Below are 123,380 nucleotides of genomic sequence, written 5' to 3'. Positions count from 1 at the left end.
GAGGGAGAAGTAGAAGGTTTGTGGATTTGAACCTGCCTGACCTACATAGCAAGACACCCCCCCCCCAAAAAAAAGTGATAGTTTATAGAGTGTTGGCATTATATTCGTATATGCTTTAAGATTCTAAACCTTAACATACGTGATATTGAATTGCTTCAAAGCGTGATAGGCAAGGAAGGAGGTAGGTTATCAGTACAATGTGTTGTACACATTACAAATGATAGAAAATACCGACTAAGAACATGGGGTTATCTATAGAGGCTGGAGATGGAGCTGGGTGACAAGCACTTGCCTAGCATTTGTGAAGCTCAGTTCCCAGCACTGAAAAACACTCGCAGGGGCAATGGCTCGGCAGATAAAAGCACCCCCTTATAAGTCTGAGTTCAATCCCCAGAACTTACATAAGAAGCTGGATATGGTGATGCAGATCTGTAATCTTAGCAAGGTTGGGAAGCAGAGACAATGACCTGGAAGGTAGCAGGCCAGCTATCCTGGAGTACACTGGGCAGTGGCAGAAATGAGACACTCCACCTCAACAAGATGGAAGGTGAGGACTGACTCCACAAAGTTGTCCACTGAGATCTATATCTCCTTGCCCCAGAAAAGAGATTAATTTAGAAAACCTATACGGATTTGCTACAGAGGACTTGGCTTGTCCCACAGATCTCTGTCGTCAGCAATCATAGCAGCAAATGTGTTGCCTCCAAATAAGCTTCAATTCTGTTCAGTCTGTGGAATAAGCAGGCCCTGGTAGTTGAGTTCTAGAGATGTCAAGGTCGACAAGGAAGCTTCCCACAGTTGGATCATGTTCTCTCCCTTTGAGAATGATCAGTTTGAAGCAAGCTTTGGGAATGGACACACCACCTTTGCTCAGGTGCCAGCCAGGAGTCAGTAGTTCAGGGGGTAGTGGGTGTAAGTTGACATCATAGATCCTGGGGAGTCAGCTGTGAGGAAGAGATGTCAGGAGAGCCATGGAATAGTAACTCAATCTTACACCCAGGCTGGGGTGTATAGCTGTGGTAGAATACTTACCTAACGTGCAGGGCCCTGGGTTCATTTCCTACGACTGCAAAAACCAAAACTTAACCATGACCTTCCAACCTGACAGAGAGGTTCTTTCAGAAAACAGGAACTTAGCATATTTGAGGTTTTTATGTTTTCAGTTTGGGATAACTGAGATAAGGCTCAAGCAGGCCTTGAAGCAGCAGTGCCTCAGCCTCTACAGTGCTGAGGTTACAGGTGTCCACCTCCACCACTGGCTTTTCAACCAGCACACATTTTGACCAGGTTCTAATGTGTAGTGGAAACTGATACATAAACGGGACCCAAGATACAAAAATGGCATTTTAACGGATGTGGCAGAGCAGACTGACAACAGAGGAAGTCACAGTCAAACCTCCGAGCTTCAGCAAGTTGATTGTGATCCCTCACCTATCACACCCTCTTCCCCACCCAGCCCAATGGGGAGCAGCTGAAAAGCTGTCTTTCTAAAAAGCAACATGAGAAGAGTACCAAGTTAGTGCTGTGGCTTACTGTGGTAACGACAGTTGAGGCCTTTTGTCTTATTTTATTTTATTTTATTTTATTTTATTTTATTTTATTTTATGTACACCGCTGAGCTATCTCTCTAGGACCCAGCTGAGGCTTTGAACAACCGAGTCATTAGCAGAAACTAGCCTTCTGCCTTTTAAGACATTTGAGAAAAGTGGCCTAAATCCAAAGGCTTCACTGAAAATTGGCACAGCCATATCTGAATGGAATGGCAGAAGTCATAGAGATAGCACAGCTGCTTGACAAAGATCCAGCAGAGCTGAGCCACACGATGGCTGCCATGCCACCTTTGGTTTTCATCTCTACCTGTTATATACTTGGGGGACTTTTGATATTTGTACAATTTAGGAATATTAGATTGACAGAAAAAATTTTATGAATCATTTATGCCTTCTCCCAGGAATGCTGCTTTTAAGCCCCCCCAACAGTCCTGAATATACTACCCCCCACACACACACTTTGAGGGAGATATCCTTATCTACTTGAAGGTCTTCCTTATGCCTTGGAGGTTGTGACACATAAAGAAGCCAGAGGTCTCTTCATGAGGCTATGAGACTTTCTTGAAACATGTCCCTCTACTTACACAGGAACAAGATATTCAAAACAAAATTAAAAAGGCCAACAAGATTCGGTGGGCTAGAGGAATTGGCCACAGTTCAGATTACAAGCCTCTTTCCGCTGTACACTCAGACAATTACGTGGCATACAACTCTGCCCTACACAGAGACATACTGATGAGCAAAATATGGAGTGGAAAGATGATAAAAGTATGAGATGTTGGGACCTCCCTCTGTTAGAAGTTAGCCACTATAATGTCATATGACCAAGGAACAACAGAATGTCAAGATTAGACATATAGACAAATTCTATAGATATAAATGTGAACATTGATTGTATTATACCAGAATTTTTTTTAATTGTTTGTTTAATTTTTTCATTCTTTCTGTGCAGTGGTGTTTTGCCACAGAACTGGAGTTACAGACAGTCATGAGCTGCCATGTGGGTGCTGGGAATTGAACTCGGGTCCTCTGGAAGAGCATTTAGTGCTCTTAACCACTGAGTCATCTCTCCAGCCCTATGCCAGAATTTGAATAATAACTGCAGCAGCTTTAGCCTGGGGAATTTTTCCTGGGCACTCTGACCACTAAAAGTTAATACACTGCTTGAGACATGGCAAAATGCCCAGGGTGGTTGAAGATTTTGTTTTGGTCTAGTGTCCTGGAAGCAACCAAAGCAAACAGCCTGAGCACAGGCTGTCATATGCCTCTAGATTCTTAAAAATTGGTTTATAGGGTTAATGAGTAATAATGATAACTCTTGTTTATTAATGATGTCAGAACTTGAGGGAAAATGATTGGAAATAACTCTGTTCTGTCATAGTTTATTAATCATGACAAAAAGATGAGCAAAAGAAAGTGAAGCACATGTCCAAAACCAAAAATGATATGATCTATGTGTTGGAACATCATGAATGTATCCCTGCTAACTAAATTCTGTATAAGAAATACTCTGGCTGCTAGTCAGTCCGGCTACAAGATTCTCCCGACCACCATGGCCTGGCTCATTTCCTTCTCCCACTGACTCCTTACATCCTCTGCAGGACCCATCCACCGCCGGGGATGGCTCCTGGCAGAAAATCCTCAAGAAGAGCCATTTTTTGAACAGCCTTGCTAACTAATTTTACATCAAAAATATTTCAATCGATTATAGTACACGACATGTTTGGTTTAAATGACAAAACTTAGGATGTAGCTTGGTTGATACTAAGTTCTAGATCAGCCCAGGACACAGATCTTGTCTTTAAAAATAAATAAGCAGGCTAGGGAGATGTCTCTGCAGTTAAGAGCACTGGTTGTTCTTCCAGAGGACAAGTTCAATTTTCAGTACTTGCTTGGTAACTCACAACTGGCTGTAACTCCAGTTCCAGGGGATCTGATGCCCTCTTCTGACTTATAGGGGCACTGCACACTTGTGGTACACAGATAAGCAAGCAGGCCAAACACCTATACATATAAAAAACTTAATCCTGAGCCTAGATGGCAAACACAATTTCAAATTCTCCCCCTCTGTGGTACTGGAGATGCAACCCACAGTCTTGCTTGTGCCAGAAAGTTACACTAACACCGAGCCACACCCTCAGCCTCTTTCTGTGCCATCACAATCATCATCATCATCATCATCATCATCATTTTATTTATTGTTTTTTCAAGGCCAGGTTTCTCTGTGTGCAGCCCTGTCTGTCCTGGAACTCACTCTGAAGACCAGGCTGGTCTCGAACTCAGAGATCACCTGCCTCTGCCTCCAGAATGCTGGGATTAAAGGCACACACCACTACTGTCTGGCTACTTCTGCATTATTAAAACAAGTTTATCTAGATATTAAAGAGAGACAATTACACCTAGTATGTGATAATCCTTAACTTCTGATAAAATGTTACTTGTAAGCAAAATTAATTTCAGCAGTCTGAAGTAAACCCAATACAACAGTTTCCCTTTTTAAGCTCAGAAGATCTTACAATACTTCTAGTGTGCACTACATTATTGGGCTGGTGACATGACTTAGTGGTTAAGAGCACTGGCTGCTCTTCAAGAGAATCCAGGTTCAATTCCCAGCACCCATATGGCAGCTCACAACTTAACTCCAGTTCCAGGGGATCTGACACCTTCACACATACATACATACGAGCAAAACAATACATTTAAAATAAAATGTCAGCCGGGCGGTGGTGGCGCACGCCTTTAATCCCAGCACTTGGGAGGCAGAGGCAGGTGGATCTCTGTGAGTTCGAAGCCAGCCTGGGCTACCAAGTGAGTTCCAGGAAAGGCGCAAAGCTACACAGAGAAACCCTGTCTCGGAAAAAAAGAAAAAAAAAATAAAAAAATAAAAAAAAATAAATAAATAAAATAAAATAAAATGTCATTTAAAAAACACTTATAAAGTTAACTCCCTTGAAGAAAAAGATAGTGGTGGACTTTGATTCTGTTGTTCCATTACGGCTTCTCTGAGTTAAAGGACATCAGTCAGACTTCTCCATGAAAGAGCAATAGAACAACACAATCTGATCAGCTTGTTATTCAACAGCCATTTATTGTTTCTGTGTGCAAGGCACTGTATTAGGCGCCAGGAGAGAAAGGAAGACAACACAAACATGAGCAGAGTGGACTCTGCTCTCCAGGAGCTCACAATCTAGGAAGAGAGACCAACTGCATCCAAGTGACAGCATTCCCACAGGAGACAGTTCAGAGGTTGAAAGTCAGACCATGTCAGAGGGAAGCCTCTGAGTTCTTGCAACATCCTCCTCTTGTGTAGCAGGCATGAAGAGGGACCTGCTAGATGTGACACGTGGGGCTGCATCTTGGGTCTTACTCCCTCAGCTCTGGAGAGCTAACGGTCATCTGCTTTTGTTAGAAGTCTAGAAGCAAAGAGGGACATGACCCAGCATAGGAGCACCCAATGGCAGTCTGTACTGGCCAGGCCCTCAACATTAGAGCCTTTACAGAGGGCACAGGAGCACACTGAACTGAACTAGACTTCAGGTGTTCACACTCTGGAGACCTCTGATAATCCCTAGGCCTGTCTGAATCTTGGAGATGAAAGTGCTGGAACAGATAGCCTCGGAGGTCCCCGCAATGCTCTGAGCACTGTACAGCAGCACTGTCAGCCCAACCATGGCCACTGAGGGCCAGTGCTTGCTCCCGCCTTTTCAGCACTTCTAGAAGCATCCCCCTCCCTCCAAAAAGTCCACAGGAACGACTTTCCCAATCCCTGTCCTGGCTCTGATATACACAAGCAGCAGGAGAAAGAAAGGGGTTGTTGGTAACTAGTTAGTGTTTCAGAATGAGGTTCGCTTGTTAAAGACCAGGCAACTTTCTCATTCGCCAGGCCTTAGCAGCTTACACCTGACAGACAGTGATAGCCCAGAGGTGCTTGGCCCCCTTGCTTTCAGTTTGGGTTAAGAATACTTGGAGAAGATGAAACATTTGAGCCCCGAATCCTCCACTCCCTCGGAGCCACGTTAAGTATGATAGCTTGTCTCAGTTCTATGACTCCTTCAACAGGTCTGTCTGAAAAGCTTGAGCGACACCACCGAGAGGAAGAGGAAGGTAGGGTCGGGTGTTAAGCAGGTGTCCCAGAGAGAAAAGGTATGAAAAAGATGGAAACAAAGTAACTCCTGTGTTACAGCTTCTTAGCCCTTTCCCAGGCAGAAACACAAGATTACTGTTGGGAAGTTCTGTGATTTCAGAGTCCAGTGAACCAAGTTTCCTTTGCAAGTCATCCCGAATCCTGAATCTAGCTTCCTGGCTCTCTCAATAACATATGCAACATTTAAACATTTAATCTTCTGGGAAACCACACACTGTTTTGCCACCAAGGTCCATCATGCCAAAGCGAACAGTCGTGTTTTCTTAAATATCAGTGCTTAGGACACCAACATTAAAGTTCAAATAGGACCGAGGAAGAATTGCCAGATTCATGCTACACTGCAAGATACGATAAACAGAGACTAGGAGGCGAACTGCTCTCACAGAGCCAAGTTAGAGTGCTTAGTTACTGCCATGTGCATGCAATGGCTTGTACTGGGTTTCCCAATCCAGAGTGATCAGCACAAAGGGAAAGGAGGTGCAATGACTTCTGCACCAAGTGAGGACTCACGGCTGTCTCACTAGCAGTGACTGACTGAGTTCCTCATTCTGAGAGGCTAGCAAGTCACCTCTCCAAATCCATTAAAACATATTACTAAAGAGATGAAATACAAATGGGACAATCATGCTGCAAAAATAAAGCCTGGCAAGAGCCAAGGTGATTGTGTGTGTGCGCGGGGGTGGGAAGGTGAGGGGGTATGGAATTATAGAGATACAAGCTTTAAAATGAAAGCTCTTGATAAAAATCTTGATTTTAAAGTTTATTTTTCCTTTCTGTAAGCAGGAATTACATTGTACCTGGGCACATGCCTTCAAATACTGCAAAGAAATAATTATATTTTAAAATGTCATTTTCTGTTGAAAGACTTAGCTGAAAAGTCCCCAAAATTCTTAAGCCACATTAACATGAAGTTGCCACAATATAGACAAGAGGGGTAACTAACTTCTTCTTTTGTCCAGATTAGCTGTATTGCTCTCTGCTCCGGCTTTTCAGACTTCAAGACGGCCCAGCTCATCTAGTAAGGGCTCTTTTGGGTGTGTCCTTATTTCCTTGGCCTGCAAAGCGGGCACACATTCCTACCTCTACCAAACAGCCACAGAGAACACAAAACACTTTCACGTGTTGAGGGTGAGAATCAGAAATCTACAAAAACTCAATTCATTTTTTTTTTTTTTTTTGTAAATACTTTATGTGGTAAAAATACAGCAAAAATAGGTTTTTTTTTTGTTCAAAGACCAAAATATATACTGCTATGGTCACGGTTTTAAGGGTGGTTTAAGTAGTCTCTGGCTCCTCAATTGTGCAGTGTAGTGTAGCTGGCTTCAACCCCGGCTTCTCCAGCTTCAGTCATTTATCAAAGCTAGAATCATACTGTGGAAAGAAGAAACTGGAATTACTAATGTTTCCTTAGGATTCTCCTGGAATCTGGTCCATTCAGACCTGCATCCCCACGTTCATCAAGAAATATTCACTGCAGTCACTTAAACCTGATAGAAATACTCAGATAAAAGCCTCTAATGTTATCACTAAAACAATAAACAAATGGAGATGATAGGGAGAGAGTTAAATCTAAAACCAATTTGGTACTGTCATTAAAAAATAAGTAGGGGCTATCGAGATGGCTCAGCAGTTAAGAACACTCACTGCTCTTCTAGAGGACCCAGGTCAGGTGGTTCACAACAGCTACTTGTCACTCAAGTTCCAAGGGACCCAACGCCTCTGCCCTCCAAGGGCACCTGCACTCACCTGCACACATCCACATTCGTGAGCACTCACACACACTAAAAATAACAATAAACTCTTTAAAAATAAAATATGGCTGGGCACACGCCTTTAATCCCAGCACTTGAGAGGCAGAGCTAGGCGGATCTCTGTGAGTTTGAGGCCAGCCTAGTCTACAGAGCGAGATCCAGGACAGGCACCAAAGCTCCACAGAGAAACCCTGTCTCAAAAAAACAAAACAAAACAAAAAAACCCCAAAACCAAAAAACTACCCCTTAAATGCTACTCCCACTTGTTTTATTTGTTTGGTTTGGGTTTTTTTTTTTTTTTTGTTTGCTTTTCTTTTCAATACAAGGTTTCTGTGTAGCCCTGGCTGTCTTGTACTCACTGTGTAGACCAAGCTGGCCTCGAACTCAGAGATCCATCTTCCTCTGCCTCCTGAGTGCTGGGATTAAAAGCATGTGCCACCACTGCCCAACTCTTATTTTCTTGTTTTTGAGATAGGATCTTGCTTTAACTTTGAGAACCATGGAACTTACTAAATAGTGCTGGATAGTCTTGAATTTGTGATTCTCCTGTCTCAGTCTCTCAAGTGCTGGGATTACAGATGTGCAACACTATTCTTGGCTAAAATAATAATTTTTAAAAACCAGTATCTTGGGGTTGGAGACATAACTCAGTGCTTAAGAACTCTTCTTGCTCTTGCAGAGAACCCAGTTTCAGTTCCCAACACCTATATGGCAGCTTGTAACTATAACTCAAGTTCTAGGGGACCTGAAGCCTTCTGGACTCCAGAGGCACCAGGCACAAATGTGCTACTCAAGCATAAATGCAGGCAAAACACCACACACAAAACTATCATAACTGAAAACCAAAACCAAACCATAATCCTTCCAGGAGTGGTGGTTCATACCTAGAATACCAGCACTAGGGAGACTGAAACAAGAGAACTGTCATAAGTTCTAGGCCTGACTGGACTACATAGTGAGTTCCAGGATAGCCAGCGTTACAAACAAAAAAACCTACAAATACTTTAAAATTTTTACTTAGGAGTCTTTTTGTCTGCATCTATGTCTGTGCATCATGCGCATGTCTGGTACCCAGAGAGGCGAGAAGAGGGCATCAGATCCCCTGGAACTGAAGCTAGAGATGGCTATGAGAACTTGAACCTGGGTCCTCTTGAAGACCAGTGATCTTAACCACTGAGCCATCTTTCCAACTCCCTTTTTATTTTATTTCTTCTTTTCCTTTTTTTTCCAGACAGGATCTTATCATATTGTCCTGGCTGGCCTGAAATCACTATGTAGGCCAACTTAAGAGATCTGCCTGCCTTTACCTTCTGAGTGCTGAAATTAAAAGCATATACCACTATGCCTGGCAGAATAAGAGTTTCTAATCATTAAGATTTTGAAATGGAACAGTGAAAACTCTCAGGTAGAGTCTAAGACAGAAAACAAACAGCAATAGCCGCTTTAGAGCACGTTAATAGCCTCAACAGCTGAGGAATAACTTAGGTATTATAGAAAACTTTATACATAAAAAAATCTACACAGATACAATAAATTCACATAATTCCCTGAAGTTTTACAATGCCAATACAAAATGCTACAGTACTATAATCCTTCATGAATCAAAAGCAGGCATGGCATCTAGTATGCTGTAAAGAGGACTCTAAACTTACCTATAGAGATACATGAAGAAACAGAGCAGATAGAAACCAAGCTTGATCATGGCTTCTTTCATGTGTGACTTTAACTGCCCCCGATTGTGTATTTCTGTTGGATCAAACACTCCCATGTTACCACTTGGCACCATGATGAACCTGATAAAAGATACACACATTAGAAGGAATCAAACCTCAGCATGAATACTGAAGAGCAGTCATCAACCTGCAAAGGTGGACCAGTCCTTGCAGCCTCAAATTCAGACAAAACAGAGCAGAATGATGACATCTTGGACTACCACCTGGTTTTCCTTTGGAAGCTACTGCTAACTTTTCATTTAATTTTCTATACACTAAAAAAAAAATGTAGTAGTAATACCTAGCAAATACTGAGAACCTTTAAAACATTGTCTGTCTCTCTTTAGCTCTTTCTCATTAGATACAAGTTAAAGGAGGTTCCAAAACCAAACTAATGTTATAAAGTTTTGTGTTTTTGTGTGTGGTGTACATGTATGTATGCACGCTTGTGTGTGTGTGTGTGTGTGTGTAGGCCAAAAGCTGACATCAGGTGTTGAATTCAATTGCTCTCTACCTTCTATATCAAGGTAGGGTTTCTTTCCTGAACCCAGAAGCCCCAATTCATCTAGTTTAGAGAGCCAGCTTGCTCCAGGGATCGCCTGCCTCCACCTGAGAGTCAGGATGACAGGCAGGCCCAGGCCAACATGCCCACCTGGTATTCGTTAGGTGCTGGGATCTGAACTCAGTCACAGTGTTTGCTCTCTGACAACCAGGTCATCTCCCTAGCCCCTTTTCTTGGCTGCTGAGACAGGGTCCCACTCTGTAGCTCAAGCTGGCCTCTAACTCAATACATAGTCCAGTCTAGCTTTGAACTTGAGGGTCATGCTTTCCCAGCTTCTTGAGTGCTGAAGTTCCAGATATGTATCACCACGCCTGGCTCTCAGGAACTTGTTTATGTAGAATGAGAGCCCATGGTTATGCCTAGGCTTCACCCTCCGGACTGTGCCACATGTGTAACATACATGACTCAGCCCAGCACCATAAACAGCTTCCTCCTGCTTGCACGTCCAGGCTTCTTGATTTCTTCACTCTTGCCACATACAGTTTCCCAATGTCCTTTCCTTTTCTCTGAGCGTCACAGTTTTAAACTCTCCCCTAAACCCTACTGGCCCATCCACACCTGAATATCCAAATAATACCTCCCAACAACCTCAACCAGATTACAGTTCAGAATTCTGTTACCTAAGTTCCTTGGTGATCCTTAAGGCTTTCTTCTACCCCAGTTCTTGTCTCTCTCACCTTGCAAACTAGCACACTAAATTCCCGGCATTTGTTCTACTACCATTTATAAGCCGTCTCTTTTGCATTCTGACTACTGCAACCCTGTTCCAACCGTAAAATCTCTTCTCCATTCTCTGAATTCTCAATATCCTGGCCCTTCTCTATGCGGTACTAGTGAATACTTCACTATTCAATACATACTGCTTATGAAAACAATTTCCCAAAGTTGCTTAAAAACATAAAATGTGGGGTAGAGATGTGACTCAGTGGAACAGCTTTTCTCCATCATACACAAAACCCGGAGTACAGCTGGTTGTGGTGGGCACACCTTTAATCCCAGATGGCAAAAAGAAAAAAAAAAAGAGTAATAGAGTGCTTATACAAGCTACAAATAAACTTTGACATGCTAAGGGCCAGTCAGAAAAGACCATGAACTCATCTTTATATATGTCTTTCCAGAATCTATAAATGTAAAGTCAAGTAGACAGGGCTGTGGATGGAATTCAGTTGGTAGAATGTTTGCCTACCATGCACAAAGCACTGCGTTTGGTCCCAGCACTGCATCAAGTGAGCATGCTAGTGCATGCCTATAATCTCAGCACTTGGGAAGTAGAGGTGAGAGAGATTCAAGGACACCCCTGACCTACTGTGCTGGCTAGTTTATATCAACACGACTGTCTTAGCTAGGATTGCTATTGCTGTGATGAAACACCATAACCAAAGCAATCTTGGGAGGAAAGGGTTTATTTGGCTTATACTTCCATATCATAGTTCATCAATGAAGGAAGTCAGGGAAGGAACTCAAGCTGGGAAGGAACCTGGAGGGAGAAGCTGATGCAGAGGCCATGGAGAAGTGCTGCTTTCTGGCTTGCTCAGCTTTCTTTCTTTCTTTTTTTTCTTTTTGGTTTTTCGAGACAAGGTTTCTCTGTGTGGCTTTGTACCTTTCCTGGAACCCGCTTTGGAGACCAGGTTGGCCTTGAACTCACAGAGATCCGCCTGTCTCTGCCTCCCGAGTGCTGGGATTAAAGGCGTACGCCACCACCGCCCAGCCTTCTTTTTTTTTTTTTAAGATTTATTTATTATATATACAGCATGTATGACTGCAGGCCAGAAGAGGGCACCAGATCTAATTACAGATGGTTGTGAGCCACCATGTGGTTGCTGGGAATTGAACTCAGGACCTCTGGAAGAGCATCTCTCCAGCCAGCCCCCTCAGCTTGCTTTCTTATAGAACTCAGGACCACCAGTCCAGGGGTGTACCCACCCACAATGGGCCCTCCCCCGTCAATCACAGGTGCCGTTCAGACTCAGATACACCACCGAGCACGGAGGACCTGCTGTGCCTGCTGCCTGCCACCTGCCGCCTCCTCCCCCATCCAGTGAGACCTCGAGACTGCGAGACAGCATGCATGTCCCTTGTCGCCTCCGCTGGACCCACACACAGCTAACACTGTCGTTACAACAGTGAGTCTGCCTTTCTCGTGGCTGTAGTTTGAGCTATATTCTTTGTGACAGACACCCGGGGAGTTGTCCTCGGGCTGTACTGGCAAGGGCAGGCACATTTTCGCTCCTGACGAGGGGGTAAATGGTGTCTAGGGTTCAATGGTGGACCAACTGCAGTACAGCCACAGTCCTCGCCTTCCCTTGACGAAGAGGAACGGTGACTTGAGCTGATCCATGGATCTCTCTCCACTCTCGGGGACGCCCGAGATTGTAGTCTGATCCCGGTTTGTTATTTTAATTTTTTATTTTTCTCTCGGCTACAGCCATTGGACAAAGGGGCGGACACATTTACCACCTACATTGGCGGATAGGGGCGAGCACAGCGTAAACCTGGCCACATAACAGAGTCACGGGAACTTCTGCCAGCGAACGGGCAAATAAGAGTTACTTTATCTCCAAGCTTTCTGCTAAAGCTCTGAACCCTTCTCCCTCCCCACTTCTGCGTCTGCCATGTGCAGTCTTTTCTGTCTGACTTCCGATGGCAGTGGGTGGGCTCAAATGGGCAGGCTTGGGCGGTTTCTACAACTCGCCTTAACTCACCCTAACTCTACCCACTCATTCTCACACTGCCTTGAGAGACACAGATGGGTCTGGAAGTGGCTAAGATCCATACAAGTAAGTTTACAGTAGTCAGGATGGCTCTTAAGCCAAAAATCAGCTTATAGCCTCAGACAAGTCTTCCAAAAGGATCGGTGTATAGTCTGCCTCCTGGCAGATCTTCCAAAAGCTGTCCTTAAGCCATCAATCATCAGGAAAAAATTCAGGACATAGAGTAAAATCCATCTCTGGTTCCCCAGACCTCCCCGACTGAAACTTAAGCATCTGGAGAGCAAGGCTCCTGACTCCACAGGCAAAAGAGTCATCTGTGGCATTTAAGGTGTGCCAGGGAAGAGATAAAAGCCCGAAAACAAAATTGCCAAGTGCTGGCACTCGCTGACTCCCAAAAGCTGTTGGGTCCCTGTTTTAAGTGAGGAAAAGGCCACGGGCTAGCGAGTGCCCTGCCAGGCCATCAACAGCCTTGTTAAAAGTGCCGCCTAGAAAGACAACAAGTCAGCTGACTGCCCCCAGGCGCCAAGATGCAGGAGTACTTCAAGCTAAGACCTCCAACAGACCTAGGCCTGGCTACAGGCATGGCAGGGAACCCAGAACTCAGCAGGGAAGCGATCCGTTTCTTTCCTTCTGGACACCAGAGCCACTGACTCAGTCCTGGGAGTTTTGGGATGCCACCTCTCCTTTATTGTCGGGTACAGAGGACAGCCTTACCACCTCACCAGATTTAATTGCACTTTCAGAGTTACTTAATAAAAAATAGATTTCCACCTAAAATAAGAGCTCACTGCCTGTGTTTCTCATGTGCATACAGACAGGGCCCTGATCTTTGCCTTGTCCCTAATTCCAAAAAACAAATTCTCATGCACCACAAGCTTTTCTCTTCCCAGTTCCCTGTTCTTCTAACTCAGCCAATGTTCAGCCAATGATACAGGACCGGAGTCCAGAAACCATCAAGTAAGAAACTGTAACAGCTAAAGGTATTTACACCCCCAGACCCAAAAGCGTCTGGGCGCTACAAAAAAGACTTTAATATAAACATCTATTACTGTGAGATGCTTTTAACAATTGATCACCTGTCTCCTGGATGCCAAAATAATAAACGAAACAGGTGCTTTAAAATAATCTATCTCTGAAAAAGCTTAACATGTTTCAAAATCCATAGGGACAGGCCGGATCTACCAACATAAAATAATAATGATTCTTTTCTAAGTTTTTTTTGGTGTCACCAGCATCTTGTCAAACAAAAAGTTCCCAGCCACAGCCAAGAGGGATACGTGTCTCCAGAGCAAACAGATGACAGACAGCATCCCATAATGCCTGTCTACCTCGGAAGACTCCCCCAAGAGCCAACCGACATCCAAAAGTCAGCTGGAAGCAGTTTTGAGAGGAAGAACGCCCCTATTCCCATCTATCTGCTTTTTTTATAATAAGCAAAAGTCTGGGATGTAAGGATTTGGTCCTTAATTATGTCACCATCCTGTGACCGCATCCCAGCCTAAAAAGCAGGTGGGCCCTCCGTGTGCCCCCCTTCTTCTCTTTCCACTCTCTCCTTCGGTCTGTCCTCCCCCCCCCCCCCAGGGCACGCACCGTTTAACCATCACTATTTAAGAAAATGGCCTACAAGTGTTTCTGCCTACAGTCTGATCTTACACAGACTTTTTTTTTTACCTTTAGGACAGGGTTTCTCTGTGTAGTCCTGGCTGTCCTAGAACTAGCTCTGTAGACCAGGTTGGCCTCAGACTCACAGAGATCTGCCTGCCTCTGCCTCCAGAATGCTGGGATTAAAAATGTGCATCACTACCATCTAGCTTGATGCGTTTTTCAATTGAAGTTCTGTCCTCTTAGATGACTTTAGCTTGTGTCAAGTTGACGTAAAACTGTATGGTACACTGATATAAGATGGAGTCGTGAGCCGGGCGTTGGTGGCGCACGCCTTTAATCCCAGCACTTGGGAGGCAGAGGCAGGCGGATCTCTGTGAGTTCGAGGCCAGACTGGGCTACCAAGTGAGCTCCAGGAAAGGCGCAAAGCTACACAGAGAAACCCTGTCTCGAAAAACCAAAAAAAAAAAAAAAAAGATGGAGTCGTTTTGGAAGAAGGAAGCTCAGTTGAGAAATGCCCCCACCAGAATGGTCTGTGGGCAAGACTGTGGTGTATTTTCTTGACTAATAATAACTGATGTAGGAGGGTGGTCCAGGGAAAGCAAGCCAATAAACAGCACTCCTCCATGACTTCTCCATCAGTTCCTGTCTCAGCTGTGGAAAAGTTGGTCAGTCTTTTCTATAGCATAGCATGTTTCCTGAGGTAAATTTTTTTATTTATTGTTTTCCTTTTTCAATTTCTTATTGCTTTCTCATGAACAACCTATATATGCCAACATCCTAATCCGAGCCTCATCCTGGGAACAGATTCCTTACAATCTGGTCAAGGCCAGTCCTAGGAAGACTTTGGTTTGGTTTTTGAGACAGGATCTTGTGTGTAGCCCAGGTTGGTCTCAAATTCGAAATCCTTCTGTTTCAGTTTGCCCAGTCATCACAAATGTGTTCTGCCATGCCTACTCTGACTCTTACTCTTTTCCACATCCTTTTTTACTTTATAATTTAGTCTCTCTGTGTGTGTGCGTGCATGAGTGAGTGTGTGTGTGTGAGTGTGTGCGTGTGTGTGCGTGTGCGTGTGTGTGTGTGTGTGTGTGTGTGTGTGTGTATGTGTACAAGCACAAGCACAGGTGTGGGAGGATGCAGGGGAGGTCACATGCTTCTGGTATGGCAAACATGAGGTGACAAGACAACTTGCAGGGCATCAGTTCTGTCCGACCGTATGGTTCCAGGGGTCAGACTCAGGTTGTCAAGCCTGGCACCCAGCGCCGTCACCCACAGAGCATCTCACTAGCACTCCTTACCTTTTTTTTGGTTTGCTTGAGATGGTGGTCTAACTGTGTCCCTTGGCTGTCCTAGAACTCCCTATGTAGACCAATCTGGCCTCAAACTCACAAAAATCTATCTGCCTCTGCATCCCAAGTAACAAGATTAAAGATGTATGCCACTACATGATTCATTTTTATTCTAACAGTATTTTATAACACATTTAACAATCAGCCAATGAGTGGTTATGCCCCTCAATAAACAAAATAAAAGCTTAAAAAAATAGAGACGCCATCTACCAACATAAAAATAATTCCAGGGCAGGAGAAACGGCTCAGTGGTTAAAAGCACTGACTCATGGCTGGCTACTCTTACACAGGACTCGGGTTTGGTTCCCAACACCACATGGCAGGTCAAACCCATCTGTAACTACAGTTCCCTGGAATCCAATACCTTCTTCTAGCCCCCATGGTCACCCAAACAAATAATTCACACATACACACACATAAATAAATAACTATCATTCCACAATTTTTTACTAGATAACAAACTATAACAGCTTGACTGACTATAAGTGTTTTCCCTGGGTTATTTCTGAACAAATTTCCTGGGATGATTAATTTTGTTGTTTCTTTTTCAAGGACAGGGTTTCTCTGTGTAGCCCCGGATATTCCAGAATTTGCTCTGTAGCCCAAGCGAGTCTTGAACTCAGATATCAGCCTGCCTAGCCTCCTTCCTAAGTGCTGGGATTAGAGGCTATTGCCACCACACCTCCACACATGCCCATAGAAGGAAGATTAATCTTGATTGTCAATATAAAAGATAAAGAAAGTCCAAACTAGTAAAGCACACCTCTGGGTGCGTCTGTGAAGTTTCCGGGAGCAATTAGATGATGAGAACTGTGACCTAATCAATGGATTAACCCCTTGATGTACCCGCACTATGAAGGCACCACTGGGAAGTGGTGACAGGCAGCAGGCAGTGCAGCACTATGTCACTGGGTATATGCACTTGGGGCTGTCTCCTGCCCTAGTCCCTTCCCATTCCCCTCTCTCTCTGCTTCTAGCTGCCACGGAGTGAAGAGGCTCCTCCTGGACAAGGGTTTGGGACCAAGCACCAGAGCTCTGACTCAGTAAGCTAAAAGAATCCTTCCTTACTTTATTTCTATAAGGCATTCTGGTCACAGCATGAGAAAAGTGACCAATGTACTTTCTAAATAAAAACATCTAGTTAGTCATTTACTTGTGTGTGTGTGTGTGTGTGTGCTCCTAAATGCTGAACCATCTCTCTACCCCCTTATTTCCAAAAGGTTTTTTTTTTTTTTGTTTTTTGTTTTTGTTTTTGTTGTTTTTTTTTGTTTTTTTGAGACAGGGTTTCTCTGTGTAGTTTTGGTGCCTTTCCTGGATCTCACTCTGTAGACCAGGCTAGCCTCGAACTCACAAAGATCCGCCTGCCTCTGCTTCCCGAGTGCTGGGATTAAAGGCGTGCGCCACCACCGCCTGGCCCAAAAGGTTTTAAATAAAAAATTTAGTGTTATTTAATCTGCACTACAAAAACCTCAAAATAAACAAAAATCCCAAGCCCAAGTTGCCTACTTTGCAGTCACTAAAATGCAACTTTCTTTGATATATTTCCAGTATTATAGAGACAAATAAAGGCCTTATTGTCTCTAGCCTTTGACTATTAGAAGAAAAGGATTTGAGATAGGGTTTGTCTGTGTAGACCAGGCTGGCCTCAAACTCAGAGATCTGCCTGTCTCTGCCTCCTGAGTGCTGGGATTAAAGGCGTGCACCACCACTGCCTGACTATATTACTCTTACACAGGTGATTTTTGTGCTTTACCACAAGACTGAGTCATGCAAACTACTATCTGTCCAATATACCAAAGTGAACAATAATTTATTCTGATTTCATGAAGTACTTTGTTGTTCTTTATTTCAATCACTGGGATATTTTTGTGGGGAGAACATGCTGTTAATTATTTTCTTTTATCTAGGGTTTCATGTAGCCTAGAATGTCTTCAAACTCACTAAATGGCCAAAGCTAGACTCAAAGCTTCTGGTCCTTCTAATTCCACCTCCCAAATGCTGGGATTACTACCAAGCGCTGGGATTATAGACATATACCACCAGGCCCTGCTGTTAATGTTTTTTAAGAACTACTGTCACAAAACAGAACACAAACTATACTTACCTATATATATTCCAGGTGGCAACAGGTAAGTTGAGTAGGAAGATGAACCAGTGCAATGAAACAAGCATTAACACAGTGACAATGGTGTGGCCAATCAACTCTGGTATGACCCACTGCAAGCACAGAACAAAGCATTACATCTCTCTGATTATCTGTCGTTCCTGGCTGAACATGACACTTAAGCCAAACTGATGAATGTACAGAGGGTTTTTATTTTAGACTTGGAAACCCCAGACAGGGCTACAACTTCTCACCCTAAGCATATATATCAGGTGATAGCTTAAAAAATGAAGCATTTAAATTTCAGTTCTATTTCACCCTAAGCCAAGTCTTACACTCTTTCCTAAACAAGTCTGAACACCTAGGGAAAAAGGAGAGTACTACTTACTTTTTTTTTTTTTTTGGTTTTTCGAGACAGGGTTTCTCTGTATAGCTTTGTGCCTTTCCTGGAACTCCCTCTGTAGTCCAGGCTGGCCTTGAACTCACAGAGATCCGCCTGCCTCTGCCTCCCAAGTGCTGGGATTAAAGGTGTGGGCCACCCCTGCCCAGCACTATGTACTTTCTAGTCCAGTATCTATGCTACTATGCCAAAGCCTCCTGTTCTAAATCAGTGTGGGTCATATCCATACACATGCCTTTACAGTTAGAATATCCATCTTCAAATATTTCCCCATCTCCATTATCCCGAGGAAGCAAATGCCATTCAAAAAGACAAAATTAAAATAAATGGTCAGGTGTATTGATAAGTGTCTGAAATCCTAGCACTAGGAAGGCAGGGAAATCACTGTAAATTCAATAGGGCAACCTAGTGAGACTGCCTCAAAACAACAACAAAATAAGAATAGAAATTTTAAAAAGAAGGCTGGAGAGATGGTTCAATGTTTATTGCACTGGCTGTTCTTAGAGGGCCCGAGTTTTCTTCCCAGCACCCACAGGAGATGGCCCACAACAAATGCTTATGTGTGGCCCATACACATAAGCATAACTAAAAATAAACGGGTGTTAACTTGAATAGCAATGGACGATAGAAGATTACTAAGCAATGTCTTTAAAGTCAGAAAGAAAAATTACCTGCCAGACTACAACACTGCACTCAGATAAAGAATCAAGGATACGCCAGGCAGTGGTGGCGCACGCCTTTAACCCCAGCACTCGGGAGGCAGAGGCAGGCGGATCTCTGTGAGTTCGAGGCCAGCCTGGGCTACCAAGTGAGTCCCAGGAAAGGCGCAAAGCTACACAGAGAAACCCTGCCTCGAAAAAACCAAAAAAAAAAAAAAAAAAAAGAATCAAGGATACAGGTAAGATATGTTTAAACACAGACATTTCAAAACTCCAATTCCTACATGCTGGCTGTACCTCAAGAACCTACTCTCCCAAAATGAAGTTGTAGCCAAGAAGGACATGAGGTTCAAAAATAAGGGAACCCACAACCAAATGAGAACTAAGAAACAGCCTCAGAACAGCCAACTGGAGGGCAGCAGGACATGCGGGCCTGAGAAAGAAATGCACCCCCCCCCCCCCGGAAAAAAACTGATATATTCTTTTTATCTTTTTCTAACTTTTAGGGGAGAGGAAGTCAAAGGGGTCTTGCTATGAGGTCAGGCTGGCTTTAAAATCATGGCCAAATTCTGGCCTCAGCCTCCTAAATACTGGAATTACAGACACTCACTACCATACCTGGCATTTTACTATGTAGAAAATAGTATCGAAGGGCTTACAGATGTGTCTGAAAACTTAGTACTAGGCAAACAGAAAACTAAGGAAATAAAGAAATGCGACAATTATTGCCCCTCTCCCCTTTTTCTCTTTCTTGTTTGTTTGTTTTTGAGACAGGGTTTGTCTGTGTAGCCTGGCTGTCCTGGAACACGCTTTTCGGACCAAGCTGCCCTGAACTCAGAGATCTGACTGCCTCTGCCTCCTGAGTACTGGGATTAAAGGTGTGTGCCACACAGGGGTTGGGGATGGGAGTCCAAGGGAAATATTATCACCGTCTGCTCTGAGGCTCATCAATGAAGACTTATTTTTTTACAAGAGAAGATCATAATGACACAAATACGGGAACATGAACTTACTCTGCAAAGAAAAAAAGATGGTACAACAAGCCAGGTATGGCGACCAAACAACACAGATGAGGAAGCAGGTGTTTCCAGTAGGGGAATAACTAACAACCAACTCCTCTTGTTCTTGTTTTTGTTTTTTTCCTATAGACTTAAGATATGAAGTCACATGAGTACTGTTTTTCAAGTCAAGCAAAAAATGTCCCTCAATATATTTTTACAAGAAATTTTATCCAGAAAGCTTCTTTGTCCATCTCATAAAATGAATCAGGGATAAATGGTTTCCCTGTATCTAGATTAAACTCTCCAACTCAGAGAATTTATGCCAATATAAAGTTCTTATTATACTAAATATAAAATGGCCTTAAAACAAATTAACTAACCAAGTCTATTTTTTTTCCCACAAACCACACAAGAAAGATCTTCTTTCACTCAACCAAAGGCAGACTGAACGTTTTTTCCATGAGTGGGAGGTAGTAGTATGGGCACAGAAAACAAGAACAATTGGCCTCATGTAGACAAGAGGACCAGGGACATGCCCAGTAAAGAAACAACAGAGCATAGTTTCATGATCTAAATACTGTAAAACATAGCAGTTCGAGCTACATTACAATGAATACCTAAGATCCTAAAAGAAAAAAAATGCAAAGGTTGATTATCTATAAGAAAACTTAATATGAAAAGAATTGGCTTCAACCAAAAATGAGTAAAGAGATGTCTTACCTTGTTTAATTTTGAGCAACATGATCTAGCGTTAATGTAATCACATTCTAAATCAGACAATGTAATGATCTGAGGGTCAAGATAAGGGATTATATATACATAATTTTGGTGTTTGTAAGGTATATGTGTGTGCACATGCACCAGAGGTTGATGTTGGCAATCTTCTATTTCTCTCCACCTTATTTTTTTGAGACAGGTCGTCTGACTAAACCTGAAACTTGCTGTTTGACTACACTGGTTAGCCAAGAAGCCCCTGGGACCTTTCTGTTTCCACTTTCCTGGGCTGGGGATCAGAACTAGGTCTTTGTACAGCAGATACTTCACTCTAATGAGCCATCTGTCGTGAGACATACTTCCTGTTTAACAACCAATATTATTTATGTTTCAGAAAGCAATTCCAGCACTCAGGAGATGAGTAGATTAGAAGTTCAAGGCCACCCTCAGCTACATAGTGAATTTGAATATCAAGGCCAGGATGAGATACATTTAACATTCTCAAAAGGAAAATAAAAAGGTAAAATTTGGTAAAAAGTAAAATGTCCTCAACCAAGTATTGCCTAACTCATCACTTTCCCCACAAATTCATAACCAGATAATGCCAATACCACAATTAACACTATAGTTCAAATTCAGAAGAACCTCTTCCCAATTGGTTTATCTTCCAAACTCTATTTTCAATCTACTCTACAGATTCATCTTCCTAATAAACCACTGTATTTTGAGCTTTTAAAGGGACAGAATTGCATGCATTTATCTATTATATATAACATGTTTCAAACAGTATACACATTGTAGAATGATATAACCTAGCCAGCCATTACCTCACATGGTTACTTGTGCAGTAAAAAGCATGCTACTTTCCCAGTCTTACCACTTTTCACAAACAGGATACATTGTTAACTACAGTCCTCAGACCAACGGGTTTCCCCTCCTCTCTTGGTCCAGCGCCTTATAGAGGTACTCTACCACTGCACCACACCCCCAGATCAACAAAAGACAGCTGAAACTTACTTCTAACAGAAATTGTGTATCCTGGACCTAAAGCCACTTTATGTCAAAAGTTAGCGGTGACTCACTATTGCCCTCCTCTTCTATCTGATCTAATTCTTCCTTCCCAACCATGTATTCCCGGTGCTCAGAAATGAACATGCCTGTCCCTGCACCTTGCTCTTGCCAGTGACTGCATCTGTCCACTTTTCCCTGTAGGTCCCTTCACTACTCAAACTCCACACACTTCTGTAGTCTACAGGAAGTCTGTTCCCACCATTTCCCAACTACCCTCTGTAAAGCTATTGCTGCAACTGTCCTACAACACAGTAATGTGTAAGTTTTCACCAAAACGCACCCTGAATGTGTAACCAATGTTAAACATTCCCGTTAACGTGTGCATACACACATGATCTGCTGCAGACCAAGACTGTTTCAGATGATCAAAACTAGTTTTCCAAACTACAAAAAATAATAATAATTATAAAAAGCATTACATTTCAGGCTGTCAAATAGCTCTGGTTCCTTTTATCACAAGCTAAATAAATACTGGTCACCAGAACTTAGGGAAGAGATATTGCCCTTTTAGTCAGTTCCTCAAGGCTAATAAAACACGGGGCTCTTTTCATTAGAAATCATCAAAGTAGAAACTGCTGCTAAATATTCGGAACAGGGCAGCCACTACTGGGTGTTTAACACAAGTTCTCATTGTATGTATCTAGGAAACACACATCTCCAATCCTAAAGAAAACCGAAGCAGGTAAGATACAGTGAGCAAGGATTCCTAATTCCAAATTTTGTCCCTTCCTATTAAAACAAATTGTCAGTTCACAATAAAGTGGAAGGTATACTCCGCAGCTATCCTAAAGTTGCACAGTGCCAAACAAAAGATTAAATTTGATCAGAAAAGGGGTCGTGATTTCGAAGGAAAAGGGGGTAACATGCAAAGGTCCTAATACACTTTTCTAGTCGCATTTAATTACTTAAAACTGGACTGTGCATTACACTACTGCATTGCAACACTGTGCTACAACAAAGACCATGATCCCCCAAGAACTGGAAGAGCTGTAGTCGCTACAGCGCTAGGTTGCTGAACACCATTTACTGGTCTGGAAAACACTGTTTGAAATCTGTAGCAGAAAATACTAAATTTTAACACGGACGAGATTTTTTTTTTTAAGTTTAGAAACTGAGGACTAAGTCACGTGCAGTTACTGAATTTACAGATCTCCCACTGCTGGGGGCAATCAAAAACACTTTGTGGATGCTTCTGAAGTAACTCCTTTTTTTAAAAAACGCTCCGAAGAACCGCACGTGAAGGAAGCACACCGCCGGTTCTCTGAATGAGTCATCTCCTGGGTGTGGGGAGTCCCAAGAAGCACAGACACCCGCGAGGACAAAGGGGCAAGGGTGCCGCCGGGGACCAGAAATCCGGCAAAACCTCCGGCCCCGGACCTCGTCGCTCTCCCGGGGGCACCGGCGGGCAGGGGCAGGAGGAGAGGCGGCCGGGGGGGGGGGGGGGGAAGCTGGCTCAGGCCGGCCAGGGGCGAAGCGCGGCTCCTCCGCTCGAGCCCCGGGCCCGCGCCGCCGCCCCCTCACCCCACACCTGCCGGCGCCCGCCGGGCCCACCCTCCGCCCATTGCCCTGGCGGCGGCAGCGCTGGGGATGAGCGGCGGCCCCGGCCCGCCTCCAGCAAGGATACGAAGTAGACAGAGAGGAAGATGAGCGCGCAACAGTCGAGGAGCGAGAAGAGGAACACCACCGCCTCCATCCTCCGCCGCCGCTCCGCCCGTCAAACCAGCTCCGGGCCGCGCCGCCGGGACAGGCGGTATGCCGGGAGTTGTGGTCCAGGAGGCTCTTCCCGGCGCGATGCACGATGGGAAATGCAGTTCACTAGCGCCCGGTGCGTGCAGGAGGTGGAGGGCCCCAACCTTGTACAGAGTCCACTGACCGCTGGTAACCTGCAGGCACTAATAAGGAATAACTCACCGTGTATGAAATGTCTGTCTTTTGTTTTTTAAACTTTCTTCCATCCTTCCTTGTCTGTCATTGTTGGTTTGGGGGGAATGGGCGTGTGCGTGTGCATTAGGAACTCACTCTGTAGCCCAGGCTGGCCTCTAACTTGGGTCTCCTCAGTGTTGGGATCACAGGCATGCGCCGCCACCACACAGGGCTGCCTTTGTGTCTGCTCTCTATTCATTTGCATTCTATAACTTTTAATCTCAAAGACAAATCTACCTTACCGCTCCTGGCTTCAAGGTTGAGCGCTGCCCTTCAGTTCCTGACCTGTTCCCCCAGAGTTTGCCTAGCTGCTCGCCTATTCTTGGTTACAGCAAGCTTTCTCATCTCTGAATTTTAAGATCTTTACAGAAACCGATGTTTTACTCAAGCATTCATTCTCTTAGCCAATAGTTCTAACTGCACCCCTACAGACCACGAACTTCACTTCAAGTGCAGGAATGAGCAGAACAAACAAGGGTTCGGGTGGGTAATAAGGCAATAAGGTGGCAACTAAATACTAAAAAAGGAACTTGAGCAGGTGACAGACCTGCAGAAGCCAACTGCAGCGGTCATTCACTCATTCATCCATATATTTAACTTGTATTTTCTGAACAGCTACTGTATGTGAGACACTGTTCTAGGCCCTAGAAACACAAGGAACAGAGATGGAAGGTACCCACGACTGTATCTTGCATGGGAAGTGTGGGAGGAGACAGGAGGTAGGCCATATTGATTAAAAGCACTTCTAAGCACCTGGAAGGGCATGAGGAAACACCTGAACACCGGCAGAGACCAGGCTGAGGAACTCACACAGAATTGAAAACAAGTGTTAGAAGATTTGCAAGGGACCCAAAAAGCCCAAGAAATTGAGTTTTAAGAAGTCAAAGGTGGGCGGTGGTGGCGCACGCCTTTAATCTCAGCACTCGGGAGGCAGAGCCAGGCGGATCTCTGTGAGTTCGAGGCCAGCCTGGTCTACATAAGCGAGATCCAGGACAGGCGCAAAGCTACACAGAGAAACCCTGTCTCGAAAAACCAAAAAAAAAAAAAAAAAGGCAAGCAGGATAAGGTCACACGGGCCTTGGAGACTTTTGGAGGGGGGATTAACTTTTTGTCAATTTTTTACATTTATTTATTTAGTGTATATATGGATAGGTGGGTGCACATGTGGAGGCCAGAGGCCAGGCAGCCTGTAAAAGTTCTCTCGGCCTACCGTGTAGGTTCTAGGGCCTGAACTCGCATTGTCGGTTGGCGACAAGCCCCTTGTACCTTCTGGGCCATCTGCCCAGCCTGTCTAACTTCATCCTGAGAAACCACCAGAGTTTTAATTAGAGAAGGAGTACTCTGATCAGATTTACATTTAAAACTATATTGTTATGGCTGTTTGGTGCATTGAATGTGTGTGAAAGGAGAACAGGTTTATCAGTAAGAAGGTCACTTAAGAGAGAAGCCAGATAAGAGAATTAGATTGAAGGCAAAACAAACTGGATTTGCCTGACAACATGGTAAACCCATAGATTCATTTAGGGTTCCTAGGTTAAAGTTAGAAGTACAGTTAAGATTTCTGGGGCCTGGAGAGATGGCTCAGAGGTTAAGAGCACTGGCTGCTCTTCCAGAGGTCCTGAGTTCAATTCTCAGAACCCACATGGTGGCTCACAGCCATCCGTAATGAGATCTGGTGCCCTCTTCTGGCAGGCAGGCATACGTGCAGGAAGAACACTGTATAAATAAATAAACCATAGAAAAGTATTTTTATAAAAAAAAGATTTCTGTACCAGATTATTATGACTCTCCTACTGTACCTTGTACGTGCCTCTATCCAGTCAACTGTCTGATATGTGCATGTCAACTACTGTATTGAGACACTGTTCTAGGCCTTAGAGATACAAGGAACAGAGATGGAAGGTACCCACGACTGTATCTTGCATGGGAAGTGTGGGAGGAGACAGGAGGCAGGCCATATTGATTAAAAGCACTTCTAAGCACCTGGAAGGGCATGAGGGAAACACCTGAACACTGGCAGAGACCAGGCTGAGGAACTCACACAGAATCGAAAACAACCGTGTTGGAAGATTTGCAGGGGACTGAAAAGGCCCAAGACAGTAGAAGCTTGCTGTGTTTAAGAAGGAAAAAAAAAAAAAAGGTGGGGAGGGTGGACGGGGCTAGAAGGATGGCTCAGTGGTTAAGAGCACTAGCTACTCTTGCAGAAGACATGGGTTCCATTCCTAGTACCCACATGGAGGCTCACAGCGTCTGTAACTCCAGTTCCAGAGATCCAATGTCTTCTTCTGGTCTCCGCAGGCACTGCATGCATATGGCACCCATACATACTTGCAAGCAAAATACTCACACACTTAAAAAAATTAAAAAGTTTTGAGAAGTCAAAGGCAGTCAAACAATCATGCTTAGCCAGTCATTCCCTATATTGTGATAAAAGGCAGCATATTTTGCTGAGTATTCCTAGGACCTCCACTGTAAATAGCGAGTGATTAATAAAATGGTTACAAATGATTATCAGAAGAGATTTGATTAAAAACAAACCCAGGAGCTGAAGAGATGCTTGGTGCTTCAGTGTCCTTGATGTTCTCCCAGAGGACCAAGGTTTGATTGCCAGCACCTACATGATGGTTAACAAGCGTCTGTAGCTCCGGTTACAGGGGATCTGATGACTTCCTCTGGCCTCTGGGAGCACTGCACGCATGGCACACAGACATTCATGCAGGTTGTAGTCAGACTTTCCTTTGGGTCTCCAGTTCACAAATAACAACACAGAGACTATTGTTAATTATGAAAATTTGGCCTTAGCTTAGGCTTTTTCCCAACTAGTTCTTACAACTTAAATGAATCTGTTTCTATTAATCTATGTTCTGTCATGTGGCTTGGTCACCTCCCTTCTGTACCATATGTCTGACTTGTTCCTCATCTCAAAGTCATCTCCTGTGTGCCTTGCTGTGGGATAATCCCCTTGTACACTGTAAAGATTTGTCATTTGAATTGGTTTAATAAAATGCTGATTAGCCAGTAACCAGGCAGGAAGTATAGATGGGGTGACTAAACTAAGGATGCTGGGAAGGAGAAGGGCAAAGTCAGGAGTCGCCAGCAAGATGCAGAGGGAGCAGGAGATGAACATGCCATACTAATAAAGGTACTGCCACATGCCAGAGTGTAAATAGGGAACATGGGCTAATTTAAGTGTAAGAGTTAACTAAATTAACTAGTAACAAGCCTGAGCTACTAGCCAAGCATTTATAGTTCATATTCAGCCTCTGAGTCGGTTATTTGGGACCGTGCAGTCAGGGTATGGAAACATCCATCCATTTACAGTGCCTGGATTCTAACCCAGACTTCTCTTTCTCCAGAAGTCCTGCCTATTCTCTCCTACCTAGCTATTGGCCACTCAGCTCTTTATTAAACCAATCAGAAGGTGCCTTAGGCAAAGACACATCTTCACAGTGTAAATAAATATTCTGAGCCGGGTGGTGGTGGTGGTAGTGGTGGTGGTGGTGGTGGTGGTGGTGGCGGCGGCGGCGGCGGCGGCGGCGGCGGCGGCGGCGGCGGCGGCGGCGGCGCACGCCTTTAATCCCAGCACTCGGGAGGCAGAGGCAGGCGGATCTCTGAGAGTTCGAGGCCAGCCTGGGCTACCAAGTGAGTCCAGGGAAGGCGCAAAACAAAGAAACCCTGTCTCGAAAAACCAAAAAAAAAAAAAAAAGTAAACAAATATTCCACAACATTTCTCCCTTTTTGTCTAATTAAAAAGGAAAGGTTTTAATTATAATATAGTAAAACTATATACAATAAGAACAATTATCAGGTAAGAATTATATTCACCATGTCTAGTCCATTTGTATTTGGAAAATTCAGAGAAAATACTCTATTATCTATCTTTATTGGATAAATAAAATTTATTATTATCTGCACATACACAAATAAATAAATGTACTTAATAGTTAAAACTAGCTGGCTGCAGAGATATTCCAGTGGCAAAGACCACTCGTTCCTGCAGAGACCCACAGTTTGGGTACCAGCACTCACGTTAGGAGGCTCACAACTGCCTGGAATTCCAATTCCAGGGTATCTAACCAACACTCTTCTGGCCTCCATAAGCACCTGCGCGCGCTAAAATCTTTTTTTTTTTTTTTTGGTTTTTTGAGACAGGGTTTCTCTGCGTAGCTTTGCGCCTTTCCTGGAGCTCATTTGGTAGCCCAGGCTGGCCTCGAACTCACAGAGATCCGCCTGGCTCTGCCTCCCGAGTGCTGGGATTAAAGGCGTGCGCCACCACCGCCCGGCTGATAAAATCTTTTTTAAAAATTAAAAGCAACCCACATAAACCTCATCTCATATACATTCCCCAAGATGGAATAGAAAACCCTGAAGATCCTGTATTCTCTGTTTGAAACAGGGTCTCAACTGTGTAGTCCTGGCTGACCTGGAACTCAGGGTCTGCCTTTGCCTCCTGAGTTCTGGGGTTACATTCATCATCACACTGGGCCTGTCCTGTATTCTTTACATGCTTTTCTAATCCTGAGAAAATGTAAAAGCTCACACCATAATCAACCACAATTTTTAAATTACCATTTCCCAAAGGCCTTTAATCGGGCACTCAAGATTAGAGGCAGATGGATTTCTGTGAATTCTAACCCAGCCAGCCTTGCCTAAAAAAAAAAAAAAAAAGAAAAAAAGAAAAGAAGAAAAGAAAAGGAAAGCATCTGGGTCTTTATTGAGTCAGTCATGACCAAAAAAGGCTCCCGAAATTGAATCAGAAGAGTAACTAAACTAATGACAAGTTGCAACAATAAAACAGGTGAAAGGAATTGCTACCCGATCTCAAAATGTGCAGTTTTCAACAACCAAAAGGAAACAAGGTGGGCTGGAGAGATGGCTCAGCGGTTAAGAGCACTGGCTGCTCTTCCGGAGGTCCTGAGTTCAATCCCAGCACCCATGTGGTGGCTCACAACCAACTATGATGAAATCTGGTGCACAGGCAGAACACATAATAAATAAATAAATCTAAAAACAAAAACAAAAACCAAGAAACTGTGTCTAAGTAATCTCAACAATGAATTTAGACGAAAGTTCTCTCTGCCCCTTCCCTCTGAGACAGCCTCCTTAGGTAGCTCAGGTTACTAACAAAAGTTAGACAACCTCTTCCTTTTCCTGGTTGCTCTCTTCTTTCTGTTTTATTATTTGTGTTTGTTTTCCACTGGCTCTCACGTGTTCCTGGAACTTGCATGGCGAGAGAGCATAGTCCTGCTAGTTATCCTCTCACCTCCACGTGCATACCAGAGTGCCTGAGTGTCCACACTCTTACACACATGCATGAAATATTTATGTGTATGTGTGTGTGCTGCCAAGGCAGCCACGGTGACACATGCTTATAATCTCAATATTCAGGAAGCTGAGGCAAGGAAGATTACTGAGAGCTCAGAGGTAACAGAGCCAGGTAGCAAGATGTTGTTTCAAAACAACAACATAAAAAGAAAAAGACAGAAAAGGAAGAAAAAGAAAAGAGTCAGGTGTCGTAGGGCATGCCTTTAATCTCAGCACTCAGGGGGCAGAGGTATGTGGATCTCTGTGAGTTCAAGGACAACCACGGCTACATAATAGAGAGCGAGCCTGTCTCAAAAAACAACACCAAAGACACTTCAACAAAGCAAAAGGCAGCCCCTAGAATTAGAGAAAATATTTTTGGATCGAATATCTCATTAGAGATTAATATCAAAACATACAGAGATTCCTAAAATGCAACAGCAATTACCCAGCAAACTGAATTAAGAAATGCCAATAGAAGTCGGGTGTGGTTGCGCACACTTTTGATCCCAGCACTTGGGAGGCAGAGGCAGATAGATCTCTGTGAGTTTGAGGCCAGCCTGGGCTACAGTGCAAGTTCTAGGACAGCTAGGACTGTTATATAGAGAAACCCTGTCTCAAACAAACAAACAACAACAAAAAGAAAGAAAAAAAGAAATGTCAACAGAGAAAGAACTTATGGATACTTCCCCAAGGTTATACAAATGGCCAATAAACACACGAAGACTTTCAATATTACTAACCACTAGGGGAATGTAAATCAAATCTACAATGAAGTGATCATCTATTAGAATGGCTACTATCAAAAGAACAGAAAATGCATGTTGATAAAGACATGAAATAGGTGTTATTCGTTGTTGTTGTTGTTGAGGCAGGGTCTCACAGCACAGCCAAGAGTAACCTGGAACTCACGAAGTGGCATAGGCTAGCCCAGTCTTGTAGCAATTCTGTTGCCTCAGCCCCCTGAATGCTGGGATTCCAAAATGAGCTACGGTGCCCCCCTCCCCGAATAACTGGAGTTCTTATCCATGTTAGTGGCAATGTAAAGGTATATACCTGCCAGTGAAAGCGGTGACACAGGGTAATGCAAAGAACTTCTGAGATTCCATCTCCCTCCAGTCAGAAAGGCTGTTACAGATAATTCACAACAAATTCGAGCAAAGACTCGGAGAGAAAGGGACCCTTATGGACTATTTATGGGACCATAAACTACTACAGATACTATGGAAGACAGTAGGAAGATTCCTAAAATAGAACTGTCACGTGATCTAACTGACCCACTCCTAGGTATATAGCCAAACGAATGACTGCCGTCGGTACACAAAAGACATACCTACATACCCATATTTCATTAAACACGATTCCCTACAGTCAAGTTACGGAGCCAACCCGGACACCCACCAAGACATGAATGGATTAAAATATTAAGTTAAATATTAAAATATTTTATACATATATAGGTTCAAATTTCATTCTTTTTAATACCAGAATATTTCATTGTATATATATATAATGTATATGTATGTATATATGCAACGTAATGTGTGTGTATATTTATATGTATAATAATATATACATATATTATACATATATGTATAATAAATATATATACACACACACACAATGGAATATTATTCTGGTTAAGAAGAATGAAATTCGGAGCTAGAGATATAGTTCACTTGATGTGGCTCTCAGTTGGTGGAGTGATTGCCTATTTTGTGTGAGGTTTCTGGGTTTGGTACCCAGGAATGAAACATAAAGTCTGCTGGGTACAGTACTGCGGTGGTTTGAATAGATGTTCCTCACAGTCTTGGGCAGTTGAATTCTTGTCTCTAGTTAGTGGTTGTTTGGGAGAACTAGGTGTGGCCTTGCTGGGGGTAGGCTTTGAGGCTTCAAAAGACTTCTACCAATTTGAGTTAGTTGGAGGCTTTCTGCTTACGGCTAGAGATGTGTGCTGTCCGCTGTTATCCCACAGCTGCCTGCCTGCTGTCCTCGGCTCCGCCCTCCTGGACAGTTATGCCCCTGGAACCGTGAGCCCCAAATCAACCCTTCTATAAGTTGTCGTGTATTTTACAACAGAAAAGAAACTGACATCCCATTCTGTATTCTCAGCACTTCTCCCTCATAAATCCAACTCTCAACAACCACTTAAACCTTATTGTAAATTACTCCTTGAACAATGTACCTTACAAACAAACACCAATAACAACCCGGAGGCTCCTACACATACCCACTGCAAAAACTCCTCTGCACAAGTCTCCCTTGAAAAGGCCAAGAAACCCATACTCGCACGAGTTTTATCTAGTTCTTCCCCTGAGTATCGCTCTATTAACCACTGTGTTTAAGACTGATTAAAGTACCTTTTAACAAACACCAGTTCTGCTTCATATTGGTTCTTCCTGAAATTCTTTTCTGCAACACAGTCACGAATCTTGGAAAGACGTCTCTAAGGGGAAAACTCCTCAGGCTGCAGACTGAGTTCCACACTGACCCCGTCTCAAAGCGACACACACATACACACACAGACGAACGTGTGGCGGTTCCCAGCCTGGAAGGTGACAAACCCAAACTCTGTTTTGAGACATCATCTTGCCACTTGGTCCTGCTGCCTTTGGACTCCCACCCATCTTCCTTGCCCCAGCTTCCCGAATATTGAAGTGACAAGCATGTGCCGCTACGCCTGGCTGAACACCAAGTTTACTGCTTGCGCGTGAGAGTCTGCGCAGCCGCAAAGGTTGGAGCCCTTGTCCGTCTGCTCATTTGGGAACCAATAAAGTTGAATGTCTTCAAAACGGGCCTAGTCGCTTAGGCCCCTGTGGGACAATCCTGAAAAAGAACCGGACTGGGAACTCGCGCGCGCTTCCAGGGTTCTCCCTCTTCCTGGCAGTGCAGTCCTCCCAACTCCCAGAGCTTTCGTGCCGAGGAGCCAGCGAGGGGGGCGGCACTTCCGGTGCCGCGGGACTTCGCGTGCTCTGTGTTTCCGGTCCGGCGGGGAAGGCGGCTTCCGCAGGCTTTCCCGGTAACGTGGGGTGGCCCCGGCTGGCCCACGGCTGGCCCACGGCAGCATGAAGCCCAGGCCGGCGGTGTTCGTGGACGGGAGGCTGAAGCAGCGGGTCGTTCAGGTGCGTGTGTATCTCGGGACCCCGCGTCTCCATTTCCGCGCTGCTGGGTTCCGGCGTGGTCTTGTGGGTGTTGCCGCGGTGGAGGCCGACGCCGGCCTGCCCTCCCCATCGAGGGCAGGATTCTGACCTCTTCTTAAATCAGGACACGGGGTTCCTCCCGGTGCCCTCGGTGCCCAGAATTCAAACGTTAACCCCAGAGCGTCCGGTTACCTTAGGGGGACAGTAAATAGAGGGAGCCCGGGTGCTCTGCCGATGTTTTCTCATTTCCACAACTAGGGAGCCCTGTGTGGCGGACGCCTTCGGTGGTGCAGTCAGCGGCACGAGTTAAAGGGAGCGAGAGATTTTGTTTTTGTTCGGTTTTATTGAGACAGCGTCGTCCTCTGTAGCCCTGCCTGGCCTGGAATTCGCTATGTAGATAGACCAGGCTAACCTTGAACTCCCAGATGTCCTCCTGCCTCTGCTTCTCCAATACTAGGTTCAAGGCTTTGTCACCACGCCCCGAAAGGCATTTGTATATCTTTTTTTTTTCTTTTTTTTTTTTTTCCTTTCTCGAAACACGGTTTCTCTGTGTAGCCCTGGCTGTCCTAGAACTTGCTCTGTCGTCCAGGCTGGCCTTGAACTCAGAGATCTGCCTGCCTCTGCACCGCCGCCGCTAGACTACCTTGAATTCTTTATATCCAACTTCTGGTTGTTTCCTTTGCTCACTGATAACTGTCTCCAGCCCCAGCCTTCAGCGGATAGTTTTGTGAGTAACAGGTGTTATTTGCTGCTGTATTCGTGAGTGTTTCTGAACATAGAGTGTATAGTGAGCCCTCACTGCCTTAACGATATTGTAGTGGCTAAGGATGTTAATTAAATCTTCCAAGCTGATAGGTGGTGGCACACGCCTTTAATCTCAGCAGGCAGGAGGCAGAGGCAGGTAGATCTCTGAGTTCTGAGTTTGAGGCCAGCTTGGTCTACAGATTGAGTTCCAGGACAGGCAGAGCTGCACAGAGAAACCTTATCTTGGGGGGAAAAAAAAGAAAAGAAAAGAAAAAGAAAATCCAATTACAGATTGTGGCAATTTTTTTTAAAAAATTGTGTTTGTGATATGCTTTTGTATTTTGTGGTATACTTTATTCCTGAAGTATTTACATAAAAGTATGTGTTGGAATAACTCAAACTCTTAATTTACTGATTGAAATCTCTTAAGTTAATATATGTCATGTTTTCTCTTTTAGTACCTCGCCAGTAATAGATGTGGCAAATATGTAGACACTGGAATCTTAGCATCTGACTTGCAAAGAATGTACAGGTAAAGAAGTATACCTCTAAATCCTTGCTTTTTTTTTAGCCCCCCCCCCTTTCCATTTTAAATATTCCATCTTGCTTAATTTTTCTCTTGATATCAATGGCTACTGGTATTATCTTACCAACTCATAAACTTGAATCCAAAATCAGTTCTACAAACATCTATAATCATCTACTATATTCAGTGTTATTAATTCCTTTCACCAGAGGAAATGGATCCTTTTTTCTTTTGTTATCTCTTCGATTGGCCAGGAGATAGAGATATTGCTTTATTTCTTCCATATTTGTTTCATCAGAAAATTAAAGCCATCAAGCATGTTCTTCCTCAGCTTTCAGGCTCTGTCAAGGAATGTGAGTCCGCCCTGGTGACCATGTCCATAATCCCACCACCTGAAAAGCTGAGGAAGGAAGATTCAGGTTAAATAAAAAAACAACGATGGAAATTCTCAATTTGTAAGCTAATTGTATTCCTAAAAAGTTCAGTTCCTTTAAAACTATTCAACATGGGTTTACGTATACGGCAGATGGGTCCCAGGTTAGGTAACTAAACTTGGGATTTTTCACAATCATGAATGACTGGCTGAACAACTGAGAGTCTTGAAGGAGTAGTAGATTTTTTTAGATGGAATTGTTGTATCCTTACTCACTGAATCTCTTAATGCTCTTCAGTCTTTGTGACCATCTAAAATGCCCCTCACATGTTCATTGTACCCGCTAGGAATGCCACTACTACCATCATTGAAAACCACTCTTCAGATCTGTGCTAACCACAGTCATTGAAGGGATGTCTTTAGAGAACATGGTTATTTAACCTGACCTGACCACCCCCCTTTTTTATAGCTGTTAATGCCCTTATTTTATTTTGGTGGGGCTTTCTTTTCTGTTTTGTTTTGTTTTGAGATAGAGTCTTAATGTATAGCCCTGGCTGCCCTGGGACTCACTTTGTAGACCAGGCTGGTCTCCACCTTATAGTGATCTGCCTGTCTCTGCCTCTGGCTTTCATGTTATTGTTAAGAGCATGTCTCATACAGCCCAAGTTGGCCTCCAGACTTGTAGCCCTGGGTGACTTTGAATGGTCTTGCCTGCAGCTCAGGTGCAGGGACTACAGGTATGTGCTACCATATCTGATTTTATTTGTTGCTTGATGTTGAACTCACTAGGCAAGCATTCTCCTAGCTGCCCTACATCCCTAACCCTCAACTGCTTTCCAGTATAAGCTTCATGTTTTTAATGTGTCTAACAGGCACTGTAGATGTAACCAACTGTATTATTAAATAAGAAACACAGAACCAATGTAAAGAAGAAAGCCAAGAGGTTAGAGCTCAGAGCTAAAACCTTACCCTTCCTCCTACGGTGGTCCTACCTCTCCGAAAGAGACCTACTTCCTGTGTGTTTGTCTTTAATATAGTCTTTCTGTTCTGCCTTCTCATTGGTTGTAAACCCAAACACATGACTGCCTCGTTACTGCCTGTATGTACAGCCCTCCGGGTCTTAAAGGCGTATGTCTCCAATGCTGGCTGTATCCCTGAACACACAGAGATCTACCTAGCTCTGTCTACCAAGTGCTGGGATTAAAGGCGTGCACCACCACCACCACCACCACCACCACCACCACCACCACCACCACACTCTTGCTATGGCTCTAATAGCTCTGACCCCCGGGCAACTTTATTAACATACAATTAAAATCACATTTCAGTACAAATAAAATACCACCATACAGGCACATTATTCTTTTTTTTGCCATTGTATTATTTATTATTATAATTTTTTTTTTTTTTACAAAAGTTTATTACAATGTACAGCAGGCTCCAGGATAACACTTCATTCTAGCTGTAGGTGGTAAAGATTTTATGGCAGGGAATCCAGATGTTTAAATAGGAAGGGAAGAGGCTCACCATCATCTCAGATATGAGGAACAGCTTACTTTTTGCCAGATTTCTTAATTCCACCTGTGGCCAAGTGTCCCTTGCCCACGGCCTTGGCTTTTAGCTCCTCAAGTTTCTTCTGCTCCTCTTTCTGTTTCTGCTTGAAAGCCTCGTCTTCCTCGTCCATCTCCTCAGCCTGCTTCTTGGGCTGTTTCAGGGGCTTCTTTTTGCCACCTTCGCGGCCTGACATGGCGCCTACAGACAGCCCCTTCACCAGACCCCGATCCTAAGCCCAGGCACATTATTCTTAACAGCTGAATTATTGCTACTTTAAAAGTAAAGTGCTGTTAATAGTGGACAAGATTAATTCTGGTGAGAAGGTTTGTTGAGGAAGCCTGTGTGCTGGCCTTGCTTTGTTTTGTTGATAGGCTTTCATATAGCCCAGAATGGCCTCAAATTTGCTATATAACCGAGTGGCTGCTAGGAACAGAACTTGGATCCTCCGCAAGAGCCATATCTCCAGCTCCACCCTTTTAAGATTTGTTTACTTTTTATGTATATGAGTGTTTGCCTGTATGTATGTATATGCACAGGGTATATATATTTGTGGGTGCAGAGAGAGCATCAGATACCCTGAGCAGGAAATTACAGGCAGCAGTGAGCTGCCATGAGGGTGCTGGAGACCAAATTCGGTTCCTCTGCAAGAACAGCATGTGCCCTTAACTGTGGAGCCATTTCTCAGCCCCCAAATGCTATATTTTTTATGCTCTATATATTCTTAGGTCTTTTAAAAATTAGGTTAGGTTTGTCATTGTTTTAAATCTTACTTTGATAGTTGTGTATAGAGTTTTAGGGTAAAAGCCTGGCCAGGCTGGTCCATCAGATAAAGATGAGGAATGAGAGAAGTAGAGAAAGGAGATTTAATCTGGGAAGAGGAACTGATAAAAGGTTCCAGTGACCTGTTTGTCTTCAGGATACTGAATGGAGCTTCATGTTTAAACAGGGAGAATCGAGACAGTAGAGCAGGAGATGTGAGTAATTAAACAATTCTGATCAAGGTGTCACTAGTGGATCATTATCCCAGTTCTTGCTCCACGAGGGTCTGAAATTAGCCCTGTCATATTTGAGGAAAGGATCTGGTTCCTATAGAATGATTACTCTTCAGGGTGTAGTCTAGACCATCATAAGTAATTCTTTTTTTTTTTTTCCTCGAGACAGGGTTTCTCTATGTAGTTTTGGTGCCTGTCCTGGAACTCGTTCTGTAGCCCAGGCTGGCCTCAAACTCACAGAGATCACCTGGCTCTGCCTCCTGAGTGCTGGGATTAAAGGAGTGTGCCACCCCTGCCCGGAGGGAAGTAATTATTCTTATTTGGGGTATGGTTTGTACTACCAGGTTTTGCCATGCCTGGAATCACAGATGATTACAGATTTAGGGCAACATTTTGTGTTTTCAGCCTTGTAGGGGGATGAAAAGGTTTGACACTCCTGAGTGATTATTGTCCTGATATAGGAGCCTGGTGAATTGAAAGGGCGGGCAGAGATGCCAGCTTTTATCCTATTCTTAGTTAATAATTGTGGGTCCAAGGATGGAGTCCTGTGCTTTCCAGCAAAAACACCTTTGCTTTTTTCTTTTAATTAAAACATTACCAGTGGGACCTGGCAGTGGCGCACACCTTTAATCCCAGCACTCGGGAGGCAGAGGCAGGTGGATCGCTGAGTTCGAGGCCAGCCTGGTCTACAGAGTGAGTTCCAGGACAACCAGAGCTGCACAGAAAAATCTATCAGTGTGTTCTCTTTGTGTGTATACATGCACATGTTCACGTGACAGATGCCATGCCATATCATGCATGTGGAGGTCAGAGGACAACTTTGTGAAGTTGTCTCCTTCTACCTTTCTTGGGTTCCAGAGATCATATCCAGGTGGTTAGGCTTATATGGCAGAGAGCTCTGCCTGCTAAACCTTCTCACTTTGTTATAGTTGTGCCTATGTTTTTTTAGTTAGTCATTTTCTAATTTATCTTTTATTTATTTATTTTTAAAGATTTATTTATTTATTTATTATGTATACAATGTTCTGTCTGTACATATTCCTGCAAGCCACAAGAGGGCACCAGATCTGATTACAGATGGTTGTGAGCCACCATGTGGTTGCTGGGAATTAAACTCAGGACCTTTGGAAGAACAAGCAGTGCTCTTAACCTCTGAGCCATCTCTCCAGCCCTATCTTTTATTTATAAGACAAGGTCTTGTTTTGATGTAGTACAGGCTGTCTTCAAGCTCATAGTCCTCCTGGCTCTATCTTTTTAATGATGTGTAGCTGTCTTGACTGAGTCTTAACTGAGCACCATTTCGAAAAGAGTTAATCTTGGGCTGGTCATGTAGTTCAGTTGGGGGAGTGATTGTCCAGGATGAACAAAGCCCTGGGTCCTGTCCACAAAACCACAGCTTTAAAAACGAGGCTGATGGTGAATGCCTGTAGTCCCATCACTCAGGATGTGAAGGCAGAAGTTCAAGTTCATAGCAAGTTGAGGCCAGCCTTGGCTGTATAAACCTACCCTTTAGACAGAGGTAAGCTTTAGTGATTGAATGTTGACCCTCATGTAGGTGGTTCTTGCTAGTTGTAGATTACTCTTTATTGTTGTCTTGAATGTTGTGTTCTGTTTTCTTCCATTTTAATAGGCTTGCTTAATAAAAGTCTCACACTTCATAGTCTCCATTGAAATGAACTGAGTACCTGGTTTTTGTTGTCTTGTTTTTCCTGTGTGTGTGCACACACATCTTGGCAGTCCAGAAGTCATTCCTTGCCTTCTGCCTGGTTTGAGGCAAGGGCTCTTGTTTTTTGTTCATTTGTCTTATGTCACCGACACCACCACCCACCCCACCCCCAAATCTTGTCCTGTCTCATCCCATGTCCTCCTCCCTGGCTGTCCTGGAACTCGCTCCGTAGACCAGGCTGGCCTCGAACTTAGCGAACTGCCTGCCTCTGCCTCCTTAGTGCTGGGATTAAAGGCCTGTGCCACCACATCTGGCCTTGTTTTTGTCTTTTATGTATATTTATCTTATGTGTACATGTGTATACTTGTGTGTACTTGAGTATGTGACTGTGTACCACATATGTGATGTCAGGCACCAGGTGTGTGATATCAGATCCCCTGGAACTAGAGTTACAGTTGTTAGCTGCCATGTGGGTGCTGGAAATTGAAGTTCGGTCCTCTGGAAGATCTGACAATGAATGCTCTTAACTGCTGAGCCATCTGTCCAGCCCCAAGGTCTCTTATTTTTATACTCCAGGCTAGCTGGCCTGCCAGTTTCTGGAAATTCTGTCTACTTTGTCTCCCTGTGCCTACCTTTATGTGAGTCTTGGACACAAGCACTTTATCCACTGAGCCATCTCCCTAGCCCATGCACCTTATTGGAAAAATGTTAAATTATGTTTAATTTGTGTGTGTGTGTGTGTGTGTGTGTGTGTGTGTGAGAGAGAGAGAGAGAGAGAGAGAGAGAGAGAGAGAGAGAGAGAGAGAGAGAGAGAGAGAGAGCGCGAGCGCACACATGTGCTCTGCACACCTGTGAAGTTGAGGCAGCTTTGCAGGAATTGGTTCTCTCCTTTCACCATGTGGGTCTTGGGATCAAATGTATAGTCAGGTTTGGTAACATCCATCTTTATCTGCCATCTAACCACCTCGAGGAACCTTTTTAAAATATTGATTTATTTATTTATTTTGTTGTTGTTGTTGTTTTTCTTGGAGACAGAGTCTCACTATGTGGCTGTGACTGGCCTGTAACTTACTATGTAGACCAGGCTGCCCTTAAACTCACCAAACTCCATTTGCCTCTGCCTTCTGAGTTCTGGGATTACAGCATTCACCAACATATCCAGTATGAAGAATTTATATTGGTTGAAGGCATGGTGTCGCAGCTCTCAGACTGAGGCAGGTGGATCAAAAAAGTCAGTGTAACTGATCTGGCAGAGAAGCATTTAATCCCAGTACTCAGGAAGCAGGTGGATCTCTTAGCAAATTCCAGGCTAGCCAGGGTTACAACCCTGTCTTGAGTTTGAGACAAGGGGCCCCATTTTGTTCCCAGAGTGGCACATGACAGTTTACCAGTTTATCAGTTTTCTCTCCCCTTCTCAAGCAAAAAAAAATGAAAACCAAAACAAACAAGTTTGCAAGTTTAGTAGAAAATATTTGTGAAAACTGTGTGCTAAAAAAAATTTTTTTTTCCCAGTGTAGATTATGGCCGAAGAAAAAGAAATGCTTTTAGGATTCAGGTAGAAAAAGGTGAGTCTTTCACTATTGGAGCAGAATTATCAACATTTATGGAAATACTAGTTTTAGCTCATGACATTTTATCGTTTACTTGTTTCAGTATTTAACGTAATTAGTAGTGAGAAAGAACTGAAGAATCTTAAGGAATTAGAAGATGAACATCTGTCAAAAAGAGCACGAAGAGACGAAGACGATGAGTGAGTATTGCGAAGCACGTCCCCAAGTCCCACAGGCACACCTGGAGACCCTCCAGGGCTCCTTTCGGGCAACGGTGCAGCCACGCCTGAACATCTTTCTACCTTACACTCTCTTTCCCTCCAGCCATATTGATCTCTACTCCTAAAGATGCTTTGACTGCTTTTCAGTAACTTGAGTATTCATTTCTTTTTCACAAATCCCACTCAACCTTAAAATGTCAGTGAAGATGTCAGTCTTGGGCCTTCTTAGATCCTTCACATCAGGTTACAGAGATTTGCTGTGATCTTTGTATCGTGTGGCATGGAAATTGTTTACTGTTTTGTATTACCAACAGAGTTGTCTCATCATCGTTATTCTTTGCTTTAATATAATGCCAGATATATTAAAAGATGGCAGTAAATTTTAATGTTTAAATATGTTATGGCTGGAGCACTCATGTTAAAAATGACAACATTTGGGTTGGGGATTTAGCTCAGTGGTAGAACACTTGCCTAGCAAGTGCAAGGCCCTTGGTTCGGTCCTCAGCTCTGGAAAACAAAAAACAAAAAAACAAAAAGGAAAGATTGGATTGATGGCTCAGTTCTGCCAGAGGAACCAGGTGTGATTCCCAGCACTCACATGGTTACTCACAGCTGTCTGTAACTGCAGTTACAGGGGTACACACGTGGCACATGTACATGCATATAGTCAAAACACCTGTACACATTAAAACAAAACAATGAGACATTCCTTATTATTTGATAGATAAGGAAGCTGATATTCAGCGACATTAAGCACAGGTTTTTAGCTGGTTAAATGGATTTTTACTTTTAGTTTAGTTTCGAGACAGGGTCTCTCTGTGTACTCCTGGCTATCCTCGAACTCTCTAGGTAGATCAGGCTAGCCTCACCCCACAGAGACCAGCCTTCTCTCTACTTCTCGAGTTTGGGGAATAAAGGCACGCACAGGTACACCTGGCTGTTTAAAATGGATTTTTAGATCCCAGTTTCTTTGATCACAATACTCTTTTTCCTAAGATTTATTTGTATTATTTACTTGTTTTGTTCTTTAATTTAAGATTTTTAATATAATGTATTTTGATCGTGTTCCCCTCCCAGTGTCTCCTAGATTCTCCCCACCTTCCTACCCACTCAACTTCGAGTTCCTTTTCTCTCTCCCTCTCAAGCAAAAAATGAAAACCAAAACAAACAAAAACTAGTAAGAAAAAAAAATGCTAAAACAAAAAGGCCACAAAGAAACCTTGGAGTTCGTGTTGTGTTAGCCAGCTAACTCCTCCCAAACATGAGGCTTCCTTGGAAAGTGGTCAACCTATCCAGTGACACCCCCTTTCCTGGTAGCTTTCAGTTAGAATTAATGTCTTGTGCCCCTCCCTTTTCAGTGGTGGGACTCTGTCCAGTTTGAAGCTGTGCAGGTCTTGCACATGCTGCCACAGTGTTGTGTGAGTTCACGTGTGCATCAGTCGTGTTGTGTCCGGAAGACTGTTTACTTGAAGTCATCCACCACCTATGGCTCTTGCAACCTTTCTGCCTCCTCTGCTGCATAGATCCCTGAGCCTTGAGGGAGGGGTTTGGTGAAGACATTCCATTTAAAACTGAGTGCTCCAAAGTCTTTCACACTGCGCATGATCCAATTGTGGGTCTCTGTATTAATTCTCATCTAGTGTACAAAGAAGCTTCTCCGATGGTGGTTGAGTGGTACACTGGCCTGAGGTTGGTTTTGTTTTGTTTTAAATTATTTTTGTAAGTGAGTGTGCCTGTGTTAGTGGATCCTATATGTATGTGGGTGCCTGTGGAGGCCAGAAGAGGGCATCATATCCCTTGTGAACTGGAGTTAGGAACCAAACTTGGCCTTCTGTAAGCACAGCAAGTGTTCTTAACCACTGAGCCATCCATCTCTAAGGCTCTCACTTGGACTCTTTTTTTTTCCTGTTGTTTTTGTTTGTTTGTTTGTTTGTTTGTTTTATTTTTTGTTTTTCAAGACAGGGTTTCTCTGTGTAACCTTAGGTGTCCTGGAACTCACTGTGAGACCAGGCTGGCCTCAAACTCACAGAGACCCACCTGCCTCTGCCTCCCGAGTGCTGGGATTAAAGATTTGTGCCACCACCGCCCCCCAGCCAGCCCTTGAACTCATCATGATTTGCCTTAATATATTGACTTATTTGACACAGTAAGAGAAAAGGCTCCAAAACTTTTTTACTTTCTCTCTCTCTCTCTCTCTCTCTCTCTCTCTCTCTCTCTCTCTCTCCTCATCCTTAGGTACACTGAAAGCTATTCTGATGATGATTCAGACATGGAAGATTACCCGGATCCACAGGTAAGCCAAACATTGAGTGAGCCCACTTTGATTTCTTTTTCTTTCTCTCTTTTTTTAAGATTCATTTATTTTTGTTTTATGTATTTGACTGTTTTATCTGTATGTATGTATGTGTGCCTGAGAGAAGAGGGCATTGGATACCCTGGAACTGGAGTTAGGAGCAGCTACTACGTGAGACCCGGGAACTGAACCTGGGTCCTCTGCAAGAGCGGCCAGTGTTCTCAACTGCTGAGCCATCACTCCAGCCCGTTTTTTTTTTCTTACTCATTGTGATCCTTTCTTAGAAAAAAGTTAAAAATAGAGTGAAGGACCATGTCCATCATTATCAATACATAATTGAATGCTCCCTATACACACCATCAATAGTTTAATCATCTTTCCTGTACTTACATAATTAGTTATATATAGGAGAAAGAGGGAAAACAATAGTTAAAACTGAAGGCAGGTTTATGGATATGAGGTAGATCACTGACTCTACTCTGAGGAAAAAAGATAAAGAAATAATAAGAAAATGAGTAGATCACTGAATCTACTGTAAAAAGGGGAAGATATAACAATGACAAAAGGTAGACTACTGAATCTATTATGAAAAGAAAAAAGATAGAATATGGATATGATAAGATAAAAAGGTCCATTTTTGAATCTACTTTTAAAAAGGAACTACTTGTTTAAAATAGGATAAGTAGTGAAATTTTTTGGCTGAGTATATCAAGTGTTACTGGACTGGACATTGTTAATATATTTAATGGAGTTAATATATTTAATGGAGTTTACATCGTTAATGTAATTCTTGACTATATTGTATATACTTACTGGATAGTTTTTCTTGTATTAGTTATAAGCTTTTTTTTTAATTTTAGACAAAAAAAAAGGGGAAATGTGATGGTATTGTGTTCCCCAAAATATTGTGCACTCTATTAAACTTATCTGGGGTCAGAGACAGAACAGCCACAATATTAAACATAGAGGATAGGCAATGGTAGCACACGCTTTTAATCCTAGCATTCCAGAGGCAGATAGCCATCTGGATCTCTGTGTGTTCAAGGATACAGCCAAACATGGTGACTCATGCCTTTAATCTCAGAAAGCGAGCCTTTAATCCCAGGGAGTAATGACAGAAAGCAGAAAGGTATATAAAGCTTCAAGTCCAGAAACTAAAAGCATTTTGGCTGGTTAAGCTTTTAGGCTTTTGAGCAACAGTTCAGCTGAGACCCATTCTGGATGAGTACTCAGAGGCTTCCAGTCTGAGGAAACAGGATCAGATGAGGAACTAGTGAGGTGAGGTAGCTGTGGCTTGTTCTGTCTCTCTGATCTTCCAGCATTCACCCTAATACCTGGCTTCAGGTTTGTTTTTTTTAATAAGACCTTCTAAGATTCCTGCTACACAGATTGGAATATTAAGGGAAGTAATAATAAAAAAGAAACTCACCAGGTCTGTGTCACCTTTAATCTCAGCACTTGGGAGGCGTAGATGGGCAGTTCTCTGAGTCCAGGCCAACTAGGGCTACATAAATGGCATACTTTCTGCCAGGGAGGCAGCATTACTGAGGACAGGCCTGAATAAAAAGATATAGTAAAAATGCACCAAGTTACCAGTTGCTTCTTAGTTTTTATCTTCTTGGTAAATAAAGCTTTGAATTTATTAACAAAATGATTACAGTACTCCATTATGTTTGGTCCAGTGTTGAGTTGATCATTCACTGCTTACCAGTCCATTTTCATACCTCTTGATTTTATTTACTCACCAATTATGAATTGGCCTGGTTCTCTGTTACCTTAGAGTGGTTATAGTAGTTTTGGATAGTAAAAGCTTGTTTGGAAATTAACTAACTAATAACCTGTGTATTCTGACTGTAAATGTTGTGAGAGAAGTTGTTTAAAGTAAAATACACAAAGCCTTTTAGTTTAGGTACTGAAGATTTAACTTCATGAGTAACTTAGTCTGAAATCATGTTTTTGCCAGTCAGCAAATCACATGAACAGTTCCCTGCTATCTCTGTATCGGAAAGGAAACCCTGATTCTGTTTCAAACACTCCGAAGTTGGAACAGAGAGAAGCCACCACTTCAGTGCCATTACTGACTTCTAAAACGGGCTCCATGCCATTGAAGACCCCTGCCAAAGAATCTGAGGGAGGATGGTTTATTGACAAAACCCCAGGTGGAAAGAAAGAAAGTCTTCCTTCAGACCTATCAGATGACCAAAGCAACTATAAAAAGCCAGATTCTGAGGTACAGGTATTTTTACAGTGATCATTTAGTTCCATGTGTTGGAGTATATTGCAGTCTTTTCATTGAATGTAGTATAGCTGAAGTTTTCCTGTGTCCACCCGGCTCCTGCAGCCACTCAGACCTAAGTAAACACACAGAGACTTATATTACTTATAAACTGGCCATGGCAGGCTTTTTGCTATCTAGTTCTTATATCTTAAATTAACCCATTTCTATTAATCAAGCAAATACTTGTATTTTTGTTTTTTTAAAAAAATCACAAATACTATGAAATATATAGAAAACATCATCACTTTTTACTACTTCTGTCATTATTATCCTAGTCCAGGATCTTTATTGCTCTAACTGTTGAATAGGTTTCCAAGTGGAATCTGTGTCTTGTTACTCTACTCTGTTTTACACATGTAGATATCTTTTCACATTGCTGGGTCACTGCCATTTTTGTCAGATTTTAATTGCAATGAGAAATGCTGAGAAACAGTTGTGAGGAGAAGGACCTATCTGACTTAATTAGCATTCCTGCTAGGCCTGAGGTGAGGTGTAGCAGCATGGTGAAAGAGCGAGGGAGAGCAGAGCTACTCACCTCATTGAACCAGGAAGCAGTGACGGGAAGGGACCACGGTTCCAGAGTTTGTGTCAGTGACATCCACCACTCTCCAGTGACCCTTTCCTCCAGTTTGGTTCCACCTCCTAGTGACTGTTCAGCTGTGAACTCATAAATGGATCAGTCATGATTTTATGATAAGGACGTAACTGACTGAGCCCTATTTGTTTAATTTTGGATTTTGAAATAGGGTCTCTTGTAGCCTAGTCCAACCTTGAAATTTCTGTGTACCTAAGAATGCCCTTAACTTCTGATCCTTCATTTTCACTTCCAAAGTGTTGGGGGTATAGGTTTTCCTTTTATGTTATTGATGGGCCTTTCCCTGAATATCTTGGCTTCAAGCTGTGACTATGGAGAGCACTATTATAATTGGTAAGAACCTCATGTTTATCTGCATTAAGTCTTTTGGAAGAGATTGAATTTAACTGGTCAACTGGTAGAGCCTGGAAAGAAAGTTATCAAATATTAAGATTTAAGCTGTGCTTTTTTTGTTTGTTTGTTTCTAAAAGAAGGCAGCAAGCATCCTTGAGCAAAGAGGTTGGCAATAGTTAGCAATGCTACAGCACTGTAATTTGAAGTACAGCTTATTTAAATTGTGTTTTCTCCCCAGACTTTAAAAGATTCTTCTCTTCTGGAAAGTGATAAGAAAAGGAAAGGTAGGCCAAAGAGCAAAGGAAACAAAAGAAAGACAGAGGCTCTTCAAGAAGTAGATGGAGAAATAGAAGCTAGTCTGCAGAAGAAAGGTGAGCTGTGGAGAGCAGGAGATGGCAGCAGTGTGTTTGCTTTGAGAGAGGGGCTCACTATTTTGAGTTATTTTGTTTGAGAACCATTTTTGTGTCGAAATACCTACTTGAGAACTTTTTTTTTAATCTAATGGAGCTTTAGTTATGTTTGTATGGAATCACTAATCTTTTCACCTTTTTTGGTTTTCCCAGCTAAAGCAAGGAGTATAGAGTTGCAGATTTCCAGTGTGAAGTTTGAAGATGTTGGAGGCAATGATGCAACATTAAAAGTTAGTGGCAATTGAGAAATGGCATTGCATGAGATGGGTCTATTGTGAAACATTTACACAAAATCAGCCGGTTTTTGGTTTTTTGGTTTTTTTGTTTTTTTTCGAGACAGGGTTTCTCTGTGTAGCTTTGGAGCCTTTCCTGGAACTCGCTCTGTAGCCCAGGCTGCCCTTGAACTCACAGAGATCTGCCTGCCTCTGCCTCCTGAGTGCTGGGATTAAAGGTGTGCACCACCACCACCTGGTTACCTGTTTTTAGTTTAAATTAAAAGATGATTTTATGTATCTAGGTGTTCTGCTGGCTTGCATGTATGTTTGTGCACCACTTGCGTGCCTGGTGCCCTCAAGCTAGAAGGGAGTGCCAGATTCCCTGGGACTGGTGTTACAGACAGTTGTGAGCCACCATGTAGGTGCTAGGAAACACAGCCAGGTTCTCTACAAGAGCAGCCAGTGCTCTTAGCCCCTGGACCATCTTTCCAGCCTTCCATCTTTGGTTTTTAGTGTGAAGTGAGTACAGAAAAGACGACTGGGAAGGTGAGATGGGCAGACCTGATCCTTGAGAGTGAAGAAAGAATGAAGCTTCCGTTCTTCTCACAGTTTTAGTTCTAGTGTAGGTAAAGTGCATGCTTTATAAGTTAACACCGTTCTGACCGTGCTGATGGGAATGGCTGCAGTTCTTAATGTCTCCTCTGTGACAGTCACTGTGACAGTCACTTTTCTTGGTGTTTTATGAGATAGATATTTTTACAGCTTAGGAAATAGAAGCATGGAGACAGCATTGAAGTTATTTACACAGTATACCAAAGCTGGGATTCAAACTCAAGTTGAAGCCTAAAGTCTGTGTTCTATCTAGTATATTTTGGTGTCCCCAAAATAGGACATTTAATTCTACTTTGACTCTTTTTGTCTTGGGCCAAGGAAGACATCTTTTATGCTTATTCCTTGACAGGAAGTATGCAAGATGCTCATCCACATGCGTCACCCAGAGGTATACCACCACCTTGGTGTAGTGCCCCCTCGTGGAGTTCTCTTGCATGGGCCACCAGGCTGTGGGAAGACATTACTTGCTCATGCAATTGCTGGGGTAAGGCTAATTGGTGCTGGATTTTGATTTTTTTGTTGCTGTTTGTTTTTCTCTGTGGTCAATTCCAGTTAGACCTGGTATCCTTATAGGAAGCAAATTGATAGTAAGAAATTTCTCTTCCTCCTTCTCTCCCTCTCTTTCTTCCTCCCACATCATCTTCATCATTGTCTTTTTGTCGTTTGTTTGTTTGTTTGCTTTGTTTTTCAAGACAGGGTTTCTCTGTGTAGCCCTGGCTGTCCTGGAACTTACTCTGTGGACCCTGCTGGCTTTGAACTCCATCTGCCTCCCTAGTGCTGGGATTAAAGGTGTGAGCCACCACCGCCTGGCCATTGTTGTTTTGAGACTAGGTTTCTCACTGAACCTGGATCACACTTGATTTGCCTAGACTGGCAAAGGACACTCCTCATGTCATTTTTCACCCTGCCTGTGCTGGGTTTACAGATGTGGAGCCCCTCTGCCTGGCTTTTACATCAGTGGCATAGTTCTAGACTCAGGTTCTCATGCTGTAAGCACTTACAGACTGAGCCCTCCCCAGCCCCAACTTCTTTTATTGACCTTTTTCATGATGCTATTTATGCTGGGTTTGTTGTTTGTTGTTTTTAATGAATACAGTTATTTTGTCTGACAGAAATTTGGTGGGAAGTAAAATAACATAAATGCAAAAACTCTTTCTAAACACTTAGTTTACATTTTACTTACTTCTCTTTTCCTTTATCCTAGCTGTTCTTAAAAGCAGCAAAATATGAAAAAATAGTATTATTTGTTTCTTGGAGTTAAATAATTTAAAATTTCTATTGTTAAAATGCCCTTCTAAAATAGTTTCAAAAGATCACTTAAGCATGGTAATGTGCACCTGAAATTTCAGTTTTTGTAGGACTAAGGCAGGATTGCAAGTTTAAAACTAGCCTAGGCTTTAAATTTTGTAAAGTTCTTCCTTGTATGAACTACATTCACCCCTGTACCTACAAAAAAACATTTTTTTTTTTTTTTTTTTTTTTTTTGGTTTTTCGAGACAGGGTTTCTCTGCGTAGCTTTGCGCCTTTTCTGGAGCTCACTTGGTAGCCCAGGCTGGCCTCGAACTCACAGCGATCCGCCTGCCTCTGCCTCCCGAGTGCTGGGATTAAAGGCGTGCGCCACCACCGCCCGGCCAAAAAGACATTTATTTTGCAGAATAAAAAGCTAACAATCCTGATTGTGTCCTATCAAATTTTTCAGAAACTTACTTCATGGTAAAATGCAAAGTAATCCAAGGAACTTCAACTAGTGGAATAATATATTACTCTAATCATTCATAGAGCAAGATCTCACTTTTTAAAGGAAGCTTGATTTGTCTTTCCAAAAATAAATTTATTTCATGGTCACTGTATAGCAGACCTTGGAACATAGTGTTTGCGTTCATGTGTTTGGGTAAATCCCAAGATTTCTTTTAAAGACAGTCTACACTGTTAGTTCAGACAGCCTTGAACTCAAACCTTTGCTCTCCCAAGTGCTGAGTGGCTGCTGCAATTGATGGTTAAATCCATAAACTTTTTAGTTTTTCGAGACAGGGTTTCTCTGTATAGCCTGGCTATCCTGGAACTCACTCTGTAAACAAGGCTGGCCTCGAACTCTCAGAGATCTACCTGCCTCCGCCTCCTGAGTGCTGGCATTAAAGGCATACACCACTTCCACCTGGATGACTTTTTTGTTTGTCTTTTTAGGTTTATTTATTGTATTATATTTGTGAGTGTTTGCCTGCATGTATGTCTGTATACCATGTGCATGTCTGGCGTCCATGGAAGTCAGAAGGGCTGTGGGATCCCCGGGAGCTGGAGTTAAGACCACCATGTGGGTGGTCATAACTGCTGAGCCCATCTCTTTAAACTTTTAAGTAGTGTTGGTCATTGTGCCCACACACAAAGATGAAATTCTTTAGATAAGTGTAGAGGCCAGAAAGATGGCTCAAAGGGTAAAGGTACGTTCCCCATGCTTGATGGCCCTGTGCTGAAACCAGAAGCAACATGGTGGAAGGAGATTCCCCATGCTTGATGGCCCTGTGCTGAAACCAGAAACAACATGGTGGAAGGAGAGAACCAGCTTTTACAAGTGGTCCTCTGACCTCCACGTGTGCACAATGGCACATACATGCCTGCACACACATACTTGCATGGATGCACAATAAATAATAAATATATTTTTAAAACTTAAAAGCAGTCTAATTTTGACAGGGCAGATTGGCTAAGAAAAATGTAGGAAAGTTAAATTGTGTTTAATCTTTGGTCATTCTTTTCATATTTGTACTCAGGAGCTTGATTTGCCAATTCTGAAAGTGGCTGCACCAGAGATTGTGTCAGGAGTTTCTGGAGAGTCTGAGCAAAAGCTCCGAGATTTATTTGACCAAGCTGTGGTGAGTCAACTGTTTCCTGTGCCCTCTCATCACGTGCTGCATGCTCTCTTAGAGTTGGCTTTTCTGATGCTAGTATTTTTTATCTCACTCTCTGACTTTTTGTAAAAACATCTAGTGGTAAAATTTAAAGTGGATTTAATGATACAGACTCTTGGTAAGTAATCTGTCTCATATGAAATCAAACATAAAGGTAATAAGTTTTGGCCCATCATACCTAGGAATTGAGTGTTCAAAACATCTTGTCCTTAGGATATTTCATTCACTTTGTTTCTCCAGCTTGTTTGACTAGACAACTTGCAAACACTATGAGAATTATCATACTTAGCTTATACAAGCGCTGTGAAACTCAAGAAGAAATGCTTTTGATATGATTTGAGGTATGAAAAGGAAATTCACTTACCAGAGAGAAATTATAGCTAACTACAATTTCTGTCGTTAAAATTTAGAAGAGGATATTTGGATCCTATTGAAGTTATAGCTTCAGAATAGTACGGAGCTTTACATGTCTGTATTCTCATTAAGTAAGTTGAAGACCAATTCAGTGTCATCACATAGCATGTTGGGGAAGAGACCTGTCCACTCTACCCTGTTCCAAATTGTAACCTGTAAATATACCCAGTTTTCATGGGAGTTTCTGAGTGTTTAAATCAGAAGATTCATTTCTTTTCAGATGATGTGTTCCCATGTTGTCTAGCCTGGCCTTGAATTACTGGCCAAGCAACCTTCCTACCTCAGCCTCCCAAATGCTGTGATTATAGGTGTACACCATCATGCCCAGTTGAAAGATTTCTTTTTTTTTTTTTTTTGGTTTTTCGAGACAGGGTTTCTCTGTGTAGCTTTGTGCCTTTCCTGGAACTCACTTGGTAGCCCAGGCTGGCCTCGAACTCACAGAGATCCGCCTGCCTCTGCCTCCCAAGTCCTGGGATTCAAGGCGTGCGTCACCATTGCCCAGTTGAAAGATTTCTTATAAAACCTTTAATGTTGTGTCTAGTATACAGCAAAAGTCCTATAAATGACGGCGTGCATACTTGAGCAGACATGCATCACCACTCTGACTAGAACTAAAAAGTGATGAGAAGTTTCTTATGTCGTGTTTCTTTCCCCACCTAACCCTTCCAGACGGGATCCTAAGTAACCCAGTCTGGCCTCGGACTTCTTGTGTAACTGTGGATGATTTTGAACTTACTATCTTCCTGCTTCCACCCCAGGGTTGAAATGACAGTTGTGTGTAAGCACACTGGGTTTAATTTTACCTCTTTATTTGCATCTAAAACATATAACGGCTCATAAACATCACTATTGTAACTACTAGAAGCTGATGTGAAATTAGGAGAGAAATGTATTTTAACAGCAATAATAAGTAACTATACATTTGTAATAAATAATAATGTAAGTTATAAGAATAATTAATTAATTTTTTAGAATCTCACTGTATAGCCCTAGCTAGCCTAGAACATACTATGAAGATTAGGCTGGCCCGAAACTTAAAGAGAGCCAGCCTTAGCCTTGCTGTGTTATGTCCCCATGCCCAGCAAGAAAAATGTTTTCGGATGGGAAGAAGTAGAGGTGAGCTGCTGGGATTGGTATGTAGACTACAGTGAAATGGCATGGCTGCTACCAGGAGGATCCAGAGAAAGGGTGAGAACGACGGTGTGTGCATTTCTCTAAATGTGTATAAACGGTGCACATAGTTGTATGTCTTCGTTTCTTTTCTATTGCTGTGATAAGACGCCACAACTAAGGCAGCTTCTAGAAGAAACGGTTTATTTGGGGTTTACAGTTTCAGAGTTCGAGTTTGTGACCACCGTGGCAGGAAGCATGGCAGTAGGTAGATAGGCATGGCGCTGGCACGGGAGCCGAGAGCTCACATCCTCATCCACGAGCAGGGGGCAGACAAAGCTAACGGAGAGTGATCAGGGCTTCTGATACTTCAAAGTTCACCCCCGTGACACACCTCTTCCAGCGAGGCCACACCTCCTAATCCTTCCCAGACAGTTCACCAGCTGGGAACCAAGTATTGGAATATGAGTCCAAGTGTGTTGGGGGTGGGAGTGTGAGGGGGCATTCTCATTCAGACCGCCATGGAGAATTTTGTATATATGATAAAGACAATGGCAAATACGGATACAAAGATGAATAGCATATTTAGGTCATTAGTTCTGTGCTGAGTGTCTGTAATCTAGAACTGAGCAAGTGCAAGTCTGATTCAGGTGTTGAATAGCACGTGGTCTTATACTTTCTTTCCCTGCCACTTCTTCCATAGTCCAAGTGAATAACATAATCTTTGTCAAGCAAAATTAATTAATTAAAAATTAATCCCTTCCTTAGGCTAAGTTCTGATTATCATCATTTATTCTTTGCCATTTAGTTTTCCAGGTCACTGACAAAACATAATGGGTTTGCTTTCTGAGACCTTTGCTCTATACTTTTACTTTTGTAACTGATCTAGCAGTCAGTCATAGGTGCTTTTGCAAACATTGTCATGAGGAAGATTGGGAAAGACAGCCAGTAGTGACAGGCCAAGCATCTGTCACTTTGGTGTCATTTTGAGCTGACATTGTGTGACTTTTAACACAATAAATGTCTCTGTTTTGTCTATGGAGTGACTAAGTATAATTGAGGTTGTAAGCCTAGGTTTTTATTTTTCACTTAATCCTTATTTTGTGTGTGTGTGTGTGTGTGTGTGTGTGTGTGTGTGTGTGTGTGTGTGTGTGTGTGTTTAGTAAAACTGATTGTGTTAGCCTCTTTGTCGTCACTGTTGCTGAGTTAGAATCTCAGTCTGTATTCCAGGCCTCCCTCAAACTCATAGTTTCCTCCTGCCTAGGTCAGTGCTGGGATTACTAGCATGAAACACTAGCTTGCACATTATATCCATTTTAAAATGTACCACTCAGTGGCATTAAGTACTTCACTTTTTACTTTAAAGTTTTTTACTACATTTATTTATGGTGGTGGGGTGGTACGCACATGTGCCCAGGCACATGTATAAGTCGGAGGACAACTTGTGGGAATCTGTTCTCTCCTTTGATCCCCGGGATCAACCTCTGGTCACCCTTAGTGGCAAGCAGTCTTCCTTACCCACTGAGACAGCCCTATACTTACATTGTGTAACAGTCATCACCACCCACCTCTAGAACTTTCTCATCTTCCCAGTTGGAATTCTCTAGCTGATATATTTTTATTTTTTTTATTTTTTTTTAATAAGGTTTCTCTGTGTAACAGCTCTGGCTGTCCTTGAATACGTGTAGACCAGGCTGGCCTCAAACTCACAGAAATCTGCCTGCCTCTGCCTTTTGAGTGCTGGAATTAAAGGCATGTACCACCACTGCCCATCTCTAGTTTATTTTTATATATAAAAAATAAAGATCTGGGGACTAGAGAGGTAGTTCATTTCTTGGTTAAGAGCACTTATTGCTCTTGTAGAGACCAGCGTTTGGTACCTAGTACCCACATGGTGGTTCATAATCATCTATAACTTCAGTTCTAGGGCATCCTACACCATCTTCTTGCCTCTGCTACACCAGGCGCCCATGTGGTACATACACATGCGTACAGACTAAACACTCAAACACTTCAAGAAATTTTTAAATAACATGAATTTTAAAAGGCTGAGACAACAACAACAACAACAACAAAAAACCCCAAAGAGTTGATCACGTGTTAACTGAAATATTGAAACTTCATTATCTTTCCTTATTCAGTGTAGTCTTTGGGGCTGGGTGTATATAGTTCAGTAGTGGAGTGTCTGTCTTGTATGTGTGTAGCATGGGTTTGATGCCTAACATCTCAGAACTAACTCTCTCTCTCTCTCTCTCTCTCTCTCTCTCTCTCTCTCTCTCTCTCTCTCTCTCTCTCTCTCTTCTCTGATAGTTTCAGTATAAGATAAATGGAAAAGTTATGGAGGTGAAGGATGATGATTATACAAGAGTGTAAACATATGTAATGCCACTGAATTATACTTAAAAGTGGTTAAAACGGAGCCGGGCGGCGGTGGTGGCGCACGCCTTTAATCCCAGCACTCGGGAGGCAGAGCCAGGCGGATCTCTGTGAGTTCGAGGCCAGCCTGGGCTACCAAGTGAGTCCCAGGAAAGGTGCAAAGCTACACAGAGAAACCCTGTCTCGAAAAAAACCAAAAAAAAAAAAAAAAAAAAAAAGTGGTTAAAACGGTAAATTTTATAGAAATTTTAAAAAAGCTGTGGTGCTTCTTAAGACCTTCTTACAGCTGATTGAAAAATTTGGACTTTGTTTCTGTGTGTAGCCCTGGCTGTCCTAGAACTCGATTTGTAGCCCAGGCTGGCTTCAACTCACAGAGATCTTCCTGCCTCTGCCTTTGAGTGTTGTGATTGAAGATGGATGCCACCACCATCCAGCCAAATTTTGACATTTTTATGCTAGAGAAAAACTCATACCATTTAAGCAAACTTGGATTTTCTAGTTTGAAACTCAGTTTTATTTTGGTTTTGTGAAACAGGATCTCATCTAGCCAGTCCAGCTTGGAACTAGAAATGTTGCGTAGGATGTCCTAAGTTGATTGTTCCAAGAGCCAGAATTATTAGCATGTGCTACTATGCTTAGCTTAAAGCTTTTTAAATGTACTGCTTATATTCTGTAGCATACAAATATATCTAACTTACAGAAGAATTGCAGAAGGTACTTCAGAAACCGTGAAGCATTCTGTTCTTTAAGACATAGCGACCAGAAGCATTTGTGTGAGCTGCTGCCTTCTTCGTGGTTGTTCTTTGAGGACTGGCCTTGAGCTGTAGAATCAATTCTTGATCCTGAAGAATATGTAAACATTGGGTACCAATATAGAGAACTTATCTTATAGTCATATCTTTGTGGTGTTTTTATTTCTAGTCAAACGCACCCTGTATTGTTTTCATTGATGAAATTGATGCTATTACCCCCAAAAGAGAAGTCGCTTCAAAAGATATGGAACGAAGAATTGTAGCCCAGCTTCTAACCTGCATGGATGGTCAGTTTAAAATAATGAGTTTATTTTAAGATAGTATATTTCTGAAAATAATGCAAGTCATACATGCATGTATGAACCATTTAAATAGTGAATTTCATAAAACAGTCTTTTTTGTAAAAGATTTTCCAGTCATTTCAAATTGTATTGAACTGTGTGTGTATGTATGCATATATGTGGGTGCACATGTATGTGCCAGGAGTGTATTCATGTGTGTGTGAGAAGGGAGTTCAGAAGGCAATCTCAGATACAATTATTTAGGAGCCATCACTAGTTTAATTGGCTTGATGCTTGCCAAATGGGCCAGGCTGCCTGGCCGGTGAGCCCCAGGGGTCTGCCTGTTTCCACCTCCCCAGCACTGGGATTACAAGTGTGCCACGTTATATGCATTTTTTTTTTTTAAGTTGATGGGGAAAATGTCATTTATTTCTGTAAGTAATTGTGAAAGGAGAATTTTATACTGCAGTTACCAATTCCTGGCTGTTCATTCATCAGATTTTCATGTTTGGGGTGGGGAGGGCATTTTTTTTTTTTTAAGTGGGTTCTGGGAATTGAACTCAGGACTTCATTCTTGCGAACCAAGCACTTTTCTACCTGAGCCGTCTCCACATCTCCGTAGTAATTGAATACGCATTTACTAATATATTGTTTTGCTTTTGCTGTCTATGATTTCAGGGTTGCATAGTACCTACTGTTGTTCCTTAAGAGTATCTTTGGGAGAGAAATGTTAAAATTTTAATGCATTTATATTTATGTCTTAAAAAAATATTTTTACTTTTGGCCTGGTGTGGTGGCAGGTGCCTTTAATCCCAGCACTTAGGAACAGAGGTAGGTGGATCTGTAAGTTTGAGGCCAGCCCAGTCTACAGAGTAAATTCCAGGATAGCCAGAGCTACAAAGTGTCTCTATCCACCCTTCCACAAAAAAAAATATTTTAAGTATGTGTATGTGTGGGGTGGTTTGTATGTGAGTGCATTGCCTGTGGAGGCCTTAAGATCCCTTTCAGTTACAGGTCATTTTGAGCCCCTAAGCCTGGGTAGTTGAAATCAAACTAGGGTCCCCTGGAAGAATAGTATGAGCTCTTAACTGCTGAGCCATCTCTCCAACCCTGTGTTTATCTCTTTTAACTGTTAGTAATATTCTTTAAGTTTACTATGCAAATTAGAACATTTTTACCAATGTTTCCATATAGAGTTTGAGGACAACCTGGGCTGTATAGTGAATTATAGTCCAGCTAGGGATATATCACGAAAACAAACAAAAACAAGAAAAGAAATAGCACATGTTTTGGTATCATATTCCTGTAATCTATTATCCAAGCACATATAAAACTGGGACAGGATAATTGCCATGAGTTGTTATAGGCTAGGCTGGGTTACATAGTGAATTTCAGGCCCAGCTTGGTCTACAGAGTGAGACCCCCCTGTCTCAAAACAAAACAGAAGAAAAAAGTACAAAAGGAAAGTTAATTTGAAATATCACATAACATAATATGTATTATGTTTCTTATGGTGCCAAATTATAAATCACTTGTGTTTTAACTTTTGTGCAGTGCCAGGGATTGACCCTGGATCTTGACGTGTGCTCTGAAAGCTCTCAGCCATTGAATTATACCCACAGTATGCTGTTTTATTTTCATCTTAATTTTGTTGCCATGTTTTTGAGGCCTCTACTCTTAAGAAAAGCTTTTCATAGATTCTTGCTAATCAAATAATAGATCCATTATTTACAATGTGCTTAGCATTTGAAACCATGTCATTTCCTGTAAGGCCGTGTAATCTAGACTCTCTCCTGTTTAATTCTGGTTCAGCTGACAGAATATTTACAAAAGATAAAACTGATAGAATACTTGGGAAAGATAAAATTTAAGCCCTGCATTCTGTTTATTCCTAAAAATCTATCCCTAAAGTAAGCCAGAGCTGCATGGGATGTTCTGTACCACTCTCTGGTTCTCCCTCATCCTTGTGAGCCAACATTGCTGTCTTCCTCACCCCCACTGCTGGACCGCTCACGTGGTCTGCCTGTGCATTGCATGTGCCCCTGTGTGCTTTCACTCATGCTGGTCTCCAGAACGCCAGTAACTTTAGCTTTGCTTATAGGAACCACCTTGCCCGTCAGGCTTTCCTGAAGTGTTTGTTTCTTTGAAGCCTCCATCATCCCCCTGCCTTGTTCTATTACAGTGTTTGATTTATTCTGATTGTTATTAAACTTCTTGAAACTTGTCTTATACTGTGTTTCCTTAATTATACACTTCATATTCCTCAGTAGACCGAAGTGCTGGTAGAAAGGCAGTCACGCTTCCACTGTATTAGACAATAAATATTTTAAAGTATTTATGTATCAAAGTACACAGATTCTCTCTAACCTTTAAATGACTTGGGTAAACATTGCTGTCCTCAAATGTCAGATGATTTGTCTCTCCTCTTTTATGTCTGTTTCTCACTAGATCTGAACAACATGGCAGCTACAGCTCGAGTCCTAGTTGTTGGAGCTACTAACCGACCAGACTCGTTGGATCCTGCCTTGAGACGTGCAGGAAGGTTTGACCGAGAAGTATGCCTGGGTATCCCTGATGAGGCTGCCAGAGAAAGGTATATTCTTATAGAATGGTGGTGTTTGCATGCCACTGTGCTAGCTGAGCCACGGGTTTTGAGAAGAATAGTAAGAACTACTATATAGTGTTCGTTCCGCTTTAGTGCGCTCTACCTCTCGTCTTTCCCTCGTCCCCCACCTCCCACCTCCCTGTTTAGGAGTTGAACTAAGAGCTCCTAATGTGTTGGCAAGCATCCCACCAATGAACTGTATTTCCAGACTCTCTTCCCCTTTTCTCTCTCTAAGACTGGGGGGGAGGCAATGCTTAACAAAACAACTCACTCATCAATAGGACATTTGTTTTAGGTTGTTCATTAGTGATAATCGTGTTTATTGATTGCTATTTGTCTGATATTCTTAATGGAGTATGTGGTTTTTTGGGTTTTGTTTTTGTTTTTGTTTTTTTTGAGACAGGGTTTCTCCATGTAGTTTTGGTGCCTGTCCTGGATCTCGCTCTGTAGACCAGGCCAGCCTTGAACTCACAGAGATCTGCCTGGCTCTGCCTCCCGAGTGCTGGGATTAAAGGTGTGCGCCACCACCGCCCAGCTTTAATGGAGTATGTGTTTTAGTTGGCTCACCAGCTAAGGGGCAGTGTCTGTACCTCTGGAGTAGTGTGGTGCCATCTGGTCTACCAGTTAAGTCGGAGTACCATTTCACTAGTCTGCCCAAGGCTGTGGGTCTCATTAAAAAGATGCTAATGAAGGCTGCCTAGCGATTGGTGTGGAAAGAGCAAAGAACTTACACCAAGAACCAAAAAAGAATGGTAGCCAGAATGACTTAAGAAGTAACCTTAAGGTAGTGGAGTAAAATCTAGTGAATTAATGTTGTAAACTGTCACATTTATAATGGTTTTTTGTGGTAGTTGTGATACTACAATAATTACTAGCTACTTTTAGGAAAAGTAATAAATAATGAAAGGAAATCATTGCCTTAGAGGGACAGGTGGAGAATGTGGTCAGAAAGCACTGTGTGTAGAAGGCTCAGCCGTAGGTCTCTGCTGTCCTTTCCTTCTTCCCAAGGTTTGATGTCATGTCCTTTCTCCTTATTCACAGGGCGGTGGTGGTGCATGCCTGTAATCCCAGCACTCAGGAGGCAGAGGCAGGCGGATCTCTTGAGTTCAAGGCCAGTCTGGTCTACAGAGAGAGTTACAGGACAGGCTTCAAAGCTATATATCTCCAGCAAAATAATAATATTCATTATTTCATCTTTACTTATGAAGTGTAGAGCAGCTGAGCAAAGTGGTCCGTGCCTGTAATCTCAGAGCTATGAGTCAATGCAGAAAGTAATTCCAGCTTTGCTTCATAGTGTCCTCAAGCCAAGCTTTAATTTATATGAAAATAATTAAAAAGGTCGCTTACTTTATGTGTAAAATATTGACAGTGCTTTAGCGTTAGACTTGAGGAGATTGAATTAATGTAACTTAGCACAATGTCTTGACACAGAAAAAACTGAGCACTGAGAGTTGCACTCAGAATCTTGCACCAAGCTTCATGAGTGCTTTCTTTTTCACTGAACTTTGCCCCAGCCCTAGAAAAGAAGTTTTAGGGTAACTTGATAGTTTCCTTTTCCTTAAAAATCTTTCAAGATTTTATTTAATGTGTAAGTATCTTGCCTGCATGTCTGTGCACCACATGCAAGCCTGATGCCCATGGAGATCAGAAAAGTGCATCAGATCTCCTGACCCTCAAACTCAGATCCACCTGCCTCTGCCTCCCGAGTGCTGGGATTTTAGGGGTGCGCCACCACCACCCCATTAGCACTCTTCCATGTTTATAATTGGTGCTTATATAACTCGTTTGTTTTCTACATTTTCTTTTTTTCTGAGGATTTTTTTCCTTCTGCATGTGTAATGTGTGTTTGTTCTGGTCTGTGTTATATTTATGTACCTGAGGAACTGGGAAGTAAATGCAAAATAACAGTACTTGGTGTGTAGTTAGTCTGATCAAGCTGTAGGAATATTGTCTTTTCTTCCCTTTCTCTCTTTCCCTCTTCCATCCCTCCTTCTCTTCACTTTTTTCATAGATTAAGTATAAGTGTTGGATCTTTCTGGATTTTTTCAGAAAAGGGTCTGCAGACAGCACTGTGGTGCTCTAAGTCTGTACTGACCCTCTGATGGGAGCAAGCTGAGGAGGCTGAAGAACAATATGCACTGTAGACACTGACAGTCTGTTTTCCTAACATACTGACATTCGTAGCCCACAAACTTTGAACTTTGCACTTTCCTGGAATTCTGGTTGAAAGGGTGGAGTCCATGTCCACATGTTGTTACTATACTTATGCAGATTTTCAGGTGATTTTGTTTTTGACTTCGGTGCTGTATTTCTGGCCTACCACTTGACAGCGACAATTCTGAGTCTTTGGTGTTCCAGCAAGCAAATTGCCTTGCTTCTCATTATTACACTTCTTTGGGAAGAAGAGTTATTTATATTTTGTTTCCTCTACTGAGTTGTTTACTACTTTCTATTCATCTTCTTTCTTCATAATTTGTGTCAGGATTACAGACAATCACACACTTATTAATTTATAATGTATAAATCAGTGCTTCAATAAATAAGTAAGTAAGAATATACAGAAAAGTGCGAGGAGGTGAGCAGATACCTGTGAGTTCAAGCCTAGCCTGAGCTAGTGCTGGGCTAGCCAGGGTTACAATCGTATACATGTATGAGCACTTCTCTGCATATAATCCATCCTAAAGGCTACAGGCTTAGGAAATGGTAGTACTTTAAAGGGCTTTTAAAAATAAAGTCTAGCTCCATTTAGATGTCATTTTAAAAATTGAAAAAGCAAAATTAGAAGCTGCTTGTGGGGGGCTGGAGAAATGGCTCAGCAGTTAATAGCACTGGCTGCTCTTCCAGAGAACCCAGATTCAGTTACTAGTACCTACATGGCAGCTCACAACTGCCTGTAACTCCAAGATCTGACACCCTTACACAGACATGCATGCAGGCAAAACACCAATGCACATAAAATAAAAATAATAAATTGTAATATAAATTATAAAAAAGAAAAAGAAAGAAAAGAAGCTGGGTGTAGTGTCATGTACCTGCACCTCAGGTTCTTCTATTGAGGAAGCTGAGGCAGGAAGATCACTTGAGCTGAGGACTCAATTAGCCAAGACAACATGAGAAGAACCCCCATCTCTTAAAATAAATGACATTGACACATATCATATTGTCAGTTGGCCCTAACAGATTTTTTTACATGTACAGTATAGGGTCTGAAAACAGGAAATGATGTTAGCCGATCATGGTGGCATGCATCTGTAATCCTAGTACTTGGGAGGTAGAGGCAGGAGGATCAAGAGTTCAAGGCCATCCTCCACTATAGACGGAGTTTAAGACCACCTTGAGTTGCATGAGACCCTGTCTCAAAATCCAGACCCCTGCAATGTTGGATGTTTGAAATATCAAGATAAATATTATGAAAACTTCATTTTGTATAATGAATATATGCCTGCAAAAGATGACTTTTAGAGCTTGACATGAAGAAACATGGCTTTAATTCCAGTTTAGAGGCAGTCTGTGAGTTTAAGGTTAGCCTGTTGTACATATATAAGTTACAGTCCAACAAAAGCTACACACTAAAACCCTGTTTTAAGGGGAAAAAACAAACTTTTGGTGCTAAATAGAAGTATGATTTGAATGTGGAGGTTTCTTTTTCTGGTAAGCACATGTTTTATTTGCTCTGAAAGTATCCCCACAAGCTATTTCCTCTACAATATTGGGAAACACTTAAAAGTGAATTTAAAAGAAAACAATAACAACAACAACAAAAAACTGCTTATATTCTTCATAATGCATAGATAGCATAGTTCCCAATAAGCAGATATTTGGCATAAGCTTTTCTGGATAAAGTTGGGCATATAGTAGTGACTAAGCATTTACTGAGTGAATGATTTGTTTCATCTTATATAGCATTTATTATGATACCATCAATAGGGATTAATATAGTATGATATTTCAAATAAATACAGTTAGGAATTTGCTTTTACTGTTAGACTTGGAGTCTAAATGTTTTAAACTGTCGTTTCTACAGAATACTTCAAACTTTGTGCCGAAAACTGAGACTTCCGGAAACTTTTAATTTTTGTCACTTAGCACACCTAACTCCGGGCTTTGTCGGTGCTGATCTGATGGCACTTTGCCGAGAGGCAGCCATGTGTGCAGTCAATAGGGTCTTGATGAAGCAGCAGGAGCAGCAGAAGAGTCCTGAGATGGAAGCTTTGCCCCCTGAAGGAGGCCAGGAGGAGAGGCAGGGGACCGAGCCCACTTCTGGAACCCAGGTGCTCTCCAGTGCTCTTGCTCTCTCTCTTTATTTTATCATTTTTTTTCAAGACAGGGTTCCTCTGTAACAGCTCTAGCCATCTGGAACTCGCTCTGTAGACCAGGCTGGCCTCACACTCACAAAGATCCACTAATGCCCATCATAAGGAAGGTTTTCTCATCTAAAAATATAGTCACAGATATGCTAGAAATACTTAAAATTTCCCAATTTCCAGTTAGATAACTGTATTTTCATGCACAGACTAGCAAATGCTGTAAACTTTCTGTCAGTTCAAGATGCATTTTATGGGCCTTACCACATGATTCTATTAAGTAGGGCTGTATTTTATTTCATTTTTATTGTAGATTTTATTGTTTTATGTGTATGAGTGTTTGCCTACGTGTGTATATGTGCAGGCATGTGTGCTTATTGCCCACAGAAGTCAGAAGAGAGCTTCTGATCCCCTAGGACTGGGGTCACAAATGGTTGTAAGCCACTTGTTGGTGCTGGGAATTGATCCCAGGTCCTCCATGAGAGTAGTAAGTATTCTTAACCACTGAACCAGCTCTCCAGCCCGAGAGCCATATTTTAAAACTTACTTTGTTCAATTTAACTTTAATATGAATTTAGGTCAAACTTGGGGCTTACTTTAATCCAAGTTTGACTTCTTTATTATTAGTAAGTATTTATTAGGAATGCTTCTAAGTGCTAGATACAACAATGAAAAATCAAGTTCTGCATTTAAAGACCTTGGTAGAATGAGACTACAGAGAAATAAAAGAGCACTATAAATATCAGAATTTATTGAATAATAATACATTCGCAAGGTATGGTGTGGGTTTTTTGATTTGTTTTTTGGCTTGTTTGTTTTTTGTTTTTTTTTTTTTTTTTAATTTATGTGTACAAATGTTAGCTTGCATGTATATCTATGCACTATATTCATGCCTGGTATCTGAGGAGACCAGAAGAGGACATTGGATCCCTTGGAACTGGAGTTACAGACAGTTGTGAGTTGCCATGTAGGTGCTGGGAATTGAACTTGGGTCCTGGAATAGTAGCCAGTGTTTAGCCATCTCTCCAGCTCCAGTGTGGTGGTTTTAATGGCAGCAGTTTGCTGCATAATCTTCCCTACCTTGATAAACTGGCTGAGTCAAGCATACGTTCTTTATTTTAATCTTAGTTACTAGTATTACCTTTCCTAGCACAAAGAGCACAGTAAATATACCAGTATCATAGACAGATATGTATACATGGTGGTTATAGAATGAATAAAGAGGTAAAACAGGGGCTAGAGAGATGATGGCTCACTGGTAAAGAGCTCTTCCAGAGGATCTGGGTTCAAATCCCAGAACCCATATGGCAACTCTCAATTGTCCATAACTTCAGTCCCTGAAGATCCAACACCCTCTTCTGGCCTCTGTGGGCACCAGACATAACACATGGTACACACACTTACATGTAGGCAGAACACCTATCCACATGAATTAATCAAAGAAATTTTCCCAGGCAGTGGTGGTGCACATGTTTAATCCCAGCACTCAGGGAGGCAGAAGCAGAGATCTCTGTGAGTTCAAGTCCAGCCTGGTCTACAGATCAAGTTCCAGGACAGCCAGGGCTGCACAGAGAAACCTTGTCTTGGGGTTGGGGATGAGGATGGGGGTTTGTTTCTATCCCTTAATGTTCTTCACAAAGCAAGAAATCTGCCTTTGAAGTTTAAGATTCATTGGCCTAGGAAAGTTGCCTACTGTGTATTTGATTGGTAAGGCATTAGCGAACCTTATAATGAATTTATATTGTTGCCACAGTAACTTTTCTTAAGTCAGCTGTTTTATGAATATATAGAAATGAATTGATGAAATGGATACTGGCCAACTGCCTCTGTTTGCATTATCTAACCCTAGTTTAAGCTTTAGAAATGTATTTAATATAAAATTAATCGCGTCTCTCTCCCTCTCTCTGACTGTGTTGGCCTCCAAACATATATTCGCTGAGGATGACTTTGAGTGGCATGGGCCACTAATATTGTCCTGGAAATTATATTTATATATCTTGATTATAATAGATTTATCTTTATTTAACCAAATATAGGATCTACTTAGAATGAATTAATATATCTTAGGTAAAGGAGAAATTATTACAATACATAGAAGTTCATTAAATTCAGTATAACTTAGGGAATCTTGGAATAATTATTTAAATTATATGTAACTTGGTGGTTCACACTTTTTCCCTTTAACTGTTGTCTTAAAGGATGAATTGCAAAGGCTGTTGAGGTTGCTAAGAGACCAAGATCCCCTCTCACAAGAACAGATGCAAGGACTTTGCATTGAATTAAATGATTTCATTGTTGCTCTAGCGGAAGTCCAGCCTTCTGCCAAAAGGGAAGGCTTTGTAACTGTCCCTAATGTGACATGGGCCGATATTGGTGCCCTGGAAGATATTAGAGAAGAGCTCATAATGGCAATATTGGTACGTATATCCCTATCAGTGTCATTGGCATTGGTCATGAGTTAAGATCTAGGAAAAAAACCTGCAAGTATGTCTACCAGATTATATTATTTAAAAAAAATTTACTAATTCTTTATTTTATGTGTATGAGTGTTTTGCCTGTATGTGTATGTGGGTACGTGTACATGCCTAGTACTGGCAGAGGTCAGAAAGTATCAGATCCTCTGGAACTAGGTTTATAGATTGTTGAGAACCACCTCTTGTGGGTGCTGGGAAATGAACCCAGGTTCTCTGCAAGAGCAATAAATGCTCTTAACCACAGAGCCATCTCTATTGCCCCCAATACATCTTTTAAAGTACAGTTTTACTGAGGTACAATTCAAATATTATAATAGGAAATTTAGCCTCTGTTGTCCTCTTTTTTAAGTCTAAATGTTCCACCAATGAGATGCTTTTCTCTTGAGACATTTCATGCTCATTATTCTGGTTATGTTTGGTTACTATATAGTGAGTTAAAAAAAAAAAAACAGGTTTCATTCAAGACCAATTTATGTAAAAACCACCTTCTTGCCTCTTGATTCAGGAGAATCAAGGCAGTTTTGACACCCTTGAAACTGTGGATTGATCTTAGTTTACTTTTACTTTTCTGCTTTCTGGCCACTCTAATTGAATTATGATCCATTTAAGAGGTGTGTACTCCCAAAAGTGAAAGTAACCAGGATTGCAGAGAACAGGCATGTGTGGCATTTGACCGTGTGCAGGGTCTGCTTGTCTCGGGATTTCCTGGAGAACGCTGTACCTGGACTTTAGAAATTTGGTTGATTTTCTAAAACTTGATTTTAATATATTGAAATAGTTTATCTTGGCCTTGGGGGGAAGAGCTCAGTGGGTAAAGCCTTTGCAATGCAAAGGTAAGGACCTATGTTTGTATCCCCAGAAGCCATGTTAAACCAGGTGCAGTAGTGAGTGTCTGTAACCACAACACTCCAAGAGGGAGACTGGAAGTAGGAACAGGACGGGCCTGCTAGGTATACACAACAGAAAAACAAGAGACCCTGACTCAAAGAAGGTGAAAGGCAAGGACGCACACAAGAGTTTGTCCTGTGATCTATGTACATTGGCACACATAATATAAAAATAATGAAATATTGTATTTTTTGCCTAATATGTTTTCATAATTTACATGTATGTATAAATTCCTTAAGAACAGTGACTTTGGCTTGATGCGGTAGTACACACCTGTAATCATGTTCTTAGGAGATAGAGACGGGCGGATCTTTGAGCTTGAGACCAACCTGGTCTACATACCGAGATCCAGGCTAACCAGGAGTACATAGTGTGACCCTGTTTCAAAAAAGAAAAAAGAGAGCCTTTCCCATTTGTCACCATGTACCTGATGTCTCAAACAAGGGTCAGCCAGGTATTGCTGTGTTCAGGCCTCATGGTCAGGGTTGAGTATAAAAGATGAGAAACATTTGAACATTCAGTGTAAAGTGGGCACCAGTGATGGATCACTGTTGGCATTGTTTCTTCTAGGCACCGGTACGTAACCCAGACCAGTTCAGAACTCTTGGTTTGGTGACTCCAGCTGGCATCCTCCTAGCTGGTCCTCCTGGATGTGGAAAAACTCTGCTAGCAAAGGTACGGTACAAGTTCAACTACATGCATTGCGTGTCTTGCCTTCAGTTGGATAATAAAGGTTTAAGTATATCATGAAATAAATCCTTTGTAGACTTTCTGTTAGAAATCTGTTTTTTTTTTTTTTTTTTGGTTTTTCAAGACAGGGTTTCTCTATGTAGCTTTGCGCCTTTCCTGGAACTCACTTGGTAGCCCAGGCTGGCCTCGAACTCACAGAGATCCGCCTGCCTCTGCCTCCCGGGTGCTGGGATTAAAGGCGTGCGCCACCACCGCCCGGCAACTTTTTTTTTTTTTTTTTTAAATAAAATTTTCTATGTTGTTTGTTCTTTAGAACAAAATGGTTTTAGTTTGTTGTGCCACCCTCCTTCCTGGGAAAGAAGAAAGAAAAGGGTCCTGTCCCCTGAGGACAGAAAGCCTATGTGTCTCACAGGGAACATTTCATGAACTCCCCAGTCACTTGCTCAGAGGCCATTCTAATCTTCATACTGTACAATATTACTATATAACTTTAGGTTGTAGCTGAGCTTATTTCTTGCTTTTGTTTAATTATTATAACTTGAGCATTTTCACTATGTTCTTTACAATATTAAAAAAAAAACTTTCTGCAATAGAAAATATAAATTACCAAAAGAGAAAAGACGTTTATAATCCTACTGCTTTCTGCTACCACTGTTTTTTTTTTGTAGTTGGTCCCAGGTATTTTTCTTTTATACATATCAAGATATAATATGTGCAAGATAATTTGTTTATGAGCTTTTGTTAGTGTAATCAAATTCCTAAACAACTTAAAAGGTGAGGGGACATATTTTGGCTCACAATTTCTGAGACCTTAGTCCAGTATCTGGTGGCTCCATGTTTCTGTGCCTGTGGTGAGGGAGAATACCGAGGCACAAGGGTAACAAAAGAAAGTAGCTTACCTCATGGAAGCTAGGAAGCAGAGAGAGGAAGAGCCAGGAAGAGACTGGGAATGAGATAAATCTTTCCAGAATGTGCCCCTGGTGACTTACATTCTCAAGCATTCCACTACCTCAGTAATGAGATGGAATTTTTTTTCCCTGTGTAGCCTTGGCTATTCTTTAATTTTCTCTGTAGACCAGGTTCTCTTGAAACTCATGAGAGCTGCCTGCCTCTGCCTCCCAAATACTAGGGTTAAAGGTGTGCGCCACCACCACCCAGCAAGATCGAATTATTAATGTATCAATTAATCTGTCATTTTGGTCAAATCTTTTAGGATCCAATTACTTACCAAAACCCTGTCAGCAGAAAGCCAAGCATACAAACTTTTTGGAAATGTTTCATATCTAAACCATAGCAATAATACATGTATCTTCCTAAAATGTAAAATTTTATTTAAGAAAATTTTTATGTTAATTAAAGAGAGTAGTGTCTTGCTCTGTATCCTATCTAGGCTGGCCTGGAACTCGTTACGTAGTACAAGCTGACCTCAGACTCTTAGAGATCCCCTCCTACCTCTGCCTCCCGAGTTGGGATTGCAAATGTATGTTACTATACCTAGCTTCAGATAAGCAGTCTTTAAACTTTCTTGCTTAGTATTAATTACTGAATATAGTATTTTTAGATTTTTATTTATTTATTTATTTATTTTGATTTTGTTTTGGTTTTTTGAGATGGGTTTTTTATTTTTATTTTTTTAATATCATCTGCACTGTATGTGTGCCTGGAGTCCATAGAGATCAAAAGAAAGCATCAGAACCCCTGGAACTGAAGTTACAGAGGGTTACACTCACTGCCGTGTCTCTGGGAAAGCAGCCAGTGCTTTTAACCACTGAGCCATCTATCCAGCCCCTGAATACAATATTTTCAATACTCTGAGCTGAAGAGATGGCCAGCTAGCAGGTTAAGGCTCTTGCCATCAAGCCTGAAGGCCTGAGTTCAATCCCAGGACCCGCATGTGGAAGGAAAGAAGTGACTCCTCCAGATTGTCCTCTGACTCCACAGGAGTACTGTGAAGCAAGTGCACACCACACATACATCTACAGACATAGTAAAGGTCATAAGAAATTGAAAAGGTGTTTAAGGCCTGGATTATATTTTGCCATAGAGATGTTTCATAGTTTATGGTAATATGGATACAGTTGCACATGCCAATAATCCCAGTCCTTGGGAGCTAGAGGCAGGAGGATCAGGAATTTGTTATCCTCTGCTACACAATGAGTTCGAGGTCAACATAGGCCACATGAGACCTTGACCCAAAAATCCCAGTACATTGTGTAATCTTGTGTTGTTCACTGGTAATTTTATTAGAATGTAGTCCTAAATCATTTTTCAGTGAATAGAATGCATGTTTTAAAAATATATCAAGGTGGCTTTCTAAAGTTCATCTTACAACTTAAATTTTTAATGGATATTTAAAATAGCTTTTTTTTTTTTTTTTTTAGATAGGACCTCAGTCTTTGACCTGGAACTCATTGTGTAGATCAGACTTGCCCTCAACTCCTAAAGGTGTTGCCTGCCTCTGCCTCCCAATTATTGGGATTAAAGGTGTATACATACCACCACATCTGGCTTAATATTTCAATATTTGACAATCCAATAAATACAAAAGGGTTTTTTCCTATTTATCTTATTTGTATTTTTTTTGTTTCTTCTGGGTAGGCTGTGGCAAATGAGTCTGGACTAAATTTTATATCCGTCAAAGGCCCTGAATTATTAAATATGGTAAGTTGTGTGGCACCTGCCCTTATTTTAATTAAGATAAACCATAATGAGTCTGATTATAGGACCGAGAGTCCCAAGGATCCCCCTGATCCACCTCTCCCGTGTTAGGATTGTAAGTTCTAGCCACTGGGTTGTTTTGTCACGTGGGTCCCTCAGACCCTCACTCACACTTGCACAGCAGGCTCGTATCTCCCCAACCCAAACCTGCTCTTGCTTAGTGTTGGTTATGGAGACTTCGTTTCTTTTCTTGTAATGATGTCTGGGCCTTGTGCATGCCGGGCAAATGCTGTACTACTTGAGCTACGCTCTCAGCCCTATCAGAAAAATTTTATGTCCAGCTAAAAAGTAAAACCTTTTCCTTACATATAAATTCTTATTACTCAGTCTTGATATATTGCTACTTATGGATTGCTATAGTTCCTTGACTGAACTTAATGTTTTTATTTAAATTTAGATTAAATTTAACATGGAATAAGGCATTATGAATCTATGATATGCCTAGTGCATTCACCCTGACTCCACTGTTGCTACATAATTTTTTTTCCTATTTTAGCAAGAATATTTGTTTGTTTATATATGAGAGTAGGGATCAGTTTGGTTTGTGTGTTTTCAAAATACTGTTAAATGAGGAACAGTTACTCCTGGGTATTTTACTACATAAGAAATAGGAAATTAGTTTTAGACTACAATAGAATTAATGGAATTTTTTTTTAACTAGAGATTTTATATTCTACTTAGTCTTGATTTTGTAAATAAAAACAACATATTTGATTAAATATGTAATTGGCTGTCTTTGTTTGTTTTGTTTTTCTGTGTGTAGCTCTGGTTGACCTGGAACTCACTTTGTAGACCAGACTGGCCTTTAACTCACAAAGATCCGCCTATCTCTGCCTCCCCACTGAGATTAAAGGCGTGCACCACCACTGCCTGGAGGCTGTCTGGTTTTTTTGTTTGTTTGTTTTGTTTTTTGTTTTTTTGGTGTTTTTTTTTTTTAACCTCCCCCTTTTTTTGGTTTTTTGAGACAGGGTTTCTATGTGTAGTTTTGGCTCCTTTCCTGGATCTTGCTCTGCAGACCAGGCTGGCCTGGAACTCACAGAGATCTGCCTGCCTCTGCCTCCCTAGTGCTGGGATTAAAGGCGTGCGGCGCCACCGCCCGGCTTTGCTGTGTCGTCCACCCTGGTCTGAAACTGGTGATCTCCATGTCTGTCTTCACCCTCTCAAATACTGAGATTATAGGGGTGTGCCACCATATTCAGGACAACTGCCTGTTTTTATATGTCGACATGATTTAATACTTAGTTGTTTACTGTTCCTAAGTATAAAAAGGCACAGGATCTACGTAACATAAAGCTGCTGTCATCTGGTACTCAGCCCCGAGGTTGAACTGTCTTCATTTTATCTACTTTCTGATCTGTTCAGTACGTTGGTGAGAGCGAACGTGCTGTGCGGCAGGTTTTTCAACGAGCCAAGAACTCAGCACCCTGTGTGATATTTTTTGATGAAGTGGATGCTTTATGCCCTCGAAGATCAGACCGAGAAGTAAGTAAAGATTTTTTTATATAAGTATGGCTATGTTATCTTGATTTTATTTTTTCCTGTTGTATACTATTCTACAGTCTACCTATAGCAGAATTTACTTGATAGTGTCTTGTTTTAGATATTTATATTTCTTCTAGGTGTTTCTTTTACAAACAGAACTTTCTCAAACATTTGTAGCTGCTGTCTTTGGGCATCTATACAAGTAATGTGGGATAGAATTTGGGAAGTATGAATCATGGCTGAAGATGTATATACATTAGACTTAGTGAAATATAGTAATTACAAGGTCATATTTCAAAGAATCTGTCAGGCATGTAATAACCAAGAACAGTGTGTTTATTAACCATTTCCCACACCTTTTGTCGATTACATTAACAAAACATATTTTGTGGACATGTTCTTGATTTCATAGAGGTTTGACCATTTTCAGTAAATTTATATTTTGTCATCTATAACTTACTTGGTAATATCAGATACACTTTGGCCTTTTTACTCCTGGAACTTCTTGATTAGAGCTTCTTATATGTAGTGAAATTAGTCCCTTTTCTGGGTTTGCATGCTAACATCAGTTCTCCAGTCTTATTACTTAGCTTTATTTTGTTACAGAGTATTGTAATTTTAGCTTATTATTACAAGGTCTACCTCCTGTCTGGATTCTGTAGTTTTTCTCTTTGTTAAGGAGGATCCTTTTTAAATTTTATTTTTGTATGTATGAGTTGTGTGTATGATGTATGCTCCTTGTGTGCAGGTGTGCATGCCTATGTGTGTGTGTTCACAGCAGCCAGAGGAGGATGTCAGGTGTCCTGCTCCTTCAATCTGACTCACTCCTTTTGAGACGGGGTCTCCTACTGCACTTGAGCTCCACTGGTGGTCAGCAAGGCCGGTGAACGCTGTCTGCGTCCCCTTCCAGTGCTGCCACGCTCAGCTCTGATGTGGGTACCAGGTCCTAACTCACGCTCTCACGTTTGTGTGGCCTCACAATTTCCTTTTGAACCTAGGAGTTCTTTTTTTTTTTTTTTCCTTTTTTTTTTCTTTTCGATTCACGGTTTCTTTGTGTAGCCCTGGCTGTCCTGGAATCCACTGTGTGTATCAAGTTTTTCTCTGTACCACCAGCTCCCAAATAACAGCATGGAGATTTCTTATTAATTATGAAAGCTCAGCCTTAGCTTAGGCTTGTCCCACCAGCTCTTAGAACTTCAAGTGACCCATTTGTTTTCATGTGTGTTCTGTCACCCATTACCTCATCTCCATACTGCTCATGTTGCTTCCTCCACATCTGGCTGGTGACCCTGCCCTTTTTTCTTCTCTGTGTCCCAGAAGTCCCGCCTAACCTCTTTCTGCCTAACTATTGGCTGTTCAGCTCTTTATTAAACTAATCACCGTGACACATCTTGACAACAGTGTAAAGGAATATTCTGCAACCGCTGTGTAGATCAGGCTGACCTCAAACTCACAGAGATCCATCTTCCTCTGCTTCTTGGGTGTTAGGATTAAAGTCATGCACTACCACATAGCTAAAATAAGTCTCCACAAATGCACCCATTTCAAAGAATCTGTATGTGTTTAAGTACATTGCTGTGTCTGTACATAAATTTATGTTGAAGAAAGGCAATTAATAATGAAACATCCATAGCACCACGTTCTCATTTCCTTCATTGTCTATGTATTCTATTGCCATGTTTCCATATTTCTGTAACCCTGTATTTATTTCCTGAATCATTCTCTTGGGTGTTGCCCTTAATAGCCATACTTTGTACCATTCATTTCAAGAAAAAGATAAAAAAAATCTCAATATACTCAATGTTCCTCTATGTATTGCATTGAAAGATGTGGGACACTTGACATAGGCAGAAATCTAGAGCTCAGAAGCTGAGTTTCGATTTGCCTAGATGGAGGTTCATGGTAACTTCTAAATATTTCAGAATTGTACAATTCAGTAAGAATTTCATCTCTCTCCTTATGTAGAGCTAAGACATGAGACAAATAACCTCATCTAAGCTTCTTTTTTTTTTTCATGCTGACTGAATAATAGCAGCTTTGCTGGGGAATCCACTGACGATTGTGTTTTGCACAGTATCTATATATTGTGACGCTTTAAGAAGTAGTCATTGGTGCCCTTCTGCCTGCCTGCCTGCCTGCCTGCCTGCCTTTCTTCCTTCTTTCTTTCCTCACTTCCTCCTCCGGTCCATACCTTGTTCCTTTCTCTCTTTATTTTATATTTCTATAAAGAGCCTCTTGGTTTCTCAGTTTGACCCTATACTCCTAGACTTAAGTGATCTCTTGCCTTAGCCTCTGAGTACCTGGGACTTCTGGGTTCATGCTACTGCTCAGTCACTGTAATCTTTCAACAGAAAGTTCTCATTCAGGTTAGTAAATATATTCTGTGCAGAGGAAACATGGAGGAAGGAGGCTGCTTTCTTTATGTTGAAGGTGATGGAACTAGACATTTATTTATTTATTTATTTATTTATTTATTTATTTATTTATTTATTTATTTATTTATTTTGTAGACAGGCGCTAGTGTTCGAGTGGTGAATCAGCTGCTTACGGAGATGGATGGGTTGGAAACACGTCAGCAAGTTTTTATTTTGGCTGCCACTAATAGGCCAGGTAAGAAAGAACATTACACAAATGAGTTCATAAAGTGAAATATAACCTGAAACAGCTCTTGTGTGTAGCCCAAATTCTAATTGGTCTTAATAAAAACCCAGAGTTAGATATCAGGGTGAAAGCTGAAAGATCAGAGAAGCAGAGCAGCCAGCCACCCGAGAGTTCCTGCTTCCACCCCACCTTATCACTTCCTCTCTCCGCCCAGCTATATCACTTCCTGTTTCCTTCTCCCAAGTTCTGGGATTAAAGGTATCTGCCACCACTGCCACCAGGCAAGCTTTATTTGTTAGAGCACAAACAAAATATCACCACACTTGTGTATGCTGTAGTAAAAAACACTGGGGCTGGAGAGATGGCTCAACAGTTCAGAACACCCACCCACAAAACAGCACAGAACTGTGTGTAACTCCGGTCCCAGAGGATCCACTGCAAGCATGTAATGCAGACATATTTGCAGACAAAACATTGTACACATAAAATAAAAATATTGTCTGGGGGCTGGAGAGATGGCTCAGTGGTTAAGAGTGTTGGCTGACCTTCCGAAGGATGAGGGTTCAATTCCCAGCACCCACATGGCAGCTCACAACTGTCTGTGGCTCCAGGTCCAGGGGATCTAGCATCCTCACACATGCAGGCAAAATACCAATGCACATAAAAATAAATAAATTAAGAAAATTATTTTCCGATTTGTTGTCAGCTTGACACAACCTAGAGTCATCCTGGGAGACAGAAGGAACTTGACTTGAATGATTAGTTGCTCAGAATAGATTAGTCTTTGGCAATGTCTGTAAGAGATTATCTTGAGTGTTGGCATGAGAGTCAACCTCCCCAGGCAGGTAGATAAAGAAAACTAGGGCTGGAGAGATGACTCAGAGGTTAAAGGCACTTTTGATGCTTTTGCAGAGGACATGGATTCAGTTCCCAGCACCTACATCTGCTCACAACCATCTATAACTCCAGTTCATGGGATCCTATGCTCTCTCTTATTCTCTGGGTACCAGAGATACACGGTGCACATATATACATGCAGGGAAAACCTTCATAAAACATATAAAATAAAGCAGGGCAGTGGTGGCGCACGCCTTTAATCCCAGCACTCGGGAGGCAGAGCCAGGCAGATCTCTGTGAGTTCGAGGCCAGCCTGGGCTACAGAGTGAGTTTCCAGCAAAGGCTCCAAAGCTACACAGATAAACCCTGTCTCAAATAACAAAATAAATAAAAATAAAAAATAAATAAAAGCATATAAAATAAAAATAAATAAATCTTTAGAAAAAGAGAAAGCTGATTGAATATGAACCAGTGAGCAAGCTTTTAGCAACAGTAAGTGTAAGCCATATAAATACTTTTTTCCCCTAAGTTGCTTTTGGTCATTTTTTACTCTTAGTGCTTATCACAGCGATAGAAACAAACTACAACAACCCTAATAAAGTGGTCTTCTTATCAGAGAATCCTTGTACCACACTCTCCACTGTTTCTGGTTTGTTTATTTGATTTTTGGAGAAAGGATATTGCTACATAGGTTGGCCTTGAGCCGTCTTCCTACCTTAGCTAACTTCTTGAGTGCGGAGAGTAGAGGCGTGGACCACCATGCCTGGCATAATGCACACTTTTGACCCTAAAAGTGGTCTCAGTGTGTGTGCTGTGGTTTTCCTCAAGTTCATAGGAAACAAGGAACAGACTCTTCATTATACCCAAAAATTTAAGATAAATTTTTTAAGGATTTTATGCTGGAGGCTTGCCCCATTATTGACCTCTACCTATGATTTAAAAATTGTTTTCAAGCTTAAGCATTCTATGTTAGATTTGAAAAAAGACTAAAAACTTCCAAAGTGCTAAAGTTAGCTTTTCTTTTTTAGTCTAATTTCTATTCATATTTTTAACCCTTTGCCTTCCCTGCAATCCAGACTTTCATAGTCTACTCTGATGTTTGATAACTGTCTGCTAGCCAGGAGACTTTGTCAAATTCTCAGGAGCTAGAGTTACAGGCACTTGTGAGCCACCTGGCCTGGATGTTAGGATCCGAACTCAACTGCTCTGGAAGACCATCAGCTGCTGTTAACCATTGAGCCGTCACTACGGTTAATAGCACTTAGGACTTGACTATGGACAATGTATTAGTGTCTGTGGCTTTGAAGAGACACCATGACACCATGACCATGGCAGGTCTTATAAGAAGAAAGGCTGGCTTACAGTGTCAGAGTTTGAATGCATTGTCATCCCAGGCAGACATAGTGCTGAAGAGGTATCCGTGAGTTTTATATCTGGATCCACAGGTAGCAAGGAGAGAGACTCTGGGCTTGGAATGGGCTTTGAAACCTCAGAGCCCACCCCAGTGACACACTTCCTTCAATAAGGCCACACCCATTTCAACAGCTCCCTAAGCATTCAAATAGACGAGTCTGCGGAGCCGTTCTTATTCAAACCACCACTGGGACATGCTAAATTAGCTCATTGGCCACATGATTGAATTTGGGCTTTTCCCCAGAATTCAGGGCGTGGTTCAAAACTTGAACACTGATTCCCTTCCTGGGCTGTGCTATGACTCATCTTCATCCTAATAATATCTAGAGACTCATCATAAATCACCTCATTAGTGCAGCAAAGATACTCTTGTCACTCAGAAAATTCTAAACATTCTGTACTAGGAGCAGAGATTATATATATTCTTTTTGGTGGTTTTGCCTTATTTTGTTATGTTTGAGACAATCTTTTTATGTAGCCCATGCTGGCCTTAAATTCAAAATTTTCTTGCCTCGACCTTCCAGGTGCCAGGATTACATTTACATTTTCAACATACATAGTATACCGCAGGGTTTTTTGTTTGGTTGGTTTTTTTTTTTTTTTTTTTTTTTTTTTTGTGTGTGTGTGTGTGTGTGTGGTATACTACATACTATACTATATATTACTGCATCTTAGTGACTGTCAGATGAAAATACCTACTTGGCAGGATTGTCTTACAATCTGAGTGTTGTTGATAATGTTAGCAGGTCATGAGCAATTACAGTACTACAAAACTAGTATTGGGAATTGTCTTAGGGTTGCTGTTGCTGTGAAGGGACACCATGACCAAGAAAACTTTTATAAAGGAAAACATATAATTGGGTCTTGCTTATAGTTTCAGAGGTTTAGTCCATTATCATCATGGTGGGAAGCATGGCAGTGTGTGCTGGAGAAGGAGCTGAGAGTTCTACATCTTGATCCACAGATAGCAGAAGGAGAACTGTGTGCTGTACTTGGTGTAACTTGAGCATCTATGAGACCTCAAAGATTGCCCCAACAGTGACACACTTTCTCTAACAAGGCCACACCTGCTCCAACAAGGCCACAATTCCTAATAGTGCTAATGATTGATCATAAGATTATAGAGTCTTTCAAGACAAAACCTTGATTTAAAGATGTCATACACTACCTTTCTTGAGCATATACATTTTTTTCCTAGCAGATTTCAAAAAGATTGTCTTCCAGCCTTCTGTAGCAGCATATTCTTTCATTAATGGGCTATATATCACTGTTCATATTTGTGTACTGTAAGCAATTTTGATTTTTATTTAATTTCAGTAGATTAGAGAATAATAGGCCCTTCAGTGTCATTAAATTTTCTTTAATTATCTTCTGAGTATTTATATACATTTTATCTTTCCTAAGAGGTTTCTTGTGTCATCTTAAGAGTTCCTTACTCTCCAGTTCTTTATTCTTAGTTGTAAAACATAGTATTCTGTTTAACATTTCTGTACTGATTTGGCCTATGTTGAGTGACTGATGAATCTTAGTTTACCTGTGTTTGCCCTCTCATGCATTTGTGTTTATCCTCTGCTCTATTATATCTCATCCTCTCCTTTTTCCCTTATAGCAAACCCTGCTGTGTCAGTTTACTGCATATATTTACAGATAGATTGTCCGGGTCTTTTTCAGTTGTATTCATGACTGTTTGGCCGTTCTGTTTCATTGTCTAATGTGACTATTTTGATGTCTATAATTATTTTCTGCCTAGGTTTTTTTTTAATTAATTTTTTTTTTCAGTGCTGGGAGTTAAACCCAGGTTCTTGTGCATACCAAACAAGTACTCTATCAGTCACTGGGCTACAAAAAAAACCCCCACTTTTTTGTTTGCAGTATGAAGCTCAGCACTGTGTTGTAGCTACTAAGAGCCTCCAGGAACACAAAGGAACATAAGACAGTTGGATATGTTTTGATAAGTAGTAGCTTTTGATTTGTGTGGGAGGGGTATGTGTACATGAAATCTGTATGCAAGTGTGCGTGCATGTATGTGGAGGAGAACATAGGGTGTCTTCCTCAGTCTTCACCTTGTTTCTTGAGACAGGATTTCCCACTAAACCTGGAACTCACTATGGCTAGATTGGCTGACCAGGATCCTCTTATCTCTCCCTTCCAGTGCTGATGTTACAGGCAGTTGCTGCCATGCTTTGCTTTATGTGAGTTCTGGGGATTTGAACTTAGGTCCTAATTCTTGCATTGTAAACACTTTACCAACTAAGCCACTGTCCCAGCCCCAGAACATTGGACTTTAATAATACCCAATTGAGCACATTTTTAGCTTTTTTTAAAAAAGAACTCTGTCTTTTACTAATCACATTAAAAAACAACAACAACAACAACTGTCTGGGGTTTCTGTTTTTCTCTCTTCTCTAGATATCATTGACCCTGCCATTCTGCGGCCAGGCCGACTGGACAAAACACTCTTTGTAGGTTTGCCTCCCCCGGCAGACCGTGTTGCCATATTGAAGACTATCACAAAAGTAAGTAAAGAAATGAGGTTTTTTGTTATGTTTGTGGTGTTTAAAAATGTTTGTATTTTGTTTATGTATATGTGTATCCGCATGATATGCACACTACATGTAAGCAGTTGCCCAGTGAGGTCAGAAGGCATCAGATTCTCGGGACGGGAGTGACTGCAGTTTTGTGCCTCCTCATGTGGGTGTTAGGAACCGAACCCAGGTCTTCTGCAAGAGGAGTAAGTGCTCTTAACCACTGAGCCATCTCTCCAGCCCTGCCCATATTGATTTTAAAGTTACACGAGGTAGTAATTAGGTTAGCTGATTACTCTTTTTCAGTGGCTTAAATGTTTATCAGGCCTCCATCTCCCAAAGTAGTCTGGTTTTGATCACTGAACATACTGTCCATTCTCAGTTTTCCTACTCAGAATGAAGGTAAACTAAATGAAGGATTGGAATTAGTGTTAACCAGTGCTATCAGATATCACTGTAATCATGTTCCCTGTGTCTTTAAATCTTTGATCATCAGATCTTGTCTGAATGGAGTAGGAAGTTTTGGAGGCAGTAAAGCAAGTAAATACAGGTCCATCAGGAACATTCAGAGACACAATTGAGATTTGAAGTCTTCATAATGACGTCTGTTTTCCGAGTTAGCATAGTTAGTTTTGTTGTTGTTATTGAGACAAGGTCTCACTATATAGCCTGGACTGGCCTGGAATTTGCGACATAGATCAGGCTGGCCTTAAACTCACTGAGATCTACCTGCCTGCCTCCTGAATGCTAGGATTAAAGGCATGGCCTTCATAATTAACTCTCTTTTCTTAGCCCTGGCTATCCTGGAACTCACTCTGTAGACCAGGCTAGCCTCAAACTCAGCGATCCTCTTCCCTCTGCTTCCAGGTTTCAGGTAAAAGTCTCTAATGGCATACGAAATATATATGGGAGGTTCTATGTGCTGTGTGACCGTCGAGATTAGGGTGGAGATTCTTTTGAATATTAAAGCCTCTCATAGCAGCTCCTGCCCACTGGGGTGGCTCCCAGCCCCCAACTCAGTATCTTCCAGTAATGGTTGAAAATGTTTACCATGGTGGTGTTGACAAGGATGATTGTCCCACTTTGGTGACACTTGGAATGTTCCAGTCCTTCTACATTATAAATCACTATGGTATAACCACTAGCACTACATAAACAACTTTCCTCTCTCTCCTCCCAATTATGTCACAGAATTATAGGACTCTTCTGTAGATGAGATACTAATTTGATTTTTCAAAGCATTTTAAAAACAGTGAGAGTCACCATGGAGGAAAAGTGAGGCAGATCCCTCTGAGTTTGAATCCAACCCAGTCTACAAAGTGAGTTCTAAGACATCCAGGAACACACAGAGAAATCCTGTCTCTATCTTAGTTAGTGTTTTTATTGCTGTGAAGAGACACCAGGACCATGGCAACTCATAAATAAAAACATTTAGTTGAGGTGACTCGTTTACAGTTCAGAGGTTCAGTCCATTATCATGGCAGGGAGCATGGCTGCGTGCAGGCAGATGTGGTGCTAGATCTGAGAGCGCTAGATCTTGACTCAGAGACAACAGGAAGTTGACTGACTGTCACACTGAGTGAAGCTTGAGAAAAGAGACCTCAAAGCCCACCCCTACAGTGACATACTTCCTCCACACAAGACCACACCTCCTAATAGTGCTACTCCCTTTGGGGGCCTTTTTTTTTTTTTTTTAAACCACCACATTCCACTCCCTGGGTTTCTATTGCTGTGTCGAAATACCCTGACCAACAAGCAAGTTGGGGAGGAAAGGATTTATTAGGCTTACACTTCAGCATTGCTCTTAATTCTCCAGATGTCCCTTTATTGAACTCTATAGCACTCTACATTGATTTTGGAGTTGGTTCTATTCCCTTAGTCATTGGCCTTTCTTCTTCATTAAGAACCAGTGGCATGGAGGTATATGAGTCTTTTAACACCTCAAACAAAACTCACATCTCGCTCTTATTCAGAATGGCACCAAACCTCCACTGGATGAAGATGTAAATTTGGAAGCAATTGGCAGTGACCTTCGCTGTAATTGCTATACGTGAGTATTTAAGTCTCTGGTCTGTTAACTCTCTGGAGTATAGTTTGTTTCTTCATCTTCATCCAAAAAAAAAAAAAAAAAAAAAAAAAAAGGATGCCCATTTCTCAGGTTGTTGGAAATTGCGGAAGCTAATGAGGTTTCCTGTGTAGCATCTTACATAGTGCCTGGCTGGTTCTTGCTGTTTCCTTCTCAGAGGACAGCTTGCCTGTCCATTTGGATTCTGAATTCCTGACATAGACTGTTTCTGTTGGCACTCAAGCTTCCCTGACCACATTGTTACCCTTGTTAGTTATACTTTGAGAATATGTAAAGCATGTGTTTCTCACTGGATACCATATTCCTTAGATACATCTGTACAACAGAGGTTAATCTGCAAGACTGTGTGCTCTGCATACATGTGCACATTGAGCCTGCAACAACAGCATGACTCCTGATACTTCTGCCTTCGGCTTTTGTTTATTCTTGTTGTGGTTTAGCTGAGACCCTCCAGCCGCTCTGTAATTTTAAAGCTCTGTTGTTTGTCCCTAACACCTTTGCTACTTGGTATTTGCCTCTATAGCAAGGGCAAATAATACTGGACTTCCCACAAAAAAGTAAGCTAAGTAAGTCAGTATTTTCATCATTGAGGGCTTCAGGGCTGTTGCTCAACAGTGTAAACTTACTTCCAAGACCTAGTCTTGAATGGTAACTTGAATATTTGATACCTGAGGTTTTAGTTCCAAAATTCACCTCCTCCTCCTCCTCCTCCTCCTCCTTCTCCTCCTTCTCCTCCTCCTCCTCCACTTCTTCCTCCTATCTTTATAAAGACTTTCTGTTCTGCCTTCTCATTGGTTGTAAACCCAACCACATGACAACCTCGTTACTGCCTGTCTGTAGAGACTTCCAGGTCTTCTATGGTTGGTACTGAGATTAAAGGCGTGTGTCTCCAATGCTGGCTGTATCCTTGAACACACAGAGATCTACTTAGCTCTGCCTACCAAGTGCTGGGATTAAAGGCATGCACCACCACCGCCCAGCTTCTGCAGTGGCTTGCTATTAGCTCTGACCCCCAGGCAACTTTATTTACTAACATACAAATAAAATCACATTTCAGTACAAATAAAATATCACCATACCTGATCCTAGTCAGTTTGTCCCACCATCATTCATTGTCCTTTTTCCTCATTGTTAAGTATATTATAATTGAACAGCTTTTAGAATACCTAAGAATACACAAAAACACTTCTTTGATTACAGGGGTGCAGACCTCTCTGCTTTGGTCCGAGAAGCTTCCCTCTGTGCCCTGAGACAAGAAATAACAGGACAGAAGAGTGCAGTTGGAACAGGTATGAGGCTCTCTGGAATCTCTTTCTAGTCTAGTTTATTATTCTGGATATTTAAAAGCCTTGCTGCCCTTTAAAATGATACTTTTCTAGCATATTTTTTAAAACAGTGTGTAATAACAATGACTGTTTTGATGAGACCTTTAGAAGTGTTGTGGAATATTATGTAAACTCTTGTTGACACAATAGTCGTTATTTAGTATCTCTCTAATAAGCAGCATTGTATCTTGTCAGATACACAGTGGTTAGATAGAGGCAAATGTGTTTGCTCACTGCCATTATGAGTTTGCTGCTTAACAATTTGGAAAATTAATTCTTAATTCTTTTGCTAAGGTAAAACCCACTTGCCTATTAAAATTCAACCTAAATTGGAAAGATTAAGAAATACCTAATTTTCCATATACCAAGATTTTCCTTTGAAATATAAAATCAGATGGCAACTTTTATCTCTCAGTGATGGAGAATTTTCTTAGCATGTACAAGGCTCGGGATTCTTTCCCCAGCATCACAAAAGCCAGATAGCCCAACGACAAAATCCATGTATTCCTTTATGGATGATATGGTGCCTTTTCAACATGTTTGTTGTTTACTTCACATTTCAGTACTATTTTTGATGTTACTATTTGGGTATGTGTGGCCAGAAAAGATTCATTTATGACCTGTATTCCAGCCACATGCAGTACAGAAGTAGCCTTTACTTTGCCTAAGTGTCTCTGAGGTGCTTTGCACTGTACAGATGTACACTCATTGGAACTTCAAATGTGTACTGGTCTCCTTTTAATTGTGTGTATATGTGTGTCTATGGGGGGTTGGGTGAGGGAGGGATGTGCACATGAATGCAGGTGCCTTCAGAGACCACACGGGCATTAAGATCCCCTGGGGCTGAGGTTGCAGGTGGTTGTGAGCCCCCTGACATGGGTACTGGAAACTGAATTCAGGCCCTCTGCAAGAGCAGTATCCACTCTTAATACTGAGTCATCTCCTGCCCACCTCCACAGATGTTAAAGCTAAATATTGTTATGGCAACATATGCTTAGCATAGATTTATTGGCACACATGCATATATTTATTAGAAAAGGTGTTTTGGGGAGTGTTTTTGATTTTTGTTTTGTTTGCTAGATAATGTTTAGATTCAGTTGTCGAAACTTCCTTTTTTATAAACTGTATTCTGTTCCTTTTGGAAGTTAATGATAATAGGCAAACTTAGAACATTTTATAAGCAAAAATCAGAGCCACATTTGGCTGTGTACCTGTAATCTTCATACTTTTTTTTAAAAAAAGATTTATTTATTGTGTATATAGTATTCTGTCTGCATATATGTCTTCAAACCAGTAGAGGGCACCAGATCTCAGATTGTGAGCCACCATGTGGTTGCTGGTGATTGAACTCAGAACATCTGGAAGAATACCCAGTGCTCTTAAACTCTGGGCCATCTCTTCAGCCCTGTAATCTTCATACTTAAGAAACCAAAGCAGAAGGGTCTTACATTTATGGGTCACATGATGAGACTCTGTCATATCTTCCTTGCTCCCATCCTCCACACCACCAAATCCAAAATCACGTATGCTACTTTGTAAGCTGAATCTGATCACCTTCTTAGGGTATGTTCGGGGACTAAAAATTACAGGCCTTTCCTCATGCATGGAGTTGCCACTCATTTGTCTGCTTGTTGTTTGTGTGCACATGTAACAAATTCTGCCGTCTCTGCTTTGCTGTGGCTTTCAGTTTTAGCTCTCTGGCCTTTAGAGACTTTGCCCTAATACCTTACCCAAACCATAGCTAACTCTGCTGTCCAACATCTCAGTGACATGATCAGCAACATGTGTTACCTTATTTTAGGTAAATCTTGTCTTTGAGAATGTTTAGCCTTTTATTACTCAGTAGTGTGACTTTGTATTCAAGAACATACCCTTGGGTAATAATACAGGTTCCTGGTTATTTCTAGTTCTATTGACCATCTCTTCTTATAATCTCTTATACCTGAGACCACACTGGTCATTTCTGACTGTGTGAGCAGCATGCACAGCTTGACTTGAACGATTTTTCTTCCATCCCAGCATTTCTGAGAGACAGTGACTCCCAGCAGTAGTCCTGTTTCCTTAGACAGACGGAGAGGTTCTCACTGCGGCAGGGCTGGAGAGGGCATAGTAAATGCACCTGAATAGGTTCCATCTGATCACCTGTCTCACTTTTCCTGTCTTTCAAGTTAATGGACTAGACTGAGGTGTGTATTGATGCATTTCTTCCACAGGTGAGCTCAAGGTCAGCCATAAGCATTTTGAAGACGCTTTCAGGAAAGTAAAACCATCTATATCAATAAAGGTGAGAAACATTCTTCAGTGTCTAGAAAAGAGATGGGAAATTACACCAGTGGATAGAAACTTACAAATTTTATTAGTTTATTTTACTTATTTTTTTTATTGAGGGATAGTCTTTATATATCCTAAGCTAGCCTCAAACTCATGAGCCTCCTGCTTCAGCCTTCCAAGTGGCAGGACTATAGACATGTGCCACGAGACTCCTCTTCCCTGGCACATATAATAGGAGATCAATCTTAATGTTCGTATGATGAAATGGTATAGCTACTTGAAAGACCACAAAACATCTCCCAAACTTATTCTTAAATAAAAAGCATAGGAATGTGTCTCTATATGCTTTTTTGTTAAAGGGTGAAATAATTAATTGTAGTTGTGCCTGTATTTCCAGAAAGAAAATGTATATGGAAACATTATCGGAAGGAGAGGTTACAGTATGGGAGAGAGATTCTTTTTCCTCCCAAAGTTTTATATAGTTTGTTTTTCACACTTATTTTGTATTGGTGCATCTGCCCATGCACTCATGCCAACCTGCTGGAGTCAGTTCTCTCCTACCACGTGGGGCCTGGGATTAACTCAGGTCACCAGGCTTGGCAGCAGCTGCCTTCATCCACTGAGCTCTCTGCCTGGCCTAAGTAATATATATATATATATATATTGGTTTTTTTTCGAGACAGGGTTTCTCTGTGTAGCTCTGCGCCTTTCCTGGAACTCACTCTGTAGCCCAGGCTGGCCTCGAACTCACAGAGATCCACCTGGCTCTACCTTCCTAGTGCTGGGATTAAAGGTGTGTGCCGCCGCCGCCGCCGCCACCACCGCCGCCACGCGTATTATATATTTTTAACGCTTCTGACCACTTTACCTATCCAGAAGAGAAATTTGATGCAATTGGCTTTGTTTTGTTACTCAGGGTTTTTGATGTTGTTTCTTTATGTTTGGGGGATGTGTGTTGTTTTAATTTTTTGTTTGTTTTGGTATTTGAGACAGTCCAGGCTGATCTCAAACTTCCTGTCTAGCTGAGGATAGCTTTGAATTTCTGATCCTCCTGTCTCCTACCTCCCAGTGATAAGATTATAGACATATACCACCACACTTGGCTTTATGTGGTGCTAGAGATTGAAACAGGGCTTTGTATATACCAGGCAACCAGTCTGCCAAATGAGCTACATTCTCAGTCTGTCTCTGGATTTTGAGACAGGGTTTCACTCTAGCCCAGGCTGCCTTGAGTTCATGATGATCCTCTGCTCGAGACTCCTGAGTGTTGAGATTGTAGGCGTGAGCCATCATTACACCTAGCACAATTGACTTTTGAGATCGATTTTTCTTTAATTTTTTACATTTATTTGGGGGGTGGGGGTTGCATATCTGTACCATAGCATGCAAGCAAAAATCAGAAGATAACTTGAGAGTTCTTGTTTCCCCTCAGTGGAGTCTAAGGATTGAACTCAGGCTGCTGGATCTGGCAGTAAGTGCTTTCATCTTCGAAACTATCTTGCTGGCCCTGGGATGGATTCTAAATACCTGGAAATGAACCAGAACACATTTTCAGTTTTTCTTTGGGATAAACAGGCAGGAGTGGTGTTGCCATCTACACTGGAAAGGTCAGTGTGGCAACAGTGAGCTTCCACTACATACTTGCTGGATTGACAGCATTTTGAAAGATTAGCCACAGCAAGGGAGGTAGGATGTGATGCTAGAAGTCTCATATATTGTATTGGAAACTGCAGCCATCGGGTTGGGAGCCAGTCTGGCAGTTTCTTGGAAAGTTAAGACACTTTAGAAGGCTTTACTTTTGGTTCCTGTTTCCATCTGGATTCAGGGTAATTTACAGATGCAAATATCTCTTGACTTGGTTTGCAAACTTCCCTGGACAATGATGGAAACTGTGGCGTATCCTAGAAAGGAGCATGTACAGACTCCAGATGCAGGAGCAAGGCAGAATCTCTGGGTCCAGCAGCTAGGGCTGCTGTAACCAAGGGCCATAGATGGGCATCTTAAACAATAGAGGCTGTGTTTTCTCGCTGTCTTGTCAGAGTTTCTGTCCCCACAGGTGTCCTCTTGGTCCTGTCTTCACAGTCCTTCCGTATGTGCATTCTGTGCAAACTTCCTCTTGTACAGTAACCCCAGTCCTTTGGGACCGAGGCTCACCATCACTGCTTTATTTTAACCTAACACCTCTGTAGAAACCCTGTCTCCAGGGACAGCCACACTCCGAGGTCCTGGGGGTCGGGGCTTCCACATAGGAGCTTGCCAGTTACACCTCCTATCCCATAACTGATTGATCAGCACTATGTGGTATTTTCTATCCTCACAGGATCAAAAGATGTATGAAGCCCTGCAGAGGTCCCTCAGTCAGTGACATTTGCAGAACCTGGCATGGAGGTGTCTAGTGCATGGAACTCACCAAGAATCACACTTGCTCTGAAGGGTCTACTTTCAGCCTGACGCAGATGACCTCATTGTAAGCATTTTATTTTCAAATTATTGAGGCCGAACTGGAGAAGATGATGTTTCCCATCTGGCCAGCCTTGTTGGGAAAACTCCCTACCTCCTCTCTAAGAAAAAGAAAGAAAAAAGGACTGATAAAGTAAAGCCTTATTCAAATAAAATTTTATTTTTAACTATCTTGATCATCCATAGAAGTTACAAAAAACTTTTCCTGAGAAGTGGTCACCTTACATCCCATCACCCCAGGTACACATTCATATAGGTTTTATGTAAACCAGGATATTTATCTACATAACCAACCATCAAAAACACTGACACATTGCTACTATTTAATTATCAAGTTTTAGCTGTCTTTTTTAGCTGCTCTGATGTCCTTTATAGTAAAAGATCTGATCTAAATTAGCTATTCCAGTGTTTTGTCTTCTAGTTCCCTTATAATTTCCAAAAGTTTTTGTTGTTGTAGGGTTTTTGTTCTTGTTTGGAGACAGTTTCTATGTATTCCTGCCTTGCCTGGAACATACTGTTTAGCCTCTGCCTCCCAAGTGCTGGGATTAAAGGTGAGTGCCCCATATCCAGCTCTTTTGAAGTTCCTAGGTCAGTGATTTGGTTGACTTAATTTGTATCTTCTTAAAGATACAGTAGTAAAGCTGTTCCCTGCATTCTCTCAGGTGGTAATGCAATTTCAGTGTTGCTTAAGACTGTTACTATGGTCACTTGATTCAAGTGGTTCTGACAGGCTTCTTACCCTACAGAGTTATTCCTCCATTTCCTTTTTTTTTTTTTTTTTTGGTTTTTCGAGACAGGGTTTCTCTGTGTAGCTTTGCACCTTTTCCTGGAACTCACTTGGTAGCCCAGGCTGGCCTCGAACTCACAGAGATCCGCCTGCCTCTGCCTCCCAAGTGCTGGTATTAAAGGCGTGCGCCACCACCGCCCGGCTCCTCCATTTCCTTTTTAATTTACACCCAGAAGATATTTTTACCTCTTCCACCCATATTCCACCCTCACCAGATTCAGAGTATAGTTTTTTCAATTTATTATTCATTATCATGGTTTGATGTTCAGATTGTATCTTTAGTGAATTTCTAAACCATTGATATGTGAGCGATTTTATGTCATGATTATTTCATCAAACCACTTAAGTGTTACTGTGTCTTGTATAAACAGGTCTGGTTACTTTATTTTCTTCTGAAGTATTTATTCTATCTCATTCTACAAAGTCTTCGGATTACTTTTAAGAATGATATTGATGGGGCTGGAGAAATGACTTAGTAATTAAGAGTATATGCTGCTCTTTCAGAGAACCAAGTTTGGTTCCCAGCTCCCACATAGGCAGCTGAAAACTGCCTGTACTTCCAGCTGACCCTGTACCTCTGGCTTCCACAGACACTTGTACTCACACGCATGCACACATACTCCCCCCCCCCCGACACACACACACATGCACACTTTTTTAAAAATAAAATATATTTTATAAAAAGAATGAAATTCATAATGGGTTGGCAAGGTGGCCCAGCAGGTAAAGGCACTTGCTACCAAGCCTCACAACCTGATTTTGATCCTGGGGACCCACGTGGTGGAAAGAAAGAGCTAACTTCTAAAAGTTGTACTCTGACCTCTGTGAGTGTGTGTGTCTCTTTCACACACACATATAAATAATAAATTGCAAAAATATGACTGAAATAAAATCACATTTACAAAGGTCAAGACTTTTTTCTTGAGGACTTCAGAGAAGTTTATAGGTACTAAAGAAAATGACACTCTGTTCAGTGAAAGATATAAAGGAGAACAGTATTGGATCCCAGGAGATCAACAGAGGCTAAAAAAAAACAACAACCAGCATCAGTGGAGCTAGATGATTGGGGGTGATCGGAAAACACCACCTGGCGCATCAGAGATCTTCCTGCCAACTGAGTGTTGGGTCTAAGTACATTTAATTTCTGGTGGCCTGGACATAGAATACAGTCTGTAAGAGGTGACGGATGTGGGACAAGCTGAACAGAAGTCAGTTACTGGGCAGAAAACAGATCTCAACATTTCTGCAAATGACATCTTTGGACATGCTCTGTGTACTGCGTGACATTCTTATGTGATGTTCTCAACTCAGGATCTGTTGACATCCTATTTTTTTATATCCTATACTTTTATAGAAATGAAGATTGAGATTTTGCTAATACTGACAGCCTAATAGTCTGGCTATCTAACTTTTTTCCGGCGAAGAAGATTCATCCTACTGTTTAGAAACATCTGGAATTGCATCTACTGTCCTCGTCAAAGATTTAGCCATCTTAAATACATTTTGTAGCCAGATGTGGTGGCACATGCCTTTTAATCCCAGTACTTGGGAGGTAGATGGATGGATCTCTCAGTTCCAGACCAGCAAAGGCTGTGTCATGAGACTGTCTTTTTAAAAGGTACATTTTGTGTTAGACACTGCAGCTGTGATGAAGGAGCAAGCTCAGAACTTTCATGCCTGATGTGGTGTGGGCCAGATACTGCTAATTGTTCCTTGATGCCCATTCTCATTTCTTTTCCCTTCTGTAAGAAGAGCCTGGAAACCTAGCCAACTAACTCCCTGGGGCTAGTGAAGTCATGGATCTTAGAAGAAAGCATATACTGCCACCACACAGACTAGCATAATTCCTAACTGCATTCCAAAACTTGTACTCACAGATGAGTGCAGCTTTTACCCCACATCCAGGAAGCGTCTCTTTGCAGCGGATAGAGACCAGTACAGAAAACCACAACTGGCCATAGTGCAAAGATCAACTTACTGTGGGGTTCCCAGTCCCATCAGATACATCTGCAACACAACTCCTGGTCCCAGGGGTCAGGAAATATCAAAGAAGAGGGAGTGAAAAGATCGGGAAGTCTGCTGTGAGATTCTGTCTCCTAGACTTGACAGGCTCCACCTATGATACATCAACAGTATGTCTGCCTAACAAGACCTGAACAATGACAATACAAATGACAATACAAATAGACATTCTAGTGCAAGAAGGTGAAATCTCATGGGGTCCCATCCCTCAACAAAAAACAATAGGCAGCTAATGACTGCTGAGAGAGAAAATTAGGGGTGAGCCTCCCTAACTGGTAATCCAATAAAAAGTGACCTGTCATGAAACATTAAACTGACTTAACAGTGTGTGTGTGTGTGTGTGTGTGTGTGTGTGTGTGTGTGTGTGTGTGTGTCCCCGTGTGTGTAAAACAATAAAGAAAAGGCAACCAATTCAAGAGGGAGTTGGGATGGGAAGCGTTTGAGGGAGGAAAGGGAAGGGGTAAGTAATGTAATTATTACAAGGTTACCCTGACCTAAACCTGACAATCATGTCATTGTAGTTTTTGCCTTTATAAATGCTGCATCCCTGAGCTTTGGGTCAAGAGTTCTTTGTGACAAGAGCCTGCTCTCTGTCTTAAATAAAGAACTCTTAGTTGGTCTTACATACATGGTGGTCTGTAACTTTCTTGTTTGGACTGTAACAGGTCAACTGTGCTGCTGGAAGCCCATAGCACCAGCACACCAGTTGGGGTACAATCCTTCAGAGCCAGTTTTTACTGATTTCAAGTGAATTCATCTCAGGTCTCCTGACCACTGCAGAATCTCACATATTAAGAATTTCCTAAAGAGTTTGATCATGCAGGGATCAGAAGTGAGGTAGTGGGAATCCCAAGTCAGAAGTCTTAACCTCCCTAGGATTTGAATTATGGATTACTAGGTGAAAAAGCAGGACAGTCTAGAGTGGTAACTGGACCTGTAATCCCAGCCCTTGCGAGACAGCCTGGAGGATGCACCTGTTCAATGTTAACTTGGACTACATCGTTTCTTTCAGGCCTCCCTGGGCTACATAGTGAGACCCTGCCTCAAAACAAGAAAAAATAACCCAAAAAAATGTAAAGCAGAGTGAAAAAGTCGAGGTTTGGTGTGTGTGTGTGTGTGTGTGTGTGTGTGTGTGTGTGTGTGTGTGTGTGTGTGTGTTTGGTGGTGGTGGTGTCGGTTTTTTTGTTCTTCATAGAAATGGCCTTTGAGCTGAAAGAACTTAGCATAGGAAGGATTTGGCTACACTGAACCAATCCCAGTGTCTACACAAAGGGAGCTAAAGAAGCCCTGGATTCCCTGGAATAAAGACAACTTGGGGCTTGTGTGATATGATCCTCTGCTATGAGTGACTAACCTTCAAACCCAGAAACTGTCATTTTGATGATTTGCCCACACAGGGCACAACTTGTGGTTAAGAATCTATGACCTTCTCTTTTACACACAGCCTGTCCATGTAGGCTAAGCAGATTAGTTAAGGTTTAGACAAGCCTGACATGATTTAGACAGCATCATTAGTTGGTGGTAGGCATTGCTTCATGTGCTTTTAGTTCATTGAAGTTTCACAACTTTAAAAGTAGCTTTTCTGAATTAAGACAGCTGAAGACACCCACCAACTGAGTGCAAGCATCTCTCTCAAGGGAATAAACCTGTAGTAGTAACTTTCTCATCGGGACTGCCAGCCCGCAAATAATGACACAGAGACTTACTAATTGTGAATGCTTGGCCTTAGCCCTGGCATGTTCCTAACTAGTTCTTATAACCTAAATTAACCCATGTTTTTAATCTACATTCTTCCACGTGACTCAACGCCTCATCTCCACACTGCCCATCCTGCTGCTTCGGTGTCTGGCTGGCGACTCTGCCTTTCTTCCCAGAGTTCTCTCTGTCTGGAAGTCTAGCTATTGACCACTTACCTTTTGATTACACCAGTCACAGCAATCCATCTTTTCACACAAATATCCCACAACATAAACCCGTCACCTGAGGTAAGTGACAAACACTGAAGAAGCTGCAGAGAAGAAAAGCTTTGGGAAGCAGAACAGCAGAAGTTCATTCTTTACGTCTCAGCTTCTGACGAGAAGAGCAGCGAGGACCGCTGTGAAGGCAAGGGGGGAAGCCTCAGAAAATAAGAGTACTTCTGCATCAGGAATTAAGAGAAGGGTAGTGGAGATACAGAGGGGTGGAGAATGAACAAACCACTCCCCCAAATCTCAACAGATTCAGAAAACACAACACAGGGCTCCTCACTAAGCAGGTTTGCAGTCTAACTGGGTAGAGACCCTGGGGTCTATAAAACACAGGTGCTGACTGGCATAGTGGTTTGTACCTGTAATCCTCCCACTTGGGTCTAAGGCTAGCCTGGGGTACACATTGAGTGCCACCTCAGTATCAGATATAGAATGGGGCCATGTCTAAAAAACTAAAGTTTACAAACAAAAAACTAAACAAGATCTACAAACAAAAGAAATAGGTTTGTGTTTGGAAAATCATCTCAGCACTGGACCAGTGTGCTGCAGGAAGCCATTTAAAAAAATCCTTACTGAGTCTGCAGCCTGCAGTTCCACAGACCAAGAAAGATCCCCTCCTAAGTGCTCACTTAGGAGACCCAGAGCAAGCGCCAGGTGAGTATGCTCTGAGAGCAGCCCTGAAGAGCCCCTAAAATTGTGCATCAGCACCATGGATAGCTCTACAATTTCGAACTGTTGGAGTGGAGTTCATGTCCCCATCTTGGAGCCCAATAGAGAAGCTAGCTACCAGAGATCCCTTGTAGGACAAAGAAACAGCAGCAACAGAAGACAGGGGAGTAAAGTGTCAGAGCTGCTGGGCCCTGTCACAACTACAGAAGCTTGAAGATGCTATGCCCTTGGGGGAAATGATTGACAGCAGTCCTCTAAGGGCCCTGGAGCCGGAAAGAGCACCCAGAGTGATAACAGACACTGCCTGGCCCATGAACTATACTGTATGGTTCCAACAAACAAATGCAGAGATCCATCCAGAAAGCCAAAAAAACCTAAGGATCCATTCTCATCAGAAGACACTAACTCAAAATAGCCAGTAAGCAGCACCTCCATGGTCTTTGCATCAGCTTCTGTCTCCAGGTTCCTGCCCTATTTGAGTTCCTGTCCCGACTTCCTTTGATGATGAACAATGCTGTGGAAATCAACACTCTCCTCCTGAACTTGCTTCTGGTCATGGTGTTCCCTTGCAGCAATAGAAACTCTGACTAAGACATATAGAGACTAAATCAAAGATTAGATAGAGCAGTTGAAATGTATGCATATAGTGTTTTATTATGTGTTGTCCCCCTTCTCTTTCCTTCCCCTTTTGACTTTTCTTACTTGTTACCTAATTTTGTAGACTATTTTTGTCCTTTCTCATATTCTTCACGCCCTCTCTCTCACCTATCAGTATAGGACATGGATTGAGAACAGAATAAACTCGATAAGGTAGAAAGGCATAATAAAGATAAATCAATGAAATGGAAATGAAAAGAATAAGATAATCAGTGAAACAGTTGATTTATTGAAAAGGTAAATAAGACTAACAAGCCCTTAACCAAACAAAAGACAGAACCAAATCAAGAAAATTAGAAAAGGAAAGGGACGATATTACATTACAAGAGATATAACCCATTAAAACCAGAAGATCAATAAGGAATACCCTGAAATCATGTATTCCAATGTATGGGAAAATCTAGAAGAAATAGGTAAATGTGCAGAAATAGATGGACTATCAAAAATAAATTAATGGTGTTTAAACAACTGAAGCAAATTATAATGAGCAATAAAATTAAAGCAATAATAAAAAAGACTCCCCAAATAAAACCAACTAGGACTGAATGGAGTCACTGCTGAATTCTACCATATCTTTTGAGAACTATTGAAGAACTAATTGAAGAACTAATATTAATCTTCAAATTATTCCATAGTACACAAAGGAAAGAACTACCAAACTCACTTTATGAAGTTAGTATTAACTCTGACACCTAAACTGGAAGTACAGGTAAAAAGATGATTGTAAACCAATGATCCTGATGAGTATGGGTGTAAAACTTACAATTAGCCAGACATGTGGCACATGCCTTTAAATGTAGCACATGGGAGGCAGAGCTCTGTGTGTTTGAGGCCAGCTTGGTTTACAGAGTGAGTTCCAGGCCATCCAGAGCTAAAGAGTAAACCCTATTCAAAAACCACAAAACAGAAATGAAACAAAAAATAACAAAACATCTCAATAAAATGCTTGCAAACTGAGGCCAACAATACATTTAAAATTATTCACCATGATCAAGTTGGTTTCATTCAAGGGATGCAAGGATGGTTCAACATATGCAAATTAAAAATGAAATATGCAGCATTAAAAAATAGAGAAAAGTCTTATGGTCATCCAAATAGATGCAGAAAGGACCTTTAACAAAGATGATCATCCCCTTCATGATTAAAAACCCTGAATTTAGAAGTAATGTACCACTAGTGTGGTAAATCTATAGTCAAAAAATATGGTAAATGAAGGTAAAATAAAAAAGCATTTTTCTCTAAAATAGTAATGAGACATTCCTGGTGTCTCCTCTCTTGACTCTTATTTAATATAATGTTAGAACTCTTAGCTAGAGTAAAAAATAAAAATGAAACTGACATTACTAGAGGAAAACATAAGCAAAACACTTCAAGATATAGGCATAGTGAGTTCTTTCTGAAAAGGCTCTAATAGCTCAGAAAATAATAAGCATGCATTGACAAATGGGATTGCATAAACTTTAAAAGCCTCACAACAAAGGAAACAGCTGAGTGAAGAGACAGCCTATAGAATGGGAGGGAAAATTATCAACTGTATATCTGATAGGGGATTAATATGTAGAGTATTTAAATTTTTAAATATCAAAATATTCCCACAAAGAATCCAGTTGATTAATGGACTAATGAAATGAATAGACATTTCTCAAAAGATGAAATGCATAAAAATGGCTGAAAATCATGAATAAAGGCTCAACATGCTTAGACATCAGGAAATTGTAAATCAAGGCTATATTGAGGTTCGATCTCACCCCAGTCAGAATATCATTAAGAAAACAAGGGCTGGAGAGATGGCTCAGTGGTTAAGAGCACTTGTTCTCTTACAGAGGACAGTAATTCAGTTCCCAACACCCACATTGGCTGGGTCAGAACCCCCTGTAACTCCAGCTCCAGGGGATCTGAGCCGCTCTTCTGGCCTCCATAGGCACCCACACACTTGTGTGTATTGTAATTAGTGAAGCAACTATGAAGATTAGCGTGTGTTAAAAAAAAACAGATAACTAAAAGTAGAACTCCCACAGTTTCCAGCTATACATTTAGCAATATAAAATTATACAATACATTCATGTTTAAACCTAGAGCAAAATACCACTCCTGGGAATATACCCAAAAGACTCTAAGTCAATGGGCCACAAATATTTGCTTATTCATTTATTTATGATACTGGTATTAAAACTAGGGCCTTAAGGGTGTTTGACAAGTGATCTACCATTGAGCAATATTCCTAGCCTCAGGAACCCCATTTTTTTGTCTAGAATGCCCTTGAGTTCCTTCTACAGCACAGGAAATCTTGAACACGAGATCATCCTGTCTCAGACACTGAATAATTGGATAATAGATTTGACCCATGAAGACCAGCTTACAGGTGTTTATTGAAGAAGTGAGGTCTGTAGGGATGGGAGCTGGGTCACTGGAGACGGTTGTTGTTCTTGTCCTCTCCCCCTTTGGCTCCTGCTGAGTTGGAAGGTGTCTGCTAGGGTGCCAAAGCCAATGAGCCCCCAGTAGCAGAAAGCAAGGGAAAACCTCCCATGGGCTGAACACCTCTAGAGCTCCGCTCCAGATCCAGCATGTCCTCTTTTCAAGTTGGTTCTCCTCAGGTATTATTGCAGCCATGTTTGTTATAATTCCATCACTGGGGGGAGGGAGGCCCTGTTGCCCACTATGAGGAATGTTGCACTTTGAACATTGGGTTCCAATGGTCAACATTTGGGGTTTGGAAAGAGTTACATCGGTGAATATGTAAGGAGGTGAGAGCCCCAAGTCCCAAGTCAGCCCCCTAGGACTAGAGTTAGGGACATGTATGTTACAAAGAAGAATGGGAGCACGGGGTGGTACCAGTTATCCCATTCCTGGTGAGTCGGAGGCTGGAAGGTCACCACCTCCAGGCCAGCCTGGGCTAGGTAGTGAGACCTTGTCGGAAAAAAAAAGAAAAGAAAAGAAAAGAAAAAATAATTCTTTTTATTATAAAAAACAAAGCCAGCGTGACAACAGAAGTGCATAGTCTGGACTGGGGAAAAGACCAGAAGGAAGGGAAGGGAAGAGAGACGTGCCTCTGAGGAGCTTTGCTAGATAATGGCTGAGCTGGCTTCCAGAGGTGACGCAGAACTCATCCAGTGAAGGCACCTCCTTGAGGAGTGGGTGGCTTCAAACAGCCTGAGCTACCTTGAAGGTCCCTGGGAACAATGCCAGACGTTGTTATCTGCTGCTCCCAGGCAGAGGTGTTGACTAGGGCAGAGGAGTTCCTGCTTCGCAGTGTGGCTACTAGAACTGCTGGTAAAACAAGCGACTGGACACAGTGAAGCCAGGGGCATGGTCCGCACTTTCCCAGTCGGAGAACTACAAAGCCAGCTGCCAAACCGAGTGACTAATAGTCTTCCCTGCTCATCAGTCTTCCCACGACCATGGCGCTCTACTGGAGTAGCCTGCCACAAAGGGGAGATGGGGAGGCAGGGACAGGACGGTGACTTTCAGACCACCAAGCTGTCCTGCAGTGGGGCTCGAGAAGGGCTGTCAGGGCGCAGCCTAGAATGAGGCTGGCAGGCGCCCCTGTGTTTCGGGCGGCCTGTCAAAGCAGCTGTCGGAGAGCCGGGGGACCGTGACAGCCAAAGCAAGTCACAAGCGGGATGCCCGCGCAGGGATTTCCGCCCAAAGCCCTTTCCCTTCTTGGGATAAGGTTGTGCGCATGAGGCAAGGGGTGAGGAGAAACGGAACAGGAAGCTCTTCCACATGTCCTGATAGAAAGTAATCACCTCAGCCCATCCGACCAGAAGAAACAGCAACCGCCAATGCTGCAGCGTTCGGCTGGCCCTTCGTCAGTGTGTTCATAGTTGACTTCGCAGCCTTTCTGTGACTAACGTTAGCAACAGAAGGACGAAGTAAAGAGTTCTAACAAATGGCTCCTCAGAACCTGAGTGGGCCAGTCTGTGCCTAGCTCCTCACACTCCCTCCTTTCTTGAGCTAACTCAAGCCAGGAAATAGCAACATTAAGAGCACAGAAGGTCTCTCTCTCTGTGTTCATATCTTGTGATGATGTCTTACCCCCTTTTAAAATAACTCTTTTTTTCTTAGATTAATGTCTATGAGTGTTTTGCCTGCATAAATGTCTATGCACCTCATGTATGCAGTGCTTGCAGAGGCCAGAAGAGGTTGTTGAACCCCTGGAACAGGAGTTACAGATGGCTGTTAGCCACCATGTGAGGGCTGGGAATTGAACCCAGGACCTCTGGAAGACTAGTCAGTGTTCTCAACCACCTAGTCATCCCTTCAGCCCCAAATTTTATAGCCTTTAATTTTTGTTTTTATATTGTTTTCAGACAGGGTTTCTCTGCATAACCCCTGGCTTTCCTGGAACTCATTATGTAGACCAGGGTGACCTCAAACTCAGAGATCCGCCTGCCTCTGCCTCCGGAGTGCTGGGATTAAAGGTGTGTGCCACCATGCCCAGCTACCTTTTAATTTTTTTTGATAGTGTTGCCTCCTTAAAGGCTGGGGGTGGGGGCGATGTTGGCAAGCCTTAGCGCTATCTGACTGTGGGCACGTTCCTTAGACTCTGAATGTCACTTTCCAGATCTCCTTCCTTTCCAGGCATATCAGGGTCCTCTTCCACACTGAGCAGGGAGGCCCTCATTAGTCCCCTAAGACTTGGGGTAGAGAGTGATTTGGTAGAGGCGGTGTAACACCTGTGAGGCAGCAGTTTCTGGTCAGCACCTCCTCTCCTGTCTACCCATCCACTCAGGACAGTGACCCTTAGTGTAAAGGCCGTTGGCATGAGTCCCCTCGCCTAAGAACTTCCTCTGTCCTTTCCACATTACAGAGACTCAAGAGCCCAAGACTAGCCCTTAGTGAAGAGCGGCTGAAGCTGATCGGTGTGCTACTCTGCTTCCTTACTGCTAGGAGAGACTTAAAACTCCTGTAATGTGCGGAGAAAGGAGAACACACAGTGAATGTACAATTCCGTGAAGAGCAGAAGGATTGCCATCGGCGAGGCTGTCCATGAATTGTCCCAGGAGTCAGGGAGGGGACCAGCTTCCCTTGCCCACTGGCTTTCTTCCCCATGCCTGGTTGCTCCAGCCCGGTTGCGCTGTGGTCCCTACTGCTTCCTTTGCCCGTACTCCTCTTACTTTTCTGACCTGCTTCCCACTCCCTCACCCTTCCCCTAAGGTAACACTCCAGGGAAGCCACTTTACCCTGATTTTGTCTCAGGGTTGGTTTTAGTAAACCTGAAAAATTAAGCAATTGCATAGGAAAGGGTTTTTTCGAAGAGGAGGCCTTTGAGCTGAGAGCTGAGGATGGATAGGGAAGGAGCTGGCTGTATTGGAAGCAGTACAGGGGGAGTGGAGGAGGCCCTAATTTGCAGCCGTCTTGAGCATGGAACAAAGGAATGTGCTGGGGCTGGCCCACAGCAGTGAGTAGGGAGTGGAGGAGGCCCTAATTTGCAGCTGTCTTGAGCATGGAACAAAGGAATGTGCTGGGGCTGGCCCACAGCAGTGAGTAGGGAGGGGAGGACACAGTGTGTAAGAGGGAGGCATGAGCCAGATGCTGCAAGGTTGCCCATCACGAGTATGGGGATATGTGTGCGATGTGCATGTATGTGCCATGCCTGGCTTCCCTTTCCTCCTCGGCTTTCCTTATTTCTGAAAGCCCAAGCTGGAGGCAGAAACAGCTTGCTGCATCCCCTGGAATGTGAGATGACAGGAGAGTGGAGGAACCAGCCATCACTGTGAATGATTTTCTTCCAAATTACTGAAATTCTGTCTCAGCGTTAGACACCCAGTTTCCAACTAAAGACACCACTTCCTAACCCCTTCTTTTATACGCAAGCAAGGGGGCTCTTTGTGGATATATAACTGAAGGGTGTCATTATAGACAGTAGACAAGCTTTAAACTTAGAACAAGGGTGACTAGATCCAGTTCTAGTTCCCCACCACTGTAAGAGGAAGCTGGCCAACCTGAAAGAATTTACTTCATATTTTGGATCCTCATTTTCCTTTTCCTTTTGATGAGGAACAGACCATTCCCTTTCCAATGTGCATATTGAAAGGAAATGATGTTGTTAAATTGAAGCAGAATGGTCATTTCCCCAAGATACGCATGCACTGCTCTCTGAGCCTTTGGGAACAGAAGGAATAGGACTGGGGAAATGGCTGGGTGGGTAAAATGCTTGAGGTACAAGTATGTAGATTCAAGAGGGCACCAAGTGATTCTCCTGCCCAGCCTTCCTGGAGCCACATTAAGACTATGGGTATGTACCACCATGCTCTCTGAGACTTTCTAGTCCTTTTTATGGGAAGGAAATTTATAGTTAAGTTTCCCCAAGTACTAGTGTAACTATCTAACATAGAGAAAAGACAGGGAAATTTAAAAAAAAAAAAACAGTAAATGCATTTTGATTCATAGTGCACTTGGTTAGCTTTTTTATTAAAGTAAAATTTAATGGTAAAAATCTTGTCATAAGGTAGGCAATTCATGATGTGCTTACAAAGTGATAGACATAGATAAAGACACCACCAGGAATGATATAATTCAATAAGCAAATGCCCTGTAAGCGGAGGTGAGCACTGTAACAGTCAGGCCGACTGAAAACCAGAGTGAATTCATGATATCATAGAAATCTGATTTTAAATTGCAGCGAGACAGCTTCTGACCATCACTGGTCCAAGTTTAAGCAGGCCAAATCAGGCTGGGGACAGAGCTCATTGGCGGAGCTCTTGCTGCGCATGTATGATGCCCTAAGATAATTACCAGTGAGAGAGGCAGGGTGGGGAGATATTGCCACATATCATTTATAATAATAAAGCTTTGGAGAGGGTTTTCTTTGGCTCTGGTGATTTTTACTCCAGAACCTCGTTCCCTTTTGGAAGCCTCTTCACCCTGGCGTAGGGACTCAGTGTGTCATCCATCACAAAATCATACAAGACTTTCCCCCAGGAGTCGTGATGGGGGAGTTTGTCGTAGTATTCAGCTGCTATTTTCCTCACCTGAAAGTGAAAAAACACAGCAAGGTGAACCGTGAGTATCATTGAGGCCTCAAGATGACAGGTGAGGGTCTGACAGACAGACGGACAAAATACTGAACCAGCCAAAGGGCAACACCTTTGCTCATGGTCCTTCAGACTCCCTGCAGTTCTTCATGAATAAGGACAGTCTACAGATCACACACACAATTAGGATTCAGAAGTGTTAGAAGATGTACAAAATTTATTACTTGGTAAAATAACTCAATTAAAAAAATCAAATTCCTTTGTAGAATGAACACCCGTTCATCATGCTGATCTGATGGGCTTTTGTTAAGATGGATGCTTTTTATTTAATTCTTTGAGAGTTTTATACATGTATGCAGCATATTTGATAATATCAATCCCCTAGTCTTACCAGGCCTGACCCTGCCAAATTTTCCTTCCAACTGCATGTCTTCTTTTTATAACCCATTGAGTTATTTTACCAAGTAATAAGTTTTGCACATCTTGTAACACTTCTGAATCCTAATTTTAATGGCCAAATGTAAGAATCCAAGAGACTGAACTTTAGTAAAATTAGGTTGTCAGACATTGGATATACATTATGCTTTATTTTTTAAGTGAATTTTTGTTTGATACTATATACCAAGTTTTCTTTAAAAATGAGCAAGTGAAAGTCGGGCGGTGGTGGCGCACACCTTTAATCCCAGCACTTGGGAGGCAGAGGCAGGCGGATCTCTGTGAGTTCGAGGCCAGCCTGGGCTACCAAGTGAGTTCCAGGAAAGGCACAAAGCTACGCAGAGAAACCCTGTCTCGAAAAAAAAAAAAATGAGCAAGTGAAGACTAATTTGGATCATATAATGATCAAAAACTAAAACAATAAATCAAAATTTCACTTACCTGTGGAAGGCGGCTTCCAGGAATACTAGGGAAGTCATGATGTTCATTATGGTAGCCCCCATTGAACATGAGAAAGTTCAGAGGCCCATAATATGAGTTGGTGTCTTGCCCCTTTAAGAACATGTAATGGTCAGCTATAAAATGCCCAGCAATTGGGTTCAAACCCATGCCAAGCAGGGAGGCTGTCAACATGTAGACTAAAGATTTAATTCCAAAAACATAGTAAATTATAATGTTAAAAGTGATCTGGGCCACATTATTGATAGTTTCCAGATAAGTAGCTGGTTTGGGGTTGACAAAATAAGGTCGAAGAAAAATCAACAAAGGCTGAAAAACAACCCACATAAGCTTCCTGAAAGTGGTGCAGAAGAACCAGCCTTCAAAGTGAGAAGGAGCATCCACATCAATGCCATCAGCTCCAAGGTATCGATGGTGATCCATGTGGTACATTTTATAAGAAATCGAGTATGGAACCCCAATAGGAAGGTTAGCAAATATTCCAAACCAGCGGTTCCACAGCGCCCTGTGGTGGCCAAATGGGAAATTGTGAGAAATCTCATGGATCCCCAGAGTCATTGAGTGGTTAATGGTGGTACCAAAGACAAAGGCCCAAAATATGACCCATTTCCAGTCCAGGTCTTTCACTAAGTAAAATGAAGCCAGCTTGACGAGAACCATCAGAGTTATGATCCAGATGAGGTTGGGGTCAGGTTTCATCAAGGATTTTATCTCTGGATACTTTGCTGTAAGAAAAGAAAATACAATAAGAATCATAAGTGGAAAAACTACAATTATAATTATAAAAAATTACAATGAACACACCTAAGAAATTATAATGAGGCCTTGGAGAGAGAGAGCTCAGTTGGTATGCAAGCGTGAGGACCTGACTTTGATCTCCAGAACCCAAGGGAAAGAGCCAAGTTTGCTAGCATGATCTTTCCTTTTTTCTTTTTCTTTCTTTTTTCTTTCTTTTTTTTTGTGGTTTTTTGAGATAGGGTTTCTCTCTGTAACAACCTTGGCTGGCCTTGAACTCACAGAGATCCTCCTGCCTCTGCCTCCCAAGTGCTGGGATTAAAAGCATGTGCCACCACTGCCCAGCACTAGCATGATCTTTTAATCCCTCTACTAGGGAGGCAGAGACAGATGAATCTTTGGGGCTCACTGTCCAGACATCACACACCTGATACACACATATACATGTTAAGTAAAGCCTCCTAGCTCAATATTATACTTCCTGTAAGGGAATAATGACAAATCAAAATTGAGTAAATTATTAGTCCCTTGAAGAAATAATTATCATTTACCATTTAGTACTTTGAGCACTTAATAAATAGTATGAGAAACACTGTGTACTATAATAAAGGAGTGTAGTTATTCATTTCCTAGATATTCTTAAATTTAGGTGACTTTATCCTTGAGCAAAAGACATGATATAGATGAAATATTAATATATGTAACCATTAGGAAAAAATAGCTACATTCTAAAAGGTATAATATAGATTTTAACGAAACTCTAGTTGATCTGGACAATGCTGGAGCATGCCTTTAATCCCAGCACTCAGTAGGCAGAGGCAGGCAGATCTCTGTGAGTTTGAGGCCAACCTGATCTACATAATGAGTTCCTCAACAGCCAGGACTATATACAGATGACGTCTCAAAAAATATTCTCAGGACATAGAAATTAATTTGGAATACTCAAAATTTAAAAAATCCCTTGAGCCTAAAACTTGAACAGGTAGTTTTGTTATTTCATCCAAAAGTTCAATGGGAAGTAAATATAAAATTTTCTTTGATGCTTATTTAATATAGATATCACCTATGGGGGATGTGCTCACACACCTTGCATGTGCCAGGTTCTGTTCCTGGCACACACATCCTGGTGCAGATCAAATCTAACTTCCCCTTTCCCACCTCTCCTCCACACACTTCCTAACCTCCAGCAACAGTGTTTCCCTTTCCAAGTCAACTTGTTTTGGCTTCTACATGTGAAGGAGATATGGTACTTATCCTTCTATGTCTGATGTTACATTTAACACAGTAAGCTCTAGTTCCCTACATTATCTACAAATTATAGCAAGTGTATGGTTCTGTGTGTAAAGGTCAGTGTTGGAAGTCGCTCTTCAGTCACTCTCCACCTTATAATTTACATTTTTAAAGGTTTTTTTTTTTTTAAATTTTATGTGTATAAATGTTTTGCTTGCATGTATGTATGTGCACCATGTCTGTGTCTGGTATACATGGAGGTCAGAAGAGGGCATCAGATCTCCTGGAACTAGAGTTACAAATGGTTGTGAGCCATCACGTCCATGCTTGGTTGCCCTGCAAGAGCAAGGACTCTTAGCCGCGGAGCCATCTCTCCTGCTCTCCACCTTATATTTTGAGGCAGAGCCTGTCACTGAACCTGGTGCTCTCTGATTTGACTCGATTGACTAGCCAAAACGCCCCAGAGATCCTCCTGTCCCTGCGGCCCCTGTACCAGGGTGGCTGGCACTTGGAACTGTGCCTGTTTTAATGTGGGTGCTGAGGATCTGAACCCAGGTCCACCGGCCTGCATGACAAGCACTTCATTGACTTCTGAGATATCTCTCCAGCTCATTTCATTCTTATTTGTCATAGTGTGATGGGATGTTATCGTGTATGCACATCACACTTTTTTATCCTTGCTGCTTGTTGGTGAGCCCCTCAGCTAATTCCATAATTTAGCTATTGTGACTGCCACAACACATATGAATGTGAGGGCATCTCTTTTGTATGCTGATTTTATCCACTTTAGAGTGCAGCAGGAAGTGCCCCGGGAGAGAATTAGATGGAAAATTTATTCTTGGTGTTTTGAGGGAATAATACTATTTTTTAGAATTTTTTTTGAGAAAGATCCATACTGTTTTCCATAATAACTGTATAGTTTATACCCCGATAGCAGTGTTTAAAAGTTCCTTTCCTCTGCATTCTTATCAGTATTAAAACAATGATAGTTATTTTAGTTGGGGTGGGATATTATTGTAGGTTTGTCTGCATTTCTCTGATGTCTAAGGATACCGGGAATTTTTTCATCTATTTCTTGGCCATTTGTTATTTGTGTGTGGGTGGGGGGGGTGTTGTTGTTTTGAGGAGTGTCTCCAGATCATTTACTCCTTTTACACGTGGGTTACTTGGGTGTTTTGTTGTTGTTTTTAAATGGCCCTCCTCTATTCTAGCTATTAGTCCCCGTCACATGACTAGTTGGCAGCTATCTTCCGCTCTGCACATCATCTTCTGTCCACCTGTCCATCTCACTCTGTTGATTACTCTCTCTGCTCTACAGAAGCTACTTGGTTTAGTCAAACACTGTTTCTCAATTTTTTTGTGTGTGTTTGCCTTTGAACTCCAATCTGGAAAATCTTTGTCTATACCAATATCTTCACTTGTATTCCCTATGATTTCTTTCAGTTATTTCTGGTCTTACACTTAGGTATTTGATTCATTTCGAGGTTTATTTTGTTTCATTTTGATTTGAGACAGGGTCCCTCCACGTAACCTGGCTGGCCTGGATTAAAGGTGTGTGGCACCAAGCCCAGTTTGAGTCAGTTTTTTCGTTTTCTTTTTATTTGCTTGTTTGTTTTTTGTTTTGTTTTGTTTTGCTTTTCAAGACAAGGTTTCTCTGTGTAGTTTTGGTGCCTGTCCTGGAACTCACTCTGTAGACCAGGCTGGCCTCGAACTCACAGAGATCTGCCTGCCTCTGCCTCCCAAGTGCTGGGATTAAAGGTGTGCACCACCTGGCGCGTCAGTTTTTTTAATATGTTGATAAGAGTAAAATTTCAGTGTATAAAAAAATTATAAAAAATCATATATGTGGATACTTCCATTATTTTGTGTATCTACTTCAATTTTTCATCAATATTATGTAACTTTCATTGTTGAAGTCTATTATTTCATTGGTAAGTTTTACTTTGCTGTTTAACTATTTACAACTACGAGGATGGCTGACTTAGTGTCTCCTGCTCACCAAGTTTATTTTTTTGGATACAGAGACAATAAGGATTTTTAATTAAATTAAAAAATATTTTATGCCAGCTGGGCATGATGGAGCACACCTTTAATCCCAGCACTCAAGAGACAGAGACGGGCAGATCTCTGTGATTTCAGAGCCAGCCTAGTCTATACAAAGCAATTTCCTAGAGAGCCAGGGCTGCACAGAGAAACCCTGTCATCCATATGCGTGTTTTGCCTGAATGTATGTGTTTGTACCATGTGTAAGCCTTGTACCCTGAGAGGCTATAGGAAGGTGTCAGATACCCTGGCACTAGAGTAACAGATGTTCGTGAGCTGTCATGTGCTGTGGGGTGGTCTTTCTGTGTGTTGTGAATATGTGTTGCTACTATTGATTAACAAAGAAGCTGCTCTGGCCTATGGCAAGACAGGTTATAGTTAGATGGGAAATCCAAGCAAAGATACAGGGAGAAGAAAGGTGTAGTCAGAGAGATGCCAGCCCGCTGCCCAAGGAGCAACATGCCAGCAAACCGGTAATGCCACAACTACATGGCATTACATAGATCGATAGAAATGGGTTAATTTAAGACGAGAGAGCTAGCTAGTAAGAAGCCTGAGCCATAGACCAAATAGCATGTAATTAATATTAAGCCTCTGTGTGATTATTTTAAAAGTGGCTGCAGGACTGTGGGACCAGGGCGGGACCGAGAAAAGTGTCCATCTGCAATCATGTCAGTGCTGGAAACCAAACCTGGATCTTCTGCAGAGCAGTAAAGCCTCTTAACTGCTGGGCCATATCTCCAGCCCCAGAGGTAAAGAGTTTTTAAAGATGTATTCTTGCTGTGTTGGCTAGATCGGTCTCAAACTTGGGGATTCATGAAAACCTTCTTCCTCAGCCTCCCAGGTACCTAGTACACAGGTGTGCGCCACCATGACCAGCAAGTCACCTGTTGTGTATTTCTTGTATGTTGATTTGGTGTTCTGCTATGTTACTGAATTTGTCAGTTCCAATAGCCTTGTGTGGAGTCTACTTTCCTACATATATAGTCACAGGGCAAACCTAACAGATGACCTTCCACTTTGTTTTTATTTCCTGTCTCTCTTTTGCCTGTTTGCTCTTTTTAAAACTTCTTAGTATTATACAAAATTGAGCAGTGACTGGCACCCTTTCCTTCTTCCTGAATGCACAGAAATTCTTTTCAGTTCTTTGTCCATTAAGTATGACGTTGGCTGGGCCTCACATAGGCTGTACAAATACCCAACCACTGAGCTACATCCTCAGCCCCATTCTCCTAAATCCTTTGCCAAGCATTTCATTCACAATAGTTCCCATAGATTCTGTTGCTAACTATTTCATTCACAATAGTTCCCACAGCTTCTATTGCTAAGTATTTCATTCACAATAGTTTCCATAGATTCTATTGCTAAGAAGTAATTTTGTTCTTTTTCTGACAGCGTATTATCCAGTTTTACATAAATTTTGTACATTTGAGATTTTTGGGTGTATCTGGTAGATCAGATATTTCTGCCAATTTTATGAAATTCTTAGGAAGTGAGTGGTTTTCCCTTGAAGATGTACCTTAAAGTGTCAGTTTGATATGCAATGTTGACTTTATTTCCATTAGAGTCCCCCTCTACCATCTGTGGCTGTGAGTGATGCCTTTGGCACAACACATGCTATGCAGAGTCAGCGAGAGCCACTGTGTCTAGACTGTTAGGACAGCGACAACATGCTAGTGGTCCGACAGTGTGTTGTAGAGAGGGGGGGCGGCGCGGGAGGGCCCCACAGTGCGGCTTCTCCTGCAGTGCAGCTGGGGTCGGTGTAGGAAAGTGGGCACTGTCGAGGCTGGCTCTGCAGCAGCAAGGGCCTAGGACCTCTCAGAGGTGTGGGCTCACAGGGGCAGCAGTGGGAGGCTCAGCACCCCCTCTTTGGCACTCGCACCCCAGACACACTCTTTCAGCTGAAGTGCATTTTAGGAGTAGAAGCCCATCTGAATGGAGCAGGGTAGAGTTTCTTTTCATCCCCTTTGTCCATGAATACCCACTAGGGGGTTGTTGGTAAAGCATGAAATGGACTTTTAACACTAACTCTAACTACAGATTCAAAGTGTATGGATTTGTTTCTTCCCCCAAAATACAGATATATATTTCAGAAGTACATTGTCATTTTGATGAGATAATTTAAATGAACCCCCAGACTCTTCTTCCTTAAAGTTATTTCTTTTCTGTCTCCAGAAATGGAACACTGAGTGGTAAAATAGTATATTTCATCAAGAAATATAAAGTTCATTCAGCTTTTTCAAGTGAGATAGTTCGTTGTAGGGATAAGTTTGTAGGGAAAGGCTCAAGGTTGAGAAAAGCATTAATTAACACTCTCTTGCTTCCTTGATTTTCTGACTATTGAAGAGAAAGCTAAGTTTAAGAGTCAGTTTTTGTAAAGGTGGACATCACATGATTCTGAGGCAATATGTAAAGTGTAGATAATAGGTACTACCTGATATCTTATAAAATTAAGTACAAGTAAGCTGCAATGTTGTTAGAGAGAGAGAAGAAACCCAAGAACTAGACAGAAGTCTTTTAAACACTGCCTTAACATGAAACTCAAAGGTTCTCACACCCGCTAGTGTTAACTCATTCACAAAAGAAGAAATTTCTAACTTTAGACACTCATAAACATTGGGGTCTGGTCTTTTCATTGGGAATATGGACATCAAGAGAAAGCGAACTGTTGTGTATAGCAGAGATCTCCAGGGGTTGGGGGTGTGCCACAGTGTGGAGCTGCTGTGTGAGACCCTGGTTCGGTCCCCAGCACTGGATGGAGGGCCCCTCACATTCAACCCCCTCCATTAGTGTCCTTGGTTTAAACAGAGAACAGGTTAGAGGCGTGTTCTTTGCAGGCAGCCTAACCCAGGGTACAGTCCTCCTTCTAGCACTGATCTCCTTCCTTCTCACTGCATCTTCTACAAGGCAGAAAAGGCAGAACACTGGAATGAGGAAAAGTTAGGCAATGTCGGAGAGAACCCAACTCAGAAGTCTGGTGGGTCATGAAGGGGGGCCTGGGAGAGAGGAGAGAACTCCCTGGGAACACAGAAGGGCCCTGTATACTCTAGAGCTGTGAGACCTGGTTAGTCTGTGTTAAAGCCCGAAAAACTGTCAGGACAAGCCAGGTATTTTTGTATTTGGTTGGTCATCTGTGTTTCAGTTTCTTCACCCTGACAACCAAAAAGGATGAGAATTGTCTGTGAACTTCCCTTTGTGTCCCAGGTTTGTGGTAGAAAGACAGGAGATGTGAGCACACCAGGACCTGTCCTCTCCAGCAGGCCCTGGGTTCCAGGGTAGTGCTGCCCCTCACTGGGACCTACCTGCATTGGATCATGTGTACTTTGCTCCAGGACCCCAGGATTTCCCAGGACCACTTCCTGAGCCTCACACTCCAGTGGCAGGCTATTTAGAGAAACCACTGCCCAGTGGACGTCCTAAGAGTCCCCTAGTTAGTGGAGAAGGCCTGGGATGTCTCAGTCTGGAGATCTTAACCTGAATCAGCAGGTTGGGCTGAGGGTGCTCACGCTCAGGGACTGGCCCCTGCCTCTTCACCAAGCAGGCAGTTCATCTTGGGGATCTGTGAAGTCCCATGCATCCCCAAGCTGTGAGCACCCTGAGCCTAGCCCAGGCCTCTCCTTCTGTTGGGAGCATGAACAGTAGCCACACACTCTGGAGCATATGCTCAAAACCTCACCCAGGATCTCTCGTCTCCTCTGCGCATGCGGTTCATCCGTGTCGACCCACTCAAAATCTTCTCGAGAAACGCGGCTCCCCATGGCTGGGCGCGGACTTCTCTGGGTTCTGCACCACGTCCAACCTCCTGAAAGCAAAGGAGGTAGAGGATGCTGCAGGCTCTGGTGTGCAGGTGCCTGTGCCAGGCTGAGTAAAGTAACAGAGGGGGCAGAGCCTAGCTCGCCCCGCCCACTCTCCCCAGTCACTGCCCCCTGGCTCCTAGCTCTGGGGCCAGACTAGGAAGAGGTGGTTTGCTGTGAGGTTCTGTGTCTTGTGAGCACCTGTGGGGTCCAGCTCCTGCTGTCCTGCAGGTGACCAGGGTCAGCCCCTCATTCTCGGACAGGATGAAAAAGGAAGGAGATGTCTCTGAGTAGACAAGGCTGCTGCTCAGAACCTCCTACAACTGAGGATCCTGAAGGGTTGCTGCAACTTCACCAAGTCAGGAGGATCCCCGATTTAATACATGGCAGCAGCCCAAACTGTGTATTTAGTTTCCAAAGTAAATGATCAGCAGACCATGTGCATCTGCCTTCTAAACTGTGTAAAGCTTCTCCTGCCCAGAAGGAAAACGCAAGCTGTGTGGCGTGAAAAGCCACTGAACAAAATGGAAACATGTTTCTTGTAACAGGGAAAGATGACATGGAATCTGCCATTCCAGTGCATGCATTTCTGTAACTGGCATCTCTCACAAAGGTCATGGAGATCTTCAGGAGGGTACATTTTGTTTCTAAAATAACTACCACTGCTGTGTCCAAACAATTAACTAGGACTAGGATTACAGAAGGACAGGCAGCGTACTTCCTAGTAAAAGGACCCAGTAAACTACACACTGCCTGTGCCACACCACTACCCAGAGAACACAGAGATGCTGTCAGCCTGAGACATCCATAGGGAGCACTACCCTAGAGTGACCTGGGATCTTCAATAATTATGATTCAAGGAACATAAAGAAAGGGTAGCCTAAGAATTAAGGACTGTCTAAAAGATGTATAACCAACTTCAATGTGCTTGTCTTATTAAGATTCAGATGCAAAGATGCATACTTTTAAAAACTTACTTGGAATTTAATTTAGATAGGTGGAGGTGTTAGGAAGTCACTGCTAAAAAGTTCACTGGAGAACTGGGCAGTGGTGGTGTATGTCTTTAATCCCAGCACTCAGGAGGCAGAAGCAGGCACATCTCAGTGAGTTTGAGGCCAGCCTGGTCTACAGAGCTAGTTCTAGGACATTGAAGGCTACACAAAGAAACCTTGTCTTGAAAAACCAAAAAGAAAAAGAAAGGAAGGAAGGAAGGAAGGAGGAAGAGGAAGAGGAAGAGGAGGAGGAGGAGGAGGAGGAAGAAGAAGAAGGAAGAAGAAGAAGAAGAAGGAGAAGAAGAAATAAAGTTTACTGGGGATATAGTATTATGGTTTTAGTTTCTCAAAAGAGTTCTTATCCTTTAGAAGTAAATACCATGGATGGAACTAGAAAAAATCATCCTGAGTGAGGTAACCCAAACCCAGAAAGACAGTTATGGTATGTACTCACTCATTGGTGGATTCTAGATATAAAATAAAGAACAATCAGACCACAAAAAAAAATGAATTTGGGGAACCCATACTTTATGACTTCAAAACTATAATAATTAAGGACACCTATAATCCCACTTACTTGGAAGGCTAAGGCACTCACCTCTTTAAAAAAAAAAAAAAAAGAACCTAGTTAAAAAAAAAAAAAAAGAAGAAGTAAATACCAGATAAATGTCAGGGAAAAGTACGAAGTTATGCTCTACTGCTGATATAAGCTACAGTTCTTGGTGTATTGATATGAAATGGTCTCCAACGCATATGTTAAATGTAAAGCAGTAGGTATAAAGAGAATGGTGAGTGTACATAATAAATGTACTCGCTTCCTTAAATATGCATAAAATACACAAGACATCCAAGCAGTGACTGCATTGTGCCAGAGTAAGTAGGAGAGAGGATGAGAAGGGAATATTTTCCCACTGTGTCTAACAATGACCCTCCTGTCTCTTCCCCAAGGTGGTGTGATTTCAGTGTGTACCACATCGCCAAGGCATCAGTTACTGAAAAACAATTTCCCACAAATTTTACTATTTGTTTTCTTAAAACCTGCAAACGCTCTTCTTCAGTTTCTTCCAAGTCCCCTCAAAGCTATGTTTTCCTCACGGGCTGGGTGAGGTTCAGCCCACCTTGGATCTCTGCTCAGCAATGCTCCCCACCCTTGGCTGTGCAGGGTGGGAGCTTGGGCACACCCGACACTCTCCCTGCCCACTGCATGAGGAATAGCAGCTCCCCCCACAACCCTCCCTGTGTCTCCAGGCAAACTTAGACTTTCCATTTGCTGTCAGCACCCCTGATTCAGACCCAGCCTGGAGGCTGCTGGTAACATAAACTGCTGCCTGCTTAGGCCATGTTCTTCATCCCTCTCGATATCAGAATCTAAGTGTATGTCCTAAGCTGGCCTTTCCTGACTGCCCGGGAGCTTTTCAGACCCCACCTCTTCTGTCACTGTAGACTCTAGGGAAGGGTAAGGAGAAAAATGATTCAGATTAAAAATGTAGCTGTTTTAAAAGTCGTGTTTGACATTCTAAGAAAAGTACTTGAGCTATAGAGAGATTATGAGAGGGACCCTTGTTTAGCTACATCCGGGTCTGCAGTTTCAGAACCTCTCACTGTGGTGTAAGAACAGAAAAGTCAACTAAGAGAAGCACAGACTGAATGCTTTGGGTTTGAAATGGCCTGAATCTCTTATCTGGCTTTCATATCTTTTATTAGTGTTGGCAAGAGATTTTCGATGAGATGATCATCCGAGTCATGCAGGAGGATCCATCCAGTGTCTGTCCAAGACCTGGAAGTGTCCGCATAGCCCCTGATGGCGCTGGGTATCGGGTGAGATAAGGGTTTTCCTCCACACGAACTTCCCCCTTCCCATGCTCTAATTAGTTAGCTAATTTGTTCTGGTTTCTGTATTCGAGACAGTGTCCCTCTGTAGTTCATGCTGCTCTCCCATCTCATCCTCCTTCTCAGCCTGGGATTGCAGGTACATGCACACACATGCAGCTACCATTTAATTTTTTAACAGGCATTTGAATAATCATTCAGCTGAACTCTTAGAATGACCTGAAAAGGCTTGGGCCTTGATATGCTAGGTTAATGTTGATTCACAGAAGAAAAATTATAGTAAGCCTTCCTCACTCTAAACAAACTTTGATCATGATATCTACTTCTGGATATCAAGTGGGCACCACACCCTGTCAGTAAGTGTTTGCCTGTAAATATCTGATTATTTTGTTGTTGTTACTGTTGTGCTTCTGGATTAGTAATGACCACATGCATTTGCAGTTAAAACTGTCCCACATGTGGCTGTAACTAGAGCAGGACTGACATGAGGCTAGCACTCCGTTTCACCCTCCGTCCTCTGCCCTTGAGGCCTCCCTCAGATTTGCTGTTCCTGCCCAGTATTAGAGGCCCTTGTGCCATTTAGAGCTGGCATCTTTAGTCCCACAGGCTCTGCAGTCTCAGAGTCTACGCCCCGAGCTGCCTCCCCTGGTGTCCCCTTTCTTCCAGTACACAGGCCCCCCAGGGCTCTGGGCCTCCCTCTTTCATAGGGATGACCTCCATCAGCCCAGTTGCTTACTCATTTCTGTGGGGTTCTGTGGGATTCTGTGGGTTTGTCCTCACATCTCTGGTTTGGATACCTCAGTTCCCAGATGCCAATCAACTGCTTAAGTGACATGTCACATGCAGGACCACCTGAGATGCTGGGCTGTCTGGACATCCCATGAAAGCCAGATGGTTCCTCATGCTTTCTTTTTTCCATCTCAACTCAGCTCAAGAACAAAAGTGGACTGTGGGGAAACTTATATCATGACCTCAACAGAAAGAGGAAAAAGTGTAATAAGACCAAGTTAGCAACAGTTTTGCAGACAATCCAATGGAACCTGCTTGTCAGAATAGAAGATAAATAAGTGGGAAATTAGCGAGCAAAATCACTTCACTCTATGCTTCTATAGAGCAGCAGCAACTGTTTCAAAGTACAATTAAACTGAACAAAAACAACTATGAGAACATAAAAATGCATCTAGAAACACCTGACCAAAGATTTTAAGGTCTTTAGGATCATATGTCAACAATCTGGTGGGAGGTTTACAGAGGACTGAACCAGGGCTTGCGGGTGACAAGCACACACCACCACCCAGCACCAAACTCCATCCAATAGCATAAGCTCTTTACAGAAAGACACTAAGGACTTGAACGCACCATGCAATAGACCATAGTAATAGACCGGGAGGCTAAATTCCATAAAAATATAAGTTCTCCCATTCAGATAGTTGATCTACAGATTCAAACCGATTCTAACCAAACTTGCAAGTAGAATTTTGTTGGAAACTGATCAGATGCTCTTTGAATTTAACATGGAAGAGTAACATCAAGATGAGGACACACCAAGATAACTGCAAAAGAAGGAAAGTGACTTTTCCAGAGACTGTAATCCTTCTACCGCTCTAATAGGTCATTCATAGAGCATCACGGCTAACTCCTGCTACTGTAACAAATTACCATAGACTTGGTGGGTTACCAAAAAAAAACCAAAAAACAAAAACAAAACAACAACAACAACAAAAACAAAACAACAACAACAACAAAAAACTCATATCCCTATAACTCACAGGCAGGCCAGTGTACAACCTTGGCACAGGCAACTTCACTGTCCTGTGAGCTCTCTCTTCCTAGTTCTTAGAGGACATCTTTTCACAGTGTCCTCAGGGGAGAAGTAGAAGGAAGCTCCCATGGGTCTCTTTTATAAGGGCTTCAGCCCTGTGTATGAGATCCCTACTCTCACTTCTCCAGGGCCCTGCCTAGAAATACCATAACACTGATATGTAGTACTCTGTAGGAGACAGAATATATATTATTAACATATGAAGAAAGGTCATAATAATGGGGCAGAACAGAGGTTCCAGAAAGAAATCCTATGAGTGTGAGCACCTTAAGATGAGTGAGGAAGAAAGAATTTTAAATGAGATGAACCTACGCCACTGGACACTAACATGGTTCAGGTGGATTATGGCCAAAATGTGGAGGCTGAAACTAAGTTATTTTTAAACTTAGTAGACATATGATTTATTAAATTTAGGGAGGATTTATTAAAGACAAAAAGCATAAGTCATCATGGAAATACATTGGTCACTAAGAGTATAACTCAGTGGTCAGGGGCATGTTTAGTTTGACTCCTGAGGCCCAGCCCTGGAGCCACAGACCAAGAATGAAGAAGAGACCAGTTAAGATCTGTTTATCACAAGACAAGAGTGGAAAGTCAAGCCAAGAGAAAGGGACTGCAGGGCAAATGATCAAGAAAGGATTCTGATGTAAATACAAGGAGGACTCTGAGGACACTCAGTGGGGAGGGAGGGGAGACAAGAAACAAAGGACTTATCAGCACAAGAAGCACCTTGGCCTCTCAGTCAGGGTCCAATGAGGAGGAACACACACTTTCACGGCTTAGTAACAAAAGGATTCTATTGTGAGAGACTGGTTACCCAGATAGCGCAAAGTTCAGAGTAACGTGGACAAGGAAGACACTGTCCCTCAGTTGGAAGGCCTCCTCCTCGGGCAGGAGACAGGAGGACCTCAGCGCCATATCACCCAGTGACAGCAGAGCCACCCGGGTCCTGTCCGGCAGGACCCTGGAGCCCAAACTGTAGCAAGTGGGACCTGAAGCAAAGAAGAGAAGGGACAGTACATTAGCTCATTTTTTATAGAAAACAATCCCATGATTTAAAACCATATTTGGTATAGGTGGTGGCGAGTTAGCTCATTTGGAGAGTGCTACTTAGGATGTAGGTGCCCTGGGCTCCATTTACAGAGCAGAAAGAAGAATCCCAAAAGGTAGGTGAAGAGAAGGGAATGTACACTACCAATATGATCCAACCTGTCCTGTCCTAGCTGCTGAACCTAGGACAATGGTTCTCAGCTTAAAGACATATTTTAGATATAAAATTAATGTAAAAACTTTAAGTATAACTTGATCCCATATTTTGAAGCAATGTGTACCATTAAGAAGGCTGTATGTCAGAACTTGTAGTTCTTCAAGGTATTTTAATGCTAGAGAAGGAAGTGTCTAAAAGTCTGGAAGGGCGGCCACTGTGCTTCTTTGAGGGGAAAGGACAGTGGGGCTAAGAGGACTTGGAGCCAGGAGAGTGAATGGAGGGCTCCGTGGGTGGCCCTTGGCGAACATCTGTCATCTAAACATTGAGACAAGATGTTTAGGAACAGCTGCACTGAGTGCTGATGTGAGTCACATTAACACCACTTTCAGTCTCGGGCACTTTTAACATTTCTTCTTTTAATCAAATTTAATTATTTTTATTTCCCTGCATTTCATTGAGAAGCAATCTGTATTTGACATTTGTTTTATACAAATTGCTTTAGATGTGATAAGACTAAACTTGGACAAAATGTACATCTGAATCGAAGCTTTATTAACTAAGAAGACTGAATGGAATTTTCTGCCAGTGCAGCAAAACCTCAATCAAGAAAACTCCCTCCATTTTCATCACGTCTGGCTCTGAAGTTGCATCATGGCCTCCAGCATGAAGGTACAATATGGCAAATGAAACTAGCTTTCAGAGACCCTGATTAAGATCCACCTAAGCACACGGCTCAGGCTTTAAGTACACTTACAACAAGCTTGGTAAAACTGAACTGAGCTCATGATTCAGCACTTCATGTGTTTTCCTAATTCTTGACCTCTGTTTTGGAAAAAGCCATACTGTTTTCAGTATATTTGTCATCCGATCCCTATTTACTCTATGTAGGGTAAACTGTGTCTGTGTTTGCAGCATAATGTGTCTGCTAACCAACATTTGCAGAATGTGTCAAGAAAACCAATTTTTAATGCAAAACCACATATGTTTACACAAAAGTATAGGAAGTAAGATATCTTGCAAAGTAGAGGTCCTAGAAAACTAAGCATAGAGATAGTACATGGAAAATGCCACCAATAAGAGATAAATAACCCAAAGACAGGACATTTCAAATTTACTAGGTACTAGGAACTTCAAGCCCTTTATGGAATCCTTTTGTCAGGATACATCATGGAGCCTAATGACCTGTGTGTCCATCCCCAGGGCTCCTTTATCTTATCTGAATTCATCTTCACGTCAGTGAATACAAACTGGGCATTTTCTGTGTTTTCATGCTGGGGCTAATCCAGGACCTTGTCCATGCTGAGCATGTGCTCTGCCACTAAGCTGCATCTCCAGGCCAGTCCACACTGGTGTTTATGTGCTGTGTTGAAGAGAAATCTTTTCATTCCTATAGGGACAGCAAATGTTGATGACCTCTCCCCTCTCTCTGTCTCTCGGAGGAATAAACCCAGGGCCTTATGAATGCCAAGGATACACTCCACCACCGAACTACACCTCTAGCCCCAATGCTTTGATTTCTGTGTTACAAAGGGAGCAATACTTGGAGCAGAGATTATTTATATATTGATGGCTGTTATTCAGTTGGGTGAAATGTGAAAACTTAAAAGAATTTAGGAAACATTTTTCAATACAAACACTAAAAACAAAAACCATCTTGGCCTTCCTATTCTATCTCCAACAAATTGTGAGTCTCAGCAGACAATTTCTATCTAGTTCATTACAATATCTCTATAAAAATTTGTTACATTTTCTTTACTTTGTGTGTGTGTGTGTGTGTGTGTGTGTGTGTGTGTGTGTGTGTGTGTGTGCCATGGTGTGCATGCAGAGGACCAGAAGACAACTTTCAGGAATTGGTTTCTCCTTTCCCCATGCCTATGTCCCAGGAATCACCTCACTTTGAGAGGTGTGGTGGCCATCCCCATTACAATACCTCTGACAACATAGCAAACACATTCTGAACACTCTTTCTGGAGTATGAACTCCCCCACACCCTAAGCTCACTCGTTAGACTAGACTGATCAGGCAATGGCTCCAGGGATCCCCCTGTCCTGCCTCCCCAGGCTGGGATTACAGGTGCCAATCACCAAGAGAGGTTTTTTGTTTGTTTGTTTGTTTGTTTGTTTGTTTTCCTTTAAATGCAGATTCTGGGAATGGAACTCGGGTCTTCACGCCTGTGCACCAAGAACTTCACCATCACCTCAGGCCACTCCTCAGACAGTACAGAAAGATCACCTCATAATTTTAATACTTGCAGGTTCACAATGGTGGGCAGTGTTGATGCACACTGTAATTCCAGCAGTCTGGAGGCTGTGGCAGAAAGACCTCAAGGTTAAGGCCGATGTCAGTAACAGAACTTTCCAGGCCAGACAGATGTCTCTGAATGAAAAAAAGAAGACTGAAAAATGAAAGTGTACAAATGACACTGGCTGTCTGGGTAAGCCATTCTGTTTTCTCTTTCTCTGACAAAGCATATAGGGACTGGGAGTCACATAATTCATAAACTTTAATTTAATGGTTGCGAGGAGGGATTGTACCCCTGTATGAATGTCATGAGCACAGCCATGTCAAGGACCCCAGTGCCTAAGACCCAAGGACATGCAAGGCCTTCCCTGACCCAGTTATGTGCTGACATGTCAACCCCTGCATCCTCCTCCTGGGTGACTGATGCTGAGACTGCTCCTCTACAGAGACTCCTGTTAAGATCAGGCAGCCTGTCTTCTTGTTCAGCTGTCTACTGTGAGCACAGAGTCTCCAGGCTGCTGGTGCGTCGCTGTCTAGACACTCAGGCGTCCAAAACCCAGCTTCTCTGCACATGTGTCTGTCATTTCTTCATTCTATGTCACCGGGTGTCAGTCACAAAGCCATGTAGGCTGCAGCCAACGGTGGCAGTCGTTTTCATAGCAGCGAGGATTCCTGCGGAGCTAGCTAAACGATCGTTTCTCCTCTCTGTCACTCTGCAGAATTATAAAAAATCAACAGACTCTTAGAGTTGTTCCATGGATCAAAATTGTAAGCAAATGTCTCGGCTAAGCCCTCTTGTACTTGTTAACTTAGAAATCTTAACTAACACACAAGGGTGAAGGAGATGTCGTGCACAAAAGTACTTGGTTAGGACCAAGTAAGCAAATCCTTGTAGAACTCCTTTATTTGGTGCTAGAAGATGCTTTTTTATTGTTTCTATTTTTCAAGATAGGATTTCACTGTGCAACAGCCTTGGCTGTCCTGGAACTCACTCTGTAGACCAGGCTGGTCTCAAACATTACCTGCCTCTGCCTCCCAAGTGCTGGGATTAAAGGCATGCTCCACCACCATCACGGCTGGATAATTCTTGTAAATAGAGATCTCTGCAATGCCCCTGCTTCCAGGGAGTTGAGGCTAAAGGATTTGCAGAATGGTTTGCCTAGAAAGAAAATACCAGTGCTGCCCAGGAGGTGGTGCTCAGGAGTCAGGGAGGTCCTGGAAGGATGGAGGGTTGGAGCCCTGGGGAAAGTTCCACCCAGCATCAGGATTTCCTGCCAAAACCACACCCTAACCCCTTCCTGCATGGTAAAAGTTTCTCACATACTTGTGCTATGGTTTGAACATGGAAACTGAGACACCAAAGTCCCCTCTATTTCCCTCAGGCAGACATTAAGTAAACCACTGATTTCTGTCTCCACAGTTTTCAGGAGAGCAGCATGCAGTGTGTTCTCAGCTTTCCCAGCACATGGGGTCCACATGTAGTTAACATGATGGGCCCGTTCCTCTGCGGTGATGAGAGCACACCCACGATGGGGAGGAGAAGTCCTGCGATCTGGTGTCAGAAAGGACTAAAAGTCTTTGGGTTTTGTCAGCTGTAGGGAGGCTGCACATGGCCTGGTTCTGAGCTGTTGCCAGACAGTGAGTGAGAGTCTGCATTTGTGCTCCTGAAAGAGCTTTGTGAGGCCCAGCAGAGCACAGCAGGGCCTGGGTTGTGTGTGGGAAGACACAGGGCTGCTCCTCTCAGCATTCCTGTCTTAGATCCGCCCTGTTAGGGCTGTGTTATTGCAGAGTTGCCTTGTCTGGTGTCCAGGTGCTGTGGAATTATTCATGTTTGGTTTTAAAAGCAGCTTCAGTAGCTTGGGGTTCAGCTTGTCATCAGTTCTCGGCACCTGTGTGTTACAAACAAGAGGGATTTGCAGTTCTTTTAACTTCATTGCCTACATTGCTTAGGATCTGGGGACATGCTGTACTCAGACACAGGCCCCCAATCTACATTCCTGTTCAGGAGGGGAAGGACCCCCAGACAGCCTTCCCTGCTGCCCATCTGTTCCTCATCATCTGGGGATGGGGAGTCTCTTAGAACTGCTCACACTGTCCACAGCCTCATCTTCCTCTAGATCTAGCCATAACACCATTCTTTAAACAGAAATGTACATTGTATATATAACCTACTATGTTAATAAAATTTCTGTTCCCTGATAACTAAAGTGTGGCACTTTTATTCATGTGCTTAGTGGGACATCAGAGATCTTCCTATTTTCCTACATTGTTTACTCCTTAAATAAAGCTGAGTTGGTAACACGTTATTAATAAGTTGAAGTAGAAATCTTGCTTTTCCTGGACTAAAGTCTTTATAAAATGAACTCACTAAAATCAATACATAGACACTTTCCAAAATTGGGGTTTTTTTCCTTGTTTTTTTTGTTGTTTGTTTGTTTTTGGTTTTTCAATACAGGGTTTGTCTATTTAGCCTTGGCTGTCCTGAACTGGCTCAGTAGACCAGGCTTTCCTCGAACTGAAAGATCCAACTACCCCCTCCACCCAAGTGCTGGGATTAAAGGCATGTATCACCACTGCCCAGCTTCCAATCTACTTTACTTCATATTTTAATGTCTTCTATGCAACAAATAGTTTTTCAATTAAAGAATACCTATTTATCATTTTATCTCTCATGGTGTATTATTGCCCTAGAAATTAACACTTCCCAAGTTTGCAAAGTTTTATATTTCAGTCTTCGTTATAAATATGGAACTTTTTATTTCATATATTGGTGTACTTTCCATTTTCCATTTATACTAACATTCAAAAGACCATCTAGGGTTGGGGATTAGTTTCAGTTCCACTACAGATACTATAGTCTATGACTACTCAAATCCCATCAGTAAAATGCAGCATTACTTGCATACAATGTATACCTACCCATTCTTTCTCGGAAGGAAGTGCTAGATGATACCCATTTTCTCTCACAGTGCACACATGTGTGTGACTAGTCCACACTGCTACATAACAGTTGTTATGCTGCAACTGATACAAATGATGCATCTTACACAGGGAAAGTCCGTGCATGTCCAGTACAGATGCAATTAGTTGTCTCTAGAATAGTTTTGATCTTCATTTTGATCTTTGGAAGAGGACTCTGAGGAAAGGAAAGCAGTGGAAGGTTCTGTAGTTGGTGTGAGGTAGGGCTGTAGTTGCTGTTTTCCATGAGATGGTCTACTGTAGTCCTGGTTGTTGAAAAGGCAGGACTTTTCCTCCCAGGGAAACGGCCCAAGTGGGTAAAAGTCCTCACCACACAAACTTATTCACCTGAGTCCAATCCTTGGACATATGAGAAGGTGGGAAGAGAGAAACAACCTCAGAGTTGCCCTCTGACCTTCATCACCTGAGCACTGTGGCAGGCACACACCCTACTCAAGCACACACCACCACAATAATAAATAAATGATGAAACTTTTAAAAGACATGACATTTCTCTTCTCAGGGGACTAGCATGTTCACTTGTGAAAATGAATTGGTCACATATTCTTGGTCTTTTTTAGTCCCTTTGTAGTTCTGCAAAACATTTGCCAGAGGCTCATCACTGTCCTTAGGAGGGCCTGTTGGGAATTTGGATAGCAGCCCATGGAATCTCTGTGTCAATTAGTAGGACTTAGGAACACCCCTTGGGGGTCTACATGTATGACTAGTGATGTGACTTGATTCCATTATCTTCTTTATAAAATTATTTTATTATTTTGTATGTATGGATATGTTGATGGTGTTTAGGTGTACCATGTGATGTAGTGCCTGTGGAGGCCAGAAGAGAGCACCAGATACCCTGGGGCTGGTGGTACAAACAATTGTGAGCAGCCATGTGTGTGTAGGGAATGGAACCTGGGTCCTCTGAACAGCAGCCAGTGCTCAGAGCCACTGCACGGATATGGTGCCCACACAGCAATCCAGGAGGTCCTCCTGCATCCTCAGCACTGAAACCTGCATGTAGCATCCCACACAGAGTGTCAGAACTTCCAGCCACTGAGATCAGAGTCACCTCCCCTTCCCAAGGACTAAGGAAAGTGTTAGGGTCCTAGAAAAGTCCCACAAAGGACCACCATCCACATATGCAATCAACAAGAGCATTTATCATCTCCACTGCAAAGGTACCAGCATGATGGGGCCACACATCTGACACAAAGGCAAAATGGCAATTCCAAGGGAAGATGGCAGGCTCTTTTATACACAGCTAAAGGAATTGTAAAGGTAGTGAGGTCATTCTATCTAGGATTGGCTTATGCCAGTGGCAGTCATATTAGCACATTCCTGATTGGTTATTGCTAGCAGGGCTTGGCCAAGGCTATAGTTTTTCCATTTTTGGACAAGCCTGGCAAGTCCCAGGCTCTGACCTTATTTTGGTTATTCCCTTGAGCTACTCTGGGGCTGGCTCAGGCCTCTCCTTGCTGTCAGGGTTGTTGGTGATTGATTGCCCTTTGTACATGGCTTCCTCAGAAATGCCTATTCAGTTTCAAGAGGAGGCAGGAAGTGAGGCCTAGTTCTTAACTGAATTATTAGCAGCCTGCCATGGTACTTATCTGGCCTTCTCAGAAAGTATTGGAAAAACAAAAACTCTTTTGAATGGAAAATTTAAAATAAGTTTCCACCAGTACCCAAGCAACCATATGTAATAAGAAAGAAAACTACAAGAAAAATGATAAATAAGTATACATTAATACCTTAGATCACTACCTATTTTTAAAGGAAAACATTGTGATAAAAACGCTACAGGAGAAACGGGCAATTTTTAATATGCCTTACAAAATGACAGACAGGGTGAACAGTCTCTCAGGGATGGTAACTGGACAAGCACACAGTTGAGTTCTGTGACAGAGTCAGACTGACAGGGAACCAGAACAGCTTCTTGATGTTATGGAGAGAAAATTCTTCTGGGGCAGCTTCTGAGCATCACTGATCTCAATTTTAACAAGGAAAAAAAATCCACATTCTCAGCTATTTAGAATCTTTGCAGAATTTGCTTTGGCTCTGATAGTGTTATTCCAAAAACTATTTTCCTCCCTGAAGCCTCTTCACCCTGGAGTAGGGGCTCAGTGTGTCATCCATCACAAAATCATACAAGATTTTCCCCCAGGAGTTGTGATGGGGGAGTTTGTCGTAGTATTCAGCTGCTATTTTCCTCACCTGGAAGTGACAAAACACAGTGAGTGTTACTGAGGCCTCAAGATGACAGGTGAGGGTCTGACAGACAGACAGACAAAATACCAACTCAGCCAAAGGGCAACACCCTTGCTCATGGTCCTTCAGACTCCCTGCAGTTCTTCATGAATAAAGTCTACAGCTCACATCCACATAAACAGCTCAGTATCAGAATCCACACTGGCCTCTTGGCAAAGCCAGTGGCAATCAGTTTAGCTTAGCAGATGGTACAGAGAAACACTGGAGTTCCCAAACTGTAAAGTGACAGAGCCACTCAGAGCCTTGATAAGTTTTTGAGAGATTTGCTAAGACTAAATGTACATAGTAACCAGGATGACACAAAAGATGATAAATTATAAACATTAAAAGGATATGATGTAAAACTTCAACTTTATGTATGGACTATAAGTTCTAGAGAATTTATTAGCCAGGTGACCAATACAATGAAAATGCTAAGCCTGTTGAACAGTTGAGGGAGCAGTCAAGTAGCCCTGTGCCCCTAGCCAATTTGAAGGTGTGACACAGTGACCTCTGACAGTCGCTTTCTGCAATGTCCTGCAGAAAACAAACCCACACTCTTGTTCTCTTGCTAAATGGTGCATGCCTTTAATCCTAGCACTCACTCAGGAGGCAGAGGCAGGCAGATCTCTGTGAGTTCAAGGCCAGCCAGGTCTACAAAGTGAGTTCCAGGAAAGGCACAAAACTACACAAAGAAACCCTGTCTGAAAAAAAAAAAAAAAGAAAAAAGAAAAGAAAAAGAAAAAGAAATAATGAAACCTATTGGAATTCATGCCTGAGTTCTGAAAAACTTAACACTGGCATTTCATCCCTCAATATCTCAACACGTGTTTCCTAAAGGTGCCCCTCTATAAAGCAGAAAACACACTTTTACTACAATACGTTATATAAGTCGGTACAAGGAAAAAAATGATAGTCCATGCCAGGGCATTGCAAATTGATGTCTACCCGATTTTCAGAACATTTACGCAGCATTTCAAGGATCTAATGGACAAATCAACTCGCTCCAAATAATTCTGTACTGAAGTTTCACAAAGTAGTAGTAGTATTTTGTGGACCAGTCCACCCTTCCTAGCAAAGCCCGTCAGCATGACGGTGAGGAAACCTCCTCAGCCTGAGATTGCTGCTCACTCCATAGAAGGGTTTGTTTACTAATTCTGAGTTGGTGGTGTTGGAATGAAAATGGAAGGATTAGGAGGTGTGGCCTTGTTGGAGAGCTGTGTCACCAGGGTGGGCTTTGAGGTTTCAAAAACCCATGCCAGGTCCAGTCTCATCAGCACCACACCTGCCTGCCTTCTGCCATGTTCCCTCCATGAGGATCATGGGCTAACCCTCTGAAACTGTAAGACAGCTCCTAATTAAATGCTTTCTTTTATAGGTTACCTTGGTCATGGTGTCTCTCCACAGCAGTAGAACAGACATTGAGACATTGAAACAGCTATTTACTGGATAACAGATTTCACACATCTCCCAGTGCTTCTGAACCTAAATGCAACCACTAAGCTTAAGGATCTAAAAGAGTGTACCCTCAGTAAAAAATAGCCTGTCAGGCATTAGATGTATATTACACTTTGGATTTCATTTTAATGAGCTTTGGTTGATAAAATATACTAGCTTCCTTTAAAATGATCAAGTGAAGACTAATTTGGATTATATAGCCATTATAAATGAAAGTATTTACCAAATCCTTCACTTACCAGTGGCAGGTTTTTCCCCGGAATGTTGGGGAAGTCATGATGTTCATTATGGTAGCCCACATTGAAGGTCAGTAAATTCAGAGGCCCATAATATGAGTATGTTTCATGTCCCTTTAAGAACATGTAATGTTCAGCTATAAAATGCCCAGAGATTGGGTTCAAACCCATGCCAAGCAGGGAGGCTGCCAACATGTAGACTAAAGATTTAATTCCCAAAACATAGTAAATTATAATGTCAAAAGTGATCTGAGCCACAGCATTGATGATTTCCAGATAAGTAATTGGTTTCGGGTTGATAAATAGAGGTCGGAAAATCACAAAGAGGGGCTGAAAGATAACCCAGACCAGCTTCCTGAAAGTGGTGCAGAAGAACCAGCCCTCCAAATCGGTAGGAATATCCACATCAAGGCCACCAACTCCGAGGCATCGATGATGATCCCTATGATATTTTTTATAGGGAACTGAAAAAGGAACTCCAATAGGGAGGTTAGCAAATATTCCAAACCATCGGTTCCACAGCGCCCTGTGGTGGCCAAATGGGAAATTGTGGGAAATCTCATGGATCCCCAGAGACATTGAGTGGTTAATGGAGCTACCAAAGACATAGGACCAAAATATGACCCATTTCCAGTGCACGTCTTTCACTAAGCAAAATGAAGCCAACTGGACGAGAACCATCAGAGTTATGATCCAGATGAGGTTGGGGTCAGGTTACATCAAGGATTTTATCTCTGGATACTTAGCTGTAAGAGAAGAAAATACAACAAGAACCATAAATGGGGGTTAGTGTAAGTACAATTATAATCAATTACGTTGAAGTGAACGTGTTGAAGAAATTATACTTAAAGGGGTTGGGGAGGTAGCTGGGGGGGGGGGTAAGAGCACTTGCTGTGTAAGCATGAGGACCTGATTCAATCTCCAGTGCTGAGGCCACTAACCATGCATGGCTTCCCATGCCTGGAGCCCTAACACTGGTGACTGGAGTCAGGAGGACCCCTGGGGCTTGCTGCTGGCCACCAGGCTAGCTCCAGGTTCAGGGAGAGACCCTGCCTCAAAGACTAAGGTGCAGAGTGATAGAGCAGGACACTCAATGACTGTCTCTGTACTCTGTGCACACAGGTGCTGTTAACTCCCACACACACATGTACCTACACCATACACACATGCCATACACACATAGACCACACACACACACACACACACACACACACACACACACACACACACGAAATTATAGTGAAGTGAACTCATTAATTGCATTTTTCTCAAAATCATAATATTCCTGTTATTAAAGGTATAGCCAATATTTATATGTTATAGGGAAACATAATTTTGATAGCAAGTTCTAATATTCGGTGACATAACAATGTATAATAGGTCTAGCCTTGAACTCACAGAAATCTGCCTCCTTCTCCCTCCTAAGTGCTGGTATTAAAGGCATGTGCCACTACATCCAGCTGATTAGTTTTTTTTCATCTTTTCAATTATGTTGTTCTAATTATGCTTTGGAATCCTTGAGTTATTAACACATGTGACAAAGGATAGGTGTAGATGTAACCAACCATCTTATTAAATAAGAAACACAGAACCAATGCAAAGAAGAAAGCCAAGAGATCAGAGCTAAGAGCCTTACCTGTCTGCTGCAGCTAGCCTCTTCAGCCAAGAGAGACTTACTTCCTGTGTGTTTGTCTTTATATAGACTTTCTGTTCTGCCTTCTCATTGGTTGTAAACCCAACCACACAACCACCTCGTCACTGCCTGTCTGTACAGACCTCCAGGTCTTCTATGGTTGGTATTGAGATTAAAGGCGTGTGTCTCCAATGCTGGCTGTATCCTTGACCACACAGAGATCTACCTAGCTCTGCCTACCAAGTTCTGGGATTAAAGGCGTGCACCATGAACGCCCAGCTCTGTTATGGCTTACTATTAGCTCTAACCCCCAGGCAACTTTTATTTATTAACATACAAATAAAATCACATTTCAGTACAAATAAAATATCACCATAGAAGGCCTAGTTTAAAGTCTTCTAAAA

At 42.2% G+C, this 123,380-nt stretch overlaps 4 protein-coding genes, 1 long non-coding RNA gene and 1 pseudogene across 21 annotated transcripts; 2 read left to right on the top strand and 4 right to left on the bottom strand.

Annotated features, from left to right (window-relative positions):
- Positions 1 to 6,441: 6,441 nt before the first annotated feature.
- Cnih4 (cornichon family member 4) lies at positions 6,442 to 31,336 on the bottom strand. 3 transcript variants are annotated; one of them, XM_042258733.2, is made up of 6 exons: positions 22,955 to 23,213; positions 20,266 to 20,334; positions 19,558 to 19,686; positions 17,486 to 17,598; positions 9,098 to 9,238; positions 6,442 to 7,065 (listed from the first exon to the last, which is right to left on the bottom strand). In XM_042258733.2, the coding sequence occupies exons 1-6, from the start codon at positions 23,021 to 23,023 to the stop codon at positions 7,038 to 7,040; spliced, it is 549 nt and encodes a 182-aa protein (XP_042114667.2). In that variant the 5' UTR covers positions 23,024 to 23,213; the 3' UTR covers positions 6,442 to 7,037. The 3 variants fall into 3 exon arrangements, with proteins under 3 accessions (XP_042114667.2, XP_042114668.1, XP_015848471.1); XM_042258734.2 differs by lacking the exon at positions 19,558 to 19,686 and having other exon boundaries at positions 22,955 to 23,190; XM_015992985.3 differs by lacking the exons at positions 19,558 to 19,686; positions 20,266 to 20,334; positions 22,955 to 23,213 and adding an exon at positions 30,918 to 31,336.
- Positions 31,337 to 31,517: 181 nt separating this feature from the next.
- Nvl (nuclear VCP like) lies at positions 31,518 to 97,055 on the top strand. Of its 15 annotated transcripts, none has more exons than XR_013043458.1 (25): positions 31,518 to 31,679; positions 32,900 to 32,973; positions 39,065 to 39,117; positions 39,206 to 39,302; positions 41,559 to 41,616; positions 43,580 to 43,846; positions 45,061 to 45,193; positions 45,386 to 45,462; positions 46,409 to 46,543; positions 48,828 to 48,929; positions 53,787 to 53,904; positions 56,347 to 56,491; positions 60,528 to 60,774; positions 63,006 to 63,224; positions 64,740 to 64,844; positions 67,458 to 67,520; positions 68,940 to 69,059; positions 71,570 to 71,669; positions 76,320 to 76,426; positions 78,409 to 78,485; positions 79,722 to 79,810; positions 82,060 to 82,130; positions 84,438 to 84,584; positions 85,035 to 85,128; positions 95,490 to 97,055. XR_013043458.1 is itself a non-coding variant. In XM_042258728.2 (23 exons), exons 1-23 carry the CDS (start codon positions 31,623 to 31,625, stop codon positions 84,480 to 84,482), a joined length of 2,559 nt encoding a protein of 852 aa, XP_042114662.2. In that variant the 5' UTR covers positions 31,518 to 31,622; the 3' UTR covers positions 84,483 to 86,404. The 15 variants fall into 15 exon arrangements, 8 of the variants coding, with proteins under 8 accessions (XP_042114662.2, XP_042114661.2, XP_076404216.1 ...); XR_006062163.2 differs by having other exon boundaries at positions 43,580 to 43,852; XR_013043459.1 differs by lacking the exon at positions 95,490 to 97,055 and adding an exon at positions 86,719 to 93,589.
- On the bottom strand, positions 34,718 to 35,124 carry LOC121821369 (translation machinery-associated protein 7 pseudogene; annotated as a pseudogene).
- Positions 97,056 to 97,126: 71 nt separating the features above from the next.
- LOC102928569 (sphingolipid delta(4)-desaturase DES1-like) lies at positions 97,127 to 106,355 on the bottom strand. The gene is made up of 3 exons (XM_006974177.3): positions 106,235 to 106,355; positions 98,533 to 99,275; positions 97,127 to 97,653 (listed from the first exon to the last, which is right to left on the bottom strand). The coding sequence occupies exons 1-3, from the start codon at positions 106,314 to 106,316 to the stop codon at positions 97,507 to 97,509; spliced, it is 972 nt and encodes a 323-aa protein (XP_006974239.3). The 5' UTR covers positions 106,317 to 106,355; the 3' UTR covers positions 97,127 to 97,506.
- On the top strand, positions 102,279 to 119,240 carry LOC121821370 (uncharacterized). The gene is made up of 3 exons (XR_013043460.1): positions 102,279 to 103,310; positions 112,706 to 112,872; positions 114,458 to 119,240. It is a non-coding gene; the product is annotated as an uncharacterized LOC121821370 (long non-coding RNA).
- Positions 119,201 to 122,102, bottom strand: LOC102928882 (sphingolipid delta(4)-desaturase DES1-like). Its single transcript, XM_042258732.2, has 2 exons — positions 121,347 to 122,102; positions 119,201 to 119,616 (listed from the first exon to the last, which is right to left on the bottom strand). The coding sequence occupies exons 1-2, from the start codon at positions 122,022 to 122,024 to the stop codon at positions 119,482 to 119,484; spliced, it is 813 nt and encodes a 270-aa protein (XP_042114666.2). The 5' UTR covers positions 122,025 to 122,102; the 3' UTR covers positions 119,201 to 119,481.
- Between the last annotated feature and the right edge of the window lie 1,278 nt (positions 122,103 to 123,380).

This window comes from Peromyscus maniculatus, chromosome 11 (assembly GCF_049852395.1).
Source record: "Peromyscus maniculatus bairdii isolate BWxNUB_F1_BW_parent chromosome 11, HU_Pman_BW_mat_3.1, whole genome shotgun sequence".
In the NCBI taxonomy this organism is placed as follows: Eukaryota; Metazoa; Chordata; class Mammalia; order Rodentia; family Cricetidae; genus Peromyscus; species Peromyscus maniculatus.
Note: the sequence above shows the minus strand (reverse complement) of the source record. Positions and strands in the feature narration are given on the sequence as shown.

What these genes read in the sequence shown, in the direction of transcription:
- LOC102928569 (XM_006974177.3), bottom strand. Translation starts at nt 106,316, where the DNA reads ATGGGGAGCCGCGTTTCTCGAGAAGATTTTGAGTGGGTCGACACGGAT. An exon ending in GAGGAGACGAGAGATCCTGG is followed by an intron (nt 99,276 to 106,234) that starts GTGAGGTTTTGA and finishes CTTTTCTTACAG; the next exon opens with CAAAGTATCCAGAGATAAAA. An exon ending in CTGGAAGCCGCCTTCCACAG is followed by an intron (nt 97,654 to 98,532) that starts GTAAGTGAAATT and finishes TTTCACTTTCAG; the next exon opens with GTGAGGAAAATAGCAGCTGA.
- Cnih4 (XM_042258733.2), bottom strand. Translation starts at nt 23,023, where the DNA reads ATGGAGGCGGTGGTGTTCCTCTTCTCGCTCCTCGACTGTTGCGCGCTC. An exon ending in GTTGCTCAAAATTAAACAAG is followed by an intron (nt 19,687 to 20,265) that starts GTAAGACATCTC and finishes TTAAGTCTATAG; the next exon opens with GAAAAAAACAAAAACAAGAA. An exon ending in GCCACCTGGAATATATATAG is followed by an intron (nt 9,239 to 17,485) that starts GTAAGTATAGTT and finishes ATCTTTTATCAG; the next exon opens with GTTCATCATGGTGCCAAGTG.
- LOC102928882 (XM_042258732.2), bottom strand. Translation starts at nt 122,024, where the DNA reads ATGGTTCTCGTCCAGTTGGCTTCATTTTGCTTAGTGAAAGACGTGCAC. An exon ending in CGGGGAAAAACCTGCCACTG is followed by an intron (nt 119,617 to 121,346) that starts GTAAGTGAAGGA and finishes TGTCACTTCCAG; the next exon opens with GTGAGGAAAATAGCAGCTGA.
- Nvl (XM_042258727.2), top strand. Translation starts at nt 31,623, where the DNA reads ATGAAGCCCAGGCCGGCGGTGTTCGTGGACGGGAGGCTGAAGCAGCGG. An exon ending in AGCCAGATTCTGAGGTACAG is followed by an intron (nt 43,853 to 45,060) that starts GTATTTTTACAG and finishes TTTTCTCCCCAG; the next exon opens with ACTTTAAAAGATTCTTCTCT. An exon ending in AGCTAGTCTGCAGAAGAAAG is followed by an intron (nt 45,194 to 45,385) that starts GTGAGCTGTGGA and finishes TGGTTTTCCCAG; the next exon opens with CTAAAGCAAGGAGTATAGAG.